Source organism: Salmo salar, chromosome 03 (genome assembly GCF_965601325.2).
Source record: "Salmo salar chromosome 03, fSalSal1, whole genome shotgun sequence".
Taxonomy (NCBI): Eukaryota; Metazoa; Chordata; class Actinopteri; order Salmoniformes; family Salmonidae; genus Salmo; species Salmo salar.
This window is the reverse complement of record NC_138293.1, coordinates 500,056-636,231: the sequence shown is the minus strand read 5'-3', so window position 1 is coordinate 636,231 and position 136,176 is coordinate 500,056. Positions and strand designations below refer to the sequence as shown.

Here is a 136,176-nt window from a genome sequence, read left to right as displayed (position 1 = left end):
CAAGTGGTATATATAAAGATCCAGTCCATTGAAAAAATTTGGAGACCTCTTACACTTCAGTGTTGTGATGCAAAAATCGTAGCAAAATGCTTGGCTCAGAATTAAAAAGTATTGGTAGATATTATTCATCCTAATCAGACAGGTTTTTTACATGGATGATACATTGGAGATAATATAAGACAAGTACTGGAAACAATAGAAAACTATGAAATATCGGGAACACCAGGCCTGGTTTTCAAAGCTGATTTTGAAAATGCCTAGAATATTTCAATTTTGGGGAATCTCTTATAAAATTGGTTCAAGTTGTATATAGTAACCCTAGGTGTAATAAATAATGGCTACATCTCAGAAAGTTTTAAACTATCTAGAGGAGTAAAACAAGGTTGTCCACTATCGGCATATCTATTTATTATTGCCATCGAAATGTTAGCTGTTAAGATTAGATCAAACAATAATATTAAGGGATTAGAAATCCGCGGCTTAAAAACTAAGGTGTCATTGTACGCGGATGATTCATGTTTTCTTTTAAAACCACAATTAGAATCTCTCCACGGCCTCAGAGGATCTAGATACTTTTGCTATCCTCTGGATTAAAGCCAAATTAGTGTACTATATTACGTATTGGATCACAAAAAAATGATTTTACATTACCATGTAGTTTACCAATTAAATGGTCTGATGGAGATGTGGACATACTCGGTATCCCAAAAGAAAGAAATTATCTCACTCCAATAAATTTTTATAGAAAGTTTGCAAAAACAGATAAGATCTTGCTACCATGGAAAGGAAAATACCTGTCTATATGTGGAAAAATCACCCTGATTAACTCTTTAGTCATATCACAGTTTACCTCTTTGCTTATGGTTTTGCCTACAACTAGTGACCTGCTTTTTAAATTATATGAACAAAAAATATTACATTTTTTGGGGGATGGCAAGCCAGACAAAATTAAAATGGCCTATTTATATAACTAATATGAATTCGGAGGGCAGAAATTATTAAAGCATTAGACCTCTCACTAAAGGCATCAGTCATACGAAAGGTATACTTAAATCCAAACTGGTTCTCTAGTAAATTGGTAGGAATGTCTCATCCTATGTTCAACAATGGCCTTTTTCCCTTTATTCAGATTACACCTGCTCACTTTCGGTTGTTTGAAAAGGAAATAATCTCCCAAATATATATATTTTTTTTTTTTAAACAAGCCTTAGAAAGTTGGTTGCAGTTTCAGTTTAATCCACCTGAAAAGACAGAACAAATAATACAACAAATATTGTGGTTAAACTCAAATATACTAATTGATCAAAAAAGAAACATATTTTTTCGAAGAAATGTTTATAAAAGGTATAATTTTTGTGAATGATATCATAAATAGGACTGGTGGAGTGATGTCACACATGCAGCTAACACAGACATATGGAAATGTCTGCTCTACCCAAAATTACAACCAACAAATTGCAGAATTACCACAAAAATGGAAGAGGCAAGTAGAAGGGGGAAAAAGTAAGGAACTTGTATGTCGGCCCTGTATTAAAGAACATAAATGGTTAAATAAAAGTGTGATAAATAAAAACATATACCAATTTCATTTAAGGACCAAAAAACTGACAGCTGTGCCATATAAATTGCTAAATAGTTTGGAAGAGATTTTGGATGTACCGATTCCATGGCACATGGTTTATGAATTGATACACAAAACAACGCCTGATTCAAAACAATGAATTTTTCAATTTAAATGACTATACAAAATTCTTGCAACCAATAGAATGTTATATACATGGGGGATACAATCTTCCCAGATTCTGCAGATTCTGCTGTGAGGAGTCATTAGATCATTTATTTTGATATTGTCCTTATGGAGCTCGTTTCTGGTCACAGGTCCAGGAATGGCTGAAGAATTACAACATTTCTCAAGAACTAACGCTGCAGATAGCAATACTGGGTGATTTGAAAAGCCAATAATATAATAATTATTTTAGATTTTTTTTTATTTTTATTTACAATCTGTAGCTATGTAGCTATGAGAATAGAAAGGTTCAGTACTTTTGTGAAGCATCACAGCACAGTTGAAAAATATATGGCAAATAGAAATCCAACATGGATGATGTTGAGAGATAGATGGGAGGGGTTGAATGGAGCTGAAGGGTGGGACTAATAACAAGATAAACAATATAAAACATACAGGGGGTCTGTAAAATGTATATAGGTTCAGAACTGTTGTGAAATAACACAGTTACAAATAGAAATCAAACTAGATGGACATAAGAAATAGAGGAAGGACTAAAAACAAACAAAATAAAATAGATTGTGTCTGTAAAATGTGTATGATATGTATAAACTGAAGGTAGAAGCCTAATGTTTATTAGTTTACTCCAATTGGGGGAAGGGTGGTAGGGTTTGGGGAATAATAAAGGTATATTCTTTAAAAAGTATGTATATCTATAGGTATGTGTATGTATATATGTGTATATAGGTATGTGTATGTATATACAGTATATCACAAAAGTGAGTACACCCCTCACAGTTTTGTAAATATTTGAGTATATATTTTCATGTGACAACACTGAAGAAATGACACTTTGCTACAATGTAAAGTAGTGAGTGTACAGCTTGTATAACAGTGTAAATTTGCTGTCCCCTCAGCGGTTTAGACATTAATGGCTGTGTGTTGAGTTATTTTGAGGGGACAGCAAATTTACACTGTTATTCAAGCTGTACACTCACTACTTTACATTGTAGCAAAGTGTAATTTCTTCAGTGTTGTCACATGAAAAGATATACTCATATTTACAAAAATGTGAGGAGGGTACTCACTTTTGTGATATACTGTATGTGTATATAGGTATTTTTACATTTGTATTTTTTTATTTCACCTTTATTTAACCAGGTAGGCTAGTTGAGAACAAGTTCTCATTTACAACTGCGACCTGGCCAAGATAAAGCAAAGCAGTTTGACACATACAACAACAGAGTTACACATGGAGTAAACAATAAACAAGCCAATAACACAATAAACAGGTCAATGACACAGTAGAAAAAAAAAGAAAGTCTATATACAGTGCGTGCAAAAGGCAGGAGGAGGTAGGCAATAAATAGGCCATTGTAGTGAAGTAATTACAGTTCAGCAGATTAACACTGGAGGGATAGATGAGCAGATGATGATGAGCAAGTAGCGATCGGTTAGCAGCTCCGATAGCTGATGTTTAAAGTTGGTGAGGGAAATAAAAGTCTCCAACTTCAGCGATTTTTGCAATTTGTTCCAGTCACTGGCAGCAGAGAACTGGAAGGAAAGGCGGCCAAAGGAGGTGTTGGCTTTGGGGATGACCAGTGAGATATACCTGCTGGAGCGCGTGTTGCAATGGTGACCAGTGAGCTGAGATAAGGCAGGGCTTTACCTAGCAGAGACTTATTGATGACCTGGAGCCAGTGGGTCTGGCAACGAATATGTAGCAAGGGCCAGACGACTAGAGCATACAGGTCACAGTGGAGGGTAGTATATGGGGCTTTGGTGACAAAACGGATGGCACTGTGATAGACTGCATCCAATTTGCTGAGTAGAGTGTTGGAGGCTATTTTGTAAATGACATCGTCAAGTCAAGGATCGGTAGGATAGTCAGTTTTACGAGGGTATGTTTGGCAGCATGAGTGAAGGAGGCTTTGTTGCAAAATAGAAATCCGATTCTAGATTTGATTTTGGATTGGAGATGTTTAATGTGAGTCTGGAAGGAGAGTTTACAGTCTAACCAGACACCCAGGTATTTATAGTTGTCCACATATTCTAGGTCGGAACCGTCCAGAGTAGTGATGCTGGACGGGCGGGCGGGTGCGGCCAGCGATCGGTTGAAGAGCATGCATTTAGTTTTACTAGCATTTAAGAGTAGTTGGAGGCCACGGAAGGAGTGTTGTATGGTATTGAAGCTCGTTTGGAGGTTTGTTAACACAGTGTCCAAGGAAGGGCCAGATGTATACAGAATGGTGTCGTCTGCGTAGAGGTGGATCAGGGAATCACCCGCAGCAAGAGCGACATCGTTGATATATACAGAGTCGGCCCGAGAATTGAACCCTGTGGCACCCCAATGGAGACTGCCAGAGGCCCGGACAACAGGCCCTCCGATTTAACACACTGAACTCTGAGAAGTAGTTGGTGAACCAGGCGAGGCAGTCATTAGAGAAACCAAGGCTGTTGAGTCTGCCGATGAGAATGCGGTGATTGACAGAGTCGAAAGCCTTGGCCAGGTCGATGAATACGGCTGCGCAGTATTGTTTCTTATCGATGGCGGTTATGATGTCATTTAGGACCTTGAGCGTGGCTGAGGTGCACCCATGACCAGCTCGGAAACCGGATTGCATAGCGGAGAAGGTACGGTGGGATTCGAAATGGTCAGTGATCTGTTTGTTAACTTGGCTTTCGAAGACCTTAGAAAGGCAGGGTAGGATGGATATGGGTCTGTAACAGTTTGGTTCTAGAGTGTCACCCCCTTTGAAGAGGGGATGACCGTGTATATAGGTATCTGTGTATATATATATATGTATACACGTATGTATATATATATATGTATGTATATATATATATATATATATATGTATATGTATATGTATATATATGTATATATATATATGTATATGTATGTATATGTATATATGTGTATATATATATGTGTGTGTGTGTGTGTGTGGTGTGTGTGTGTGTGTGTGTGTATGTATATATGTATATATATATGTATGTATGTATATATGTATGTATATATGTATGTATATATGTATGTATGTATATATGTATATGTATGTATGTATATATGTATATGTATGTATATATGTATATGTATATGTATGTATATATGTATATGTATATATGTATATATGTGTGTATATATGTATGTATATATATGTGTGTATATATGTGTGTATATATATGTATATATATATATATGTGTGTATATATATATGTGTATATATAGGTATGTGTATGTATGTGTATATGGGTATGTGTATGTATATATGGGTATGTGTGTATGTATATGGATATATTTATTTACCCCAAAATATATATGGGGGATTGGAAATGATGCAGACAATTACATTGATGGAAGCAACAATCTTTCCTCAATATTAAGGTGATCCACCCCTTAAAAAAACCAAACAGGCACCGCATTGATTATATGCAACGCAGGACAAGCTAGTTAACCTGGTAATATCATCAACCATGTGTAGTTAACTAGTGATTATGTTAAGATTGATCGTTTTTTATAAGATACGTTTAATGCTAGCTAGCAACTTACCTTGGCTCCTTGCTGCGCTCGCGTAACAGGTGGTCAGCCTGCCAAGCAGTCTCCTCGTGGAGTGCAATGTAATCTGCCATAATTACAGATTGTTATAAAAACGTGAAATCCGCCCTAATTAATCGGCCATGCCGATTTAATCGGTCGACCTCTAATTGATACTCTGTTCAATATAACCTCTGTTCCTCTCCATTGACAGGCTGCGTCCCAAATGGCAGCCCATAGAGCCCTGTGGCCCAGAGCCCTGTGTTGTAATATTGAGTGTGATCTGATGAATGATAAATGTCCCTGTGTGAATATGATTGAGGCCAAAGAACTGATGGATGACTGTGATTGGTTAAGCCAGCAGGACACAATGAGACCTCTTCCTTTGTGGTATTCAGGTGCAGACACTTCACCACAGGAAGGTGGTGGCTGTTCTGTTCTGACACAAAGGGGCCCATAGAGCCAGCCAGGGGCCCATAGAGCCAGCCAGGGGCCCATAGAGCCAGCCAGGGGCCCATAGAGCCAGCTAGGGGCCCATAGAGCCAGCCAGGGGCCTATAGAGCCAGCCAGCGGCCCATAGAGCCAGCCAGGGACCCATAGAGCCAGCCAGGGGCCCATAGAGCCAGCCAGGGGCCCATAGAGCCAGCCAGGGACCCATAGAGCCAGCCAGGGGCCCATACAGAGACACAGAAACATACCCACCCACTCTGAAACGCACACACAACTAGTCCAGAGGAGCTCATTGCTCCAGTCTGTTTAAACACACTGGAGAGAAGACCCATTTTTTAAAAGCACAATAATTTGACTATCTTAAAGTATCAAAATGGCAACATCATTATTTTCTTGGAATAAAACAGAATAAAAATGTAAATTTTTTTACTGTAAACATTCACATATTTGTTTTAAAAATTGATCCTTTAGTAAAGTCGCTGTAAAATAAGACAGTTGATATGTGAACAGAAACTATGAACCTGAATAAGCAGTCTCTCCTAACCCTTAAATTGTGTTTGATCTATTCATCACCTCATATTGCACATAAGAAACATTCTAAAGGTGGCCCAAATGGCACCCTATTCCCTATATAGTACACTACTATAGACCAGGGCCCTATTCCCTATATTGTACACTACTATAGACCAGAGCCCTATTCCCTATATAGTACACTACTATAGACCAGAGCCCTATTCCCTATATAGTGCACTACTATAGACCAGGGCCCTATTCCCTATATAGTACACTACTATAGACCAGAGCCCTATTCCCTATATAGTGCACTACTATAGACCAGGGCCCTATTCCCTATATTGTACACTACTATAGACCAGGGCCCTATTCCCTATATAGTACACTACTATAGACCAGAGCCCTATTCCCTATATTGTACACTACTATAGACCAGGGCCCTATTCCCTATATTGTACACTACTATAGACCAGAGCCCTATTCCCTATATAGTACACTACTATAGACCAGAGCCCTATTCCCTATATTGTACACTACTATAGACCAGAGCCCTATTCCCTATATTGTACACTACTATAGACCAGGGCCCAATAGGGACTAGGGACCAATAGGGAACAGGGACCAGGTTCCAATAGGGACTAGGGACCAGGTTCCATAGGGCCCAATAGGGACCAATAGGGACTAGGGACCAGGGCCCAATAGGGACCAATAGGGACCAGGTTCCATAGGGACCAGGGACCAATAGGAACCGGGTTCCATAGGGACCAATAGGGACCGGGTTCCATAGGGACCAATAGGGACCGGGTTCCATAGGGACCAATAGGGACCGGGTTCCATAGGGACCAATAGGGACCAGGATCCATAGGGACCAGGGACCAATAGGAACCGGGTTCCATAGGGACCAATAGGGAACAGGGACCAGGTTCCAATAGGGACTAGGGACCAGGTTCCATAGGGCCCAATAGGGACTAGGGACCAGGGACCAGGGCCCAATAGGGACCAATAGGGACCAGGTTCCATAGGGACCAGGGACCAATAGGAACCGGGTTCCATAGGGACCAATAGGGACCGGGTTCCATAGGGACCAATAGGGACCGGGTTCCATAGGGACCAATAGGGACCGGGTTCCATAGGGACCAATAGGGACCGGGTTCCATAGGGACCAATAGGGACCAGGATCCATAGGGACCAATAGGAACCGGGTTCCATAGGGACCAATAGGGACCGGGTTCCATAGGGACCAATAGGGACCGGGTTCCATAGGGACCAATAGGGACCGGGTTCCATAGGGACCAATAGGGACCGGGTTCCATAGGGACCAATAGGGACCAGGATCCATAGGGACCAGGGACCAATAGGGACCAGGTTCCATAGGGACCAGGGACCAATAGGGACCAGGTTCCATAGGGACCAATAGGGACCGGGTTCCATAGGGACCAATAGGGACCGGGTTCCATAGGGACCAATAGGAACCGGGTTCCATAGGGACCAATAGGGACCGGGTTCCATAGGGACCAATAGGGACCGGGTTCCATAGGGACCAATAGGGACCGGGTTCCATAGGGACCAATAGGGACCGGGTTCCATAGGGACCAATAGGGACCGGGTTCCATAGGGACCAATAGGGACCGGGTTCCATAGGGACCAATAGGGACCGGGTTCCATAGGGACCAATAGGGACCGGGTTCCATAGGGACCAATAGGAACCGGGTTCCATAGGGACCAATAGGGACCGGGTTCCATAGGGACCAATAGGAACCGGGTTCCATAGGGACCAATAGGGACCGGGTTCCATAGGGACCAGGGACCAATAGGAACCGGGTTCCATAGGGACCAGGGACCAATAGGGACCGGGTTCCATAGGGACCAATAGGAACCGGGTTCCATAGGGACCAGGGACCAATAGGGACCAATAGGAACCGGGTTCCATAGGGACCAATAGGGACCGGGTTCCATAGGGACCAATAGGGACCGGGTTCCATAGGGACCAATAGGGACCGGGTTCCATAGGGACCAGGGACCAATAGGAACCGGGTTCCATAGGGACCAATAGGGACCGGGTTCCATAGGGACCAATAGGAACCGGGTTCCATAGGGACCAATAGGGACCGGGTTCCATAGGGACCAATAGGGACCGGGTTCCATAGGGACCAATAGGGACCGGGTTCCATAGGGACCAATAGGGACCGGGTTCCATAGGGACCAATAGGGACCGGGTTCCATAGGGACCAATAGAGTTCTGGACAAAAGTTGTGCACTAAATAGAGAATAGGGTGACGTCACATCCTTCCATGTCTGCTGACGGTCTCTCTTTGACTCATATATGAGGACTAGTGATTCCTTCCCCCCCCCATGAGGATAGATTAACCTGACCTGAGGACTAGTGATTCCTTCCCCCCCCATGAGGATAGATTAACCTGACCTGAGGACTAGTGATTCCTTCCCCCTCCATGATGAACCTGACCTGAGGACTAGTGATTCCTTCCCCCCCCCATGATGAACCTGACCTGAGGACTAGTGATTCCTTCCCCCCCCCATGAGGATAGATTAACCTGACCTGAGGACTAGTGATTCCTTCCCCCTCCATGATGAACCTGACCTGAGGACTAGTGATTCCTTCCCCCCCCCATGATGAACCTGACCTGAGGACTAGTGATTCCTTCCCCCCCCCATGAGGATAGATTAACCTGACCTGAGGACTAGTGATTCCTTCCCCCCATGAGGATAGATTAACCTGACCTGAGGACTAGTGATTCCTTCCCCCCCCCATGATGAACCTGACCTGAGGACTAGTGATTCCTTCCCCCCCCATGAGGATAGATTAACCTGACCTGAGGACTAGTGATTCCTTCCCCCCCCATGAGGATAGATGAACCTGACCTGAGGACTAGTGATTCCTTCCCCCCCCCATGAGGATAGATTAACCTGACCTGACCTGAGGACTAGTGATTCCTTCCCCCCCATGAGGATAGATTAACCTGACCTGAGGACTAGTGATTCCTTCCCCCCCATGATGAACCTGACCTGAGGACTAGTGATTCCTTCCCCCCCATGAGGATAGATTAACCTGACCTGAGGACTAGTGATTCCTTCCCCTCCATGATGAACCTGACCTGAGGACTGGTGAGATCATACAGATAGGGCCTATAGTCTTTAGCTCTGTGGGCTAATGCGGTCTTGAGGCACACAAATGACTCGGGTTCGACACCCGGTTCGGTTTGTCACGTCTTATAGTTAATAAACACAAGCCCTAGTCCTAATGCCAGCCAATCAGGAGGACAGGTCTCCTTCAGCCAGCCAATCAGAAGGACAGGTCAAAGGTCAGGCTGGGAAGGAGTGAGTGTGCTCTAGAAACCATCTATATGGCAAGAGTTATTTTGTGTCCCAAATGACACCCTATTTCCCCATATAGTGAGTGAGTGCACTACTTTTGTCCAGAGCCCTATGGCAACCTATTAACTCTATAGTGCCATACTTTTGACTAGGGCCCGTGCACCCTATTCCCTACTGCTATTCCATATAGTGCACCCTATTCCCTATAGTGCACCCTATTCCCTATAGTGCACCCTATTCCCTATAGTGCACCCTATTCCCTATAGTGCACCCTATTCCCTACTGCTATTCCATATAGTGCACCCTATTCCATATAATGCACCCTATTTCCTATATAGTGCACCCTATTTCCTATATAGTGCACCACTTTTTTTTTTTACAAGGGCCCATTAGCACCCTATTCCCTACTGCATAGTACACTAGGGTGCCATTCCAGACGCAGACATAGTGAACACTATTGCCTGGTAGAGAGATGATGTCACAACAGGATCTGATGTCACAACAGGATCTGATGTCAAGGCACTTCCCCGGAGAGGGAGGATATTGTCTTTATAGTGACAACACGCCTGAGGCAACAACATATTAAACTAGATCATTAAAAACAAAAACACTAGGTGTTTAAGTGAGAAGTAGGCATTGGTCTGAAGCCGAAAAGAAAGGAAGCACCACAATGCCTCTTCCACCCATGCTCTACCAAGGTTTAACAGCACCACAATGCCTACTCCACCCATGCTCTACCAAGGTTTAACAGCACCACAATGCCTATTCCACCCATTGCTCTACCAAGGTTTAACAGCACCACAATGCCTCTTCCACCCATGCTCTACCAAGGTTTAACAGCACCACAATGCCTCTTCCACCCATGCTCTACCAAGGTTTAACAGCACCACAATGCCTCTTCCACCCATGCTCTACCAAGGTTTAACAGCACCACAATGCCTACTTCCACCCATGCTCTACCAAGGTTTAACAGCACCACAATGCCTCTTCCACCCATGCTCTACCAAGGTTTAACAGCACCACAATGCCTACTCCACCCATGCTCTACCAAGGTTTAACAGCACCACAATGCCTACTCCACCCATGCTCTACTAAGGTTTAACAGCACCACAATGCCTCTTCCACCCATGCTCTACCAAGGTTTAACAGCACCACAATGCCTATTCCACCCATGCTCTACCAAGGTTTAACAGCACCACAATGCCTCTTCCACCCATGCTCTACCAAGGTTTAACAGCACCACAATGCCTATTCCACCCATGCTCTACCAAGGTTTAACAGCACCACAATGCCTCTTCCACCCATGCTCTACCAAGGTTTAACAGCACCACAATGCCTATTCCACCCATGCTCTACCAAGGTTTAACAGCACCACAATGCCTCTTCCACCCATGCTCTACCAAGGTTTAACAGCACCACAATGCCTACTCCACCCATGCTCTACCAAGGTTTAACAGCACCACAATGCCTACTCCACCCATGCTCTACTAAGGTTTAACAGCACCACAATGCCTATTCCACCCATGCTCTACCAAGGTTTAACAGCACCACAATGCCTATTCCACCCATGCTCTACCAAGGTTTAACAGCACCACAATGCCTATTCCACCCATGCTCTACCAAGGTTTAACAGCACCACAATGCCTATTCCACCCATGCTCTACCAAGGTTTAACAGCACCACAATGCCTATTCCACCCATGCTCTACCAAGGTTTAACAGCACCACAATGCCTATTCCACCCATGCTCTACTAAGGTTTAACAGCACCACAATGCCTATTCCACCCATGCTCTACCAAGGTTTAACAGCACCACAATGCCTATTCCACCCATGCTCTACCAAGGTTTAACAGCACCACAATGCCTATTCCACCCATTGTCTACCAAGGTTTAACAGCACCACAATGCCTCTTCCACCCATGCTCTACCAAGGTTTAACAGCACCACAATGCCTCTTCCACCCATGCTCTACCAAGGTTTAACAGCACACAGCTTCGACCTACTATGTTGGGGCGGCAGGTTAGCGCGCTGGGCCAGTAACCGAAAGGTTGCTGGAACGAATCCCTGAGCTGACATGGTAAAAATCAGTCGTTCTGCCCCTGAGCAAGGCAGTTAACCCACTGTTCCCCGGGCGCCGAAGACGTGGATGTCGATTATGGCAGCCCCCCCCTCTCTGATTCAGAGGGGTTGGGTTAAATGCAGAAGACACATTTCGGTTGAATACATTCAGTTGTACAACTGACTAGGTAACCCCCTTTCCCTATTGTACAAACTATGTTGCTTAGGATTAAAACCTTCTCAAACAGCCTAAGTCCTAGTCTTAGAGGTGATTTGTACCACATTGTAAAGTATTGGATTCTTCACACCACACTCAGACATTATCCCATTACTCTCCTTTCAAGCTGTTTTTATTAACCCTTTAGACCCCAATAGAATTCTGCTGTAGATTACTGAGAATTTTATATAAACCTAATTTTCTCACACATTTCAAACAGACATAGCTCATAAACAAAGAACAAGTTAACTTAGTTTTAAAGAGCACAACCTCTTCTTTGATATGACACCACATTTATGTCAATAGGAATACCACTCTCTTCCATTGTGTAGACATTCACTTTAAAAAAAAACTAAACAGTTAACACAAAATCCTAGAATATTTAAGTTGTAAATTTGACTAATTTACTCAAAATATACCAACTATATTATTATACTTAGAAATATTATTTAAATATAAATAAATAAAATATTTAAAATATGACCAGAGGACAATATTCAGAAAATATATCAAAACCCACACAAAGTAGACTATTTCATTGACAACAATGTATAAATATTACATATACAATATTATAGTACAGACCAGACACAATATGTAGATAACCTCTCAATAAGATTTAATACAGACCAGGCCTCACACAATTCAGTGAATGCAACAAGTATTCTAATGAGACAGATAAAGAGATACAAAACACAACTGTTCAGTGACAAAAGATTTGTAGGACAAATTAATATTTCATTTAACCTAGAACATGTCATGGAACTTCTGGAAGCACGACCTCATCCTGCAAAGTGGCACAGAACACGTAGAGTAGAGGTCGACCGATTAATCGGAATGGGCGATTAATTAGGGCCGATGTTATGAAAACTTGAAAATCTGCATTTTTGGACACCGATTATGGCCGATTACATTGCACTCCACGAGGAGACTGTGTGGCAGGCTGACTACCTTTTACGCGAGTGCAGCAAGGAGCCAAGGTAAGTTGCTAGCTAGCATTAAACTTATCTTATAAAAAACGATCAATCATAATATAAATCACTAGTTAACTACACATGGTTGATGATATTACTAGTTTATCTAACGTGTCCTGCGTTGCATATAATCGATGGGTTGCCTGTTAATTTATCATCGAATCACAGCCTACTTCGCCAAACGGGTGATTTAACAAGCGCATTGCGAAAAAAGCACTGCCGTTGCACCAATGTACCTAACCATAAACACAATGCCTTTCTTTAAAATCAATACACAAGTATATATTTTTAAACCTGCATATTTAGTTAATATTGCCTGCTAACATGAATTTCTTTTAACTAGGGAAATTGTGTCACTTCTCTTGCGTTCTGTGCAAGCAGAGTCTGGGTATATGCAGCAGTTTGCGCTGCCTGGCTCATTGCAAACTGTGTGAAGACCATTTCTTCCTAACAAAGACCGTAATTTGCCAGAATTGTACATAATTATGACGTAACGTTGAAGGTTGTGCAATGTAACAGCAATATTTAGACTTAGGGATTTCACTGAAAGAATAAACATTTTGTTTGCGAAATGATAGTTTCCAGATTTGACCATATTAATGAATAATTGCTCGTATTTCTGTGTTTATTATATTATAATTAAGTCTATGATTTGATATTTGATAGAGCAGTCTGACTGAGCGATGGTGGGCAGCAGCAGGCTCATAAGCATTCATTCAAACAGCACTTTCCTGCATTTGCCAGCAGCTCTTCGCTGTGCATCAAGCATTGCGATGTTTATGATCTCAAGCCTATCAACTCCCGAGATTCGGCTGTCAATACTATAGCGCCTATAAGAACATCCTATAGACAAAGGTATATGAAATACAAATGGTATAGAGAGAAATAGTCCTATAATTTCTATAATAACTACAACCTAAAACGTCTTACCTGGGAATATTGAAGACTCATGTTAAAAGGAACCACCAGCTTTCATATGTTCTCATGTTCTGAGCAAGGAACTTAAACGTTAGCTTTATTGCATGGCACATATTGCACTTTTACTTTATTCTCCAACACTTTGTTTTTGCATTATTTAAACCAAATTGAACATGTTTCATTATTTGTTTGAGACTAATTTGATTTTATTGATGTATTATATTCAGTATTGTTGTAATTGTCATTATACATATATATATAAAAAAATATTTAAAAAAATCGGCCGATTAATCGGTATCGTCTTTTTTTGGTCCTCCAATAATTGGTATCGGCGTAGAACAATCATAATCAGTCGATCTCTAACGTAGAGCATCAAAAGGTTTCTACACAACTCTTTACCCTGGTTCCACTCTTTACCCTGGTTCAACTCTTTACCCTGGTTCAACTCTTTACCCTGGTTCCACTCTTTACCCTGGTTCCACTCTTTACCCTGGTTCCACTCCGGATGCACACCTCATAACCTCTGGTGCCATTCAAACTGCACCTGCTTTCAGATGAGTGACAGGGTCCACACGCCCTGGTGCCACTCTTGGCTCCCCTCTTCCTGTCGCCGTAGCATGTCAGAAAGTGAATGCTGCATTTTGAATGCCTTCAGGAACCAGTGCCTGCAGTTTCTGGGAAGGGGCCTTTGCAGGGTCCCCCACACAATTTGACCCTACTAGAAAGTGTGTGCCCTCAGGCCTGGAGGGAAGTTAAAGTCATTCCCCTACCCAAGAATAGTAAAGCCCCCTTTACTGGCTCATAGCCGACCAATCAGCCTGTTACCAACCCTTAGTAAACTTCGGGGGAAAAAATGTGTTTGACCAGATACAATGCTATTTTACAGTAAACAAATTGACAACAGACTTTCAGCACGCTTATAGGGAAGGACATTCAACAAGCACAGCACTTACACAAATGACTTTGACCAGACTATTGCTCAGTCGTGTGGTCAGGTGCCACAAAGAGGGACTTGGGAAAATTGCAGTTGGCTCAGAACAGGGCAGCACGGCTGGCCCTTGGATGTACACAGAGAGCTAAAATTAATGACATGCAGGTCAATCTCTCTTGGCTCAAAGTAGAGGAGAGATTTGACTTCACCATTTGTATTTATAAGAGGTATTGATTGACATGTTGAAGGTACTGAGCTACTGGTACACAGCTCAGACACCCATACATACCCCACAAGACATGCCACCAGAGGTCTGTTTAAACTACTGGCACACAGCTCAGACACCCATCCATACCCCACAAGACATGCCACCAGAGGTCTGTTTAAACTACTGGCACACAGCTCAGACACCCATCCATACCCCACAAGACATGCCACCAGAGGTCTGTTTAAACTACTGGCACACAGCTCAGACACCCATCCATACCCCACAAGACATGCCACCAGAGGTCTCTTCACAGTCCCCAAGTCCAGAACAGACTATGGGAGGAGCACAGTACTACATAGAGCCATGACTACATGGAACTCTATTCCACATCAGGTAACTGATGCAGCAGGAGAATCAGATTTAAAAACAGATAAATACACCTTATGGATCAGCGGGGACTGAAGCAACACTAACATTGGCACAGACACATGTATACACACACACGATAACATACGCACTATACACACATGGATTTAGTACTGTAGATATGTGGTGGAGTAGCGGCCTGAGGGCACACAGTGTGTTGTTAAAATTGTATAAACTGCCTTAATTTTGCTGGACCCCAGGAAGAGTAGCTGCTGCCTTGGCAGGAACTAATGGGGATCCATAATAAACCCCAGGAAGAGTAGCTGCTGCCTTGGCAGGAACTAATGGGGATCCATAATAAACCCCAGGAAGAGTAGCTGCTGCCTTGGCAGAAACTAATGGGGATCCATAATAAACCCCAGGAAGAGTAGCTGCTGCCTTGGCAGAAACTAATGGGGATCCATAATAAACCCCAGGAAGAGTAGCCGCTGCCTTGGCAGGAACTAATGGGGATCCATAATAAACCCCAGGAAGAGTAGCTGCTGCCTTGACAGAAACTAATGGGGATCCATAATAAACCCCAGGAAGAGTAGCTGCTGTCTTGGCAGGAACTAATGGGGATCCATAATAAACCCCAGGAAGAGTAGCTGCTGCCTTGACAGGAACTAATGGGGATCCATAATAAATACAAATGTACACATTTATGATTGCAATGTTGAGCATCCCCCAAAACGTACTTCCACCATTGTCTGCCTGTGTCCAACATTGTAATAGCTCCTCAGTTTGTCAAGATGGTCAAACCCGCCCATTTTCTTGTTGTAAACAGGAAGTGTTATGGGGATCCAACTAAAATACCACACTATTTTTTTTTTAAATAAAACGTATCGGTGCTCATCGGCCACTGGACATAAACATTACACAACAAGTTGAAAATCGTAAATTCAACAATGAGTGGTTTGCAATGAATCAGTGGCTAACTGCAAGCGTTGCAAAGCAATCACTAGCCTGCTATTCAGTGGAGTGGGTGTGTGGTCCCAAGTCTGTGTTTAAGGGTCTCTTTACCAAGCTTAAAAGGATAAACATTCAACATTGGCCATGTTGTCAATCCAGCATGACTTCTGTCGACCTGAAGATTACTGACGTCGTCATGATTCAAAACAACTGGAAGCTTGGAACTGGGAAATCTGACTTCGAGACAACTGGGAAGTCAGGAACTCAGGCCTCTTCCTAGAGCGCCGACCTGAAGATCACTGACGTCATCATGACTCGACCTTGTTTTTCCTCAGAGTTCCCAGTTGTCTTGAAAACACCATAAATCCAGAGAATGACAGAATTTGATGACCAAGTTTAATGACAGAATTTGCCCACGAAGGACCGCCACACCACCTTCCTGTTCAAGTGAGCACAGCGCAACAAGGTGAGTCCAAAAATGTCTTGTATGCTGCTGCATAAATTATGTAATATGCCAGGGAGATGTGTATACCGTAGCTAAGAAAGCAATACTAAGTGTATGTTGTGTAGTAAGCTGTTAGTAGCCCATGTGCCTCACCCTAATCATTTGGTCCCTTTTCCCCTCATGTGCCAGCCTACTAGTGAGCTAGCTTCATAAACATATTTTGGGGAATTCTGTAGTGTATTGGAATAATTTACCAAACTATAAAACTAGCTAGCCAGCTACGTTAGCTTGATAGGTACAGTAATTAACATTTTTAAGCTCAACTTTAAGATTTTCACCTCTCGGATCATCACTCCCTTCTTATTCTTCTCCTGTGGGTTTTATGGCAGACTACACCCAAAAAAGGTGTATTGCAGCCAACTGGATGGTTTGAAACCAAAATGTAAAAAAATCCATATGTAATAGTGAAACTAACTTAATCTACCCCAATAAAAATAATACATTGCCAAAACAAAACAAACAAACTCCCACTTCTTCCTTTTAGTTCTCCATATCACCGTTAGGCTCTAGGACCTGAGAGGGTCTAGGACCTGAGAGGGTGGTGAAGCTCTAGGACCTGAGAGGGTGGTACGGCTCTAGGACCTGAGAGGGTCTAGGACCTGTGAGGGTGGTACGGCTAGGACCTGAGAGGGTGGTACGGCTAGGACCTGAGAGGGTGGTATGGCTCTAGGACCTGAGAGGGTGGTACGGCTAGGACCTGAGAGGGTGGTACGGCTCTAGGACCTGAGAGGGTCTAGGACCTGAGAGGGTGGTGAAGCTCTAGGACCTGAGAGGGTGGTACGGCTAGGACCTGAGAGGGTGGTACGGCTAGGACCTGAGAGGGTGGTACGGCTCTAGGACCTGAGAGGGTCTAGGACCTGAGAGGGTCTAGGACCTGAGAGGGTGGTAGGGCTCTAGGGCCTGAGAGGGTGGTATGGCTCTAGGACCTGAGAGGGTCTAGGACCTGAGAGGGTGGTGAAGCTCTAGGACCTGAGAGGGTGGTAGGGCTCTAGGATCTGAGAGGGTGGTACGGCTCTAGGACCTGAGAGGGTGGTACGACTCTAGGGCCTGAGAGGGTGGTCCGGCTCTGGGGCCTGAGAGGGTGGTACGACTTGTAGCAATATTGCATGTAACTCCTTCGCTGAGAAATCTTTCAGCCCCAGGAGCCGCTCTGCTGCGGTTCACACTATAAATTCTATCTTCCTGGACCTTCTCTCCACCTTGGCAGTGCCATTAATTACCACAGCTATACATGCCATAACGACCACCTTCTTAACCTTTAAAATGTCAGGACTTGCTGGTGAAAGGCAACCCCTGCAGTCTGCAGTGTTGGGCTATCCACCACCATGGGCTCTTCTGATGCACCATTCAGCCCCTCTACCCTTTTCCCAGCTGCTGCATACAGTATGAAATGCTTTGGACAGCCCTGGCTTTGGCCACCTCGTTCTGTTTCCCCCTTGTGGGGCGTTAGGAAGACGTGGCTTCATGGTTCCCACCATAATTACAACATGTCACATTTTCATCACTTTTATAAACACATGATATGGTCCTTTCCACAACTTGGACATCTCTGCTTCTCCCTTCTGCCAACACTTACTACATGACCAAAACCTTAACAATGATCCCACTGCATTGGTCTTGGGATAAATGACTCTGTAGTTAATATACCCTAACTGCACTGGAGTAAGGAGAGTGACGGACTTCACTTTTCCACCATTCACCACACGATTCATCAACATGCTTCATCTCTTCAATATCAACCCCATTGAGGGGAGCTCTGTTCCGAAGAGACACACATGACACTTCAAACTTATCAAATCGGTTAAGATACAAGGCACGTTCCTTCTGATCCGCAGAGACAACAACAACAACAACAACAAGCCCGCATCTCGTGATCCTCACATCCTTCACTTTACCCAGCACTCTCTCTACCAGTTTGGATAACTCCTGGTTTCTTCCAGATTGGTACTCTGGTCCAGCTGTTCCTCATTTACAAACAGTACTCCTATTAGATAGGAAGGGTCATTCTCATCACTGTAAACTACTTTGCTCCGTTTTCCATTCTTCCCGACTATATTCCAGTTCTCCTTGGTTCTGCGGCCATATTCAGGATCCACTTCTGCCATCTTTCTTCCGTCCGTCCAGCTTGCTACCATCAAACAGCCTCCACCCTACTCCTCTCATCACTCCCTTGGTCGGGGAACGGACATTTATTAAGGTACACTGGGATGTGACGAGGTGAAACGAGATTGAAGGGTTGAGGGTTTAGGGTCGAGGGTTTAGGGCCGAGGGTTTAGGGTTTATGGCTGAGGGTTTAGGGCCGAGGACAGCTGACTGGATGTTCAGGGCGCTGCTTCCTGCTGACAGCATCACATTGTAGTTGTTAGCGGAGAGATACCAATGGCCTTTTGATTTTAAACCACATAAATTCATGCTCTATTTGGCTTGTGTGTTTTAACGGTAGGAAAATTATATTGTAATGTTTCTATGAGATTACAGGTTCTGTATTGTGTGTTATATCGTTAGAATATCTTGGCGTTGATGCTAGCTATCGTTAGCTTGCACCACGGTATTGACATTAGCCAGTTAGCTAAATTAGCTGGCGAGACGACTCGAACGCATTCAGTAACAACACTCATTTCGGGATTTGTTGACAAGTGCTGTCGTTGTAACTAAATAATACACTTGTTCTGTCAATAACGTTACTGCACCAACATGACATTGCATTACATTGGCCAAGTTCGCTAGCTATGACCTGAGTTGGGCTAACTAGCTAGCTACTGGCTAATGCTGCGTTAGCTAAAGCAGCTGATCTGGTTACGGAGTTGGTAATGAATTCCTGGCATGCTCTAACAAACTGTTTTAACAAACTGCTTTATCAAACTGCTTTAACAAACTGCTCTCACCTGCAGAATTAGGATATTATGAAAAATGAATGATGCAAAATCTCGCTATGTTTGTATGTATATATGTGTGTCCCCCAATAACGTGTTGATTTGGTGTGTGTGTGTCCCAATAACGTGCTGATTTGAGACCTGGGTATTATTTATCAAACACACCTGTCTCCTTCCTTCCAGGTAGTTATTGATTCTTGTCCAGAGAGGTATCCTACAGGTGTATCAGGATGGATATCCGCGGGGCGGTGGATGCTGCAGTGCCCACCAACATCATCGCTGCCAAGGCAGCTGAGGTCAGAGCAAACAAGGTCAACTGGCAGTCTTACCTGCAGTAAGTACACCTTCATCCTACTCCTCTTCCTCCACCTCTCTTCATGGAGAGGACACTATGCCTGTTCGCCCTTTTAACGCTGCAATATGTAACGTTTTGGGTGACTTGACCAAATTCACATAGAAATGTTTGTTATCGATCTGTCATTCTTATTGAAAGGAAGTCTCTAAGAAGCAGTAGATCTGTTCTGTGAGCTATTTATATGCTTCCCGATATTAAGTTTAGTTTTTGCGTCTTCCGGTTTTGTACACCAGTTTCAAACACTTGAAAATACAATATTTTGGGTTATGGAAAATCTTTTTTTTTTAAATGGTACAATGATTCTCTTCTCTATAGTGCACCTTTAATTCCGGCATTTTCATGCTGGGCACTAGGCCTAGTACTAGTCTATAGGTTATTTTGGTATTTCTGGGCTGTGAGTCACAGTCTTGTGGATATGAGTTATTCATGGCTGCTCATTCATAGTATTACACTGATTCTTCTAATCTTGGTCTTTTAATAAGAAGTTGAATCAGCTTGTATAGTGCTGAGCTGGGACAAAAGCCAGTTCCCTCTGCTGTTGTAGTAGTTCCAGGGGTAATGCCAGTGTTGTCAGCTGCTTCTGTAATTAGGAACTACTGTAAGTGTTAATAACCTCTTGGGGCTAGGTGGGACGCTAGCGTGCCACCCGTGGTGCACTCCATCAACAGCAGGTGCATTTCAAGAGCGGCAAATTTGAATCCAAATAAATGTCAAAATTCAAATTTTTCAAAAATACAACTATGTTACACCATTTGAAAGATAAACATCTCCTTAATCTAACCACGTTTTACGATTTCAAAAAGGTTTTACGGCGAAAGCATAAATTTAGAGTATGTTAGGACAGTACATTTACAAGAGTTGTGTGTAATGTTTTGTCAAGTCAAAGACAGGGTCACCAAAACCATAAAACCAGCTAAAATGATACACTAACCTTTTACAATCTCCATCAGATGACACTCCTAGGACATTATGTTAGACAATGCATGCATTTTTAGTTCTATCAAGTTCATATTTATATACAAAAACAGCGTTTTACTATGGCATTGATGTTGAGGAAATCGTTTCCCTCCAATAACCGGCAGTCAAGTCAGCGTCACAAATTAAATAATTAAAATTAGAAAACATTGGTAAAATATTATATTGTCATTTAAAGAATTATAGATTTACATCTTTTGAACGCAATCAACTTGCCAGATTTAAAAATAACCTTACTGGGAAATCACACTTTGCAATAATCTGAGCACTGTGCCCAGAAAAATACGCGTTGCGATACAGACTAGACGTCATGTTGGGGAGATCTAAAATCGAAAATACTATGTAAATAATCCATTACCTTTGATTCTCTTCATCAGATGTCACTTCCAGGTATCACAGGTCCATAACGAATGTAGTTTTGTTCAAAAAAGCTCATCATTTATGTCCAAAAATCTCCGTCTCGTTAGCACATGATGTAAGCCAGCCGGACTTCTCGTCATGAACGAGGGGAAAAAATATATTTCCGTTCGTTCAAACATGTCAAACGTTGTATAGCATAAATCATTAGGGCCTTTTTTAACCAGAACATGAATAATATTCAAGGTGGACGAATGCATAGCCTTTTATAACGTATTGGAACGAGGGTACCCAACATGAAGTAGCGCGCCAGGTGTCTAATGGGACATCACCGTTCCATGGCTCTTGTTCGGTCAGATCTCCCTCCAGAAGACTCAAAACACTTTGTAAAGGCTGGTGACATCTAGTGGAAGCAATAGGAAGTGCCAAAATATTCCTAAACCCCTGTGTTTTTCAATGGGATAGGTTTAAACTCAATACAACACATCAGGTATCCACTTCCTGTCAGAAAATGTCTCAGGGTTTTGCCTGCCAAATGAGTTCTGTTATACTCACAGACACCATTCAAACAGTTTTGGAAACTTTAGAGTGTTTTCTATCCATATATAATAAGTATATGCATATTCTAGTTACTGGGTAGGATTAGTAACCAGATTAAATCGGGTACATTTTTTTTATCCAGACGTGCAAATGCTGCCCCCTAGACCCAACAGGTTAAACAGATGTCAAAAGACAGACAGAGAAGTGAATCCCAGTGTCTTTATCTAAAGCAGAACTAGGCCTATAACACTGGGGTTCACTGCTCCATCTAAAGCAGAACTGGGCCCATAACACTGGGATTCACTGCTCCATCTAAAGCAGAACTGGGGTTCACTGCTCCATCTAAAGCAGAACTGGGCCCATAACACTGGGGTTCACTGCTCCATCTAAAGCAGAACTGGGCCCATAACCCTGGGATTCACTGCTCCATCTAAAGCAGAACTGGGCCCATAACACTGGGGTTCACTGCTCCATCTAAAGCAGAACTGGGCCCATAACCCTGGGATTCACTGCTCCATCTAAAGCAGAACTGGGCCCATAACCCTGGTGTTCACTGCTCCATCTAAAGCAGAACTAGGCCCATAACACTGGGATTCACTGCTCCATCTAAAGCAGAACTGGGCCCATAACACTGGGATTCACTGCTCCATCTAAAGCAGAACTGGGGTTCACTGCTCCATCTAAAGCAGAACTGGGCCCATAACCCTGGGATTCACTGCTCCATCTAAAGCAGAACTGGGGTTCACTGCTCCATCTAAAGCAGAACTGGGCCCATAACACTGGGGTTCACTGCTCCATCTAAAGCAGAACTGGGCCCATAACCCTGGGATTCACTGCTCCATCTAAAGCAGAACTGGGGTTCACTGCTCCATCTAAAGCAGAACTGGGCCCATAACACTGGGGTTCACTGCTCCATCTAAAGCAGAACTGGGGTTCACTGCTCCATCTAAAGCAGAACTGGGCCCATAACACTGGGGTTCACTGCTCCATCTAAAGCAGAACTGGGCCCATAACCCTGGTGTTCACTGCTCCATCTAAAGCAGAACTGGGCCCATAACCCTGGGATTCACTGCTCCATCTAAAGCAGAACTGGGCCCATAACCCTGGGATTCTAGTCTAATTATGTGCACCCCAGGAAGAGTAGATGATGCTTTTGCAGTGGCTAATGGGATCCTAATAAATACCAAATTAGATTTTTCTTTGAATGTTCTCATTGTATGTCTAACATGTATTTTAATATTCATTAATCATAATGTGTGTATCTCGTCTCCAAAGGGGTCAAATTATTTCAGCAGAGGTCGAGGAAAAACGGAATATCTATTATCTATATAATATAGGTCATGTGATTAGGGTCAGGTGACTTCAGCAGTGGATTACAAGAACATTTGTAGTTCAATAATCATGCCGTGTAGCCTGTGTCTTAGGCGTAAATCATTTAGCCAGATATTATGAGGACTATAAATATGTGAAGGAGTAAACTGTGAGCGTTGTCTGCGTAATCAAATAACATACAGCTCAGAAACCTGTAGATCCTGCCACATGCGTCTCGTGTCTGAGCAGTAGAATTGCGACTCTACTTTGTCTCTATACTGACGCTTAGCTTGTATACAGGGGGTACCCATACGGAGTCAATGTGTAGGGTTTCAGGCTCGTCGAGGTAATATGTACATGTAGGTGTCTTCCCTGTGGCTCAGTTGGTAGAGCATGGTGTTTGCAACGCCAGCATGGTGTTTGCAACGCCAGCATGGTGTTTGCAATGCCAGGGTTGTGGGTTCGATTCCCACAGGGGGCCAGTACAAAAAAAAATAAAAAATGCTTGAACTGAAATGTATGCATTCACTACTGTAAGTCGCTCTGGATAAGAGCGTCTGCTAAATTACTAAAATGTAAATGTAGGTAGGGATCAAGTGACCATGCATTGATAATGAACAGCAAGTAGCAGCAGCGTAAAAAATAAATACATAATGCTAATAGTCAGAGTAGCCATTTGATTACCTGTTCAGGAGTCTTATGGCTTGGGGGTAGAAGCTGTTAAGAAGCCTTTTGGACCTAGATTTGGCACTGCTTGCCGTGGTGTTGCAGAGAGAACAATCTTTGACTGGGGTGGCTGGAGTCTTTGGCAATTCGTAGGGTCTTCCTTTGACACCGCCTGGTATAGAGGTCCTGGATGTCAGGAAGCTTGTCCCCGGTGATGTACTGGGCCGTTCGCGCTACCCTCTGTAGTGCCTTGTGGTCGGAGGCCGAACAGTTGCCATACCAGGCGATGACGCAACCAGTCAGGATGCTCTCGATGGTGCAGCTGTAGAACTTTGAGGACCCAAGCCAAATCTTTTCATAGGGGGAATAGGTTTTGTCATTCCCTCTTCACGACTGTCTTGGTGTGTTTGGACCATGACAGTTTATGGACGATGTGGACACCAAGGAACTTGAAGCTCTCAACCTGCTCCACTACAGCCCTGTCGATGAGAATGTGGGCGTGCTCGGTCCTCCTTTTTCCTGTAGTCCACGATCATCTCCTTTGTCTTTATCACGTTGAGGGAGAGGTTGTTGTCCTGGCACAACACTGCCAGGTCTCTGACCTGCACCCTATAGGCTGTCTTGTCGGTGATCAGACCTAATAACACCGTTGTGTCGTCAGCTAACTTAATGATGGTGTTGGAGTCGTGCTTGGGTTTCTGAACTGTATGTTATTTGATTACGCAGACAACGCTCACAGCCTTCCATCCCGCTGGCTTTCATCCCGCTGGCTTTTATCCCGCTGGCTTTTATCCCGCTGGCTTTTATCCCGCTGCCTTTTATCCCGCTGCCTTTTATCCCGCTGCCTTCCATCCCGCTGCCTTCCATCCCGCTGCCTTCCATCCCGCTGCCTTTCATCCCGCTGCCTTCCATCCCGCTGCTTTGCATCCCGCTGCCTTTCACCTTTCATCCCTCTCCTGCTGCCTTTTATCCCGCTCCCTTTCACCTTTCATCCCTCTCCCGCTGCCTTTCATCCCGCTGCCTTTCATCCCGCTGCCTTTCATCCCGCTGCCTTTCATCCCGCTGCCTTTCATCCCGCTGCTTTGCATCCCGCTGCCTTTCACCTACCATCCCGCTCCCTTTCATCCCGCTCCCTTTCACCTTTCATCCCGCTCCCGCAAGAACTGGTCCCAAACCCGACTGCAGCCCTGCAGTGTTATTTTAGGCTTATGTGACGCAGCTCACTTTGCAGCCCCAACCCCAGCTATTTTGCCAGCCTAGTCAAGAAATAAATGCACAAAAATATCCTAAGAAATAGTTTAAAATAAGAGATTCTCACCTGGCCCATTTATATTAGGCTTAATTCAATTGATTGGACATGATTTGGAAAGGCACACACCTATCTACAGTATATAAGGTCCCACAGTTGACAGCGCATGTCAGAGCAAAAACCAAACCATGAGGTTGAAGGAATTGATCGTAGAGCTCTGAGACAGGATTGTGTCGAGGTACAGATCTGGAGCTTCCATCCAAATGGAAGAAGTTTGGAACCACCAAGACTCTTCCTAGAACTGACCACCCGGCCAAACTGAGCTCCAGAGTTCCTCAGTGGAGAAGGGCCTTGGTCAGGAAGGAGACCATGAACCCGATGGTCGGCCTTCCGAGTGGCGCAGCGGTCTAAGGGACTGCATCACAGTACTTGAGGCGTCACAACAGACACGGGTTCAATCCCGGGCTGTCACAACCGGCTGTGACCGGGAGTCCCATAGGGCGGTACCCAATTGGCCCAGCATCCATTGGGGAGTTGCAGCGATGAGACAAGATCATAATTGGATCGTAATTTGATATCATGAAAAAGGGATATATATATATATATATATATACACACACACGTGTCACACAGGTGCTGTGAAATATATTTTTTTACACGGTCAGCCATAGTAGTACATCGACCCTGGAGCAATTAGGGTTAAGTGCTTTGCTCAAGGTCACATCGACAGATTTTTCACCTTGTCGGCTCATATAACCTGGTCTACAGGCTATTTAATGGGCCTGCTTCTCCACCCATATAACCTGGTCTACAGGCTATTTAATGGGCCTGCTTCTCCACCCATATAACCTGGTCTACAGGCTATTTAATGGGCCTGCTTCTCCACCCATATAACCTGGTCTACAGGCTATTTAATGGGCCTGCTTCTCCACCCATATAACCTGGTCTACAGGCTATTTAATGGGCCTGCTTCTCCACCCATATAACCTGGTCTACAGGCTATTTAATGGGCCTGCTTCTCCACCCATATAACCTGGTCTACAGGCTATTTAATGGGCCTGCTTCTCCACCCATATAACCTGGTCTACAGGCTATTTAATGGGCCTGCTTCTCCACCCATATAACCTGGTCTACAGGCTATTTAATGGGCCTGCTTCTCCACCCATATAACCTGGTCTACAGGCTATTTAATGGGCCTGCTTCTCCACCCATATAACCTGGTCTACAGGCTATTTAATGGGCCTGCTTCTCCACCCATATAACCTGGTCTACAGGCTATTTAATGGGCCTGCTTCTCCACCCATATAACCTGGTCTACAGGCTATTTAATGGGCCTGCTTCTCCACCCATATAACCTGGTCTACAGGCTATTTAATGGGCCTGCTTCTCCACCCATATAACCTGGTCTACAGGCTATTTAATGGGCCTGCTTCTCCACCCATATAACCTGGTCTACAGGCTATTTAATGGGCCTGCTTCTCCACCCATATAACCTGGTCTACAGGCTATTTAATGGGCCTGCTTCTCCACCCATATAACCTGGTCTACAGGCTATTTAATGGGCCTGCTTCTCCACCCATATAACCTGGTCTACAGGCTATTTAATGGGCCTGCTTCTCCACCCATATAACCTGGTCTACAGGCTATTTAATGGGCCTGCTTCTCCACCCATATAACCTGGTCTACAGGCTATTTAATGGGCCTGCTTCTCCACCCATATAACCTGGTCTACAGGCTATTTAATGGGCCTGCTTCTCCACCCATATAACCTGGTCTACAGGCTATTTAATGGGCCTGCTTCTCCACCCATATAACCTGGTCTACAGGCTATTTAATGGGCCTGCTTCTCCACCCATATAACCTGGTCTACAGGCTATTTAATGGGCCTGCTTCTCCACCCATATAACCTGGTCTACAGGCTATTTAATGGGCCTGCTTCTCCACCCATATAACCTGGTCTACAGGCTATTTAATGGGCCTGCTTCTCCACCCATATAACCTGGTCTACAGGCTATTTAATGGGCCTGCTTCTCCACCCATATAACCTGGTCTACAGGCTATTTAATGGGCCTGCTTCTCCACCCATATAACCTGGTCTACAGGCTATTTAATGGGCCTGCTTCTCCACCCATATAACCTGGTCTACAGGCTATTTAATGGGCCTGCTTCTCCACCCATATAACCTGGTCTACAGGCTATTTAATGGGCCTGCTTCTCCACCCATATAACCTGGTCTACAGGCTATTTAATGGGCCTGCTTCTCCACCCATATAACCTGGTCTACAGGCTATTTAATGGGCCTGCTTCTCCACCCATATAACCTGGTCTACAGGCTATTTAATGGGCCTGCTTCTCCACCCATATAACCTGGTCTACAGGCTATTTAATGGGCCTGCTTCTCCACCCATATAACCTGGTCTACAGGCTATTTAATGGGCCTGCTTCTCCACCCATATAACCTGGTCTACAGGCTATTTAATGGGCCTGCTTCTCCACCCATATAACCTGGTCTACAGGCTATTTAATGGGCCTGCTTCTCCACCCATATAACCTGGTCTACAGGCTATTTAATGGGCCTGCTTCTCCACCCATATAACCTGGTCTACAGGCTATTTAATGGGCCTGCTTCTCCACCCATATAACCTGGTCTACAGGCTATTTAATGGGCCTGCTTCTCCACCCATATAACCTGGTCTACAGGCTATTTAATGGGCCTGCTTCTCCACCCATATAACCTGGTCTACAGGCTATTTAATGGGCCTGCTTCTCCACCCATATAACCTGGTCTACAGGCTATTTAATTGCGACCACACATAGTCGCACTTCATCTGGCATGTCCAACAAAAGAGATGGAAGGTAGCCTACTCAATGTAAATCAGCAAGAGTAAGGCTATTAATTTGTGAATATTACAACGGAGGTGCTTTTGATACAGTAGATAAGGAATAAGCTACAAAACGGGACTGTTTGGAAAACGGGACTGTTTGGAAAACCCAACTTTGATCGGAGCGGGACAATTTGCAGACGGACACAAAAAAAAAATGTTTTATCAATATTTCCAGTCAATGTCAGAGACTGAATTAGCCAATAATATTTAGGAAGTACATTTCCATGGAAAGACAACTGCTTCTCTACCCTGCAGGCTACTCGTTGTGGCACGCCCAACACGAGAGGAGCACTTCCCTATTAGAGTTTGTGAATAGTAGATAAAGCATACAAAACAGAAAGAAAACCGTTTTAATTGGCTAAGTTACTCATTCGGTTTTAACAAAGTGTTCCTGCAATTTGTAGTCTGACTTTTTGAATATGATAATTTATCAACAAGTAGTTTGAATGTAGTGAACTTCTTTTTCAAAGTAACTTTAGTTCAATAACATTACATTTTTTTGCCTTGGTGTAGCTTAACTTCTTCCAGTGATTTGGTAGGGTTTAAACCCTATTTTCAGAGTAGCTTCCCCAAGACTGCTGTATAATAATCATGCTGTGTGTCTCAGACTGCTCTATAATAATCATGCTGTGTTTCATAGACTGCTGTATAATAATCATGCTGTGTGTGTCTGACTGCTGTATAATAATCATGCTGTGTGTCTCTGACTGCTGTATAATAATCATGCTGTGTGGTCTCAGACTGCTGTATAATAATCATGCTGTGTGTCTCTGACTGCTGTATAATAATCATGCTGTGTGTCTCAGACTGCTGTATAATAATCATGCTGTGTGTCTGACTGCTGTATAATAATCATGCTGTGTGTCTGACTGCTGTATAATAATCATGCTGTGTGTCTCATAGACTGCTGTATAATAATCATGCTGTGTGTCTCAGACTGCTGTATAATAATCATGCTGTGTGTCTGACTGCTGTATAATAATCATGCTGTGTGTCTCTGACTGCTGTATAATAATCATGCTGTGTGTCTCAGACTGCTGTATAATAATCATGCTGTGTGTCATAGACTGCTGTATAATAATCATGCTGTGTGTCTCAGACTGCTGTATAATAATCATGCTGTGTGTCTCAGACTGCTCTATAATAATCATGCTGTGTTTCATAGACTGCTGTATAATAATCATGCTGTGTGTCTCAGACTGCTGTATAATAATCATGCTGTGTTTCATAGACTGCTGTATAATAATCATGCTGTGTGCTCGACTGCTGTATAATAATCATGCTGTGTTTCATAGACTGCTGTATAATAATCATGCTGTGTGTCTGACTGCTGTATAATAATCATGCTGTGTGTCTCTGACTGCTGTATAATAATCATGCTGTGTGTCTCAGACTGCTGTATAATAATCATGCTGTGTGTCTGACTGCTGTATAATAATCATGCTGTGTGTCTGACTGCTGTATAATAATCATGCTGTGTGTCTGACTGCTGTATAATAATCATGCTGTGTGTCTGACTGCTGTATAATAATCATGCTGTGTGTCTCATAGACTGCTCTATAATAATCATGCTGTGTGTCTCGACTGTTGTATAATAATCATGCTGTGTGTCTCAGACTGCTGTATAATAATCATGCTGTGTGTCTGACTGCTGTATAATAATCATGCTGTGTGTCTCTGACTGCTGTATAATAATCATTCTGTGTGTCTCAGACTGCTGTATAATAATCATGCTGTGTGTCTGACTGCTGTATAATAATCATGCTGTGTGTCTCAGACTGCTGTATAATAATCATGCTGTGTGTCTGACTGCTGTATAATAATCATGCTGTGTGTGCTGACTGCTGTATAATAATCATGCTGTGTGTCTCATAGACTGCTCTATAATAATCATGCTGTGTGTCTGACTGCTGTATAATAATCATGCTGTGTGTGTCTGACTGCTGTATAATAATCATGCTGTGTGTCTCATAGACTGCTGTATAATAATCATGCTGTGTGTCTCAGACTGCTGTATAATAATCATGCTGTGTGTCTGACTGCTGTATAATAATCATGCTGTGTGTCTCATAGACTGCTGTATAATAATCATGCTGTGTGTCTCTGACTGCTGTATAATAATCATGCTGTGTGTCTGACTGCTGTATAATAATCATGCTGTGTGTCTGACTGCTGTATAATAATCATGCTGTGTGTCTGACTGCTGTATAATAATCATGCTGTGTGTCTGACTGCTGTATAATAATCATGCTGTGTGTCTGACTGCTGTATAATAATCATGCTGTGTGTCTCATAGACTGCTCTATAATAATCATGCTGTGTGTCTGACTGTTGTATAATAATCATGCTGTGTGTCTGACTGCTGTATAATAATCATGCTGTGTGTCTCATAGACTGCTGTATAATAATCATGCTGTGTGGTCTCAGACTGCTGTATAATAATCATGCTGTGTGTCTGACTGCTGTATAATAATCATGCTGTGTGTCTCATAGACTGCTGTATAATAATCATGCTGTGTCTGACTGCTGTATAATAATCATGCTGTGTGTCTGACTGCTGTATAATAATCATGCTGTGTGTCTCTGACTGCTGTATAATAATCATGCTGTGTTTCATAGACTGCTGTATAATAATCATGCTGTGTGTCTCAGACTGCTGTATAATAATCATGCTGTGTGTCTGACTGCTGTATAATAATCATGCTGTGTGTCTCATATACTGCTGTATAATAATCATGCTGTGTGTCTCAGACTGCTCTATAATAATCATGCTGTGTTTCATAGACTGCTGTATAATAATCATGCTGTGTGTCTCAGACTGCTCTATAATAATCATGCTGTGTTTCATAGACTGCTGTATAATAATCATGCTGTGTGTCTCAGACTGCTCTATAATAATCATGCTGTGTTTCATAGACTGTTGTATAATAATCATGCTGTGTGTGTCTGACTGCTCTATAATAATCATGCTGTGTGTCTGACTGCTGTATAATAATCATGCTGTGTGTCTCAGACTGTTGTATAATAATCATGCTGTGTGTCTCATAGACTGCTGTATAATAATCATGCTGTGTGTCTCTGACTGCTGTATAATAATCATGCTGTGTGTCTCATAGACTGCTGTATAATAATCATGCTGTGTGTCAGACTGCTGTATAATAATCATGCTGTGTGTTTCATAGGGGCCAGATGATCTCTGCCGAGGACTGTGAGTTCATTAAGAAGTTTGAAGTGGCTCATTCTGAGGAGAAGCAGACCATCCTCACCAATGAAGGGCATCAGGTACAACACACACACACACACACACACACACACACACACACACACACACACACACACACACACACACACACACACACACACACACACACACTAGCTGTTACTGCACAGCTACATTTAAAGCTTCAGATTCTTGGGCATTATGTAGATCTTCATACCTTTTATCGTCAAGTTATGGTTGGTTGTGAATGATGTTTGCTGCGACAAACAGTACCTATCCTGTAACAGGTAATGGAGAATCACATCTGTAGCTACATTTTACTGCTATATGCATATCCTCCAAGATGGGTTTTCACATTAGCTGGTCTTCATTTAATGCATGACGATAATCCGACCATCACCCCTGGTGAGACAAAACCGCGACTTTTTGCCAGTCCTGTCTGGTCCAGCGACGGTGGGTTTGTGCCCATAGGCGACATTGTTGCCGGTGATGTCTGGTGAGGACCTGCCTTACAACAGGCCTACAAGCCCTCAGTCCCGCCTCTCTCAGCCTATTGCGGACAGTCTGAGCACTGATGGAGGGATTGTGCGTTCCTGGTGTAACTCGGGCAGTTGTTGTTGCCATCCTGTACCTGTCCCGCAGGTGTGATGTTCGGATGTACCGATCCTGTGCAGGTGTTGTTACACGTTGTCTGCCACTGCGAGGACGATGTTCGTCCTGTCTCCCTGTAGTGCTGTCTTAGGCGTCTCACAGCATGGACATTGCAATTTATTTCCCTGGCCACATCTGCAGTCCTCATGCCTCCTTGCAGCATGCCTAAGGCACGTTCATGCAGATGAGCAGGGACCCTGGGCATCTAACTTTTGGTGTTTTTCAGAGTCAGTAGAAAGGCCTCTTTAGTGTCCTAAGTTTTCATAACTGTGACCTTAATTGCCTACCGTCTGTAAGCTGTTAGTGTCTTAACGACCGTTCCACAGGTGCATGTTCATTAATTATTTATGGTTCATTGAACAATCAAGGGAAACAATGTTTAAACCCTTTACAATGAAGATTTGTGAAGTTATTTGGATTTTTATGAATTCTTTAAAAGACAGGGTCCTGAAAAAGGGACGTCTCTTTTTTTGCTGAGTTTATATGAATGTTTTTAATTAATTGGTTAATGAAAAAACACCATACCATATTCCAAAAGCCTTGATAAAATGGCAATTATAGAGGTGCGTACACTAACAAGGGAAATTCTAAACAGAAAGTGAAATTGATTCCAACATTATATAATCAACTTACCTGGACAATGGTGCATGATGTTGTCATGTAGGGGGAAAGCTGCATTGTAGTACCTGGCAGGACCGCTGATGTTGGTAAATTTGAGGATCTTCTGCAGCAGTGTGGACCCAAGAACTCTCTTGAATCACTCCACCATAGCTCTCCTCTCCGTATGCTACATCCACCATTGTGAACCTGAATCCGCACAAATTCAATTATCTCTCCAGTTTAGTGCGTCTCTGAATACTATTTTTCTCCGGCGGGTGTCTTCCTTGTTGTGGTTGTAGATGGTTACTAACAGCTCATCACCCTCTACTGGCCCGGGGTAATATTGGCTAGCTGCCAGCCAAACTGAAGCATGCTGATGCTTTAGGTGTTATCCTAAAGTTGCCACTTTCAAAAAGAACAGGAATGATAATCTATAGTCTGTAGGCTCAATTACAGCTTTATGAGAGAGAGAACAAATACAGTTCTACAGACGGTACACTTTGCTTCTGTCCAGCGAACGTTAGCTTGCTGGCTCACTAGCTAACGTTATGTGTATGATCTGTGTAGTAATATTATTCAAATCAGAAATCCATAGCCTAATGTTAGCTAGCTAGCTAACGTTGAACCTGGTTGGTTAGCTTTAGCTAGCTGCAGGTTCATACTACAGCTATGACAATCAGTTTGTATTGGTTGGTACTAGTATGAGTTGGGATTATGCAGGTTCATTGTTTAGCTAGTTACATATCTAAACACTTCGCCAGATGGTTACGTGACCCATCAAGTTAGCCAGGTGTGTCTGGGGGTGATTATGGCCATCTATTGTATTTCATGAACATGTCTAGACAATAGTGACCCATCCACTTAGCTAGATGTATTAGCATTTCCTACACATGACCCATCAATTTAGACAAGTGTGTCAGATAAGCTTTGTCTAATAATTATAATTGACACTTTCTGCTTTTGATATTGCTACTATGTAAGTAACCATTTCACTGTACTGTGATCACTTTCACAGAACACAGGTGTTATTTTATTTGATATAGTGTGTGTTTACCAGAGACGGTAATGTGAAGAACAGCATGACCTGCACCAAAGTCAGATTAGGATCAAGGCCAAGGACTAGATAAACTGTATTTTAACCTGGAGTTGTTCCTTATTGTAGGCTACTACTTTTACCACTTTTAGTCTTGTAATCTTTGGTTGTTTACTACACTGCTCACTCTGTTTAGCACATGGCCTCACATGTGAATCCTTAAAGAGATGGGTGGGGCTAAGGCTTAACCTGTTAGGGCTAGGGGGCAGCATTGACACGGCTGGATAAAAAACATACCCGATTTTAATCTGGTTACCACTCCTACTCAGTAACTAGAATATGCATATACTTATTACATATGGATAGAAAACACCCTAAATTTTCTAAAACTGTTTGAATGGTGTCTGTGAGTATAACAGAACTCAAATGGCAGGTCAAAACCTGAGAGATTCCTTTACAGGAAGTGGCCTGTCTGACCATTTCTGGAACTTCTTTGCCATCTCTATCATTTACTAAGGATCTCTGCTCTAACGTGACACTTCCCACGTCGTCCATAGGCTCTCAGAGCCCGGGAAAAAAGAGAATGTCGTCATTCCAGCCCCAGGCTGAAACACATTATCGCCTTTCTCAAGTGGCCCATCAAGAGACACTAGCTTATGCGCGTGACCCCGACCGCCCCCGCCTTTGGGATTTTTTCCTCTGTTTGCCGAAAAGGAGATTCCCTGTCGGAATTTTATCGCTTTTCTACGAGAAAAATGACGTAAAAATTGATTTTAAACAGCGGTTGACATGCTTCGACGTACGGCAATGGAATACTTTGAATTTTATTGTCAGGAATTGCGCCAAGCGCGCGACACTTCTTTACTATTTCGGATAGTGTCTGGAACGCACGAACAAAACGCCGCTATTCGGATATAACGATGGATTATTTTGGACCAAACCAACATTTGTTATTGAAGTAGACGTCCTGGGTGTGCATTCTGACGAAGACAACAAAAGGTAATGACATTTTTATAATAGTAAATATGATTATGGTGAGTGCTAAACTTGCCGGGTGTCTAAATAGCGAGCCCGTGATGCCTGGGCTATGTACTTAGAATATTGCAAAATGTGCTTTCACCAAAAAGCTATTTTAAAATCGGACATATCGAGTGCATAGAGGAGGTCTGTATCTATAATTCTTAAAATAATTGTTATGCTTTTTGTGAACGTTTATCGTGAGTAATTTAGTAAAATGTTAGCGAATTCCCCGTAAGTTTGCGGGGGGTATGCTAGTTCTGAACGTCACATGCTAATGTAAAAAGCTGGTTTTTGATATAAATATGAACTTGATTGAACAAAACATGCATGTATTGTATAACATAATGTCCTAGGGTTGTCATCTGATGAAGATCATCAAAGGTGAGTGCTGCATTTAGCTGTCTTCTGGGTTTTGGTGACATTATATGCTGGCTTGAAAAATGGGTGTCTGATTATTTCTGGCTTGGTACTCTGCTGACATAATCTAATGTTTTGCTTTCGTTGTAAAGCCTTTTTGAAATCGGACAGTGTGGTTAGATTAACGAGAGTCTTATCTTTAAATGGCTGTAAAATAGTCATATGTTTGAGAAATTGAAGTAATAGGATTTTGAAGATTTTGAAAATCGCGCCACAGGCTGGCAGTGGCTGTTACGTAGGTGGGACGAATTCGTCCCGCCGGTCCCATAGAGGTTAAGAGGGTGTGAACGATGCTGAATGGGTGTAGACAAAGAGCTCTCCAGTAGTAGTACCAAAACATTCAAGGGCCATTTTATCAACTTTCAAAGCGGAATTACATTCCCGTTGTTCTTCAACTGCATTGCATGATATACCATTTTCTAGCTCATTTCAAATGTTGCTACATAACATCGAGGTGGTCGGTTACATATTGAAGGGCATGTATCACCAGCAAAGAAATTAGTATAATTTCACTTTGCGTGTGAGATCCATTTAGCACAGACAGGGCTGATTCGGCTTAGCCAGCCATTTATTTCTTAACCCAATGAGTCCCACTGTAATGCCTGATCCCGACGAGGCTCTCGGCCGGGTCTTTTAACAAAAACTTCTGTTTGAACCTCACACCTATTAAAAGCTATGTATGAAAAGCGGAGACTCACGCACATGTACACGTTTTGCTCTGATGCTCACAAGGTAATGGGTTCTTCTACATAGAGGATCTTAGGAAATCCCAGGACATAGTGTCTAGAATACTGTAATAAGCTCACACATATTTGCTGTCACAAACTACATACAGTTGTCACTGGCTAGTTGGGTATTAATTTCCCACTGAGTAAACAATGTCTGTACTTACAGCATTCATATAAATAAATACAAAATCTTTTTTGTTTTTGTTTTGGACCTTATTTCTTTTGACATTTGTCAATAAAATAAATGTTTTTAACTGTTTTGTGTTGTACCTGTAACCCTGATTATCCTGAAAAGAATATGGTACAATCCTTAATATAAGGGCTGGACATGCAGCTAAATGGAAAACTGATTTAGCTGGGGCCTCAGGACTAATGGGGTTAATATGCTGTACCACTGCCTCTGGGCTTTTCTGTACCACTGCCTCTGGGCTTTTCTGTACCACTGCCTCTGGGCTTTGCTGTACCACTGCCTCTGGGCTTTGCTGTACCACTGCCTCTGGGCTTTTCTGTACCACTGCCTCTGGGCTTTTCTGTACCACTGCCTCTGGGCTTTTCTGTACCACTGCCTCTGGGCTTTGCTGTACCACTGCCTCTGGGCTTTTCTGTACCACTGCCTCTGGGCTTTTCTGTACCACTGCCTCTGGGCTTTTCTGTACCACTGCCTCTGGGCTTTGCTGTACCACTGCCTCTGGGCTTTGCTGTACCACTGCCTCTGGGCTTTTCTGTACCACTGCCTCTGGGCTTTTCTGTACCACTGCCTCTGGGCTTTTCTGTACCACTGCCTCTGGGCTTTGCTGTACCACTGCCTCTGGGCTTTTCTGTACCACTGCCTCTGGGCTTTTCTGTACCACTGCCTCTGGGCTTTGCTGTACCACTGCCTCTGGGCTTTTCTGTACCACTGCCTCTGGGCTTTTCTGTACCACTGCCAAATGAACCATCATGAGTAAGAAACCATGAAAATATTTCAATAAAACCCTATGTAATCTATAAAAACTGTGACAGAAAATGGATGATTTGCTGTATGGATGAGATGGAGGTCATTACCACTAAACAAAGTAATAGGGAAATGTTAGGTGTGAGGCTTTAACGGTAAGGCAGCCTGTTCCTCATCAGTTGACTGTCACTTCGTTCCATCACGCCACACACACACACACCTGCCTGATCCATGCTGAAGGGCATAGGCCCAACCAATCAGAATAATCCCCCCCCCACAAAAGGGCATTATTGTAGACAGAAATGCTCCTCAGTTTCATCAGCTGTCTGGTTGGCTGGTCTCAGACGATCCCGCAGGTGAAGAAGCCGGATGTGGAGGTCGGGCTGCGTGGTACACGTGGTCTGCGGTTGTAAGGCCGGTTGTACGTACTGCCATATTCTCTACAACGTTGGAGGCGGCTTATGGTAGAGAAATTAACATTAAATTCTCTGGCAACAGTTCTGGTGGACATTCCTTCAGTCAGCATGCCAATTGCACGCTCCCTTCTCCTTTAAACTGCACATTTTAGAGTGGCCTTTTATTGTCCCCAGCACAAGGTGCACCTGTGTAATGACCATGCTGTTTTAATCAGCTTATTGATATGCCCCACCTGTCAGGTGGATGGATTATTATTATTATTATCTCTCAAAGGAGAAATGAGCTTTTAGTCCGTATGGAGCATTTCTGGGATCTTTTATTTCGGCTCGTGAAACATGGGGACCAACACTTTTTATATATGTTGTATTTCTGTTTTTTGTTCAGTGTGTTTTTTCGATTTTCTTCAACCACATGTTTTGGGGTTTGAGGGCCAATAGTGGGAGATTAGCATCGTATATATCACTGTTTTAATCGCTTCATAATCAACACAGGATAACGGTTGACATCGCCCAACCCTAGTACATCTGTAGAGTGTTAGTAACGTGTGTATATATATATTGTGTGTATTTCCAGTGTGCCAAGACGTTCCTGAACCTGATGGCTCACATCTCTAAGGAGCAGACAGTCCAGTACATCCTCACTCTAATTGATGATACCCTGCAGGTAACACACATGTTCACACTTAACCTAGAGATACAAAGATACCTTAGCAACCTTTTTCTGAATCATCTGTTTTTACTGGACTTCCTCCCTGAATCTCACTGGTGGACAGATGTTACTGTTAGATTTGTACCTTGTCAGCTCGGGGAAGAACTGTCATTCTGCCCTTGAACAAGGCAGTTAACCCCACTGTTCCTAGGCCGTCATTGAAAATAAGAATTTGTTCTTAACTGACTTGCCTAGTTAAATAAAGATAAAATAAAAATAAACTTTGATCTGGGGATGTGAATGTGGAAGGAACCGGTCCAAAAAGTTTTAAATATAGAGACCCGTTCCGAATGGACCCGAGGACAACTAGACCCATTCCGTATAGACCTGGTCGGGTTCAGACCCTATCTGAGTGAGGGAATCAGCAGAAAAGCTTTTTTTTTTTTAAGCTACTTTGTCAGCTCCGGTTAACAAAGTGCGAGAGGGAGAGCGGTGCCGCTCTAGAAGGTGGGGGAGGGGCCATACTCTGAGCAAGTGACATGGGGAGCAGGGAGGAGAGAGACGGTAACCAACCAACTCACACTGCAGTAGAGTAATAGCTGCCATAGCTAGGTTATTTATCATCAAATATGATTACGAAGTACTTGTCTTGACTGCATCCAACCGGGAGAAGCTAGTTAAGCTAGCTACCGTTAGCTAGCTAGGCTAACTAATCCTACAGTTCCAGATAACAACAACTCCATTCAGAATATAAAGTAGCAGCCGACCTGTTGGCTCTTGGTTGTAGCCTGTCCTTCTCCTTTAACTTTTAATGCTTCTAATCTTCCATTGATTAGATTTCTCCTAACTTTTATCACACGGAGGCTGTAGAACTGTAGCCTACGGCAGCTTTGACTCATGGGGCGGCAGGGTAGCCTAGTGGTTAGAGCATTGGACTAGTAACCGAAAGGTTGTAAGTTCGAATCCCCGAGATGACAAGGTAAAAATCTGTCGTTCTGCCCCTGAACAAGGCAGTTAACCCACTGTTCCTAGGCCGTCATTGTAAATAAGAATTTGTTCTTAACTGACTTGCCTTGTTCTGTTGACACTTTACTCTCATGAAAAGCCAAGAGCAGCAGCAGCATCAATGATAACGTTTCTCTCTGCTGCAGCAGTCGCGTTCGGATCTGTATGTGCCTTTCCGAAGAAGTCAGTTAAAATGAGCCAGACCCGAGACCTGTGACAGTCAGATCAGATCCGACCCAGACCTGTGACATTATTTTGGATCCAGACCCAGTCGCTGGGGAACTAGAGCTCTCCTCGTTGGGGAGCCAGAGCTCTCCTCGCTGGGCCGTTGGGGAGCCAGAGCTCTCCTCGCTGGGGAACTAGAGCTCTCCTCGCTGGGCCGCTGGGGAACTAGAGCTCTCCTCGCTGGGCCGCTGGGGAACTAGAGCTCTCCTCGCTGGGGAACTAGAGCTCTCCTCGCTGGGGAACTAGAGCTCTCCTCGCTGGGGAACTAGAGCTCTCCTCGCTGGGCCGTTGGGGAACTAGAGCTCTCCTCGCTGGGCCGTTGGGGAACTAGAGCTCTCCTCGCTGGGCCGTTGGGGAACTAGAGCTCTCCTCGCTGGGCCGTTGGGGAACTAGAGCTCTCCTCGCTGGGCCGTTGGGGAGCTAGAGCTCTCCGCGCTGGGGAACTAGAGCTCCCCGCGCTGGGGAACTAGAGCTCTCCTCGCTGGGCCGTTGGGGAACTAGAGCTCTCCTCGCTGGGCCGTTGGGGAACTAGAGCTCTCCTCGCTGGGCCGTTGGGGAACTAGAGCTCTCCTCGCTGGGCCGTTGGGGAGCTAGAGCTCTCCTAGCTGGGGAACTAGAGCTCTCCTAGCTGGGGAACTAGAGCTCTCCGCGCTGGGCCGTTGGGGAACTGTTCTGTTGTGTTCCTTTAGAACCACTGGAGGTTACAACACTGTTCTGTTGTATTTCTGTAGGAGAATCACCAGAGGGTGAACATCTTCTTCGACTACTCCAAAAAGACCAAGAACACCGCCTGGTCCTACTTTCTGCCCATGCTCAACCGCCAGGACCTGTTCACCGTCCACATGGTTAGTATGACTACGCCACACACTAACCTACAGTTAGCCGGGGGGCTGGAGGAGAGGGAGAGATGGAGTGGGGAGAGGGAGGAGAGAAGAGATGGTGTAGAGGGAGAAAGGGAGAGATGGAGGAGAGAAGCAGAAAAGAGGAGGACAGAGACTATTCAAAGGCAGATTTCGTTAGTCTTCAGAATGACCAGCAGGTTATTACCATGTTGATTGGATTTCCATCTTGTGGCCTTTTGTTATAAAATATTATAAATGGAAGGATTGTTTTGATCTCTCTCTGGGAGAGTAGAGATGCACTTATATATAGTGGAATCTCTGCTGCATTAACATGACTGTGGAAATGGGATTTGAACAATAAGCCATACCATCAGCATTGAGTAGTGAGTGACTTTAATATTGAGCAGGCTCAGGCTGGGCTTTAGGGTCTGACTTGTAGTCTCTCTCCCAGGCGGCCAGGATCATCGCTAAGCTAGCAGCCTGGGGTCGTGACCTGATGGAGGGAAGTGATCTCAACTACTACTTCAACTGGATCAAGACCCAGCTCAGCTCCCAGGTATATAACCCTCTGAACTAAAACCACATGTATATCAGACCCATCTCAGCTCCCAGGTATATAACCCTCCAACCCTCTGAACTAAAATCATATGTGCACTGCCTTTTGAAGTATTCAGACCACCCACAGGAGGTTGGTGGCACCTTAATTGGGGAGGATTGGCTCGTTGTAAAGGCTGGAGCAGAATTTGTGGGATGTATCAAATACATCAAACGTGGTTTCCTTGTGTTTGATGCCATTTGCTCCGTTCCAGCTCCTATGAGCCGTCCTCCCCTCACCAGCCTCCACTGGCACCACCGTCTTTAAAATACCATGTGGAGAACCCTATGGACTGGCCCGCCCGTTCCCCAGACCTGAATCCAATTGAGCACATCTGGGACATCATGTCTCGCTCCATCCACCAACGCCACGTTGCACCACAGACTGTCCAGGAGTTGGCGGATGCTTTAGTCCAGGTCTGGGAGGAGATCCCTCAGGAGACCATCCGCCACCTCATCAGGAGCATGCCCAGGCGTTGTAGGGAGGTCATACAGGCACGTGGAGGCCACACACACTACTGAGCCTCATTTTGACTTGTTTTAAGGACATTACATCAAAGTTGGATCAGCCTGTAGTGTGGTTTTCCACTTTAATTTTGAGTGTGACTCCAAATCCAGACCTCCATGGGTTGATAAATTGGATATCCATTGATTATTTTTGTGTGAAGTATTTAATAAGATTATTTCATTCATTCAGATCTAGGATGTTATTTTAGTGTTCCCTTTATATTTTTGAGCAGTGTGTATACATACATACATACATACATGCATACATACATACACACATACATACACACATACATACATACATACATACATACATACATACATACATACATACATACATACATACATACATGCATACATGCATACACACATACATACACACATACATACATACATGCATACATACATACATACATACACACATACATACACACATACATACATACACACATACATACATACATACATACATACACACACATAGTTTAAGTTTACATACACTAAGGTTGGAGTCATTAAAACTCGTTTTTCAACCACTCCACACATTTCTTGATAACAACTATAGTTTTGGCAAGTCGGTTAGGACATCTACTTTGTGCATGACACAAGTCATTTTTCCAACAATTGTTTGCAGACAGTGAATTATAAGTGAAATAATCTATCATAATTCCAGTGGGTCAGAAGTTTACATACACTAAGTTGACTGTGCCTTTAAACAGCTTGGAAAATTCCATAAAATGATGTCATGGCTTTAGAAACTTCTGATAGGCTAACTGACATCATTTGAGTCAATTGGAGGTGTATTTCAAGGCCTACCTTCAAACTCAGTGCCTCTTTGCTTGACATCATGGGAAAATCTAAATAAATCATCCAAGACCAAAGAAGAAAAAAAAAGATTGTAGACCTCCACAAGTCTGGTTCATCCTTGGGAGCAATTTCCAAACGCCTGAAGGTACCATTTTCATCTGTACAAACAATAGTACGCAAGTATAAACACCATGGGACCACGCAGCCGTCATACCGCTCAGGAAGGAGACGTGTTCTGTCTCCTAGAAATTAACGTACTTTGGTGCGAAAAGTGCAAATCAATCCCAGAACAACAGCAAAGGACCTTGTGAAGATGCTGGAGGAAACAGGTACAAAAGTATCTATATCCACAGTAAAACTAGTCCTATATCGACATAACCTGAAAGGCCGCTCAGCAAGGAAGAAGCCACTGCTCCAAAACCGACATAAAAAAGCCAGACTACGGTTTGCAACTGCACATGGGGACAAAGATCATACTTTTTGGAGAAATGTCCTCTGGTCTGATGAAACAAAAATAGAACTGTTTGGCCATAATGACCATCGTTATGTTTGGAGGAAAAAGGGGGGAGGCTTGCAAGCCGAAGAACACCATCCCAACCGTGAAGCACGGGGTGGCAGCATCATGTTGTGGGGATGCTTTGCTGCAGGAGGTACTGGTGCACTTCACAAAATAGATGGCATCATGAGGATGGAAAATTATGTGGATATATTGAAGCAACATCTCAAAACATCAGTCAGGAAGTTAAAGCTTGGTCGCAAATGGGTCTTTCAAATGGACAATGACCCCAAGCATACTTCCAAAGTTGTGGCAAAATGGCTTAAGGACAACAAAGTCAAGGTATTGGAGTGGCCATCACAAAGCCCTGACCTGAATCACATAGAAAATGTGTGGGCAGAACTGAAAAAGTGTGTGCGAGCAAGGAGGCCTACAAACCTGACTCAGTTACACCAGCTCTGTCAGGAGGAATGGGCCAAAATTCACCCAACTTATTGTGGGAAGCTTGTGGAAGGCTACCTGAAACATTTGACCCAAGTTAAACAATTTAAAGGCAATGCTACCAAATACTAATTGAGTTCATGTAAACTTCTGACCCACTGGGAATGTGATGGAAGAAATAAATATATATATTGTAACAGCCTCTTAGGGCAAATGACAGCTGTTTAACAGTCTGATGGCTTTGAGACTGAAAAACAGCTTCTGTCTCTTGGTCCAGCTTTGATGCACCTGTACTGACCTCGCCTTCTGGATGGTAGCGGGGTGAACAGGCAGTGGCTCGGGTGGTTGTTGTGCTTGATGATCTTTTTGGCCTTCCTGTGACATCGGGTGGTGTAGGTGTCCTGGAGGGCAGGTAGTTTGCCCCCGGTGATGCGTTGTGCAGACCGCACCACCCTCTGGAGAGCCTTACGGTTGTGGGCGGAGCAGTTGCCGTACCAGGCGGTGATGCAACCCGACAGGATGCTCTCAATTGTGCATCTGTAAAAACTTTGAGGGTCTTAGGGGCCAAGCCGGATTTCTTCAGCCTCCTGTGTGTGAGTGGACCATTTCAGATTGTCAGTGATGTGTACACAGAGGAACTTGAAGCTTTCCACCTTCTCCACTGCGGCCCTGTCGATGTGGATAGGGGCACGGTCTCTCACACGGACACCGCGCACACGTGCCCCTATCCACATCGACGGGGCCGATCTCTGAAATGGTCCACCCACACAGTGTTGTGAAGAAGGCACAGCAGCGTCTCTTCAACCTCAGGAGGCTGAAGATATCTGGCTTGGCCCCTGAGTCTCTCCTCTCTCACACACACACACACACACACACACACACACACACACACACACACACACACAAAGTACTTCGTCCAGAGCCCAGTCATCTAAGCCAGTCACATGGCTCCTTGTCTGTGTTTTGTCTTCCATTAGAAGCTTCATGGTACAGGTCCAGATTCCTCAGGACAAGGCACTATATCCCCCAGTGAAGTGAGTATGACGGAGTGATGAAGACGATGATGATTCGTCCTAACGCTGCTAACTCTCTCTAATCAACTCTCTATTGGGCTCTTTGCTGTCTCTCTCTGCTGCTTCTGTTCTGTTACAATGGAGGTGCGGAGACATCAGCCAGTCAGGCTGGAAACTAGGCGTATTTCGCGCGTCACTAATTCAAAGGAGAGAAATTTGAACGTTAACTTTTTTTTTTTTTTTTTTTTTTTTATGCCTTTTTTTGGCATAAATGCCTTCTGGAACATGTGAACTTTTCATGTGCCTTAATAACAAAATTGTATTACATCCTTCAATACGAATAAAATGGTTAAATTACGAGTCAAGTTGGAAAAAGTCAGGAACCTTCCCGCTAGCCATGATTGGCTGAGATAATGGATGGGCTGGACATGCCTAGAAAACGAGTTCGGATTGGTTTACACTTTCAGTATCCTGTGTATACACTTTTACAGAACACAGGTGTGATTTTATTTGATGTAGCGTGTGTTTACCGGAGACTGAAATGTGAAGAACAACATGACCTGCACCAAAGTCAGATTAGGATCCATCGTTAGGTCAACGAGACATTGTCCAACTTCTAAAATTCTCAGGTTGAATGCCCAGCTTTTATTTCGTCACACTATTTTCTGTAATTAGCTCGCCATTAACTTGTAAACAATGATGTTGTTGAGTTTATTTTCCAGTAATAATGAATACAAATTATTTAAGACATTGTCAGCTATATGATGTGGCCATTATTTGTACTGGCTAGCCAGCTAACTTAAGGTTAGCTAGCTAGCTAATAAGCTAGAAACTAACCAAAACATTGTTTAGAAAGTGCTTTTAGTTGCCTGGTTTTTCTAGATTGACATTTACTAAATTAATTTTAAACTGATGGGTTTATTGCTGTTAAAATACACCAGTTAGGCCTCCCAGGTGGTGCAGTGGTCTATGGCACTGCTTCGCAGTGCTTGCTGTGCCACCAGAGATTCTGGGTTTGAGCCGGCCGCGACCGGGAGGCCCATGGGGCGGCACACAATTGGCCCAGCGTCGTCCGTGTTAGGGAGGGTTTGGCCGGCAGGGATATCCTTGTCTCATTGCGCACTAGAGACTCCTGTGGCGGACCAGGTGCGGTGCACGCTGGCCAGGTCGCCAGGTGTATGGTGTTTCCTCCGACACATTTGTGCGGCTGGCTTCCGGGTTGGATGTGCATTGTGTCAAGAAGCAGTGCGGCTTGGTTGGGTTGTGTTTCGGAGGACGCACGGCTCTCGACCTTCGCCTCTCCCTAGTTTCATCGCTGCAACTCCCGTATGGACAAGACTGTAACTACCACGAAATTGGGGAGAAAAAAGGGGGTACATTTTTTTTATATTTTTAAATAGACCAGTTATGCTATTTTACCGAGCTGCTGATGTCATGCAGCAGGTCACTTTTGTGTTTTAAACTTTTTCATAATGACAACGACAGAGTGTTCGTGACTGCAACAACAAAATACAGACATGTCGATAGACGTAGTATAAACCAGCCTTTAGTCTTAATCTTTGGTTGTTTAGTACACTACCGTACTCACTGTTTAGCACATGGCCTCACTTGAATCCTTAATAGCCGTACCCTTATCCTAGTCCTCCTCTGTTCCTCTGGTGATGTAGAGGTTAATCCAGGCCCTGCAGTGCCTAGCTCCACTCCTATTCCCCAGGCGCTCTCATTTGTTGACTTCTGTGACCGTAAAAGCCTTGGTTTCTTGCATGTTAACATTAGAAGCCTCCTCCCTAAGTTTGTTTTATTCACTGCTTTAGCACACTCTGCTAACCTGGATGTCCTAGCCGTGTCTGAATCCTGGTTTAGGAAGACCACCAAAACCCCTGTAAATTCCATCCCTAACTATAACATTTTCCGACAAGATAAAACTGCCAAACGGGGCGGAGTTGCGATCTACTGCAGAGAGAGCCTGCAGAGATTCTGTCCTACTATCCAGGTCTGTACCCAAACAATTCGAGCTTCTACTTTTAAAAATCCATCTTTCCAGAAACAAGTCTCTCACCGTTGCCACTTGCTATAGACCCCCCTCTGCCCCCAGCTGTGCCCTGGACACCATATGTGAACTGATTGCCCCCCATCTATCTTCAGAGCTCGGGCTACTAGGTGACCTAAACTGGGACATGCTTAACACCCCGGCCATCCTACAATCCAAGCTTGATGCCCTCAATCTCACACAAATTATCAATGAACCCACCAGGTACAACCCCAAATCCGTAAACACGGGCACCCTCATAGATGTCATCCTAACCAACCTGCCCTCCAAATACACCTCTGCTGTCTTCAACCAGGATCTCAGCGATCTCTGCCTCATTGCCTGCATCCGTAATGGGTCAGCGGTCAAACGACCTCCACTCATCACTGTCAAACGCTCCCTAAAACACTTCAGCGAGCAGGCCTTTCTAATCGACCTGGCCAGGGTATCCTGGAAGGATATTGACCTCATCCCGTCAGTAGAGGATGACTGGTTGTTCTTTAACAGTGCTTTCCTCACCATATTAAATATGCATGCCCCATTCAAAAAATGTTGAACCAGGAACAGATATAGCCCTTGGTTCACTCCAGACCTCCAGGCCAGCACAAAAACATCCTTTGGCGTTCTGCATTAGCATCGAATAGCCCCCGCGATATGCAACTTTTCAGGGAAGGTAGGAACCAATATACACAGGCAATTAGGAAAGCAAAGGCTAACTTTTTCAAACGGAAATTTGCATCCTGTTGTACAAACTCCAAAAAGTTCTGGGACACTGTAAAGTCCATGGAGAATAAGAGCACCTCCTCCCAGCTGCCCACTGCACTGAGGCTAGGAAACACTGTCACCACCGATAAATCCACGATAATTGAGAATTTCAATAAGCATTTTTCTACGGCTGGCCATGCTTTCCACCTGGCTACCCCAACCCCGGTCAACAGCTCTGCACCCCCCACAGCAACTTGCCCAAACCTCCCCCATTTCTACTTCACCCAAATCCAGATAGCTGATGTTCTGAAAGAGCTGCAAAATCTGGACCCCTACAAATCAGTCGGGCTAGACAATCTGGACCCTCTCTTTCTAAAATTATCCATCAATTGTTGCAACCACTATTACTAGCCTGTTAAACCTCTTTCGTATCGTCTGAGATCCCCAAAGATTGGAAAGCTGCAGCGCTCATCCCCCTCTTCAAAGGGGGAGACACTCTAGACCCAAACTGTTACAGACCTATACAGTGAGGGAAAAAAGTATTTGATCCCCTGCTGATTTTCTACGTTTGCCCACTGACAAAGAAATGATCAGTCTATAATTTTAATGGTAGGTTCATTTGAACAGTGAGAGACAGAATAACAACAAAAATATCCAGAAAAACGCATGTCAAAAATGTTATAAATTGATTTGCATTTTTTCCCTCACTGTATGTAGATATTCCAGAAAAAGTCTTACGTTTCCAGCTACAATAGTCATTTACAACATTAACAATGTCTACACTGTATTTCTGATCAATTTGATGATATTTTAATGGACAAAAAATGTGCTTTTCTTTCAAAAACAAGGACATTTCTAAGTGACCCCAAACTTTTGGATGGTGTTGTACGTAGGGTCACTGTGGGGATGGCGTTATCGATGCACTTATTGATGATGCCAATGACTGATGTGGTGTACTCCTCAATGCCATTGGATGAATCCTGGAACATATTCCAGTCTGTGATAGCAAAGCAGTCCTGTAGCTTAGCATCTGCTTCATCTGACCACTTCTTTATAGACCGAGTCACTGGTGCTTCCTGCTTAAATTTTTGCTTGTAAGCAGGAATCAGGAATTATCAGATTTACCAAATGGAGGGTGAAGGAGAGCTTTGTATGTGTCTCTGTGTGTGGAGTAAAGGTGGTCTGGGGTTTTTATATTTTTTATTTATTTAAAAAAAAATCTCCTCCCCCCCCTTCTGGTTGCACATTGAACATGCTGATAGAAATTTGGTAAGACTGATTTAAGTTTCCCTGCATTAAAGTCCCCGGCTACGAGGATCGCCGCCTCTGGGTGAGCGTTTTCCTGTTTGCTTATGGTGCAATACAGCTCAATCAGTGCGGTCTTAGTGCCAGCATCAGTCTGTGTTTGTATGTAGACAGCTACGAAATATACAGATAAACTCTCTAGGTAGATAGTGTGGTCTACAGCTTATCATGAGATACTCTACCTCAGGTGAGCAAAACCTCGAGACTTCCTTAGATATTGTGCACAAGTTATTTACAAAAAATGTGTAGTCCTCCGCCCCTAACCAGCCAGCTGTATGTTGATAATCTCGTCATTCAGCCACGATTCCGTGACGCATAAGATGTTACAGTTTTGAATGTCCCGTTGGTAGTTTAATCTTCCGTGTAGGTCATCGATTTTATTTTCCAAAGATTGCACATTTGCTAGCAGAATGAATGGAAGGAAGTAAGGGTTTATTCGATCGCCTACAAATTCTCAGAAGGCAGCCCGCCCTCTGGCCATTTTTTCAAATGACTGGGATCTGGGCCTGTTCCCGGGAAAGCAGTATATCATTCACGTCGGACTCGTTAAAGGAAAAAAATAGATTCTGCCAGGCCGTGGTGAGTAATCGCAGTTCCGATGTCCAGAAGTTCTTTCCGGTCGTAAGAGACGGTAGTAGCAACCAAAAAGCTGCGCGTTCGTATCTCATCACGGTCAATTTTAGCTAATTAGCAACTACTTACTACATTTTGCAACTACTTAGCATGTTAGCTAACCCTGCCCCTATCCTTAACCCTTTACCCGAACTCCGATATTGCTTGTCCAAACTCCTTTATATTTTACTTTTAGATTTGTTTGTATAGTTAGATATTACTGCACTGTTGGAGCTAGGAGCACAACCCGAATAAAATCTGAAAAATGTGTATACGACCAATAAAATATGATTTAACCTTTAACCCTAGCCTAGCTAACGTTAGCCACTGGCAAATTTGCGTGATTTATTCTCAGTCTCGGAGATCATCTTAATAACCCAACCAATCACTGTCTAAGACCTGCTGTTGTTACTGCACTACTACTGCTGCTGCTGCTGTACTACTACTACTCTCTCCCCGCTGCTGCTGACTACTCCGCTGCGACTACTGCACCCTTTCTGCTGCTGCTGCTGCTGCTGCACTACTGCTGCTGCTGTTACTACTGCTACTACTACTTTCTGCTGCTGCTGCTGCTGCTGCTACTACTACTACTACTGCTGCTGCTGCTTCTGTTACTACTGTTACTACTGCTTACTGTTACTACTACTACTACTACTACTACTACTTCTGTTACTACTGTTACTACTACTGTTACTACTACTGTTACTACTACTACTGCTGATGTTACTACTACTCACTACTACTGCTTACTACTGCTGTTACTACTCGCTGCTGCTGTTACTGCTACTACTGCTGTCTACTACTACTGGACTACTACTCACTACTACTGCGACTACTACTGCTGTTACTACTGCTGTCTACTACTACTGCGACTACTGCTGTTACTACTACTACTGCTGCTCGCTGCTACTACTCGCTGCTGCTACTACTACTGCTGCTGCTGTTACTACTACTACTGCTGCTGCTGTTACTACTACTACTGCTGCTGCTGTTACTACTACTACTACTCGCTGTTACTACTACTGCTGCTACTGCGACTACTACTACTACTACTGCTGTTACTACTACTACTGCTACTACTGCTGTTACTACTACTACTGCTGTTACTACTACTACTACTACTGCTGCTGTCTGTTACTACTACTACTGCTGCTGCTGTTACTACTACTACTACTACTACTCCCGCTGTTACTACTACTGCTGTTACTACTACTACTGCTACTACTGCTGTTACTACTACTACTGCTGTTACTACTACTACTACTACTGCTGCTGCTGTTACTACTACTACTACTACTGCTGTTACTGCTACTGTTACTACTATTACTACTGCTGTTACTACTGCTACTACTGCTGCTGTTACTATTACTACTACTACTACTACTACTGCTGTTACTACTACTACTACTACTGCTGATGCTACTACTGCTGCTGTTACTACTACTACTACTACTACTACTACTACCACTACTGCTACTGCTGCTGTTACTACTGCTACTGTGCTGCTGTTACTACTGCTACTCGCTGCTGTTACTATTACTACTGCTGCTGCTGCTACTGACTACTACTACTACTGCTGTTACTACTGCTGACTACTACTGCTGTTACTACTGCTACTACTACTGCTGTTACTACTGCTACTACTACTGCTGTTACTACTGCTGCTGTTACTATTACTACTGCTGTTACTACTATTACTACTGCTGCTGTTACTACTGCTGCTGTTACTACTGCTGCTGCTACTACTGCTGCTGTTACTACTATTACTACTGCTGTTACTACTACTACTACTACTACTGCTTCTGTTACTACTGCTACTGCTGCTGTTACTACTACTGTTACCACTACTACTGCTGCTGTTACTACTGCTACTGCTGTTACTGCTACTACTACTACTACTGCTGCTGTTACTACTGCTACTACTACTACTACTGCTGACTGCTACTACTGCTGATGCTGCTACTGCTGCTGTTACTACTACTACTACTACTACTACTACTACCACTGCTACCGCTGCTGTTACTACTGCTACTGCTGCTGTTACTACTACTACTACTACTACTACTACTACTACTGCTGTTACTACTACTACTACTACTGCTGATGCTACTACTGCTGCTGTTACTACTACTACTACTACTACTACTACTACTACCACTACTGCTACTGCTGCTGTTACTACTGCTACTGTTGCTGTTACTACTGCTACTGCTGCTGTTACTACTGCTACTGCTGCTGTTACTACTACTACTGCTGTTACTACTACTGCTGATGCTACTACTGCTGATGCTACTACTACTACTACTACTACTGCTGATGCTACTACTACTACTACTACTACTGCTGATGCTGTTACTACTACTACTACTACTACTGCTGCTGCTGCTACTACTACTACTACTACTACTACTACTGCTGCTGTTACTACTGCTGCTGCTGTTACTGCTGCTACTGTTACTACTACTACTACTACTACTACCTACTACTACTGCTGCTGTTGCTACTGCTGTTACTGTTAGTACTACTACTGTTACTACTACTACTACTACTACTACTACTGCTTCTACTACTACTGCTGCTGTTACTACTACTACTGCTGCTGCTGTTACTACTACTAGTACTGCTACATCTACTATTATTGCTGCTGCTTCTACTACTACTACTACTACTACTACTACTACTCACTGCTGTTACTACTACTACTGCTGTTACTACTACATCTACTATTGTTGCTGCTGCTTCTACTACTACTACTGCTGTTACTACTACTACTGCTGCTGCTGCTACTGTTACTACTGTTACTACTACTACTACTACTACTACTGCTGCTGTTACTACTACTACTACTACTACTACTGCTGCTGTTACTACTAGCTGCTGCTGTTACTGTTAGTACTACTACTGTGTACTACTACTACTGCTTCTACTACTACTGCTGCTGCTACTACTACTACTGCTGCTGCTGTTACTACTACTACTGCTGCTGCTGTTCTACTACTACTACTGCTGTGTACTACTACTACTACTACTAGTACTACTACATCTACTACTATTGCTGCTATTGCTGCTGCTTCTGTTGCTCTCAGGATGTCTCTCCTCCCTCAGTTTCTCACTCCCTTCCTGATCCTTTTATGAAACACCTAACAGATTAATTGTATCTATTTTCTCCTCCGCTTTCTTTGCTCAGGTCCTTGAGGGGACACGTCCCTGTCTGTCTGTTCTGTAATGTTACACTCTTTGTCTAGCATGGTTCAGCGGGGTGCATGGTGCTCGTGGTTGCAGATGGTATGCCTGGTTACTATTGAGCTGTTACTGTCAAGCACTGTGACTGTTTTTGTTAAATGGGCTATATAAATAAAGATGGATTTGATTGAGGTTGGTGATGTTGAACACACCTGTTTCAGAATGGAAGAGCAGGTATCTCCAAATCCCTGCCTGTGTTTCCCTGACCAGTCTTACTAACAGTTTGTGTGTGTGTGGTCTGTTCTCCCCTTGCAGAGCTCTCAGTATGTGCAGTGTGTGGCTGGCTGTCTCCAGCTGATGCTGAGGGTGAATGAGTACAGGTTTGCCTGGGTGGAGGCTGACGGGGTGAACTGGTGAGTCTCTGGGTCTGCTACATCTACTATTACTACTACTATTCTCTGGATACTATTACTACATCTAATACTAATACTACATCTACTATTACTATTCTCTGGATACTATTACATTTATTACTACTGACTACTAGTCTATTCATACCATTACTACATCTAATACTATTACTACTACTCGGGATAATATTACTACAGCAAGTACTATTACTACTACTCGGGATAATACTACATCAAGTATTATTACTACTATTCTCTGGATACTATTACTACATTTAATACTGTTACTACTAGTCTCTGGGTACTATTACTACATCTATTACTACTAGTCTCTAGATGCTATTACTACATCTAATACTAATACTACATCTAATACTATTACTACTAGTCTCTGGGTACTATTACTACATCTAATACTAATACTACATCTAATACTATTACTACTAGTCTCTGGTTACTAATACTACATCTAATACTATTACTACATCTAATACTATTACTACTAGTCTCTGGATACTATTACTACATCTAATACTACATCTAATACTATTACTAGATCCATTACTATTACTACTAGTCTCTGGTTACTATTACTACATCTAATACTATTACTACATCTAATACTAATACTACATCTAATACTATTACTACTAGTCTCTGGATACTATTACTACATCTAATACTATTACTACATCTAATACTATTACTACTAGTCTCTAGATGCTATTACTACATCTAATACTAATACTACATCTAATACTAATACTACATCTAATACTAATACTACATCTAATACTATTACTACATCTAATACTATTACTACTAGTCTCTGGATACTATTACTACATCTAATACTATTACTACATCTAATACTATTACTACTAGTCTCTAGATGCTATTACTACATCTAATACTATTACTACTAGTCTCTGGGTACTATTACTACATCTAATACTAATACTACATCTAATACTATTACTACTAGTCTCTGGGTACTATTACTACATCTAATACTATTACTACATCTATTACTATTACTACATCTATTACTACATCTATTACTATTACTACATCTATTACTACATCTAATACTATTACTACATCTATTACTACATCTAATACTATTACTACTAGTCTCTGGATACTATTACTACATCTAATACTATTACTACTAGTCTCTAGATTCTAATACTACTGAGTATTAACATGTATCTGTTAGAAATATCCAGTGATTTAACAATGCTATTACAATACTGAACAAAAATAGAAATGCAACATGCAACAATTTAAATGATTTCACTCGGTTCATATAAGGAAGTCAGTCAATTGAAATAAATTCATTAGGCCCTAACCTATAGATTTCACATGATGGGCAGGGGCATATCCAATGGGTGGGCCTGGGAGTGCATGGGCCCACCCATTGGGGAGCCAGGCCCAGACATTCAGAATGAGTTTTTCCCCACAAGCATTGTTATACAGACAGAAATACTCCTCAGTTTCATCAGCTGTCTGGGTGGCTGGTCTGACGATCCCACAGCCGTATATGGACGTCCTGGGTTGGCGTGGTTACACGTGGTCTGCGGTTGTGAGTTTGGTTGGAGGTACTGCCAGATTCTCTAAAACGACGTTGGAGGCGGCTTATGGTAGAGAAATTAACAAACATTTCTGGAAACAGCTCAGTGGACATTGTCAGGATGCCAATTTCACACTCTAACCTCTCACCATTGCATTAATGGGAGGTTAGCATGTCTGGGGGGGGGGGGTGTATTTGGGGCTCCTGAGTGGCCTAAGGCACTGCATCTCAGTGCTAGAGGAGTCACTACAGACACCCTGGTTCAAATCCAGGCTGTATCACAACCGGCTGTGATTGGGTGTTCCATAGGGCGGCGCACAATTGCCCAGCGTCGTCCAGGTTTGTCCGGTGTAGGCCGTCATTGTAAATAAGAATTTGTTCTTAACTGACTTGCCTGATTAAATAAAGGTAAAAAAAAAAAAAAAAAGGGTAATCTGTGGCATGGCGTTGTGACGACAACTGCACATTTTAGTGATCTATTGTCCCCAGCACAAGGTGCACCTGTGTAATGATCATGCTGTTTAATCAGCTTCTTGATATGCCCCACCTGTCAGGTAGATGAATTATCTTGGCAAAGGAGAAATGCTCACTATCAGGGATGTAAACACATTTTTGAGAAAAATGAATTTTGTTCATATGGAACATTTCTGGGATCTTTTATTTCAGCTCATGAAACATGGGACCAACATGTTGCGTTTATATTGTTGTTCAGTATACTTTTATCTGTTAGTTAGCATTGTTACAATCACTGGATACTTCTATTACTACTACCTTCTATCTGTTAGCGTTACATCGTTAGTGTGATTGAAGTGGTCTGATGCTTTATACTGCTTGACTACACTACAAGATGAAGTTAGCCTAACCACTGCTGTTATCTGTAACTCAAGCCATAAAATCCATAACCAAAACAATGCAATAAAACCATGATGCACCATAAAACTGCTGTGATCGACAACAAGTGTGGTTTCCTGTACCAGATGGGGTTCTGTGTGTTTCTAACGCCTGACCCCGTTCTCTCTCCTCCCTCTCTAGCATCACGGCTGTGCTCAGTAACAAGTGTGGTTTCCAGCTGCAGTACCAGATGGTGTTCTGTATGTGGCTGCTGGCCTTCAGCTCTCAGCTCTGTGAGCAGCTACGTCGTTACAACGTGGTGCCGGCCCTGTCTGATATCCTGCAGGAGTCTGTCAAGGAGAAGGTCACGCGCATCATACTGGCTGCCTTCAGGGTATGTACTTTTAGTTAGGCTGCTCAGTCGGACAACCAGTCATTCAATCCCATCATCTCAAATGGCATCCTATTCCCTATAGGCCCCTACATGGCTAGGATTAGTATTTTATTTTATTTATTTCACCTTTATTTAACCAGGTAGGCACGTTTGAGAACAAATTGTCATTTACAACTGCGACCTGGCCAAGATAAAGCAAAGCAGTTCGACAACATACAACAACATAGAGTTACACATGGAATAAAACAAACCTACAGTCAATAATACAGTAGAAAAATAAGTATATATACAATGTGAGCAAATGAGGTGAGATAAGGGAGGTAAAGGCAATAAAGGCCATGGTGGCAAAGTAAATACAAGTAAAACACTGGAATGTTAGATTTGACAGTGGAAGAAAGTGCAAAGTAGAAATAGAAATAATGGGGTGCAAAGGAGCAAAATAAATAAATAAATACAGTAGGGGAAGAAGTAGTTGTTTGGGCTAAATTATAGATGGGCTATGTACAGGTGCAGTGATCTGTGAGCTGCTCTGACAGCTGGTGCTTAAAGCTAGTGAGGGAGATATGAGTCTCCAGTTTCAGAGATTTTTGTAGTTCGTTCCAGTCATTGGCAGCAGAGAACTGGAAGGAAAGGCGGCCAAAGGAGGAATTGGCTTTGGGGGTAACCAGAGAGATATACCTGCTGGAGCGCGTGCTACAGGTGTGTGCTGCTATGGTGACCAGCGAGCTGAGATAAGGGGGGACTTTACCTAGCAGGCTCTTGTAGATGACCTGGAGCCAGTGGGTTTGGCGACGATTATGAAGCGAAGGCCAGCCAACGAGAGCGTACAGGTCGCAGTGGTGGGTAGTATATGGGGCTTTGGTGACAAAACGGATGGCACTGTGATAGACTGCATCCAATTTATTGAGTAGGGTATTGGAGGCTATTTTGTAAATGACATCGCCGAAGTCGAGGATCGGTAGGATGGTCAGTTTTACGAAGGTATGTCTGGCAGCATGAGTGAAGGATGCTTTGTTGTATGTCTGGAGAGACCCTCTGCTGGGAGGAAGTCCTTATTCCACTTGTAACAGGATGCAACTGCTGACACAAAATTACCCAGAGAGCACTGCAGTCCTATGAGAGATGCTCTATTCTTTAGGAAGATTCTTGCTCTCAAACCATGAGTTTCCATGCTACTGTTTTGCATAGCTCTCCTCTCATATCTCTCCTCTGCACTCTCTGAATGTTTGATTTCAACTTTCTCATAACAGAGCGAATGTGAGGTGGAGAAGAGGTGAGGGCAAGCCATATAAACTAAGCCTATAAAGTCTATGAAAGATTCCTGAATACAGTTGATGGGTTTGTTGCCCTTACAGCCATGTGGTTCTGCTGCTCAGACTTCTATAGGCTGTAGGATGTAATCCAGAATGGTACCCTATTTCCTATATATTGCTCTACTTTAGACCAGGGCCCAGAGTGCCCTACATAGTGTGCTACTTTAGACCAGGGCCCTATTTCCTATTTCGCAGCAAATGTTTTCACAACACAAAAGCTGTCAAGTCATGCTGATGATTGTGTGTGTGTGTGTGTAACCTTTTATTTAACTAGGCAAATCAGTTAAGAACAAATTCTTATTTACAATGACGGCCAAACCTGGCAGATGCTGGGCCAATTGTGTGCCAGCCTATGGGACTCCCGATCACGGCCGCTTGTGATTCAACCTGGATAATAGGATGTTCGTATTAAACATTTGCCTGATGTTGCAAGAACATTCCTACGACACATTTTAATCTGTTCCTTTAAAGGTTCCCAGAATGTTTTTATTAGGTTGTAGTCTGGTGAGAACATAGTTGGGACATCACAAAAGATATGTTCCCTAAACACAAACACTTTCCAGTTGTGAGGATAATTGTGCAGCGTTTGTTTTAGGGTGCAAAAAAAACCTTCACCTGACGTTGCCAGAAAGTTGTTAAGCTAACAGACATTTTGATCATTACTGAGACTTGGTTATAAAGGTGACCGTTGTCCCATTGCCTGCATTAGAGATGCTAAGCTACCTGTTACAAAGAGACATTTTAGGACTTTCAATCAGCAACATTTCCTGTATGACATGGGGGTTGTAGTGATTTTTATTGTTATTTTTTTTACCTTAACTTACTTTCCTAGTTAAATAAAGAACAAATTCTTATTTACAATGACGGCCTACACCGGCCAAACCCGGACGATGCTGGGCCAATTGAGCGTCGCCCTATGGACTCACAATCACGTCCGGATGTGATACAGCCTGGTTGGGCCTTGGTAATAACTGGGAGGGTGTGTCCCCCTCTCTCTGATTCGCATCAGGCCCTTCAATGTTTTACCTCTCTGTTTAACTCTAATTGTAGATAAGTATTCTCCATATAAGAGATTAAGGGGTAAAGGACAGATCTAAACACATGTTCCCCCGTGAATTTTCTGAAAGATTTCATGAAGGAAACATAACTTGGGCTAAGGCTAGACAGACGGATTCTTCCTGTGACTGGCAGTCCTTCAGACATGTTGAGAAATAAATGTCTTACTGTGGTTAGTAAAGCAAAGACAACATTCTTGTTGAATGGTGTATCTGAGAGTGGTGGAAATCCAGCTACATTTAAAAACACAACTCCAGCCCCTCATTACCAGAGGCTGTCACAACCTGAGGGGGTAATGAGGGGCTGGAGTTGTGTTTTTGACAGCCTCTGGTTCCCATAACAGACAACAATTACATTTTGCGGCGCTTTTCATTTAAAATAAATGACATTTCAGCTGGCCATCTATTTGGAGAAAAAAAAAAGTCTGAAAATACCTCAAGCTCCACTAGAGGGAGTCTTTTATTCACCTCGAAGCAAATAGCAGACGATGATGCACTTTTGGTTTGAACCATTTTATGCCAATGATGTATTAATTGCCTTGCAAAAAAAAAAAAGTCTGTAAACAAATCCACAGGAGCTGATTGGCTTGATCCCTTTCTACTGCGGCTTTCTGCCCCCCTCATTGTAGAACCTTTCACCCACATGTTGTATTTAACAATTGCTTCTGGTGCCATCTATCCCTGAGATCTGGAAGGCAGAGCATATCCTCTTCCTATGCAAAGATGCGGATCATTCTGACCTGGATAACTGCTGCCCAATGATCTAAATTATCTTGCAAAAATATTAGAACCATTGGCTAACTCTCAGCTAATAACCATTATTTTTATTTTTTTTTATTTTTTTTTACATAAAATGATATTCTTAATGTGTACCAGTCTGGTTTTAAACCTGGACATGGTACCGTTTCAGCAGCTACGCTTTTGTCTTAAATGATCTGTTTAAAGGAATCTAAGCAATTGTACGTAATGTTGATGCTACCGTCTCTTATGACCGAAAAGAGCTTCAGGATATCAGAACAGCGATTACTCACCTCGAACTGGATGAAGATTGTAATCTTTAATGAGTCTGACAGGAAGGGTATAATGTTGTTCCCAGAAATGGGCCAAATCCCTGTCATTCATATGAAGAAAATACAGGGGGCAGAGGTCAGGGTGCCTTGTGAAAATTTGTCGGCGAGTGGGTATCCCGCCTCTACCATCCGTTCTATTAGCCAACGTGTAATCACTGGAGAATAAACTGGAAGAGCTCCGTTCGAGACTATCCTATCGACGGGACATTTAACGGTAATATCTTCCGTTTCACCTAGTCATGGTTGAACGACGACACAGATAATATACAGTTGGCTGGGTTTCCTGTGCATTGGCAGGACAGAACAGCTCCATCCAGTAATACGAGGAGGGGTGTGTGTCTATTCGTCAATAACAGCTGGTGCGCGATGTCTAATATTAAGGTAGTCTCAAGGCATTTGTATTTATTATCGATCCCCATAACTCTTCCTGGGGTCTGGCAAAATTAAGGCAGTTCATACAATTTTAAAAACATTACAATAAATTTCACAGATTTCACAATACACTGTGTTCCCTCAGGCCCCTACTCCACCACTACCACATATCTACAATACACTGTGTTCCCTCAGGCCCCTACTCCACCACTACCACATATCTACAATACACTGTGTTCCCTCAGGCCCCTACTCCACTACCACATATCTACAATACACTGTGTTCCCTCAGGCCCCTACTCCACCACTACCACATATCTACAATACACTGTGTTCCCTCAGGCCCCTACTCCACTACCACATATCTACAATACACTGTGTTCCCTCAGGCCCCTACTCCACCACTACCACATATCTACAATACACTGTGTTCCCTCAGGCCCCTACTCCACCACTACCACATATCTACAATACACTGTGTTCCCTCAGGCCCCCACTCCACCACTACCACATATCTACAATACACTGTGTTCCCTCAGGCCCCTACTCCACTACCACATATCTACAATACACTGTGTTCCCTCAGGCCCCTACTCCACCACTACCACATATCTACAATACACTGTGTTCCCTCAGGCCCCTACTCCACCACTACCACATATCTACAATACACTGTGTTCCCTCAGGCCCCTACTCCACCACTACCACATATCTACAATACACTGTGTTCCCTCAGGCCCCTACTCCACCACTACCACATATCTACAATACACTGTGTTCCCTCAGGCCCCTACTCCACCACTACCACATATCTACAATACACTGTGTTCCCTCAGGCCCCTACTCCACCACTACCACATATCTACAATACCCTGTGTTCCCTCAGGCCCCTACTCCACTACCACATATCTACAATACACTGTGTTCCCTCAGACCCCTACTCCACCACTACCACATATCTACAATACACTGTGTTCCCTCAGGCCCCTACTCTACTACCACATATCTACCATACAAAATCCATGTGTACGTGTGTGTGTGTAGTGCGTATGTCATCGTGTGTATGCATGTTTGTGTTGCTTCAGTCCTCGCTGTTCCATAAGGTGTTTTTTTATCTATTTTTAAATCTGATTCTACTGCTGCATCAGTGACTTGATGTGGAATAGAGTTCCATGTAGTCATGTCTCTATGTAGTACTGTGCTCCTCCCATAGTCTGTTCTGGACTTGGGGACTGTGAAGAGACCTCTGGTGGCATGTCTTGTGGGGTATGTATGGGTGTCTGACCTGTGTGCCAGTAGTTTAAACAGACCTCTGGTGGCATGTCTTGTGGGGTATGGATGGGTGTCTGAGCTGTGTGCCAGTAGTTTAAACAGACCTCTGGTGGCATGTCTTGTGGGGTATGGATGGGTGTCTGAGCTGTGTGCCAGTAGTTTAAACAGACCTCTGGTGGCATGTCTTGTGGGGTATGGATGGGTGTCTGAGCTGTGTGCCAGTAGTTTAAACAGACCTCTGGTGGCATGTCTTGTGGGGTATGGATGGGTGTCTGAGCTGTGTGCCAGTAGTTTAAACAGACCTCTGGTGGCATGTCTTGTGGGGTATGGATGGGTGTCTGAGCTGTGTGCCAGTAGTTTAAACAGACCTCTGGTGGCATGTCTTGTGGGGTATGGATGGGTGTCTGAGCTGTGTGCCAGTAGTTTAAACAGACCTCTGGTGGCATGTCTTGTGGGGTATGGATGGGTGTCTGAGCTGTGTGCCAGTAGTTTAAACAGACCTCTGGTGGCATGTCTTGTGGGGTATGGATGGGTGTCTGAGCTGTGTGCCAGTAGTTTAAATGGATGGCCGAGCTAGTAGAGTCTTGGAACAACATTATCTCCTTTTCTCTCACATTGACTCTGTACCGGTACCCCCTGTATATAGCCTCCACATTGACTCTGTACCGGTACCCCCTGTATATAGCCTCCACATTGACTCTGTACCGTAACACCCTGTATATAGCCTCCACATTGACTCTGTACCGGTACCCCCTGTATATAGCCTCCACATTGACTCTGTACCGGTACCCCCTGTATATAACTTCCACATTGACTCTGTACCGGTACCCCCTGTATATAGCCTCCACATTGACTCTGTACCGGTACACCCTGTATATAGCCTCCACATTGACTCTGTACCGTAACACCCTGTATATAGCCTCCACATTGACTCTGTACCGGTACACCCTGTATATAGCGTCCACATTGACTCTGTACCGGTACCCCCTGTATATAGCCTCCACATTGACTCTGTACCGGTACACCCTGTATATAGCCTCCACATTGACTCTGTACCGTAACACCCTGTATATAGCCTCCACATTGACTCTGTACCGGTATCCCCTGTATATAGCCTCCACATTGACTCTGTACCGGTACCTCCTGTATATAGCCACCCCATTGACTCTGTACCGGTACCCCTGTATATAGCCTCCACATTGACTCTGTACCGGTACCCCCTGTATATAGCCTCCACATTGACTCTGTACCGGTACCCCCTGTATATAGCCTCCACATTGACTCTGTACCGGTACCCCCTGTATATAGCCTCCACATTGACTCTGTACCGGTACCCCCTGTATATAGCCTCCACATTGACTCTGTACCGGTACTCCCTGTATATAGCCTCCACATTGACTCTGTACCGGTACCCCCTGTATATAGCCTCCACATTGACTCTGTACCGTAACCCCCTGTATATAGCCTCCACATTGACTCTGTACCGTAACCCCCTGTATATAGCCTCCACATTGACTCTGTACCGGTACCCCCTGTATATAGCCTCCACATTGACTCTGTACTGGTACCCCCTGTATATAGCCTCCACATTGACTCTGTACCGGTACCCCCTGTATATAGCCTCCACATTGACTCTGTACCGGTACCCCCTGTATATAGCCTCCACATTGACTCTGTACCGGTACCCCCTGTATATAGCCTCCACATTGACTCTGTACCGTAACACCCTGTATATAGCCTCCACATTGACTCTGTACCGTAACACCCTGTATATAGCCTCCACATTGACTCTGTACCGGTACCCCCTGTATATAGCCTCCACATTGACTCTGTACCGGTACCCCCTGTATATAGCCTCCACATTGACTCTGTACTGGTACCCCCTGTATATAGCCTCCACATTGACTCTGTACTGGTACCCCCTGTATATAGCCTCCACATTGACTCTGTACCGGTACCACCTGTATATAGCCTCCACATTGACTCTGTACCGGTACCCCCTGTATATAGCCTCCACATTGACTCTGTACCGGTACCCCCTGTATATAGCCTCCACATTGACTCTGTACCAGTACCCCCTGTATATAGCCTCCACATTGACTCTGTACCGGTACCCCCTGTATATAGCCTCCACATTGACTCTGTACCGGTACCCCCCCTGTATATAGCCTCCACATTGACTCTGTACCGGTACCCCCCTGTATATAGCCTCCACATTGACTCTGTACCGGTACCCCCTGTATATAGCCTCCACATTGTCTCTGTACCGGTACCCCCCTGTATATAGCCTCCACATTGACTCTGTACCGGTACCCCCTGTATATAGCCTCCACATTGACTCTGTACCGGTACCCCCTGTATATAGCCTCCACATTGACTCTGTACCGGTACCCCCTGTATATAGCCTCCACATTGACTCTGTACCGGTACCCCCTGTATATAGCCTCCCCATTGACTCTGTACCGGTACCCCCTGTATATAGCCTCCACATTGACTCTGTACCGGTACCCCCTGTATATAGCCTCCACATTGACTCTGTACCGGTGCCCCCTGTATATAGCCTCCACATTGTCTCTGTACCGGTACCCCCTGTATATAGCCTCCACATTGACTCTGTACCGGTACCCCCTGTATATAGCCTCCACATTGACTCTGTACCGGTACCCCCTGTATATAACCTCCACACTGACTCTGTACCGGTACCCCCTGTATATAGCCTCCACATTGACTCTGTACCGGTACCCCCTGTATATAGCCTCCACACTGACTCTGTACCGGTACCCCCTGTATATAGCCTCCACATTGACTCTGTACCGGTACCCCCTGTATATAGCCTCCACATTGACTCTGTACCGGTACCCCCTGTATATAGCCTCCACATTGACTCTGTACCGGTACCCCCTGTATATAACCTCCACACTGACTCTGTACCGGTACCCCCTGTATATAGCCTCCACATTGACTCTGTACCGTAACACCCTGTATATAGCCTCCACATTGACTCTGTACCGTAACACCCTGTATATAGCCTCCACATTGACTCTGTACCGGTACCCCCTGTATATAGCCTCCACATTGACTCTGTACCGTAACACCCTGTATATAGCCTCCACATTGACTCTGTACCGGTACCCCCTGTATATAACCTCCACACTGACTCTGTACCGGTACCCCCTGTATATAGCCTCCACATTGACTCTATACCGGTACCCCCTGTATATAGCCTCCACATTGACTCTGTACTGGTACCCCCTGTATATAGCCTCCACATTGACTCTGTACCGGTACCCCCCTGTATATAGCCTCCACATTGACTCTGTACCGTAATACCCTGTATATAGCCTCCACATTGACTCTGTACCGGTACCCCCTGTATATAGCCTCCACATTGTCTCTGTACCGGTACCCCCTGTATATAGCCTCCACATTGACTCTGTACCGGTAGCCCCTGTATATAGCCTCCACATTGACTCTGTACCGGTACCCCCTGTATATAGCCTCCACATTGACTCTGTACCGGTACCCCCTGTATATAGCCTCCACATTGACTCTGTACCGGTACCCCCTGTATATAGCCTCCACATTGACTCTGTACCGGTACCCCCTGTATATAGCCTCCACATTGACTCTGTACCGGTACCCCCTGTATATAGCCTCCACATTGACTCTGTACCGGTACCCCCTGTATATAGCCTCCACATTGACTCTGTACCGGTACCCCCTGTATATAGCCTCCACATTGACTCTGTACCGGTACCCCCTGTATATAGCCTCCACATTGACTCTGTACCGGTACCCCCTGTATATAGCCTCCACATTGACTCTGTACCGGTACCCCCTGTATATAGCCTCCACATTGACTCTGTACCGGTACCCCCTGTATATAGCCTCCACATTGACTCTGTACCGGTACCCCCTGTATATAGCCTCCACATTGACTCTGTACCGGTACACCCTGTATATAGCCTCCACATTGACTCTGTACCGGTACCCCCTGTATATAGCCTCCACATTGACTCTGTACCGGTACCCCCTGTATATAGCCTCCACATTGACTCTGTACCGGTACTCCCTGTATATAGCCTCCACATTGACTCTGTACCGGTACCCCCTGTATATAGCCTCCACATTGACTCTGTACCGGTACCCCCTGTATATAGCCTCCACATTGACTCTGTACCGGTACCCCCTGTATATAGCCTCCACATTGACTCTGTACCGGTACCCCCTGTATATAGCCTCCACATTGACTCTGTACCGGTACCCCCTGTATATAGCCTCCACATTGACTCTGTACCGGTACCCCCTGTATATAGCCTCCACATTGACTCTGTACCGGTACCCCCTGTATATAGCCTCCACATTGACTCTGTACCGGTACCCCCTGTATATAGCCTCCACATTGACTCTGTACCGGTACCCCCTGTATATAGCCTCCACATTGACTCTGTACCGGTACCCCCTGTATATAGCCTCCACATTGACTCTGTACCGGTACCCCCTGTATATAGCCTCCACATTGACTCTGTACCGGTACCCCCTGTATATAGCCTCCACATTGACTCTGTACCGGTACCCCCTGTATATAGCCTCCACATTGACTCTGTACCGGTACCCCCCTGTATATAGCCTCCACATTGACTCTGTACCGGTACCCCCTGTATATAGCCTCCACATTGACTCTGTACCGGTACCCCCTGTATATAGCCTCCACATTGACTCTGTACCGGTACCCCCTGTATATAGCCTCCACATTGACTCTGTACCGGTACCCCCTGTATATAGCCTCCACATTGACTCTGTACCGGTACCCCCTGTATATAGCCTCCACATTGACTCTGTACCGGTACCCCCTGTATATAGCCTCCACATTGACTCTGTACCGGTACCCCCTGTATATAGCCTCCACATTGACTCTGTACCGGTACCCCCTGTATATAGCCTCCACATTGACTCTGTACCGGTACCCCCCCTGTATATAGCCTCCACATTGACTCTGTACCGGTACCCCCTGTATATAACCTCCACATTGACTCTGTACCGGTACCCCCTGTATATAGCCTCCACATTGACTCTGTACCGGTACCCCCTGTATATAGCCTCCACATTGACTCTGTACCGGTACCACCCTGTATATAGCCTCCACATTGACTCTGTACCGGTACCACCCTGTATATAGCCTCCACATTGACTCTGTACCGGTACCCCCTGTATATAGCCTCCACATTGACTCTGTACCGGTACCCCCTGTATATAGCCTCCACATTGACTCTGTACCGGTACCCCCTGTATATAGCCTCCACATTGACTCTGTACCGGTAACCCCCTGTATATAGCCTCCACATTGACTCTGTACCGGTACCCCCTGTATATAGCCTCCACATTGACTCTGTACCGGTACCCCCTGTATATAGCCTCCACATTGACTCTGTACCGGTACCCCCTGTATATAGCCTCCACATTGACTCTGTACCGGTACCCCCTGTATATAGCCTCCACATTGACTCTGTACCGGTACCCCCTGTATATAGCCTCCACATTGACTCTGTACCGGTACCCCCTGTATATAGCCTCCACATTGACTCTGTACCGGTACCCCCTGTATATAGCCTCCACATTGACTCTGTACCGGTACCCCCTGTATATAGCCTCCACATTGACTCTGTACCGGTACCCCCTGTATATAGCCTCCACATTGACTCTGTACCGGTACCCCCTGTATATAGCCTCCACATTGACTCTGTACCGGTACCCCCTGTATATAGCCTCCACATTGACTCTGTACCGGTACCCCCTGTATATAGCCTCCACATTGACTCTGTACCGGTACCCCCTGTATATAGCCTCCACATTGACTCTGTACCGGTACCCCCTGTATATAGCCTCCACATTGACTCTGTACCGGTACCCCCTGTATATAGCCTCCACATTGACTCTGTACCGGTACCCCCTGTATATAGCCTCCACATTGACTCTGTACCGGTACCCCCTGTATATAGCCTCCACATTGACTCTGTACCGGTACCCCCTGTATATAGCCTCCACATTGACTCTGTACCGGTACCCCCTGTATATAGCCTCCACATTGACTCTGTACCGGTACCCCCTGTATATAGCCTCCACATTGACTCTGTACCGGTACCCCCTGTATATAGCCTCCACATTGACTCTGTACCGGTACCCCCTGTATATAGCCTCCACATTGACTCTGTACCGGTACCCCCTGTATATAGCCTCCACATTGACTCTGTACCGGTACCCCCTGTATATAGCCTCCACATTGACTCTGTACCGGTACCCCCTGTATATAGCCTCCACATTGACTCTGTACCGGTACCCCCTGTATATAGCCTCCACATTGACTCTGTACCGGTACCCCCTGTATATAGCCTCCACATTGACTCTGTACCGGTACCCCCTGTATATAGCCTCCACATTGACTCTGTACCGGTAACCCCTGTATATAGCCTCCACATTGACTCTGTACCGGTACCCCCTGTATATAGCCTCCACATTGACTCTGTACCGGTACCCCCTGTATATAGCCTCCACATTGACTCTGTACCGGTACCCCCTGTATATAGCCTCCACATTGACTCTGTACCGGTACCCCCTGTATATAGCCTCCACATTGACTCTGTACCGGTACCCCCTGTATATAGCCTCCACATTGACTCTGTACCGGTACCCCCTGTATATAGCCTCCACATTGACTCTGTACCGGTACCCCCTGTATATAGCCTCCACATTGACTCTGTACCGGTACCCCCTGTATATAGCCTCCACATTGACTCTGTACCGGTACCCCCTGTATATAGCCTCCACATTGACTCTGTACCGGTACCCCCTGTATATAGCCTCCACATTGACTCTGTACCGGTACCCCCTGTATATAGCCTCCACATTGACTCTGTACCGGTACCCCCTGTATATAGCCTCCACATTGACTCTGTACCGGTACCCCCTGTATATAGCCTCCACATTGACTCTGTACCGGTACCCCCTGTATATAGCCTCCACATTGACTCTGTACCGGTACCCCCTGTATATAGCCTCCACATTGACTCTGTACCGGTACCCCCTGTATATAGCCTCCACATTGACTCTGTACCGGTACCCCCTGTATATAGCCTCCACATTGACTCTGTACCGGTACCCCCCTGTATATAGCCTCCACATTGACTCTGTACCGGTACCCCCTGTATATAGCCTCCACATTGACTCTGTACCGGTACCCCCTGTATATAGCCTCCACATTGACTCTGTACCGGTACCCCCTGTATATAGCCTCCACATTGACTCTGTACCGGTACCCCCTGTATATAGCCTCCACATTGACTCTGTACCGGTACCCCCTGTATATAGCCTCCACATTGACTCTGTACCGGTACCCCCCTGTATATAGCCTCCACATTGACTCTGTACCGGTACCCCCCTGTATATAGCCTCCACATTGACTCTGTACCGGTACCCCCTGTATATAGCCTCCACATTGACTCTGTACCGGTACCCCCTGTATATAGCCTCCACATTGACTCTGTACCGGTACCCCCTGTATATAGCCTCCACATTGACTCTGTACCGGTAACCCCCTGTATATAGCCTCCACATTGACTCTGTACCGGTACCCCCTGTATATAGCCTCCACATTGACTCTGTACCGGTACCCCCTGTATATAGCCTCCACATTGACTCTGTACCGGTACCCCCTGTATATAGCCTCCACATTGACTCTGTACCGGTACCCCCTGTATATAGCCTCCACATTGACTCTGTACCGGTACCCCCTGTATATAGCCTCCACATTGACTCTGTACCGGTACCCCCTGTATATAGCCTCCACATTGACTCTGTACCGGTACCCCCTGTATATAGCCTCCACATTGACTCTGTACCGGTACCCCCTGTATATAGCCTCCACATTGACTCTGTACCGGTACCCCCTGTATATAGCCTCCACATTGACTCTGTACCGGTAACCCCTGTATATAGCCTCCACATTGACTCTGTACCGGTACCCCCTGTATATAGCCTCCACATTGACTCTGTACCGGTACCCCCCTGTATATAGCCTCCACATTGACTCTGTACCGGTACCCCCTGTATATAGCCTCCACATTGACTCTGTACCGGTACCCCCTGTATATAGCCTCCACATTGACTCTGTACCGTAACCCCTGTATATAGCCTCCACATTGACTCTGTACCGGTACCCCCTGTATATAGCCTCCACATTGACTCTGTACCGGTACCCCCCTGTATATAGCCTCCACATTGACTCTGTACCGGTACCCCCTGTATATAGCCTCCACATTGACTCTGTACCGGTACCCCCTGTATATAGCCTCCACATTGACTCTGTACCGGTACCCCCTGTATATAGCCTCCACATTGACTCTGTACCGGTACCCCCTGTATATAGCCTCCACATTGACTCTGTACCGGTACCCCCTGTATATAGCCTCCACATTGACTCTGTACCGGTACCCCCCTGTATATAGCCTCCACATTGACTCTGTACCGGTAATACCCTGTATATAGCCTCCACATTGACTCTGTACCGGTACCCCCTGTATATAGCCTCCACATTGACTCTGTACCGGTGCCCCCTGTATATAGCCTCCACATTGACTCTGTACCGGTACCCCCTGTATATAGCCTCCACATTGACTCTGTACCGGTACCCCCTGTATATAGCCTCCACATTGACTCTGTACCGGTACCCCCTGTATATAGCCTCCACATTGACTCTGTACCGGTACCCCCTGTATATAGCCTCCACATTGACTCTGTACCGGTACCCCCTGTATATAGCCTCCACATTGACTCTGTACCGGTACCCCCTGTATATAGCCTCCACATTGACTCTGTACCGGTAACCCCCTGTATATAGCCTCCACATTGACTCTGTACCGGTACCCCCTGTATATAGCCTCCACATTGACTCTGTACCGTAATACCCTGTATATAGCCTCCACATTGACTCTGTACCGGTACCCCCTGTATATAGCCTCCACATTGACTCTGTACCGTAACCCCTGTATATAGCCTCCACATTGACTCTGTACCGGTACCCCCTGTATATAGCCTCCACATTGACTCTGTACCGGTACCCCCTGTATATAGCCTCCACATTGACTCTGTACCGGTACCCCCTGTATATAGCCTCCACATTGACTCTGTACCGTAACACCCTGTATATAGCCTCCACATTGACTCTGTACCGGTACCCCCTGTATATAGCCTCCACATTGACTCTGTACCGGTACCCCCTGTATATAGCCTCCACATTGACTCTGTACCGGTACCCCCTGTATATAGCCTCCACATTGACTCTGTACCGGTACCCCCTGTATATAGCCTCCACATTGACTCTGTACCGGTACCCCCTGTATATAGCCTCCACATTGACTCTGTACCGGTACCCCCTGTATATAGCCTCCACATTGACTCTGTACCGGTACCCCCTGTATATAGCCTCCACATTGACTCTGTACCGGTACCCCCTGTATATAGCCTCCACATTGACTCTGTACCGGTACCCCCTGTATATAGCCTCCACATTGACTCTGTACCGGTACCCCCTGTATATAGCCTCCACATTGACTCTGTACCGGTACCCCCTGTATATAGCCTCCACATTGACTCTGTACCGGTACCCCCTGTATATAGCCTCCACATTGACTCTGTACCGGTACCCCCTGTATATAGCCTCCACATTGACTCTGTACCGTAATACCCTGTATATAGCCTCCACATTGACTCTGTACCGGTACCCCCTGTATATAGCCTCCACATTGACTCTGTACCGGTACCCCCTGTATATAGCCTCCACATTGACTCTGTACCGTAATACCCTGTATATAGCCTCCACATTGACTCTGTACCGGTACCCCCTGTATATAGCCTCCACATTGACTCTGTACCGGTGCCCCCTGTATATAGCCTCCACATTGACTCTGTACCGGTACCCCCTGTATATAGCCTCCACATTGACTCTGTACCGGTACCCCCTGTATATAGCCTCCACATTGACTCTGTACCGGTACCCCCTGTATATAGCCTCCACATTGACTCTGTACCGGTACCCCCTGTATATAGCCTCCACATTGACTCTGTACCGGTACCCCCTGTATATAGCCTCCACATTGACTCTGTACCGGTACCCCCTGTATATAGCCTCCACATTGACTCTGTACCGTAACACCCTGTATATAGCCTCCACATTGACTCTGTACCGGTACCCCCTGTATATAGCCTCCACATTGACTCTGTACCGTAATACCCTGTATATAGCCTCCACATTGACTCTGTACCGGTACCCCCTGTATATAGCCTCCACATTGACTCTGTACCGTAATACCCAGTATATAGCCTCCACATTGACTCTGTACCGGTACCCCCTGTATATAGCCTCCACATTGACTCTGTACCGGTACCCCCTGTATATAGCCTCCACATTGACTCTGTACCGGTACCCCCTGTATATAGCCTCCACATTGACTCTGTACCGTAATACCCAGTATATAGCCTCCACATTGACTCTGTACCGGTACCCCCTGTATATAGCCTCCACATTGACTCTGTACCGGTACCCCCTGTATATAGCCTCCACATTGACTCTGTACCGGTACCCCCTGTATATAGCCTCCACATTGACTCTGTACCGGTACCCCCTGTATATAGCCTCCACATTGACTCTGTACCGGTACCCCCTGTATATAGCCTCCACATTGACTCTGTACCGGTACCCCCTGTATATAGCCTCCACATTGACTCTGTACCGGTACCCCCTGTATATAGCCTCCACATTGACTCTGTACCGGTACCCCCTGTATATAGCCTCCACATTGACTCTGTACCGGTACCCCCTGTATATAGCCTCCACATTGACTCTGTACCGGTACCCCCTGTATATAGCCTCCACATTGACTCTGTACCGGTACCCCCTGTATATAGCCTCCACATTGACTCTGTACCGGTACCCCCTGTATATAGCCTCCACATTGACTCTGTACCGGTACCCCCTGTATATAGCCTCCACATTGACTCTGTACCGGTACCCCCTGTATATAGCCTCCACATTGACTCTGTACCGGTACCCCCTGTATATAGCCTCCACATTGACTCTGTACCGGTACCCCCTGTATATAGCCTCCACATTGACTCTGTACCGGTACCCCCTGTATATAGCCTCCACATTGACTCTGTACCGGTACCCCCTGTATATAGCCTCCACATTGACTCTGTACCGGTACCCCCTGTATATAGCCTCCACATTGACTCTGTACCGGTACTACCCTGTATATAGCCTCCACATTGACTCTGTACCGGTACCCCCTGTATATAGCCTCCACATTGACTCTGTACCGGTAACCCCCTGTATATAGCCTCCACATTGACTCTGTACCGGTACCCCCTGTATATAGCCTCCACATTGACTCTGTACCGGTACCCCCTGTATATAGCCTCCACATTGACTCTGTACCGGTACCCCCTGTATATAGCCTCCACATTGACTCTGTACCGTAATACCCTGTATATAGCCTCCACATTGACTCTGTACCGGTACCCCCTGTATATAGCCTCCACATTGACTCTGTACCGGTACCCCCTGTATATAGCCTCCACATTGACTCTGTACCGGTACCCCCTGTATATAGCCTCCACATTGACTCTGTACCGGTACCCCCTGTATATAGCCTCCACATTGACTCTGTACCGGTACCCCCTGTATATAGCCTCCACATTGACTCTGTACCGGTACCCCCTGTATATAGCCTCCACATTGACTCTGTACCGGTACCCCCTGTATATAGCCTCCACATTGACTCTGTACCGGTACCCCCTGTATATAGCCTCCACATTGACTCTGTACCGGTACCCCCTGTATATAGCCTCCACATTGACTCTGTACCGGTACCCCCTGTATATAGCCTCCACATTGACTCTGTACCGGTACCCCCTGTATATAGCCTCCACATTGACTCTGTACCGGTACCCCCTGTATATAGCCTCCACATTGACTCTGTACCGGTACCCCCTGTATATAGCCTCCACATTGACTCTGTACCGGTACCCCCTGTATATAGCCTCCACATTGACTCTGTACCGGTACCCCCTGTATATAGCCTCCACATTGACTCTGTACCGGTACCCCCTGTATATAGCCTCCACATTGACTCTGTACCGGTACCCCCTGTATATAGCCTCCACATTGACTCTGTACCGGTACCCCCTGTATATAGCCTCCACATTGACTCTGTACCGGTACCCCCTGTATATAGCCTCCACATTGACTCTGTACCGGTACCCCCTGTATATAGCCTCCACATTGACTCTGTACCGGTACCCCCTGTATATAGCCTCCACATTGACTCTGTACCGGTACCCCCTGTATATAGCCTCCACATTGACTCTGTACCGGTACCCCCTGTATATAGCCTCCACATTGACTCTGTACCGGTACCCCCTGTATATAGCCTCCACATTGACTCTGTACCGGTACCCCCTGTATATAGCCTCCACATTGACTCTGTACCGTAACACCCTGTATATAGCCTCCACATTGACTCTGTACCGGTACCCCCTGTATATAGCCTCCACATTGACTCTGTACCGTAATACCCTGTATATAGCCTCCACATTGACTCTGTACCGGTACCCCCTGTATATAGCCTCCACATTGACTCTGTACCGTAATACCCAGTATATAGCCTCCACATTGACTCTGTACCGGTACCCCCTGTATATAGCCTCCACATTGACTCTGTACCGGTACCCCCTGTATATAGCCTCCACATTGACTCTGTACCGGTACCCCCTGTATATAGCCTCCACATTGACTCTGTACCGTAATACCCAGTATATAGCCTCCACATTGACTCTGTACCGGTACCCCCTGTATATAGCCTCCACATTGACTCTGTACCGGTACCCCCTGTATATAGCCTCCACATTGACTCTGTACCGGTACCCCCTGTATATAGCCTCCACATTGACTCTGTACCGGTACCCCCTGTATATAGCCTCCACATTGACTCTGTACCGGTACCCCCTGTATATAGCCTCCACATTGACTCTGTACCGGTACCCCCTGTATATAGCCTCCACATTGACTCTGTACCGGTACCCCCTGTATATAGCCTCCACATTGACTCTGTACCGGTACCCCCTGTATATAGCCTCCACATTGACTCTGTACCGGTACCCCCTGTATATAGCCTCCACATTGACTCTGTACCGGTACCCCCTGTATATAGCCTCCACATTGACTCTGTACCGGTACCCCCTGTATATAGCCTCCACATTGACTCTGTACCGGTACCCCCTGTATATAGCCTCCACATTGACTCTGTACCGGTACCCCCTGTATATAGCCTCCACATTGACTCTGTACCGGTATCCCCTGTATATAGCCTCCACATTGACTCTGTACCGGTACCCCCTGTATATAGCCTCCACATTGACTCTGTACCGGTGCCCCCTGTATATAGCCTCCACATTGACTCTGTACCGTACTACCCTGTATATAGCCTCCACATTGACTCTGTACCGGTACCCCCTGTATATAGCCTCCACATTGACTCTGTACCGGTGCCCCCTGTATATAGCCTCCACATTGACTCTGTACCGGTACCCCCTGTATATAGCCTCCACATTGACTCTGTACCGGTACCCCCTGTATATAGCCTCCACATTGACTCTGTACCGGTACCCCCTGTATATAGCCTCCACATTGACTCTGTACCGGTACCCCCTGTATATAGCCTCCACATTGACTCTGTACCGGTACCCCCTGTATATAGCCTCCACATTGACTCTGTACCGGTACCCCCTGTATATAGCCTCCACATTGACTCTGTACCGTAACACCCTGTATATAGCCTCCACATTGACTCTGTACCGGTACCCCCTGTATATAGCCTCCACATTGACTCTGTACCGTAATACCCTGTATATAGCCTCCACATTGACTCTGTACCGGTACCCCCTGTATATAGCCTCCACATTGACTCTGTACCGTAATCCCCTGTATATAGCCTCCACATTGACTCTGTACCGGTACCCCCTGTATATAGCCTCCACATTGACTCTGTACCGGTACCCCCTGTATATAGCCTCCACATTGACTCTGTACCGGTACCCCCTGTATATAGCCTCCACATTGACTCTGTACCGTACTACCCTGTATATAGCCTCCACATTGACTCTGTACCGGTACCCCCTGTATATAGCCTCCACATTGACTCTGTACCGGTACCCCCTGTATATAGCCTCCACATTGACTCTGTACCGGTACCCCCTGTATATAGCCTCCACATTGACTCTGTACCGGTACCCCCTGTATATAGCCTCCACATTGACTCTGTACCGGTACCCCCTGTATATAGCCTCCACATTGACTCTGTACCGGTACCCCCTGTATATAGCCTCCACATTGACTCTGTACCGGTACCCCCTGTATATAGCCTCCACATTGACTCTGTACCGGTACCCCCTGTATATAGCCTCCACATTGACTCTGTACCGGTACCCCCTGTATATAGCCTCCACATTGACTCTGTACCGGTACCCCCTGTATATAGCCTCCACATTGACTCTGTACCGGTACCCCCTGTATATAGCCTCCACATTGACTCTGTACCGGTACCCCCTGTATATAGCCTCCACATTGACTCTGTACCGGTACCCCCTGTATATAGCCTCCACATTGACTCTGTACCGGTACCCCCTGTATATAGCCTCCACATTGACTCTGTACCGGTACCCCCTGTATATAGCCTCCACATTGACTCTGTACCGGTACCCCCTGTATATAGCCTCCACATTGACTCTGTACCGGTACCCCCTGTATATAGCCTCCACATTGACTCTGTACCGGTACCCCCTGTATATAGCCTCCACATTGACTCTGTACCGGTACCCCCTGTATATAGCCTCCACATTGACTCTGTACCGGTACCCCCTGTATATAGCCTCCACATTGACTCTGTACCGGTACCCCCTGTATATAGCCTCCACATTGACTCTGTACCGGTACCCCCTGTATATAGCCTCCACATTGACTCTGTACCGGTACCCCCTGTATATAGCCTCCACATTGACTCTGTACCGGTACCCCCTGTATATAGCCTCCACATTGACTCTGTACCGGTACCCCCTGTATATAGCCTCCACATTGACTCTGTACCGGTACCCCCTGTATATAGCCTCCACATTGACTCTGTACCGGTACCCCCTGTATATAGCCTCCACATTGACTCTGTACCGGTACCCCCTGTATATAGCCTCCACATTGACTCTGTACCGGTACCCCCTGTATATAGCCTCCACATTGACTCTGTACCGGTACCCCCTGTATATAGCCTCCACATTGACTCTGTACCGGTACCCCCTGTATATAGCCTCCACATTGACTCTGTACCGGTACCCCCTGTATATAGCCTCCACATTGACTCTGTACCGGTACCCCCTGTATATAGCCTCCACATTGACTCTGTACCGGTACCCCCTGTATATAGCCTCCACATTGACTCTGTACCGGTAATACCCTGTATATAGCCTCCACATTGACTCTGTAAAGGTACCCCCTGTATATAGCCTCCACATTGACTCTGTACCGGTACCCCCTGTATATAGCCTCCACATTGACTCTGTACTGGTACCCCCTGTATATAGCCTCCACATTGACTCTGTACCGTAATACCCTGTATATAGCCTCCACATTGACTCTGTACCGGTACCCCCTGTATATAGCCTCCACATTGACTCTGTACTGGTACCCCCCTGTATATAGCCTCCACATTGACTCTGTACCGGTACCCCCTGTATATAGCCTCCACATTGACTCTGTACCGGTACCCCCTGTATATAGCCTCCACATTGACTCTGTACTGGTACCCCCTGTATATAGCCTCCACATTGACTCTGTACCGTAATACCCTGTATATAGCCTCCACATTGACTCTGTACCGGTACCCCCTGTATATAGCCTCCACATTGACTCTGTACCGGTACCCCCTGTATATAGCCTCCACATTGACTCTGTACCGGTACCCCCTGTATATAGCCTCCACATTGACTCTGTACCGGTACCCCCTGTATATAGCCTCCACATTGACTCTGTACCGGTACCCCCTGTATATAGCCTCCACATTGACTCTGTACCGGTACCCCCTGTATATAGCCTCCACATTGACTCTGTACCGTAATACCCTGTATATAGCCTCCACATTGACTCTGTACCGGTACCCCCTGTATATAGCCTCCACATTGACTCTGTACTGGTACCCCCTGTATATAGCCTCCACATTGACTCTGTACCGGTACCCCCTGTATATAGCCTCCACATTGACTCTGTACCGGTAGCCCCTGTATATAGCCTCCACATTGACTCTGTACCGGTACCCCCTGTATATAGCCTCCACATTGACTCTGTACCGGTACCCCCTGTATATAGCCTCCACATTGACTCTGTACCGGTACCCCCTGTATATAGCCTCCACATTGACTCTGTACCGGTACCCCCTGTATATAGCCTCCACATTGACTCTGTACCGGTTCCCCCTGTATATAGCCTCCACATTGACTCTGTACCGGTACCCCCTGTATATAGCCTCCACATTGACTCTGTACCGGTACCCCCCTGTATATAGCCTCCACATTGACTCTGTACCGGTACCCCCTGTATATAGCCTCCACATTGACTCTGTACCGGTACCCCCTGTCTATAGCCTCCACATTGACTCTGTACCGGTACCCCCTGTATATAGCCTCCACATTGACTCTGTACCGGTACCCCCTGTATATAGCCTCCACATTGACTCTGTACCGGTTCCCCCTGTATATAGCCTCCACATTGACTCTGTACCGGTACCCCCTGTATATAGCCTCCACATTGACTCTGTACCGGTACCCCCTGTATATAGCCTCCACATTGACTCTGTACCGGTACCCCCTGTATATAGCCTCCACATTGACTCTGTACCGGTACCCCCTGTATATAGCCTCCACATTGACTCTGTACCGGTACCCCCTGTATATAGCCTCCACATTGACTCTGTACCGGTACCCCCTGTATATAGCCTCCACATTGACTCTGTACCGGTACCCCCTGTATATAGCCTCCACATTGACTCTGTACCGGTACCCCCTGTATATAGCCTCCACATTGACTCTGTACCGGTACCCCCTGTATATAGCCTCCACATTGACTCTGTACCGGTACCCCCTGTATATAGCCTCCACATTGACTCTGTACCGGTACCCCCTGTATATAACCTCCACATTGACTCTGTACCGGTACCCCCTGTATATAGCCTCCACATTGACTCTGTACCGGTACCCCCTGTATATAGCCTCCACATTGACTCTGTACCGGTACCCCCTGTATATAGCCTCCACATTGACTCTGTACCGGTACCCCCTGTATATAGCCTCCACATTGACTCTGTACCGGTACCCCCTGTATATAGCCTCCACATTGACTCTGTACCGGTACCCCCTGTATATAGCCTCCACATTGACTCTGTACCGGTACCCCCTGTATATAGCCTCCACATTGACTCTGTACCGGTACCCCCTGTATATAGCCTCCACATTGACTCTGTACCGGTACCCCCTGTATATAGCCTCCACATTGACTCTGTACCGGTACCCCCTGTATATAGCCTCCACATTGACTCTGTACCGTAACACCCTGTATATAGCCTCCACATTGACTCTGTACCGGTACCCCCTGTATATAGCCTTCTTATTTTATTGTTACTTTTTTAAATAATTTTTTACTATTTTCTTAACTCTTTCTTGAACGTGTGTGGCAGCGCGGCGAGCTGCGTGTAGTTGGAGCAGCGTGTATTTGGAGCAGCGTGTAGTTGGAGCAGCGTGTATTTGGAGCAGCGTGTAGTTGGAGCAGCGTGTAGTTGGAGCAGCGTGCAGTTGGAGCAGCGTGCAGTTGGAGCAGCGTGCAGTTGGAGCAGCGTGCAGTTGGAGCAGCGTGTAGTGGTGGGAGTGTGTAGTGGTGGGAGTGTGTAGTGGTGGGAGTGTGTCGCTGTAGCAGTTTGGTGTAGAGTTGTGCATTCAGAAAGTATTTCCGATGCCTTGACTTTAAGAGGCAATCTAATTAGCATAATACACAATTCCCCATTAAATATGTCCGTTTCAGCTAGAGATCCGTTTTTCATTGGATGCGTCTCAATCCACGCCGTCCGCCGATATGGCCTTTCTGCGGTGAAGTTGATAAAGCAATCTTTCCTAGAGGGAAGGAATCTGATTTCATTGGTCCTCAATTCGTGGCTCACATACTTTGTTCAGGGTAAATAGAGTTAAACCTGCCCGGGAGAAGATTAGTTCTGAAGGATTTGTTGCCGTAGAAATGTACCTGTCTAAAAGCTGAGCACCTTTCGTTGTACTTGTTATCCAGAGTTGAGCTCAGGGTTGACCAAAGTTACCTCGCTAACTCCTCAAACCACAAACGTAGTAGAGGGTTCTGGAGAAATCGACTGAGAGGGAGACCTGTCAGGAGAATGCCCTGGCCATGATCCTTATTATTATTATTATTATTATTATTATTATAGAACCTGTTGGAGAAGTCAGTGGAGCGGGAGACCCGTCAGGAGTATGCTCTAGCCATGATCCAGTGTAAGGTTCTGAAGCAGCTGGAGAATCTGGACCAGCAGAAGTATGATGATGAGGACATTACGGAAGACATCAAGTTCCTGCTGGAGAGTCTGGGAGAGAGCGTTCAGGACCTCAGGTAGGTTACCTCTGACCCCTAACCCTAACTTCTCCAGGTCAGAACCTAGAGTCTGGGAGAGAGCGTTCAGGACCTCAGGTAGGTTACCTCTGACCCCTAACCCTAACTTCTCCAGGTCAGAACCTAGAGTCTGGGAGAGAGCGTTCAGGACCTCAGGTAGGTTACCTCTGACCCCTAACCCTAACTTCTCCAGGTCAGAACCTAGAGTCTGGGAGAGAGCGTTCAGGACCTCAGGTAGGTTACCTCTGACCCCTAACCCTAACTTCTCCAGGTCAGAACCTAGAGTCTGGGAGAGAGCGTTCAGGACCTCAGGTAGGTTACCTCTGACCCCTAACCCTAACTTCTCCAGGTCAGAACCTAGAGTCTGGGAGAGAGCGTTCAGGACCTCAGGTAGGTTACCTCTGACCCCTAACCCTAACTTCTCCAGGTCAGAACCTAGAGTCTGGGAGAGAGCGTTCAGGACCTCAGGTAGGTTACCTCTGACCCCTAACCCTAACTTCTCCAGGTCAGAACCTAGAGTCTGGGAGAGAGCGTTCAGGACCTCAGGTAGGTTACCTCTGACCCCTAACCCTAACTTCTCCAGGTCAGAACCTAGAGTCTGGGAGAGAGCGTTCAGGACCTCAGGTAGGTTACCTCTGACCCCTAACCCTAACTTCTCCAGGTCAGAACCTAGAGTCTGGGAGAGAGCGTTCAGGACCTCAGGTAGGTTACCTCTGACCCCTAACCCTAACTTCTCCAGGTCAGAACCTAGAGTCTGGGAGCAGGCATTACTGTGCTGTTACTAGGCGCTACGCTAGCAGGCATTACTGTGCTGTTACTAGGCGCTACGCTAGCAGGCATTACTGTGCTGTTACTAGGCGCTACGCTAGCAGGCATTACAGTGCTGTTACTGGGCGCTACGCTAGCAGGCATTACTGTGCTGTTACTAGGCGCTACGCTAGCAGGCATTACTGTGCTGTTACTGGGCGCTACGCTAGCAGGCATTACTGTGCTGTTACTGGGCGCTACGCTAGCAGGCATTACTGTGCTGTTACTAGGAGCTACGCTAGCAGGCATTACTGTGCTGTTACTGGGCGCTACGCTAGCAGGCATTACTGTGCTGTTACTGGGCGCTACGCTAGCAGGCATTACTGTGCTGTTACTGGGCGCTACGCTAGCAGGCATTACTGTGCTGTTACTAGGCGCTACGCTAGCAGGCATTACTGTGCTGTTACTGGGCGCTACGCTAGCAGGCATTACTGTGCTGTTACTAGGCTACGCTAGCAGAACAGTACAGATCTCTTAAACCACACTGGAACTGACCTGGAATACCCCTCAAATTGATCTCTCCACAGGTCAACATCTCTCTATATTAAGGACTGTCGGTCTGAGGCTGTTCTTCAACAAAATGTATCTGCTAGTTTGTTTGTTACTTGTTATTTCAGCTGTTTAGGATGGGGGGCAGTAGCGGAACATCTAGATGTAAGGGGTTAAGCTTGTTTTCTCTCGCTCTCTTTCTCTCCCTCTCAGTTCGTTTGATGAGTACAGCTCGGAGCTGAAGTCCGGGCGCCTGGAGTGGAGCCCGGTCCACAAATCAGAGAAGTTCTGGCGTGAGAATGCTGTTCGCCTCAACGAGAAGAACTACGAACTCCTCAAGTAAGCAAAGAGCACTTCCTAGTGTGGATGGTTCGGTAAGACACAGAGCACTTCCTAGTGTGGATGGTTCGGTAAGACACAGAGCACTTCCTAGTGTGGATGGTTCGGTAAGACACAGAGCACTTCCTAGTGTGGATGGATCGGTAAGACACAGAGCACTTCCTAGTGTGGATGGTTCGGTAAGACACAGAGCACTTCCTAGTGTGGATGGTTCGGTAAGACACAGAGCACTTCCTAGTGTGGATGGTTCGGTAAGACACAGAGCACTTCCTAGTGTGGATGGTTCGGTAAGACACAGAGCACTTCCTAGTGTGGATGGATCGGTAAGACACAGAGCACTTCCTAGTGTGGATGGATCGGTAAGACACAGAGCACTTCCTAGTGTGGATGGATCGGTAAGACACAGAGCACTTCCTAGTGTGGATGGATCGGTAAGACACAGAGCACTTCCTAGTGTGGATGGATCGGTAAGACACAGACCACTTCCTAGTGTGGATGGATCGGTAAGACACAGAGCACTTCCTAGTGTGGATGGATCGGTAAGACACAGAGCACTTCCTAGTGTGGATGGTTCGGTAAGACACAGAGCACTTCCTAGTGTGGATGGATCGGTAAGACACAGAGCACTTCCTAGTGTGGATGGTTCGGTAAGACACAGAGCACTTCCTAGTGTGGATGGTTCGGTAAGACACAGAGCACTTCCTAGTGTGGATGGATCGGTAAGACACAGAGCACTTCCTAGTGTGGATGGATCGGTAAGACACAGAGCACTTCCTAGTGTGGATGGTTCGGTAATGAGGGTTGCATCCCAAATAGGCTGTTCCATAACTGAGGGGCTTTACTAGAGAACGTTTTGCATCTAGGGACTGTCGACAGACCTGCTCCTTAGCTGAGAGTTTGTAAAGAAGGGTGATGCGCACGACGCGTTTCGTGACAAAAAAATTCTAAATATTCCATTACCGTACTTGGAAGCATGTCAACCGCTGTTTAAAATCAATTTTTATGCCATTTTTCTCATTAAAAAAGCGATAATATTCCGACCGGGAAAGCGTGTTTACGTTCAAAGAGGGAGAAAATAAAAACATGGGATCCCCTCGTGCACACGCCTCAGTCTGATGGTCCTCTGATAGAGCACTTACCAAAGGCGCTAATGTTTTTCAGCCTGGGGCTGGAATTACATCATTCAGCTTTTTCCCGGGTTCTGAGAGCCTATGGGAGCCGTAGGAAGTGTCACGTTACAGCAAAGATCCTCAGTTTTCAATAAACAGAGCCAAGAAGAACAAGGAATGGTCAGAGAGGGCACTTCCTGTACAGAATCTTCTCAGGTTTTTGCCTGCCATATGAGTTCTGTTATACTCACAGACACCATTCAAACAGTTTTAGAAACTTTAGGGTGTTTTCTATCCAAAGCCAATAATTATATGCATATTCTAGTTTCTGGGCAGTAGTAATAACCAGATTAAATCGGGAACGTTTTTTTATCCGGCCGTGTAAATACTGCCCCCTAGCCCTAACAGGTTATGTGTTCTCTCCTCAGGATCCTTACTCGTCTGTTGGAGGTATCTGATGACCCTCAGGTTATTGCTGTAGCTGCTCATGATGTTGGAGAATACGTCAGACACTACCCTCGGGGGAAACGGTGAGAACACACAGTATACACTGAGTTAACAATACATTATGAACACCTGCTCTTTCCATGGCATAGACTGACCAGGTGAAATCTATAATCCCTTATTGTCACCTGTTAAATCCACTTTAATCCGTGTAAATGAAGGGGAGGAGACAGGTTAAAGAATAATTTTTAAACCTTGAGACATGGATTGTGTATGTGTGCCATTCATAGGGGTAATAAGCAAGACAAAATATTTAAATGCTTTTGAACAGTGAATGGTAGTATGTACCGGTTTGAGTGTGTCAAGAACTGAAACGCTGCTGGGTTTTTTACACTCACCAGTTTCCCGCGTCTATCAAGAAACGGTCCACCACCCGAAGGACATCCAGCCAACTGTGGGAATGTTTTGTCCACTCAGTGTGGGTCTAACCAGTGTTTATCTCTCTGTCAGGGTGATCGAGCAGCTTGGAGGGAAACAGCTGGTGATGAACCACATGCACCATGAAGATCAGCTGGTCCGTTACAACGCCCTGCTGGCCGTGCAGAAACTCATGGTCCACAACTGGTACGTACTACTGCTGCTATACTACTGCTATACTACTGCTGGGTACTAGTTTAAACTCATGGTCCACAACTGGTACGTACTACTACTGCTACTAATACTACTGCTGGGTACTAGTTTAAACTCACGGTCCACAACTGGTACGTACTACTGCTGCTATACTACTGCTATACTACTGCTGGGTACTAGTTTAAACTCACGGTCCACAACTGACTGTTTCAGCGTGGGCCTAGACTGTTTCAGCGTGGGCCTAGACTGTTTCAGCGTGGGCCTAGACTGTTGAGTACAGAAAACAAGGGCTTAAATACACTACATGACCAACAGTATGTGAACAGTACAGGACACCTGCTCGTCCAACATCTCGTTCCAAAATCATGGGTATTAATATGGAGTTGGTCCCCCTTTGCTGCTATAACAGCCTCCACTCTTCTGGGAAGGCTTTCCACTAGATGTTGGAACATTGCTGCTATAACAGCCTCCTCTCTTCTGGGAAGGCTTTCCACTAGATGTTGGAACATTGCTGCTATAACAGCCTCCACTCTTCTGGGAAGGCTTTCCACTAGATGTTGGAACATTGCTGCTATAACAGCCTCCACTCTTCTGGGAAGGCTTTCCACTAGATGTAGGAACATTGCTGCTATAACAGCCTCCACTCTTCTGGGAAGGCTTTCCACTAGATGTTGGAACATTGCTGCTATAACAGCCTCCACTCTTCTGGGAAGGCTTTCCACTAGATGTTGGAACATTGCTGCTATAACAGCCTCCACTCTTCTGGGAAGGCTTTCCACTAGATGTAGGAACATTGCTGCTATAACAGCCTCCACTCTTCTGGGAAGGCTTTCCACTAGATGTTGGAACATTGCTGCAGGGACTTGCTTCCATTCAGCCACAAGAGCATTAGTGAGGTCGGGCACTGATGTTGGGTGATTAGGCCTGGCTCGCAGTCGGCATTACAATTCATCCCAAAGGTGTTCGATAGGGTTGAGGCCAAGGAGGATAGATTCTGGATTATAGATGTTCTCCTCTGCAGGGAGTACCTGGTCAATACTATAGTAATGATTATTGATTTTCTCCTCTGCAGGGAGTACCTGGTCAATACTATAGTAATGATTATTGATTTTCTCCTCTGCAGGGAGTACCTGGTCAATACTATAGTAATGATTATTGATTTTTTTCCTCTGCAGGGAGTTCCTGGTCAATACTATAGTAATGATTACAGATCATAGATTGTGGATTATCTACTCCTCTCCTCTACAGGGAGTATCTGGTCAATACTATAGTAATAATTACAGATGATAGATTGTGGATGATCTACTCCTCTCCTCTACAGGGAGTATCTGGGGAAGCAGCTCCAGTCGTCAGACCAGCAGCAGCAACAGGCTGTGGCCACCAGGAGCTGATCTGGAACTCCTGACCCCTGCATGGAACTGGGTTATACATGCATACCAGTATATCTACTTTATGTGTGTATCTATGTACATCGTCCAATGAAATTACCTGGATCAACCGTCCAGTTTATGTCAGGAGTTGATGTGTAAAAGGTGTCTCTTCTTTCCTGTCTGATTCTCCTCCGGCTACATGTTGATTTCCTGGTCATGCTACAGTATATTATGTCATGTGTCCTCACAGCTATGTGATGTAAGGTGATTTAAATAGCACTTTTTTGTGTTGTGATCAATTTAAAACGGCTGAAGTTATTTGTGTCGTGTGTAAAACATTGTGAGTTTCCAATAAAACGAATCTAGATGGCTGTTGGGCTGTTGTTTCTTCGCAGGTTCTTGACTGCTGTCGTCTCTCTGTAAAGTCTTTCAGGTAGTTTAAGATTTATTTCGAAAAACATGTCAGATTGACCACAGCAGGTCAGCATTGGATCCCTGGATCTTCTGTTGCCGCTCACAGGAGAAGAGTTGTTGGAACAGAAAACTAAGACCTGCGCTGTGTGCATACAGCTGCGGAGTTGTGATGAGTCAATATTTATGTATTTGTTCCCCCCGCTCCACTGGGTTCTCTCTCACACAGACAGCACACGCAAATAACAGGTTGTTGTCCTGGCACCACACCGCAAATAACGCAAATAAACACACAAGATCCCCTGTTTAGATGAACTCTGGACTACCAGTCGAGCTAATTTACTTCTATGTGCTCTTCGACGCAAGCAACACTGAACCATGCATGAGAGCATCAGCTGTTCTGGATCACGCTCTCTGTAGCCAATGTGAGTAAGACCTTTAAACAGGTCAACATTCACAAGGCCGCAGGGCCAGATGGATTACCAGGACGCGTACTCAGAGCGCTGACCAACTGGCAAATGTCTTCACTGACGTTTACAACCTCTCCCTTACCAGGTCTGTAATACCAACATGTTTTAAGCAGACCACCATAGTCCCTGTGCCCAATAACACTAAGGTAACCTGCCTAAATGACTACCGACCCGTAGCACTCAGGTCTGTAGCCATGAAGTGCTTTGAAAGGCTGGTCATGGCTCACATCAATACCATTATCCCAGAAACCTTAGACCCACTCCAATTTGCATACCACCCCAACAGATCCACAGATGATGCAATCTCTATTGCCACTCCACACTGCCCTTTCCCACCTGGACAAAAGGAACACCTATGTGAGAATGCTGTTCATTGACTACAGCTCAGCGTTCAACACCATAGTGCCCTCAAAGCTCATCACTAAGCTAAGGACCCTGGGACTAAACACCTCCCTTTGCAACTGGATCCTGGACTTCCTGACGGACCGTCCCCAGGTGGTGAGGGTAGGTAACAACACATCTGCCACGCTGATCCTCAACACAGGGTTCCCTCAGGGCTGTGTACTTAGTCCCCTCCTGTACTCCCTGTTCACCCAAACATGACTCCAACACCACCATTAAGTTTGCTGATGACACAACAGTGGTAGGCCTGATCAATGATGAGACGGCCTATAGGGAAGAGGTCAGAGAACTGGCAGTGTGGTGCCAGGACAACAACCAACCCCTCAATGTGAGCTAGACAAAGGAGCTGATCGTGGACTACAGGAAAAGGCGAGCCGAACAGGCCCCCATTAACATCGACGGGGCTGTAGTGGAGCGGGTCGAGAGTTTCAAGTTCCTTGGTGTCCACATCACCAACGAACTATCATGGTCCAGACACACCAAGACAGTCGTGAAGAAGCACGACAAAACCTATTCCCTCTCAGGAGACCGTAAAGATTTGGCATGGGTCCCCAGATCCTCAAAAAGTTCTACAGCTGCACCATCGAGAGCATCCTGACCGGTTGCATCACTGCCTGGTATGGCAACTGCTCGGCATCTGACCGTAAGGCGCTACAGAGGGTAGTGTGTACAGCCCAGTACATCACTGGGGCCAAGCTTCCTGCCACCCAGGACCTACATAATAGGCGGTGTCAGAGGAAAGCCCAAAACATTGTCAGACTCCAGTCACCCAAGTCATAGACTGTTCTCTCTGCTACCGCACGGCAAGCGGTACCGGAGCGCCAAGTCTAGGACCATAAGGCTCCATAACAGCTTCTACCCCCAAGCCATCAGACTGCTGAACAGCTAATCAAATGGCCTCCAGACTATTTACATTGACCCCCCCCCCCCCCCCCATTTGTTTTTACACTGCTGCTACTCGCTGTTTCTTATCTGTACGTAGTCACTTCACTCCTACCTACATGTACAAATTACCTCGACTAACCTGTACCCCCACACACTGACTCGGTACGGTACCCCCAGCCCCGTTTATTTTGTAACTTTATTTTATTTGGTAAATATTTTCTTAACTCTTTCTTGAACGGTGCTGTTAAGGGCTTGTAAGTGAGCATTTCACAAAATATTCTGCTGACTGTTATTAAATGACAAATAAACGTAACATTTAGTTTCACCACTAGGAGCCAGTTATCACCAAGGAAACGTATAAAGGGCAGATTGTATACAGGGACATTCTACAATAAATCAATTCAAATGAATGAGATTCTGGTGAACATACTCAATTGTAGATGCATTAATCTTTGAAAAGTGAAGAATTACAGATAGTAATAGGCCTACATTATTAATATGAAGAAACTCATATTCTGTTGGAATGACCTTTAAACAGGAAACTACATGTATGTTTGCGTTTAACCCAACTGTAAAATGACTGTGTTTGAAGCTGAGAGTCCTTCAGTGTAACATTAGAACAGAGCAGCAGCTGTCCCATGCAGCCATGAGCAGAGCAGCAGCTGTTGTCCTGGGTTAGAGCTGACTGACTGAGGGCTACCTCTCCCCTTCTCTCTCTCTCCCCCACTCCCACAGACACACACAAGTATCGAAGATATTTGCTCAGAAAGTTTCTAGTATTATTTGCTATTACCGACAAGCACCTCTGGAAATACGATCGGTGATCACAGAGCAGCAGCACCACACATCTGATTTACCAGACCTGGATCCTAAGCAGCATTCATCACAGGACAGGTGCTGTTGTAGTCAGACTAAGGAGAAGAGGTAGGAGAGCTGTTGTAGTCAGACTAAGGAGAAGAGGTAGGAGAGCTGTTGTAGTCAGACTAAGGAGAAGAGGTAGGAGAGCTGTTGTAGTCAGACTAAGGAGAAGAGGTAGGAGAGTTGTTGTAGTCAGACTAAGGAGAAGAGGTAGGAGAGCTGTTGTAGTCAGACTAAGGAGAAGAGGTAGGAGAGCTGTTGTAGTCAGACTAAGGAGAAGAGGTAGGAGAGCTGTTGTAGTCAGACTAAGGAGAAGAGGTAGGAGAGCTGTTGTAGTCAGACTAAGGAGAAGAGGTAGGAGAGCTGTTGTAGTCAGACTAAGGAGAAGAGGTAGGAGAGCTGTTGTAGTCAGACTAAGGAGAAGGTCAAACCGCCCTCCACTTCCTAGTATAGTACTTGCTAATGTACAGTCTCTGGATAGTGAACTATGATTAGCTGATTCCTACCAGAGATATTGTAACATAATCTGTTTAACTGAGACTTGGCTATCGGGGGAGGCGCTTGACACCGCTATAGAAGTTACAGTTGGCTCAGGGCGGCACGGCTGGCCCAGAACGGGGCGGCACGGCTGGCCCAGAACGGGGCGGCACGGCTGGCCCAGAACGGGGCGGCACGGCTGGCCCAGAACGGCTGGCCCAGAGCGGGGCGGCACGGCTGGCCCAGAACGGCTGGCCCAGAGCGGGGCGGCACGGCTGGCCCAGAGCGGGGCGGCACGGCTGGCCCAGAACGGCTGGCCCAGAGCGGGGCGGCACGGCTGGCCCAGAACGGCTGGCCCAGAGCGGGGCGGCACGGCTGGCCCAGAACGGCTGGCCCAGAACAGAGCAGCACGACTGGCCCTTGGATGTACACAGAGAGCTAATATTAATAATATGCATGTCAATCTCTCCTGGCTGAAAGTGGAGAAGAGATTGACTGCATCACTACTTGTCTTTGTGAGAGGTATTGACATGCTGAAAGCACTGAGCTGTCTGAGCTGTGCGTTAGTAGTTTAAACAGACCTCTGGTGGCATGTCTTGTGGGGTATATATGGGTGTCTGAGCTGTGCGTTAGTAGTTTAAAAACAGACACCCATATATACCCCACAAGACATGCCACCAGAGGTCTGTTTAAACTACTAACGCACAGCTCAGACACCCATATATACCCCACAAGACATGCCACCGTTCTTTTACTTATAGATTTGTGTGTGTTGTTGTGAATTGTTAGATAGGTAGGTAACTGATGCAGCAGTAGAATCAGATTGGTTTATTTAAACTGATAAAACTACACCTTATAGAACAGTTTGAACGTTCTGCACACACAAACACACACACACACACATGCTAACAGACACACACACACACACACACACACATACTGTACATTGTAATATTGTTATTTTGCTGTATTATGGATTTTGTATTGTAGATATGTAGTGGTGTAATGTGTTGCATTGTAGACATGTACTGTTGAAGTCAGTAGTTTACATCCACTTAGGTTGGAGTCATTAAAACTCGTTTTTCAACCACTCCACACATTTCTTGTTAACAAACTATAGTTTTGGCAAGTCGGTTAGGACATCTACTTTGTGCATGACACAAGTAATTTTTTCCAACAATTGTTTACAGACAGATTATTTCACTTATAATTCACTGTATCACAATTCCAGTGGGTCAGAAGTTTACATACACTAAGTTGACTGTGCCTTTAAACAGCTTGGAAAATTCCAGAAACTTATTTCATGGCTTTAGAAACTTCTGATAGGCTAATTGACATAATTTGAGTCAATTGGAGGTGTACCTGTGGATGTATTTCAAGGCCTACCTTCAAACTCAGTGCCTCTTTGCTTGACATCATGGGAAAATCTAAAGGAATCAGCCAAGACCTTAGAAGAAAAATTGTAGACCTCCACAAGTCTGGTTCATCCTTGGGAGCAATTTCCAAATGCCTGAAGGTACAACATTCATCTGTACAAACAATAGTACGCAAGTATAAACACCAAGGGACCACGCAGCCGTCATACCGCTCAGGAAGGAGACGCGTTCTGTCTCCTAGAGATGAACGTACTTTGGTGCGAAAAGTGCAAATCAATCCCAGAACAACAGCAAAGGACCTTGTGAAGATGCTGGAGGAAACAGGTACAAAAGTATCTATATCCACAGTAAAACTAGTCCTATATCGACATAACCTGAAAGGCCGCACAGCAAGGAAGAAGCCACTGCTCCAAAACCGCCATTAAAAAAGCCAGACTACGGTTTGCAACTGCACATGGGGACAAAGATTGTACTTTTTGGAGAAATGTCCTCTGGTCTGATGAAACAAAAATAAAACTGTTTGGCCGTAATGACCATCGTTATGTTTGGAGGAAAAAGGGGGATGCTTGCAAGCCGAAGAACACCGTCCCAACCGTGAAGCACGGGGGTGGCAGCATCATGTTGTGGGGGTGCTTTGCTGCAGGAGGGACTGGTACACTTCACAAAATAGATAGCATCAAAAGGCAGAAAAATTATGTAGATAATTGCCCACTGACAAAGAAATGATCAGTCTATAATTTTAATGGTAGGTTTATTTGAACAGTGAGAGACAGAATAACAATGAAAATATCCAGAAAAACGCATGTTATAAAATGATTTGCATTTTAATGAGGGAAATAAGTATTTGACCCAAAGATTTCTGGCCAGAAATTCTTTTTTATTATTATTTATTTTTTTATATTATTTTATTTTGTGTTGCCTGTTTTGCATGTTATTTTTGCATTAATACTTATCACATATCAGTTTCCAAACAATGTAAACTGAGGGGGATCAACTGAGAGGGATCAAGTTTCAGCTGAGAGGGATCAAGTTTCAGCTGAGAGGGATCAAGTTTCAGCTGAGAGGGATCAAGTTTCAGCTGAGAGGGATCAAGTTTCAGCTGAGGGATCATCCCCCTTTAGCCCCTCGTGTTGCCAGGCAGAGCTGTTTTATCCAGACGCACGTCCTGTGCTTTTTCATTTGGACCATAGGGCATACAGACACAGCTTGGCTACATTGTAACCTTGATGTGGCCACCGCACACTATCATATGGGCCAGGACTGTTACTTTTGTAACTGAATGAAAACATTTTAACAATGTGATTTAACCGATTTGAAGTTGGAAAATAGACGGCAAAATGCCGAATGGTGTTCAATGCCTGTAAACAGCTTGTGGTGCACGCAGCTCAATGATATTTAACTACAGCATCGGATCAACACCATTGGATCGACAGCATCGGATCAACACCATTGGATCAGCAGCATTGGATCGACAGCATCGGATCAACACCATTGGATCAGCAGCATCGGATCAACACCATTGGATCAGCAGCATTGGATCAGCAGCATTGGATCAACAGCATCGGATCAACAGCATCGGATCAACACCATTGGATCGACAGCATCGGATCAACAGCATCGGATCAACAGCATCGGATCAACACCATTGGATCGACAGCATCGGATCAACACCATTGGATCAGCAGCATCGGATCAACAGCATCGGATCAACAGCATCGGATCAACACCATTGGATCAGCAGCATCGGATCAACACCATTGGATCGACAGCATCGGATCAACACCATTGGATCAGCAGCATCGGATCAACACCATTGGATCAGCAGCATCGGATCAACAGCATCGGATCAACAGCATCGGATCAACACCATTGGATCAGCAGCATCGGATCAACACCATTGGATCGACAGCATCGGATCAACACCATTGGATCAGCAGCATCGGATCAACACCATTGGATCGACAGCATTGGATCAGCAGCATCGGATCAACACCATTGGATCGACAGCATTGGATCAGCAGCATTGGATCAACACCATTGGACCGACACCATTGGATCGACAGCATCGGATCAACACCATTGGATCAGCAGCATCGGACCGACACCATCGAACATTAAAACAACGATACAAATGTAACAGCACAATAAAGTAGATAAACATTGTCTTTAGCAGGAGCCTTTTCATCTAAACACCAGTGGTGAAACTAGTGCCTTCTAACTGCACTGGGCCAACACACTGGGCCCCAACACACTGGGCCAACACACTGGGCCAACACACTGGGCCAACACACTGGGCCCCAACACACTGGGCCAACACACTGGGCCAACACACTGGGCCAACACACTGTGCCCCAACACACTGGGCCCCAACACACTGGGCCCCAACACACTGGGCCAACACACTGGGCCCCAACACACTGGGCCCCAACACACTGGGCCCCAACACACTGGGCCAACACACTGGGCCAACGCACTGGGCCAACGCACTGGGCCCCAACACACTGGGCCCCAACACACTGGGCCAACACACTGGGCCCCAACACACTGGGCCCCAACACACTGGGCCAACACACTGGGCCCCAACACACTGGGCCCCAACACACTGGGCCAACACACTGGGCCAACACACTGGGCCCCAACACACTGGGCCCCAACACACTGGGCCAACACACTGGGCCCCAACGCACTGGGCCCCAACGCACTGGGCCAATGCACTGGGCCAACGGACTGGGCCAACGGACTGGGCCAACGCACTGGGCCCCAACACACTGGGCCAACGGACTGGGCCAACGCACTGGGCCAACACACTGGGCCCCAACACACTGGGCTAACACACTGGGCCAACACACTGGGCCAACGGACTGGGCCAACGGACTGGGCCAACGCACTGGGCCAACGGACTGGGCCAACACACTGGGCCAACGGACTGGGCCAACGCACTGGGCCAACGCACTGGGCCAACGCACTGGGCCAACACACTGGGCCCCAACACACTGGGCTAACACACTGGGCTAACGGACTGGGCCAACGGACTGGGCCAACGGACTGGGCCAACGCACTGGGCCAACACACTGGGCCCCAACACACTGGGCTAACACACTGGGCCAACACACTGGGCCCCAACACACTGGGCCCCAACACACTGGGCCCCAACACACTGGGCCAACGCACTGGGCCAACGCAGTGGGCCCCAACACACTGGGCCAACGCACTGGGCCCCAACACACTGGCCAACGCACTGGGCCAACACACTGGGCCAACGCAGTGGAGCGCAAGCAAAGAAACAACTAGACTTTTGAGTAATCAGAGCCATTCATTTTGAGGTGACGGCGGTACGGGGTGCAAAATGCAATCTGTTCATTATTTTATCACATTAAATTAGATGTGTCCATTTTATATATAGACTAGCTCAAAACATTACTAATCACTGAACATGACAAATTACCCGATGGGTCATTTTCTGGTACAACATAGAGGTGCAAAAACATTCATTCAGACACGATGGACACAGGCCTCTCCCACCTGGACACGAGGAACACCTGTGTGAGGATGTTGTCCACTCCAAGCTTGACACTAAAGCTGAAGGCCCTTGGTATGAGCACCTCCCTCTATAACTGGATCCTGGACTTCCTGATGGGCTGCCCCCTGGTGGTGAGGGTAGGTAACAACACATCTGCCACTCCAACACCGTCATTAAGTTTGGAAGTCCAGGGAGGAGGTTAGAGCGCTGGCAACCAGCTACAGGGAGGAGGTTAGAGCCCTGGCAACCAGCTACAGGGAGGAGGTTAGAGCCCTGGCAACCAGCTACAGGGAGGAGGTTAGAGCCCTGGCAACCAGCTACAGGGAGGAGGTTAGAGCCCTGGCAACCAGCTACAGGGAGGAGCTTAGAGCCCTGGCAACCAGCTACAGGGAGGAGGTTAGAGCCCTGGCAACCAGCTACAGGGAGGAGGTTAGAGCCCTGGCAACCAGCTACAGGGAGGAGGTTAGAGCGCTGGCAACCAGCTACAGGGAGGAGGTTAGAGCGCTGGCAACCAGCTACAGGGAGGAGGTTAGAGCCCTGGCAACCAGCTACAGGGAGGAGGTTAGAGCGTTTGGCTACCAGCTACAGGGAGGAGGTTAGAGCGCTGGCAACCAGCTACAGGGAGGAGGTTAGAGCCCTGGCCCGCTCGGGGGGGGGCCCGGCAACCAGCTACAGGGAGGAGGTTAGAGCCCTGGCAACCAGCTACAGGGAGGAGGGGCGCTGGCCCCTACGGGAGGGGGGCCCTGGCAACCAGCTACAGGGAGGAGGTTAGAGCCCGGCCCGCTCGGGGGGGTGGCGCGGCAACCAGCTACAGGGAGGAGGGGCGCTGGCCCGCTACGGGAGGGGGGCCCTGGCAACCAGCTACAGGGAGGGGGTTAGAGCCCTGGCAACCAGCTACAGGGAGGAGGTTAGAGCCCTGGCAACCAGCTACAGGGAGGAGGTTAGAGCCCTGGCAACCAGCTACAGGGAGGAGGTTAGAGCGCTGGCAACCAGCTACAGGGAGGAGGTTAGAGCCCTGGCAACCAGCTACAGGGAGGAGGTTAGAGCCCTGGCAACCAGCTACAGGGAGGGGGTTAGAGCCCTGGCAACCAACTACAGGGAGGAGGTTAGAGCCCTGGCAACCAACTACAGGGAGGAGGTTAGAGCCCTGGCAACCAGCTACAGGGAGGAGGTTAGAGCGCTGGCAACCAGCTACAGGGAGGAGGTTAGAGCCCTGGCAACCAACTACAGGGAGGAGGTTAGAGCCCTGGCAACCAGCTACAGGGAGGGGGTTAGAGCCCTGGCAACCAGCTACAGGGAGGAGCTTAGAGCCCTGGCAACCAGCTACAGGGAGGAGGTTAGAGCCTTGGGGTACATTCCATGAGATTAAAAAAAACATGCAGGGCTTGACATTCACCTGTTTCTCCACTTGTCCTTCAGACAAGGAGGGGACTGAAAATGGTGGTGTGTTCAAATGTATTTATATAGCCCTTCTTACATCAGCTGATATCTCAAAGTTCTATACAGAAACCCAGCCTAAAACCCCAAACAGCAAGAAATGCAGGTGTAGAAGCACGGTGGCTAGGAAAAACTCCCTAGGAAAAAATCCCTAGAAAGGCCAAAACCTAGGAAGAAACCTAGAGAGGAACCAGGCTATGAGGGGTGGCCAGTCCTATTCTGGCTGTGCCGGGTGGAGATTATAACAGCACATGGCCAAGATGTTCAAATGTTCATAAATGACCAGCGTGGTCAAATAATAATAATCACAGTGGTTGTCGAGGGTGCAACAGGTCAGCACCTCAGGAGTAAATGTCAGTTGGCTTTTCATAGCCGATCATTGAGAGCATCTCTACCGCTCCTGCTGTCTCTAGAGAGTTGAAAACAGCAGGTCTGGGACAGGTAGCACGTCCGGTGAATAGGTCAGGGTTCCAGTAGGTCTGGGACAGGTAGCACGTCCGGTGAACAGGTCAGGGTTTCAGCAGGTCTGGGACAGGTAGCACGTCCGGTGAACAGGTCAGGGTTCCATGTGTTGTTTGATGCTAGAAACCACTTTACAAAATAAAATGCATCATTATTCCCCTACCATTATTACAGAGAATCAGACAAATTATTCTTCCTTCTGCCTATTGGCTATGTAGCTTATTCAAACCTGTCTCAAAATACAACACCGCCCCTTTAAGACATAAAAAAAAAGCTCTTTACCTGACTGGCTTTTCAAAGATGTCTAGAAAAGTACATGATTTGTGCTCTCGTAGGAAGCAACCACTGGCCCATTGTTGACTACAAATGATCCAATAATAATAATAATCAGTAACTAGTAAAGGATATGAACTAAATGGCACATGGCGACATGCGGCTCTCTCTTCGATCTCAACACTAGTGAGTTACTCATGACCGCTCATGCAGTACGGGCACAGATCCATATTTAGCCTATTTGTAATGGGCTATTTGCATACTGCAGCTCTGATTGGTGATGCCGCACTGGTCTGTGTGGAGTAGGGTTTAATAGTGTGTGTCAATGCAATAGGATCCTACTCCAATGAGTTGTGCCTACAACAAAATCTCTTGCACAGTTCCATTTGTTTCGCTATGTTGCTTTGATCGTGTTAACAGGGAAAACTCTAGAACAGTGGTCACCAACCTTTACTGAGTCAAGATCACTTTACTGAGTCAAGATCACTTTACTGAGTCAAGATCACTTTACTGAGTCAAGATCACTTTCTGAGTCAAGATCACTTTCTGAGTCAAGATCACTTTCTGAGTCAAAATCACTTTCTGAGTCAAGATCACTTTACTGAGTCAAGATCACTTTCTGAGTCAAGATCACTTTCTGAGTCAAGATCACTTTACTGAGTCAAGATCACTTTACTGAGTCAAGATCACTTTCTGAGTCAAGATCACTTTCTGAGTCAAAATCACTTTCTGAGTCAAGATCACTTTCTGAGTCAAGATCACTTTACTGAGTCAAGATCACTTTACTGAGTCAAGATCACTTCTCCTGAGTCAAGATCACTTTCTGAGTCAAGATACAAGCCCAGATCTACCACTGAGACTTTTTTTAACATGTCTGAAAAAACGTAAGCCGATGCAACATTAACCAATTAAAAACAGTACTGTAGTAATGAGGTTTGAGCAGTAAGCTACAGGCCCAATACATTATCACCGCATACTGGCTTTGCTTGAATTGTCCTGCCAATGCATAGTTGCTTGGGCCATTTAAAAAATATATATATATTTCAACATTTGAGGTGGACTATATGATCATACCGGTAATAGGTCAGTTGTTGTATTATTTGAGGCACAGCTGAGTGAGCATACATTTAAATAATACAGTATGCTGTTTATCTTTGGGAGAGAGCAGCAGACTGAGGGTCCGCCTCTCAACGTCCCTCTGCTCTGCCACTGACCTAAAAGGGACACCGTCTTCCAGTTTATTGGTCAACTCGAGTCGCACCCCACTATTTCTGCCTCATGCACAAATTAATGTTGTTTCTCCTATGAACAGAGAAAGTGAAATATTCCTCGAAATTAAAAAAAAAGTCCCAAGCCGCTAATAATAACAACGCAGGCCTATAGACACTGTCCTACTCATTCATTCCTATAGATACACTGTCCTACTCATTCATTCCTATAGACACTGTCCTACTCATTCATTCCTATAGATACACTGTCCTACTCATTCATTCCTATAGACACTGTCCTACTCATTCATTCCTATAGATACACTATCCTACTCATTCATTCCTATAGACACTGTCCTACTCATTCATTCCTATAGACACTGTCCTACTCATTCATTCCTATAGATACACTGTCCTACTCATTCATTCCTATAGACACTGTCCTACTCATTCATTCCTATAGATACACTGTCCTACTCATTCATTCCTATAGACAGTGTCCTACTCATTCATTCCTATAGACTATAGACAGTGTCCTACTCATTCATTCCTATAGATACACTGTCCTACTCATTCATTCCTATAGACACTGTCCTACTCATTCATTCCTATAGACACTGTCCTACTCATTCATTCCTATAGATACACTCTGCTACTCATTCATTCCTATAGACACTGTCCTACTCATTCATTCCTATAGACACTGTTCTACTCATTCATTCCTATAGATACACTGTCCTACTCATTAATTCCTATAGATACACTCTGCTACTCATTCATTCCTATAGACACTGTCCTACTCATTCATTCCTATAGATACTGTCCTACTCATTCATTCCTATAGATACACTGTCCTACTCATTCATTCCTATAGACACTGTCCTACTCATTCATTCCTAAAGACACTGTCCTACTCATTCATTCCTATAGATACACTCTGCTACTCATTCATTCCTATAGACACTGTCCTACTCATTCATTCCTATAGACACTGTCCTACTCATTCATTCCTATAGATACACTCTGCTACTCATTCATTCCTATAGATACACTGTCCTACTCATTCATTCCTATAGATACTGTCCTACTCATTCATGCCTATAGATACACTCTGCTACTCATTCATTCCTATAGATACACTCTGCTACTCATTCATTCCTATAGATACTGTCCTACTCATTCATTCCTATAGATACTGTCCTACTCATTCATTCCTAGAGAACACTGTCCTCCTCAGTCATTACTGCTGCAGTGCTTGTTGTAGCGCTGAGTGGAAATAGGAAGAACACGCATTTTATGGCTTATAAAAGTGTGGAATACAAAGTGTTGACAGTTCTGAGTAAGAATTTAAACATGAAGTCAGTCATAAAAACAGCAGCTCTGTGCTGTATTCGTTGACAGTCTCTCTCTAAACGTGGTTTTATACGTTTTGAAATCTCACGGAATAAATTTTGCTGTAGCTTTGTTTAATGCCTGCTACATTACTGCAGATACAGTAATCTGAGCCATCCGATTGGCCAGCGGTAGTTTTACCGTGCAATTGATTTGCTCTCTGGGCCTGCCGATAAGGCACATTTTCTACCTTGAGACAAATGAAATTGTTTAAAATGGCAACAAATCGAGTGCACCTACCGACAACAGCCGAGACAAATACAATGAAAATAGGAACACGAGGCTTTATCATTGGGTTTTTTACAGAAATGTTTGGCGATCGACTAGGAATGCCTTGGAGATGGACTAGGAATGCCTTGGAGATGGACTAGGAATGCCTTGGAGATCGACTAGGAATGCCTTGGAGATGGAGATCGACTAGGAATGCCTTGGAGATCGACTAGGAATGCCTTGGAGATCGACTAGGAATGCCTTGGAGATCGACTAGGAATGCCTTGGAGATCGACTAGGAATGCCTTGGAGATCGACTAGGAATGCCTTGGAGATCGACTAGGAATGCCTTGGAGATCGACTAGGAATGCCTTGGAGATCGACTAGGAATGCCTTGGAGATCGACTAGGAATGCCTTGGAGATCGACTAGGAATGCCTTGGAGATCGACTAGGAATGCCTTGGAGATGGAGATCGACTAGGAATGCCTTTCGCAATCGACCGGTTGGTGACCACTGCTCTAGAATATTGAGTGAAGATCTATCTCATGCTTTTCTCTGTGCGTTGATATTTCTGCGTGACTGTCCCGGGGGAGCTGCACGGCAGGAGTAATCTCCTCCATGAAGACTGGAGGTCAGCCTGATGAACCAAACTACTCAGTAATCTCCTCCATGAAGACTGGGGGTCAGCCTGATGAACCAAACTACTCAGTAATCTCCTCCATGAAGACTGGGGGTCAGCCTGATGAACCAAACTACTCAGTAATCTCCTCCATGAAGACTGGAGGTCAGCCTGATGAACCAAACTACTCAGTAATCTCCTCCATGAAGACTGGGGGTCAGCCTGATGAACCAAACTACTCAGTAATCTCCTCCATGAAGACTGGGGGTCAGCCTGATGAACCAAACTACTCAGTAATCTCCTCCATGAAGACTGGGGGTCAGCCTGATGAACTAAACTACTCAGTAATCTCCTCCATGAAGACTGGAGGTCAGCCTGATGAACCAAACTACTCAGTAATCTCCTCCATATAGCCCAACTCTCACACACTCACATGCACACATACATTTAAACAAAACAAATAGGCTACTCTTTGTTTTTTGGTCATTACTGATTAATTCATTTATCATTAGTAGGTATCTCTTTGAACAATCCTTTTTTATTTTTGTACTTATAGTTTTTTGTGGTGTGGTTTTTATAAAAGCCCCTGAGCTTCCAACCTGCACACCGTTTATGTATTAGTTTGTATCTGTATTGTTGGTCAATTGTTTTCTTTGGTGAAAATAAATTAAACTAAACTTAAACTAGGTCCCCCTCCGATGATTCCCCTCGATCGCTAACGAGACAAGAATCAGATGCATTCATAATGAACCAATTTCAGTTACAGGATGTTCCCCACGTTCAGCCAGTTTCAGTTACAGGATGTTCCCCACGTTCAGCCAGTTTCAGTTACAGGATGTTCCCCACGTTCAGCCAGTTTCAGTTACAGGATGTTCCCCACGTTCAGCCAGTTTCAGTTACAGGATGTTTCCCATGTTCAGCCAGTTTCAGTTACAGGATGTTCCCCATGTTCAGCCAGTTTCAGTTACAGGATGTTCCCCACGTTCAGCCAGTTTCAGTTACAGGATGTTCCCCATGTTCAGCCAGTTTCAGTTACAGGATGTTCCCCACGTTCAGCCAGTTTCAGTTACAGGATGTTTCCCATGTTCAGCCAGTTTCAGGTTGACGTTTAATGGGATTCGTCTTGTCCTGAAGGCAGAACTGATTTCCACTAGATTGGCCAGCTGAAAAAGTCCAAATTGGCTTTATTGTAAGAATTCATGAAAACAAATATGAGCTTTTTGGTCTTAATTTAAGGTTAGGGTTACTAGTGTGGTTAAGGTTAGGGTTACTAGTGTGGTTAGGGTTACTAGTGTGGATAAGGTTAGGGTTACTAGTGTGGTTAAGGTTAGGGTTACTAGTGTGGTTAAGGTTAGGGTTACTAGTGTGGTTAGGGTTACTAGTGTGGATAAGGTTAGGGTTACTAGTGTGGATAAGGTTAGGGTTACTAGTGTGGTTAAGGTTAGGGTTACTAGTGTGGTTAAGGTTAGGGTTACTAGTGTGGTTAAGGTTAGGGTTACTAGTGTGGTTAAGGTTAGGGTTACTAGTGTGGTTAAGGTTAGGGTTACTAGTGTGGTTAAGGTTAGGGTTACTAGTGTGGTTAAGGTTAGGGTTACTAGTGTGGTTAAGGTTAGGGTTACTAGTGTGGTTAAGGTTAGGGTTACTAGTGTGGTTAGGGTTACTAGTGTGGATAAGGTTAGGGTTACTAGTGTGGTTAAGGTTAGGGTTACTAGTGTGGTTAAGGTTAGGGTTACTAGTGTGGTTAAGGTTACTAGTGTGGTTAAGGTTAGGGTTACTAGTGTGGTTAAGGTTAGGGTTACTAGTTTGGTTAAGGTTAGGGTTACTAGTGTGGTTAAGGTTAGGGTTACTAGTGTGGTTAAGGTTAGGGTTACTAGTGTGGTTAAGGTTAGGGTTACTAGTGTGGTTAAGGTTAGGGTTACTAGTGTGGTTAGGGTTACTAGTGTGGTTAAGGTTAGGGTTACTAGTGTGGTTAAGGTTAGGGTTACTAGTGTGGTTAAGGTTAGGGTTACTAGTGTGGTTAAGGTTAGGGTTACTAGTGTGGTTAAGGTTAGGGTTACTAGTGTGGATAAGGTTAGGGTTACTAGTGTGGTTAAGGTTAGGGTTACTAGTGTGGTTAAGGTTAGGGTTACTAGTGTGGTTAAGGTTAGGGTTACTAGTGTGGTTAAGGTTAGGGTTACTAGTGTGGTTAAGGTTAGGGTTACTAGTGTGGTTAAGGTTAGGGTTACTAGTGTGGTTAAGGTTAGGGTTACTAGTGTGGTTAAGGTTAGGGTTACTAGTGTGGTTAAGGTTAGGGTTACTAGTGTGGTTAAGGTTAGGGTTACTAGTGTGGATAAGGTTAGGGTTACTAGTGTGGTTAAGGTTAGGGTTACTAGTGTGGTTAAGGTTAGGGTTACTAGTGTGGTTAAGGTTAGGGTTACTAGTGTGGTTAAGGTTAGGGTTACTAGTGTGGTTAAGGTTAGGGTTACTAGTGTGGTTAAGGTTACTAGTGTGGATAAGGTTAGGGTTACTAGTGTGGATAAGGTTAGGGTTACTAGTGTGGTTAAGGTTAGGGTTACTAGTGTGGTTAAGGTTAGGGTTACTAGTGTGGTTAAGGTTAGGGTTACTAGTGTGGTTAAGGTTAGGGTTACTAGTGTGGTTAAGGTTACTAGTGTGGTTAAGGTTAGGGTTACTAGTGTGGTTAAGGTTAGGGTTACTAGTGTGGTTAAGGTTAGGGTTACTAGTGTGGATAAGGTTAGGGTTACTAGTGTGGTTAGGGTTACTAGTGTGGTTAAGGTTAGGGTTACTAGTGTGGATAAGGTTAGGGTTACTAGTGTGGTTAAGGTTAGGGTTACTAGTGTGGTTAAGGTTACTAGTGTGGTTAAGGTTAGGGTTACTAGTGTGGATAAGGTTAGGGTTACTAGTGTGGATAAGGTTAGGGTTACTAGTGTGGTTAAGGTTAGGGTTACTAGTGTGGTTAAGGTTACTAGTGTGGTTAAGGTTAGGGTTACTAGTGTGGTTAAGGTTAGGGTTACTAGTGTGGTTAAGGTTAGGGTTACTAGTGTGGATAAGGTTAGGGTTACTAGTGTGGATAAGGTTAGGGTTACTAGTGTGGTTAAGGTTACTAGTGTGGTTAAGGTTAGGGTTAAGCTGTTATGTTTTGACTTTGTGGCTGTGCCGGCTAGTGACCACCCTGCAGAACTGAGCTTGTCTCTCTATCAAATTCAGTTCAAGGGGCTTTACTGGCATGGGAAACATATGTTAACATTGCCAAAGTTAGTGAAGTAGATAATAAAAGTGAAATAAACAAAAGTAAACATTTACAGTAAACATTACACTCACAGAAGTTCCAAAATAATTAATACATTTCAAATGTCATATTATGTATATATATACAGTGTTTTAAAGATGCGAAAGTACAAAATGGAACATAAATAAACATAAATATGGGTTGTATTTACAATGGTGTTTGTTCTTCACTGGTTGCCCTTTTCTTGGGGCAACAGGTCACAAATCTATTTCACCCAATAGATATTCTTTGTGGGTCTGTGTAATCTGAGGGAAATATGTGTCTCTAATATGGTCATACATTTGGCAGGAGGTTAGGAAGTGCAGCTCGGTTTCCACCTCATTTTGTGGGCAGTGTTGCACATAGCCTGTCTTCTCTTGAGAGGAAAGCTTTGACTATGTACAGACTCAGTGAGCATAGCCTTGCTATTGAGAAAGGTCGGCGTAGGCAGGTTTGGGTCAGTTTGGGTCGGTCACAGTGGTCAGGTATTCTGCCACTGTGTACTCTCTGTTTAGGGCCAAATAGCATTCTAGTTTGCTCAGTTTTTTTGTTAATTCTTTCCAATGTGTCAAGTAATTATCTTTTTGTTTTCTCATGATTTGGTTGGGTCTAATTGTGTTGCTGTCTCTCTCTCTCTCCCCTCCCCCTCTCTCCCTCCCCCCTCTCTCCCCTCCCCCTCTCTCCCTCCCCCCTCTCTGCTATATTTACCGTGCCTCCTGATTGGGGTCCCTTAAAAGGTCCTGCCGGTGTCTTCAGCATTCTGCCGAGTGGCAGCATTATTTTAGTTCTGTGGCTGCCGCTGCTCGTCCTGTCCCCTCCACTCCCATTGCTGTTCTGCCTGGTTAAGGATTTGCTTTGGATACTTTTTGAGTTGCACCCCTCTGTCCTGTTGGTTTCAACGATTTTAACGATTTTCAGTTTTGGTGAGTGGAAATGTTTTTAATTCATATGCTTTTGTATAATGAAATTAAACTCCAATCTATATTTTGCATATATTGTTTAATGGATAATAGTAGGCCTGTATCTAGGCTGTTGAAGACTATATTTATTACCATAGGCCTGAATGTATAGAATTTATTATTAAGTCAGTTACATTAATGTCACCTTCACTAGGTAGTTGTTTCATTTGATGAATGTAGCTAACATAACAATTCTGAGGAAACTAACTTACCTCCCAATGTATTCAGTTATTTTTTATTTTTTATTTTTTATTGACTAACTCTCATAATGGTACTAAGACTGAGGTCATATTTGCAGTTGAATAGTGCATGGTAGCTAATTTTAGAATAAGGGCCCAGAGGCCTACATTAAGTCATGTTACATAACATCTTTAGACACCGTAAAGAGATTCTCTGGTACTTTTTAGCCAGTAGTTCTGAAAGTAGCACTCACAAGCCAAAAAGTGGTTCATGAAAATAGCTTATTACGTCATTACTCTCTCTCTCTCTCTCTCTCTCTGCTGTGTCCACTGAGCTTTTGGGCCCGCCCTGCAACCTCATTGGATAACGTAGGGCAGGTCTCTTGCTAGGGGACACTCAAATGCGAGGGGCTGAAGCTCATTGGCTAGAACTCATATTGCTAGGGGGCTGGCCGGCCCACGTTGGGGGAAATGTAGGGAAAGTGGCGCCTGCACCGCTTCAAGAAAACAGTTGCTTTCTAACTAGGGATTTGGTGGCTAATTGAGGTAAGACAGTAATTCTGGTCGAAGATGATGCATGTATGAAATACATAGTGGGAGGTTTAAAAGATACTTTCTATGTCGCCAAAGTACCGGAGCATGTCTTTAAGACATGTAAACTACAGGCTAATGGAATGAATAGCGTTCTTTACATTGCATTGTAACATGCTTTGATGGATGCCCATTCATTTCATCAGCTAGCAGTGTGTGGAAGTGTAGTGTACATGCTAGTGATTGCACCCTGTCAGACAGACCTCTCACAGTATTTGTGTAATTTCTCTAATGATCTGATCATGGGTTGGTTGTCTACTACAGCAGATGATGAGGTAGAGCAGAGCATCAGTCTACCTATAGGCTTACTACCAGAGCATCAGTCTACCCCCAGGCTTACTACCAGAGCATCAGTCTACCCCCAGGCTTACTACCAGAGCATCAGTCTACCCATAGGCTAACTACCAGAGCATCAGTCTACCCATAGGCTTACTACCAGAGCATCAGTCTACCCATAGGCTTACTACCAGAGCATCAGTCTACCCATAGGCTTACTACCAGAGCATCAGTCTACCCATAGGCTTACTACCAGAGCATCAGTCTACCCCCAGGCTAACTACCAGAGCATCAGTCTACCCATAGGCTTACTACCAGAGCATCAGTCTACCCATACCTCCCTTGGTAGGCCTATCCTACCCATGACACCTGATTGTGCTCACCCTTTCCAGAGTCAGGAATAGCACTTTAGTCTCTCAGTCTCCAGGCTCAAGACTGAAGTGGTTGTTAGGCTGGAGTAGGAGAGGAAGTGGTTAAAGACACAATATAGCCTATTAGCAAAGAGGAAATGAATTGGAGAGGAAGTGGTTAAAGACACAATAATGCCTATTAGGAAAGAGGAAATGAATTGGACAAGTGAATTGGTTAAAGACACAATATAGCCTATTAGTAAAGAGGGAATTAATTGGAGAGGAAGTGGTTAAAGATACAATATAGCCTACTAGCAAAGAGGAAATGAATTGGAGAGGAAGTGGTTAAAGACACAATATAGCCTACTAGCAAAGAGGAAATGAATTGGAGAGGAAGTGGTTAAAGACACAATATAGCCTATTAGCAAAGAGGAAATTAATTGTGAACTTGGCTATTTCAATCAGATTCTTCTAATAACAGCTTTGTCATTTTGATATGTTGTAAACTAAAGTACAGTATCGCTATAGCCTAGCTACAGTGGAGGAACCAAGCTTTAACTTCCTGACTGATGTTTTGAGATGTTGTGAACTAATGTACAGTATAGCTATAGCCTAGCTACAGTGGGGGGGGGGAAATTATTTGATCCCCTGCTGATTTTGTACGTTTGCCCAGTGACAAAGAAATGATCAGTCTATAATTTTAATGGTAGGTTTATTTGAACAATGAGAGACAGAATAACAACAAAAAAATCCAGAAAAACGCATGTCAAAAATGTTATAAATTGATTTGCTTTTTAATGAGGGAAATAAGTATTTGAGATTTCTGGTTCCCAGGTGTCTTTTATACAGGTAACGAGCTGAGATTAGGAGCACACTCTTAAAGGGAGTGCTCCTCAGCTTGTTACCTGTATAAAAGACACCTGTCCACAGAAGCAATCAATCAATCAGATTCCAAACTCTCCACCATGGCCAAGTCCAAAGAGCTCTCCAACGATGTCAGGGACAAGATTGTAGACCTACACAAGGCTGGAATGGGCTACAAGACCATCGCCAAGCAGCTTGGTGAGAAGGTGACAACAGTTTGTGCGATTATTCGCAAATGGAAGAAACACAAAAGAACTGTCAATCTCCCTCGGCCTGGGGCTCCATGCAAGATCTCACCTTGTGGAGTTGCAATGATCATGAGAACTGTGAGGAATCAGCCCAGAACTACACGGGAGGATCTTGTCAATGATCTCAAGGCAGCTGGGACCATAGTCACCAAGAAAACAATTGGTAACACACTACGCCGTGAAGGACTGAAATCCTGCAGCGCCCGCAAGGTCCCCCTGCTCAAGAATACATATACATGCCCGTCTGAAGTTTGCCAATGAACATCTGAATGATTCAGAGGACAACTGGTGAAAGTGTTGTGGTCAGATGAGACCAAAATGGAGCTCTTTGGCATCAACTCAACTCGCCGTGTTTGGAGGAGGAGGAATGCTGCCTATGACCCCAAGAACACCATCCCCACCGTCAAACATGGAGGTGGAAACATTATGCTTTGGGGGTGTTTTTCTGCTAAGGGGACAGGACAACTTCACCGCATCAAAGGGACGATGGACGGGGCCATGTACTGTCAAATCTTGTGTGAGAACTCCCTCAGCCAGGGCATTGAAAATGGGTCGTGGATGGGTATTCCAGCATGACAATGACCCAAAACACACGGCCAAGGCAACAAAGGAGTGGCTCAAGAAGAAGCACATTAAGGTCCTGGAGTGGCCTAGCCAGTCTCCAGACCTTAATTCCATAGAAAATCTGTGGAGGGAGCTGAAGGTTCGAGTTGCCAAACGTCAGCCTCGAAACCTTAATGACATGGAGAAGATCTGCAAAGAGGAGTGGGACAAAATCCCTCCTGAGATGTGTGCAAACCTGGTGGCCAACGACAAGAAACGTCTGACCTCTGTGATTGCCAACAAGGGTTTTGCCACCAAGTACTAAGTCATGTTTTGCAGAGGGGTCAAATACTTATTTCCCTCATTAAAATGCAAATAAATTTATAACATTTTTGACATGCGTTTTTCTGGATTTTTTTGTTGTTATTCTGTCTCTCACTGTTCAAATAAACCTCCCATTAAAATTATAGACTGATCATTTCTTTGTCAGTGGGCAAACGTACAAAATCAGCAGGGGATCAAAAACTTTTTTCCCCCCACTGTACAACTGTTCTATTTAGTCTAATAATAATAATAATATCAATTAAAACCATTTAATCATAAATTGACATATTTAACTGCAAGCTTGAACTAAACCAACTATAACATAACCCCAACATAACCATAATCAGATTGTTTTACAGACGTATTTTAAACTGAATAGATACAAATCCTGTTCTGATTGAACGTAGCGTGTGGCGGGGAGCCTGGAGTCTGAACTTATCAGCCAGTCAGGATGTCTGCATCGTTCCATGTGAAACAACACCACCACCACCACAGTGACAAGAAGCAGCAGCGTGAGAGCATCAGCCATCACAGCTCTCGCTCCTCTTTTAGTCAGCTGTCATATGCTGCCCACAAGAGAATCCAGCACAGCACCATAGGGTAAGAACAGGAGGATGAGGAGGAGAGGAAGACTGTGGCATCTCTCTACTGCTCCTCTCCTCTGCTGTTTGATCATTTATAATCTATCCGCGTGATTAACTCATGTCCTGGTTGTAACAGTCCTGGTGTGGTGAAGTGACTGTTGGTCTAATACTACTAAAGATGACTGTAGTAGTAGTTTTTGTGTTGAGGGTTTTGCTTTTACTATGTTGTGTTGACACAGGTATGTGACTGACTGCTGATTTGTTATGTCTGGAGGAAATATCTTCATAATCCTTATGTCTGTTGACGCACCCTTGCCTCAATCTAAGTAATATAATAATAATCATCGATCAGTTTAAGCTAGAGATATCTGTGTGTGTCGGCCTTCCGTATCTGCGGTGGAAGGTGGCCGAGCTACAGCGCTGTTTGTTAGACCATGAGACATGAAACATCGGTTTGGCCTATGGAGTGACCACTCTGTGGAAAGGGAAGAGTCTCATGAACACCGTGATGCTCTCTGTTCTGCTCTACGACCACCACACGTGACACAGGACTCATCTGAAAGTAACACACACAAACACATTGATGTATGGAGGTACGTTTCTGCCACCAAAAATAATGGTTTAAGTATGTGTAAAAAAAAATAGACTCTTCAAAAGCTTATTCCCTGTGATTTATTTTTTGACTGTCTTTTTTTGCCATTTATGAATGTGTTATTAAATGTGTTTCTCTGGACTAAATAAACATGGTTAATACCAAAAGGGATCCAAAAATTCCAAGTCAAATAGCGACATGATCCATGGTATGACCATCTTAAAATCATTCCAGATGTTAGTTTAGTAGCCTCTGGTACAATATCAACAATATCACATGGTTCTGTAGACACATGGTCAGAAGGCTTTTGTTCTTCAGACTAAAGGCTTCATGTTGGAGACATGCTGAAGGCTCCATGTTGGAGACATGCTGAAGGCTCCATGTTGGAGACATGCTGAAGGCTGAAGGCTTCATGATGGAGACATGCTGAAGGCTGGAGGACCAGACTGAAGGCGCCCTGTTGGAGAAATGCAGTGGTCTGAAGGCTCCATGTTGGAGACCTGCTGAAGGCTGGAGGACCAGTCTGAAGGCTCCATGTTGGAGACCTGCTGAAGGCTGGAGGACCAGTCTGAAGGCTCCATGTTGGAGACCTGCTGAAGGCTGGAGGACCAGTCTGAAGGCTCCATGTTGGAGACCTGCTGAAGGCTGGAGGACCAGTCTGAAGGCTCCATGTTGGAGACCTGCTGAAGGCTGGAGGACCAGTCTGAAGGCTCCATGTTGGAGACATGCTGAAGGCTGAAGGCTCCATGTTGGAGACCTGCTGAAGGCTCCATGTTGGAGACCTGCTGAAGGCTGAAGGCTCCATGTTGGAGACCTGCTGAAGGCTGAAGGCTCCATGTTGGAGACATGCTGAAGGCTCCATGTTGGAGACATGCTGAAGGCTCCATGTTGGAGACATGCTGAAGGCTGAAGGCTTCATGATGGAGACATGCTGAAGGCTCCATGTTGGAGACATGCTGAAGGCTCCATGTTGGAGACATGCTGAAGGCTGAAGGCTTCATGTTGGAGACCTGCTGAAGGCTGAAGGCTCCATGTTGGAGACCTGCTGAAGGCTGAAGGCTCCATGTTGGAGACCTGCTGAAGGCTGAAGGCTCCATGTTGGAGACAGGCTGAAGGCTGAAGGCTCCATGTTGGAGACATGCTGAAGGCTGAAGGCTCCATGTTGGAGACATGCTGAAGGCTGAAGGCTCCATGTTGGAGACCTGCTGAAGGCTGAAGGCTCCATGTTGGAGACATGCTGAAGGCTCCATGTTGGAGACATGCTGAAGGCTCCATGTTGGAGACATGCTGAAGGCTCCATGTTGGAGACATGCTGAAGGCTGAAGGCTCCATGTTGGAGACATGCTGAAGGCTCCATGTTGGAGACATGCTGAAGGCTGAAGGCTCCATGTTGGAGACATGCTGAAGGCTGAAGGCTCCATGTTGGAGACATGCTGAAGGCTGAAGGCTCCATGTTGGAGACATGCTGAAGGCTGAAGGCTCCATGTTGGAGACCTGCTGAAGGCTGAAGGCTCCATGTTGGAGACATGCTGAAGGCTGAAGTCTCCATGTTGGAGACATGCTGAAGGCTTCACGTTGGAGACATGCTGAATCTGAGGGACCCGGCTGAATGCCTTTCTTCCTGCTGAGTAAACATGATCTCTTGCAGGCTGGGAGCCAGAGATACTCATGGAGAGAGTTGAGCTACATGTGTCTGCTTCAGCGGAAAACAACTCAATGACTGTACTATTGGGACATGATTTATTACTATTAATAATGACGCTGCTGTTGGCTGGCCTGTACAGGAACAGTTTAATTCTGAAATGCATTGGTGGTGCCTTGGTCGAATGCTCACTGAACAGACCTGTATCTTTAGTCTTGGGATTCTAAACTTTAGCTTGTAGCGATGTATTTGATGTGCCGTTAGAGGCTTAATCATCATTATAATGGTCCAATCTGCTCTCTGCACTGCACTCTTAGAGAAAAACGTAGAATGTAGAAACTTACAGGTTTCTTTGGCTCTCCCAATGTGGTGTATCTGTGGTGTCTGGTGTATCTGTGGTGTCTGGTGTATCTGTGGTGTCTGGTGTATCTGTGGTGTATCTATGGTGTATCTGTGGTGTCTGGTGTATCTGTGGTGTATCTGTGGTGTCTGGTGTATCTGTGGTGTATCTGTGGTGTATCTGTGGTGTCTGGTATATCTGTGGTGTATTTGTGGTGTCTGGTGTATCTGTGGTATATCTGTAATGTATCTGTGGTGTATCTGTGGTGTCTGGTGTATCTGTGGTATATCTGTGATGTATCTGTGGTGTCTGGTGTATCTGTGGTGTATCTGTGGTGTATCTGTGGTGTCTGGTATATCTGTGGTGTATTTGTGGTGTCTGGTGTATCTGTGGTGTATCTGTGGTGTATCTGTGGTATCTGGTTTATCTGTGGTGTCTGGTGTATCTGTGGTGTATTTGTGGTGTCTGGTGTATCTGTGGTGTATTTGTGGTGTCTGGTGTATCTGTGGTGTCTGATTTATCTGTGGTGTCTGGTGTATCTGTGGTGTCTGGTGTATCTGTGGTGTCTGGTATATCTGTGGTGTATCTGTGGTGTCTGGTATATCTGTGGTGTCTGGTGTATCTGTGGTGTATCTGTGGTGTATCTGTGGTGTATCTGTGGTGTCTGGTGTATCTGTGGTGTCTGGTATATCTGTGGTGTCTGGTGTATCTGTGGTGTCTGGTATATCTGTGGTGTATCTGTGGTGTATCTGTGGTGTATCTGTGGTGTCTGGTATATCTGTGGTGTCTGGTGTATCTGTGGTGTATCTGTGGTATCTGGTTTATCTGTGGTGTCTGGTGTATCTGTGGTGTCTGGTATATCTGTGGTGTCTGGTGTATCTGTGGTGTATCTGTGGTGTGTGGTGTATCTGTGGTATATCTGTGGTGTCTGGTGTATCTGTGGTGTATCTGTGGTGTATCTGTGGTGTCTGGTGTATCTGTGGTGTCTGGTTTATCTGTGGTATCTGGTGTATCTGTGGTGTCTGGTATATCTGTGGTATATCTGTGGTGTGTGGTATATCTGTGGTGTATCTGTGGTATAGCTGTGGTGTATCTGTGGTGTCTGGTATATCTGTGGTGTATCTGTGGTGTATCTGTGGTATAGCTGTGGTGTATCTGTGGTTTATCTGTGGTTTCTAATGTGTCTGTGGTATCTTGTGTATCTTTATCTATTTTGTCTGTTGTTTGTGTGTTGTTATTGTGTCCGTAATGTGTGTCAGGATCATGCCAGTTATTTCTAGGTTACATTATCAGTATGTCTTCATATATGTATTTGTTTAGTGACACTGATAACTTTCCATTCTTACATCTTTCTCAGTAGTAACTGTTACTGTAAAGGTAAATCCAGGTAGAACATCTGTCGCTATGACACAGCTACTGTTGCTATGACACAACTCCCCGGTGTTAAAGAGTTGTAAAAGCTCTGACTCAGTCTGTCTCTCTCTCTCTCTCTCGCTCTCTCTCTCTCTCTCTCTCTCTCTGTCTCTCTCTGTCTCTCTCTGTCTCTCTCTCTCTCTCTCTCTCTCTCTCTCTGTCTCTCTCTCTCTCTCTCTCTCTCTCTCTCTCTCTCTCTCTCTCTCTCTGTCTCTCTCTCTCTCTCTCTCTCTGTCTCTCTCTCTCTCTCTCTCTCTCTCTCTCTCTCTCTCTCTCACCTTCTCTCCCCCTGTCAGAGTGCAGAAGAGTTCTGTCGAATTAGAGAAGAGGTCGGAGTTCATACCTAGCCAGCTGCTGCCGCCGAGAGTCAAGAAGTACCTGGCTATGGACCCTGACACCAACGATGTCATTGGATACATAGTTCCTGTCTTCAGGACCAGGTGGGGGACTGGGATGTAACATGGTAACATTGACATGTTTCAGATAGACATTTACACTGACCCCCAGTCTTCATGGAGGAGATTACTGAGTAGTTTAGTTCATCAGGCTGACCTCCAGTCTTCATGGAGGAGATTACTGAGTAGTTTGGTTCATCAGGCTGACCCCCAGTCTTCATGGAGGAGATTACTGAGTAGTTTGGTTCATCAGGCTGACCCCCAGTCTTCATGGAGGAGATTACTGAGTAGTTTGGTTCATCAGGCTGACCCCCAGTCTTCATGGAGGAGATTACTGAGTAGTTTAGTTCATCAGGCTGACCTCCAGTCTTCATGGAGGAGATTACTGACTAGTTTGGTTCATCAGGCTGACCCCCAGTCTTCATGGAGGAGATTACTGGGTAGTTTGGTTCATCAGGCTGACCTCCAGTATTCACTTGAAGTTATTGAGGGAGTACGATGTTTTGACAATGTGAAGATAATAATTCCAGAGTCTGGTACCTCTATATCTAATAGAGAATTGACTATGCGAGGTGCATCAGTGGGGAGGGTGAAGGTTATCGCATTGTCTTGTGTTAAATAGATGGATTTCAGAATAACCTGGAAGAATCCATTGAAGGGTTTAGGTTAAACTGTCTGGGACCTGGAAGAATCCATTGAAGGGTTTAGGTTAAACTGTCTGGGAGGTATGAGTATTTGTAGATGAAAGTGCATAGTTGGCGTACATTAATGTCGTAAATAGACAAGATATTGAGTTTCTTAAACAAAGGTGCAGATGGAGCCAGGTAATTAGAGGAGGTATCTAGTCTTGTAAATGTATTTTGTATGATGAGTAATTTGTGTAGGTAGGAGGCATATGTTCTGGCCCAGACAATATTACTGTAAATGAGATATGGGTAAATTAAGCTATAGCATAGAGTTAGGAAGCAAACCTGATGAACCATAAACAAATTGTTCTCTATCAGAAACATAACTAGAGTTCAATTGGAAAGTATTCAGACCCCTTGATATTTTCCACATTTTGTTACGTTACAGTCTTATTCTAAAATTGATTTGAAAAAAAATCTCATGAATCGTCACAGAATGCCCCAGAAAAACAAAGCATAAACAGGTTTTTAGATTTTGTTTTGCCCAAAATTAAAATAAAAACAGAGAAATCACATTTCCATCAGTATTCAGACCCTTTACTCTGTACTTTGTTGAAGCACCTTTGGCAGCGATTACAGCCTCCAGTCTTCTTGGGTATGATGCTACAAGCTTGGCACACCTGTATTTGGGGAGTTTCTCCCATTCTTCTCTGCAGATTCTCTCAAGCTCTGTCAGGTTGGATGGGGAGCGTTGCTGCACAGCTATTTTCAGGTCTCTCCAGAGATGTTCGATCGGGTTCAAGTCCGGGCTCTGGCTGGGCCACTCAAGGACATTCATAAGCTTGTCCCGAAGCCACTCCTGCGATGTCTTGGCTGTGTGTTTAGGGTCGTTGTCCTGTTGGAAGGTGAACCTTCGCCCCAGTCTGAGGTCCTGAGCGCTCTGGAGCAGGTTTTCATCAATCCTGACTAGTCTCCCAGTTCCTGCCTCTGAAAAACATCCCCACAGCATGATGCTGCCACCACCATGCTTCACTGTAGGGATGGACCCAGGTTTCCTCCAGACGTGACACTTGGCATTCAGGCCAAAGAATTCAATCTTGGTTTCATCAGACCAGAGAATCTTGTTTCTCATGGTCTGAGAGTCCTTTAGGTGCTTTTTGGCAAAAACTCCAAGTGGGCTGTAATGTGCCTTTTACTGAGTAGTGGCTTCCGTCTGGCCACTCTACCATAAAGGCCTGATTGGTGGAGTTCTACAGAGATGGTTGTCCTTCTGGAAGGTAGCTGGGTCCAGGGTCAGGCAGAAGGTCATACACAGGGACTCCAAAAAAGTTACAGTACAGGCAGGGAAAAGGCAAAAGGGCATTGTTAGTGAGGATGGCCAAAAACACGGGAGGACTAAAACGGAAATAAACAGAGCTCCGAATAGAACGTGAATCAAAACAAGCAATACCTCACAGTGATGGGGTGCAAAGAACTTAACTAAATAGTGTGTGATAATGACATACAGGTGTGTGAACAGGTGATCAGAATAGAGTTAATAGAGTTAAGAAAATATTTGCTAAAGTAAAAAATACTCTGTACCGGTACCCCCTGTATATAGCCTCCACATTGACTCTGTACCGGTACCCCCTGTATATAGCCTCCACATTGACTCTGTACCGGTACCCCCTGTATATAGCCTCCACATTGACTCTGTACCGGTACCCCCTGTATATAGCCTCCACATTGACTCTGTACCGGTACCCCCTGTATATAGTCTCCACATTGACTCTGTACCGGTACCCCCTGTATATAGCCTCCACATTGACTCTGTACCGGTACCCCCTGTATATAGCCTCCACATTGACTCTGTACCGGTACCCCCTGTATATAGCCGGTACCCCCTGTATATAGCCTCCACATTGACTCTGTACCGGTACCCCCTGTATATAGCCTCCACATTGACTCTGTACCGGTACCCCCCTGTATATAGCCTCCACATTGACTCTGTATCGATACCCCCTGTATATAGCCTCATTATTGTTATGTGGTTACTTTTGAGGTAATTTGTACATGAAGGTAGGGGTAAAGTGACTATGTATAGATCATTAACTGCGAGTAGCAGCAGTCTAAAAACAAATGGGGGATGGGGGTCAATGTAAATAGTCCGGGTGGCCATTTGATTAATTGTTCAGCAGTCTTATGGCTTGGGGGTTGAAGCTGTTAAGGAGCCTTTTGGATATTCCTCTGACACAGCCTAGTATATAGGTCCTGGAAGGCAGGAAGCTTGGCCCCAGTGATGTACTGGGCCGTTCGCATTACCCTCTGTAGCGCCTTATGGTCGGAGGCCGAGCAGTTGCCATACCAGGCAGTGATGCAACCGGTCAGGATGCTCTCGATGGTGCAGCTGTAGAACTTTTTGAGGATCTGGGGACCCATGCCAAATCTTTTCAGTCTCCTGAGGGGGAATAGGTTTTGTCTTGCCCTCTTCACACCTGTCTTGGTGTGTTTGGACCATGACAGTTTGTTGGTAATGTGGACACCACGGAACATGAATCTCTCGGCCCGCTCCACTACAGCCCCATTGATGGGGATCTGTTCGGCCCTTCTTTTCCTGTAGTCCACGATCAGCTCCTTTGTTATGCTCACATTGAGGGAGAGGTTGTTGTCCTGGCACCACACTGCTGACCTCCTCCCTATAGGCTGTCTCGTCGTTGTCGGTGATCAGGCCTACCACTGTTGTGTCGTCAGCAAACTTAATGATGGTGTTGGAGTCGTGCTTGGCCACCCAGTCATGAGTGAACATGGAACACAGGAGGGGACTAGGCACGCCCTTACCACCTGGGGGCCGGCCCGTCAGGAAGTCCAGGATCCAGTTGTAAACCAAGGTTTCCAGAATCCTTCTGCTGATCTCTTACTTGGTTTAACTAAGGTGAAATACAGAGTTGAAAGACGTGAGTAAAGTCTGGTAAGCAGACTCCTCATCGGCCGGATTATAAACATTTACCATGAAATATCAACAATTAACATCTTAAAGAGCTCCCAATTGCTTTAGTTCAATATTCTACATTTAATGCTACTAATCCTTCCCATCTGTTAATGTCCAGCTGCCAAAGAGAAGTGGAAAGTTGGAAAGTGGTCGAATGTCAGTATAAAGTGTACCTGTATTTTAATTTTTTTTATTTCACCTTTATTTAACCAGGTAGGCAAGTTGAGAACAAGTTCTCATTTACAATTGCGACCTGGCCAAGATAAAGCAAGCTGTTTGACACATATAACAACACAGAGTTACACATGGAGTAAAACAAACATACAGTAGAAAAATAAGTCTACATACAAAGTGAGCAAATGAGGTGAGATAAGGGAGGTAAAGGCAATAAAAGGCCATGGTGGTGAAGTAAATACAAGTAAAACACTGGAATGTTAGATTTACAGTGGAAGAAAGTGCAAAGTAGAAATAGAAATAATCGGGTGCAAAGGAACAAAATAAATAAATAAATACAGTAGGGGAGGAGGTAGTTGTTTGGGCTAAATTATAGATGGGCTATGTACATGTGCAGTAATCTGTGAGCTGCTCTGACAGCTGGTGCTTAAAGCTAGTGAAGGAGATAAGTGTTTCGAGTTTTAGAGATTTTTGTAGTTTGTTCCAGTCATTGGCAGCAGAGAACTGGAAGGAGAGGTGGCCGAAGGAGGAATTGGCTTTGGGGGTGACCAGAGAGATATACCTGCTGGAGCGCGTGCTACAGGTGGGTGCTGCTATGGTGACCAGCGAGCTGAGATAAGGGGGAACTTTACCTAGCAGGGTCTTGTAGATGACCTGGAGCCAGTGGGATTGGCGACGAGTATGAAGCGAGGGCCAGCCAACGAGAGCGTACAGGTCGCAGTGGTGGTAATATATGGGGCTTTGGTGACAAAACGGATGGCACTGTGATAGACTGCATCCAATTTATTGAGTAGGGTATTGGAGGCTATTTTGTAAATGACATCGCCGAAGTCAAGGATCGGTAGGATGGTCAGTTTTACGAGGGTATGTTTGGCAGCATGAGTGAAAGATAGTTTGTTGCGAAATAGGAAGCCAATTCTAGATTTAACTTTGGATTGGAGATGTTTGATGTGAGTCTGGAAGGAGAGTTTACAGTCTAACCAGACACCCAGGTATTTGTAGTTGTCCACATATTCTAAGTCAGAACCGTCCAGAGTAGTGATGCTGGACGGGCGGGTAGGTGCGGGCAGCGATCGGTTGAAGAGCATGCATTTAGTTTTACTTGTATTTAAGAGCAGTTGGAGGCCACGGAAGGGGAGTTGTATGGCATTGAAGCTCATCTGGAGGTTTGTTAACACAGTGTCCAAAGAAGGGCCAGAAGTATACAGAATGGTTTCGTCTGCGTAGAGGTGGATCAGAGACTCACCAGCAGCAAGAGCGACATCATTGACGTATACAGAGAAAATAGTCAGCCCAAGAATTGGACCCTGTGGCACCCCCATAGAGACTGCCAGAGGCCCGGACAACAGGCCCTCCAATTTGACACACTGAACTCTATCAGAGAAGTAGTTGGTGAACCAGGCGAGGCAATCATTTGAGAAACCAAGGCTGTTGAGTCTGCCGATGAGGATGTGTTGATTGACAGAGTCGAAAGTCTTGGCCAGGTCAATGAATACAGCTGCACAGTATTGTTTCTTATCGATGGTGGTTAAGATATCGTTTAGGACCTTGAGCGTGGCTGAGGTGCACCCATGACCAGCTCTGAAACCAGATTGCATAGCGGAGAAAGTGCGGTTGGATTCAAAATGGTCGGTAATCTGTTTGTTGACTTGGCTTTCGAAGACTTTAGAGAGGCAGGGTAGGATAGATATAGGTCTGTAGCAGTTTGGGTCAAGAGTGTCCCCCCCTTTGAAGAGGGGGATGACCGCAGCTGCTTTCCAATCTTTGGGAATCTCAGACGACACAAAAGAGAGGTTGAACAGGCTAGTAATAGGGGTTGCAACAATTTCAGCAGATCATTTTAGAAAGAAAGGGTCCAGATTGTCTAGCCCGGCTGATTTGTTGGGGTCCAGATTTTGCAGCTCTTTCAGAACATCAGCTATCTGGATTTGGGTGAAGGAGTGTTGCTGCAGGGGGTGTTGAGTTGTTGGCCGGGGTGGTGGTAGCCAGGTGGAAAGCATGGCCAGCCGTAGAAAAATGCTTATTGAAATTGTTGATTATCGTAGATTTATCGGTGGTGACAGTGTTTCCTAGCCTCAGTGCAGTGGGCAGCTGGGAGGAGGTGCTCTTATTCTCCAAGGACTTTACAGTGTCCCAGAACTTTTTTGAGTTCGTGTTGCAGGAAGCAAATTTCTGTTTGAAAAAGCTAGCCTTGGCCTGTGTATATTGGTTTCTAACTTCCCTGAAAAGTTGCATATCACGGGGGCTGTTCGATGCTAATGCAGAACGCCACAGGATGTTTTTGTGTGGTTAAGGGCAGTCAGGTCTGGAGAGAACCAAGGACTATATCTGTTCCTGGTTCTACATTTTTTGAATGGGGCATGCTTATTTAACCTCTATGGGCTAGCGTCCCACCTACTCAACAGCCAGTGTAATCCCGTGGCGTGTTATTCAAATACCTCAAAAATGCAAAAACTTCAATTTTTCAAACATATGACTATTTTACACCATTTTAAAGATAAGACTCTCGTTAATCTAACCACACTGTCCGATTTCAAAAAGGCTTTACAACGAAAGCAAAACATTAGATTATATCAGCAGAGTACCCAGCAAGAAATAATCAGACACCCATTTTTCAAGCTAGCATATAATGTCACATAAACCCAAACCACAGCTAAATGCAGCACTAACCTTTGATGATCTTCATCAGATGACAACCCTAGGACATTATGTTATACAATACATGCATGTTTTGTTCAATCAAGTTCATATTTATATCAAAAACCAGCTTTTTACATTAGCATGTGACTTTGCATGTGACTAGCATTCCCACCGAACACTGCCGGTGAATTTACTAAATTACTCACGATAAACGTTCACAAAAAGCATAACAATTATTTTAAGAATTATAGATACAGAACTCCTCTATGCACTCGATATGTCCGATTTTAAAATAGCTTTTCGGTGAAAGCACATTTTGCAATATTCTCAGTAGATAGCCCGGCATCACAGGGCTAGCTATTTAGACACCCAGCAAGTTTAGCACTCACCAAAGTCAGATTTACTATAAGAAAAATGTTATTACCTTTGCTGTTCTTCGTCAGAATGCACTCCCAGGACTTCTACTTCAATAACAAATGTTGGTTTGGTCCCAAATAATCCACTGTTATATCCAAATAGCGGTGTTTTGTTCGTGCGTTCAAGACACTATCCGAAAGGGTAAATAAGGGTGACGAGCATGGCGCATTTCGTGACAAAAAAAATCTAAATATTCCATTACCGTACTTCGAAGCATGTCAACCGCTGTTTAAAATCCATTTTTATGCCATTTTTCTCGTAAAAAAGCGATAATATTCCGACCGGGAATCTGCGTTTAGGTAAACAGACGAAAGAAAATAAAGCATGGGGTCGACTCGGGCACGTGCCTAAGCCCATAGTACTCTGATCGGCCACTTGCCAAACGCGATAATGTGTTTCAGCCAGAGGCTGCCTCAATATCATTCCGCTTTTTCCCGGGCTCTGAGAGCCTATGGGAGCAGTAGGAAGTGTCACGTTATAGCAAAGATCCTCAGTCTTCAATAAAAAGAGCCAAGATGAACAACAACTTGTCAGACAGGCCACTTCCTGCATGGAATCTTCTCAGGTTTTGGCCTGCCATATGAGTTCTGTTATACTCACAGACACCATTCAAACAGTTTTAGAAACTTTAGGGTGTTTTCTATCCAAAGCCAATAATTATATGCATATTCTAGTTACTGGGCAGGAGTAGTAACCAGATTAAATCAGGTACGTTTTTTATCCGGCCGTGTCAATACTGCCCCCTAGCCCTAACAGGTTAAGATGGTGAGGAAGGCACTTTTAAAGAATAACCAGGCATCCTCTACTTTCGGAATGAGGTCAATATCCTTCCAGGATACCTGGGCCAGGTTGATTAGAAAGGCCTGCTCGCTGAAGTGTTTTAGGGAGCGTTTGACAGTGATGAGGGGTGGTCGTTTGACCGCAGACCCATTACGGACGCAGGCAATGATGCAGTGATCTCTGAGATCCTGGTTGAAGACAGCAGTGGTGTATTTAGAGGGCAGGTTGGTTAGGATGACATCTATGAGGGTGCCCGTGTTTATGGCTTTGGGGTTGTACCTGGTAGGTTCATTGATAATTTGTGTGAGATTGAGGGCATCAAACTTAGATTGTAGGATGGCTGGGGTGTTAAGCATGTCCCAGTTTAGGTCACCTAACAGTATGAACTCTGAAGATAGATGGGGTACAATCAATTCACATATGGTGTCCAGAGCACAGCTGGGGGCAGAGGGGGGTCTATAGCAGGCGGCAACGGTGAGAGACTTGTTTTTAGAGAGGTGGATTTTTAAAAGTAGAAGTTCAAATTGTTTGGGTACAGACCTGGATAGTAGGACAGAATCTCTGCAGTAGATTGCAACACTGCCCCCTTTGGCCGTTCTATCTTGTCTGAAAATGTTAACCACATTATTCAAATAATTAGTAAAAATAGTACCAATAAGGGTGTCAGATAAGCTGGTCAGTCTGGTCTGATAGATACATACAGATAGATGAAGTATTCAGAAAGGGGTTACAGTAGGGGAGACAGGTAGCCTAGTGGTTAGGGGGGGGAGGCAGGTAGCCTAGTGGTTGGGGGGGGGGGGGAGGCAGGTAGCCTAGTGGTTAGAGAGGGGAGGCAGGTAGCCTAGTGGTTAGGGGGGGGGAGGCAGGTAGCCTAGTGGTTAGAGGAGGCAGGTAGCCTAGGGGTTACAGTAGGGGAGGCAGGTAGCCTAGTGGTTAGAGCGTTGGGCCAGTATTACAGATACAGATAGCTGGAGTATTCAGAAAGTCAGATTTTTACATTTACATTTTAGTTATTTAGCAGACGCTCTTATCCAGAGCGACTTACAGTAGTGAATGCATACATTTAATTTCATGAATTTTTAATTTTTAATTTTTTAATTTTATTTTTGTATTTCTTTCTTCAATTAGTCGTGGCAGCAGTTCATTTCTTCTGAGGCGTACCTTTTCGGAGAAGTCTAAATTGATGAATATTGTGGTTCCCTTCAGTCACTTGGTTCTCCTGAGAATATCCTCCTTGTCTTTGAACCTGAGCACTTTCACCACTATAGATCTGGGCCGCCCATCAGGGCAGTTTCACCACTATAGATCTGGGCCGCCCATCAGGGCAGTTTCACCACTATAGATCTGGGCCGCCCATCAGGGCAGTTTCACCACTATAGATCTGGGCCGCCCATCAGGGCAGTTTCACCACTATAGATCTGGGCCGCCCATCAGGGCAGTTTCACCACTATAGATCTGGGCCGCCCATCAGGGCAGTTTCACCACTATAGATCTGGGCCGCCCATCAGGGCAGTTTCACCACTATAGATCTGGGCCGCCCATCAGGGCAGTTTCACCACTATAGATCTGGGCCGCCCATCAGGGCAGTTTCACCACTATAGATCTGGGCCGCCCATCAGGGCAGTTTCACCACTATAGATCTGGGCCGCCCATCAGGGCAGTTTCACCACTATAGATCTGGGCCGCCCATCAGGGCAGTTTCACCACTATAGATCTGGGCCGCCCATCAGGGCAGTTTCACCACTATAGATCTGGGCCGCCCATCAGGGCAGTTTCACCACTATAGATCTGGGCCGCCCATCAGGGCAGTTTCACCACTATAGATCTGGGCCGCCCATCAGGGCAGTTTCACCACTATAGATCTGGGCCGCCCATCAGGGCAGTTTCACCACTATAGATCTGGGCCGCCCATCAGGGCAGTTTCACCACTATAGATCTGGGCCGCCCATCAGGGCAGTTTCACCACTATAGATCTGGGCCGCCCATCAGGGCAGTTTCACCACTATAGATCTGGGCCGCCCATCAGGGCAGTTTCACCACTATAGATCTGGGCCGCCCATCAGGGCAGTTTCACCACTATAGATCTGGGCCGCCCATCAGGGCAGTTTCACCACTATAGATCTGGGCCGCCCATCAGGGCAGTTTCACCACTATAGATCTGGGCCGCCCATCAGGGCAGTTTCACCACTATAGATCTGGGCCGCCCATCAGGGCAGTTTCACCACTATAGATCTGGGCCGCCCATCAGGGCAGTTTCACCACTATAGATCTGGGCCGCCCATCAGGGCAGTTTCACCACTATAGATCTGGGCCGCCCATCAGGGCAGTTTCACCACTATAGATCTGGGCCGCCCATCAGGGCAGTTTCACCACTATAGATCTGGGCCGCCCATCAGGGCAGTTTCACCACTATAGATCTGGTCCGCCCATCAGGGCAGTTTCACCACTATAGATCTGGGCCGCCCATCAGGGCAGTTTCACCACTATAGATCTGGGCCGCCCATCAGGGCAGTTTCACCACTATAGATCTGGGCCGCCCATCAGGGCAGTTTCACCACTATAGATCTGGGCCGCCCATCAGGGCAGTTTCACCACTATAGATCTGGGCCGCCCATCAGGGCAGTTTCACCACTATAGATCTGGGCCGCCCATCAGGGCAGTTTCACCACTATAGATCTGGGACGCCCATCAGGGCAGTTTCACCACTATAGATCTGGGCCGCCCATCAGGGCAGTTTCACCACTATAGATCTGGGCCGCCCATCAGGGCAGTTTCACCACTATAGATCTGGGCCGCCCATCAGGGCAGTTTCACCACTATAGATCTGGGCCGCCCATCAGGGCAGTTTCACCACTATAGATCTGGGCCGCCCATCAGGGCAGTTTCACCACTATAGATCTGGGCCGCCCATCAGGGCAGTGCCATTCCTATGGCCCTTCTCCATCTCGATGAGTTTAGGGTCCAGTTTGAGTTGATCTGCCAGGAGTTTCTTGACCTTGACTTCTGTTTCATGCTAAGTTTCCGTCTTTACGTCCTCAATTCCATCGATTTAAAATGTTAATGCGCCTCAATTGGTTCTTACTCCTTTGGATGAGTGCTTGTCAAATGTTTTTTGGATAATTGCAAAATCCTCAGACATGGTTTTGAATGCGGTCTGACTGTTGACTATGTCTGTTGTTGTCTGTTTTGTCCGTAGCCATGAGTTTGCCCGGGGCCTAGTGGAGGTCCAGGAAGAAGTGAAGGAGGAGGGGGTGGGGCATGTTGCCATGAGGAACCTGTTCTCCCTGGAGACCAGCTCCCTGGAGACCAGCTCCATGGAGACGATTACCGTGGAGAAGAAGAGCAGGAAGAGGCACATTAGAGAGTCAGCTGATCGCCTGGAGCTCAGCAAGAAGGTCAGTACTATTGATTGATCGATTGACTGGAGCTACAGAAGAAAGTCATCCTGGACACCACAAGTAATGTGGTCTTTTTTCAGTCTTAGAGGAGTTAACCCTTTCCTCTCCATATCCCTGCTATCTGTCCCTTGTAGGTTGAGGAGAGAGAGCAGAGTTTTAAAACTGTAGGTTGAGGAAAGAGATTTAACCCCTTCCTGTCCTGTTGTAGGTTGAGGAGAGAGCAGCATTTTAACCACTTCCTGTCCATATCCCTGCTATCTGTCCCTTGTAGGTTGAGGAGAGAGAGCAGAGTTTTAAAACTGTAGGTTGAGGAAAGAGATTTAACCCCTTCCTGTCCTGTTGTAGGTTGAGGAGAGAGCAGAGTTTTAACCACTTCCTGTCCTGTTGTAGGTTGAGGAGAGAGCAGCATTTTAACCCCTTCCTGTCCCCCTGTAGGTTGAGGAGAGAGCAGCATTTTAATCACTTCCTGTCCCCCTGTAGATTGGGGAAAGAGCAGAGTTTTATCCACTTCCTGTCCCACTGTAGGTTGAAGAGAGAGCAGAGTTTTATCCACTTCCTGTCCCCCAGTAGGTTGAAGAGAGAGCAGAGTTTTAACCACTTCCTGTCCCCCTGTAGGTTGAAGAGAGAGCAGAGTTTTAACCACTTCCTGTCCCCCTGTAGGTTGAAGAGAGAGCAGAGTTTTATCCACTTCCTGTCCCCCTGTAGGTTGAGGAGAGAGCAGAGTTTTAACCACTTCCTGTCCCCCTGTAGGTTGAGGAGAGAGCAGAGTTTTAACCACTTCCTGTCCCCCTGTAGGTTGAAGAGAGAGCAGAGTTTTATCCACTTCCTGTCCCCCTGTAGGTTGAAGAGAGAGCAGAGTTTTATCCACTTCCTGTCCCCCTGTAGGTTGAGGAGAGAGCAGAGTTTTAACCCCTTCCTGTCCCCCTGTAGGTTGAGGAGAGAGCAGCATTTTAATCACTTCCTGTCCCCCTGTAGATTGGGGAAAGAGCAGAGTTTTATCCACTTCCTGTCCCACTGTAGGTTGAAGAGAGAGCAGAGTTTTATCCACTTCCTGTCCCCCTGTAGGTTGAGGAGAGAGCAGAGTTTTAACCACTTCCTGTCCTGTTGTAGGTTGAGGAGAGAGCAGCATTTTAACCCCTTCCTGTCCCCCTGTAGGTTGAGGAGAGAGCAGCATTTTAATCACTTCCTGTCATGTTGTAGGTTGAGGAGAGAGCAGCATTTTAACCACTTCCTGTCCCCCTGTAGATTGGGGAAAGAGCAGAGTTTTATCCACTTCCTGTCCCACTGTAGGTTGAAGAGAGAGCAGAGTTTTATCCACTTCCTGTCCCCCTGTAGGTTGAGGAGAGAGCAGAGTTTTATCCACTTCCTGTCCCCCTGTAGGTTGAAGAGAGAGCAGAGTTTTATCCACTTCCTGTCCCCCTGTAGGTTGAAGAGAGAGCAGAGTTTTAACCACTTCCTGTCCCCCTGTAGGTTGAAGAGAGAGCAGAGTTTTAACCACTTCCTGTCCCCCTGTAGGTTGAAGAGAGAGCAGAGTTTTAACCACTTCCTGTCCCCCTGTAGGTTGAAGAGAGAGCAGAGTTTTAACCACTTCCTGTCCCCCTGTAGGTTGAAGAGAGAGCAGAGTTCCGTAAGAAGCAGAACAGTGACAACCTGACCCATCCTCCTGAGTTCATAGTTCGTCCCCGAGGACAGACTGTCTGGGAGGGCAAGACTGTCAAGCTGCACTGCACCGTGTCTGGATGGCCCAAACCACGTATTGCATGGTGAGACACACAAACAGACACACACATACACCCTCTCCTGCTGCCCTTCATCCCTCTACTGCTGCCTTTCATCCCTCTCCCGCTGCCTTACATCCCTCTCCCACTGCCTTTCATCCCTCTCCTGCTGCCTTTCATCCCTCTCCCGCTGCCTTTCATCCCTCTACTGCTGCCTTTCATCCCTCTCCTGCTGCCTTTCATCCCTCTCCCGCTGCCTTCCTCTCATCCCTCTCCTGCTTGCCCTCTTTCATCCCTCTCCCACTGCCTTTCATCCCTCTCCCGCTGCCTTTCATCCCTCTCCTGCTGCCTTTCATCTCTCTCCTGCTGCCTTTCATCTCTCTCCCGCTGCCTTTCATCCCTCTCCCGCTGAACCTTCGCCCCAGTCTGAGGTTCTGAGGCTCTGGAGCAGGTTTTCATCAAGGATCTCTCTTTACTTTGCTCCGTTCATCTTTCCCTCGATCCTGACTAGTCTCCCAGTTCCTGCCTCTGAAAAACATCCCCACAACATGATGCTGCCACCACCATGCTTCACCGTAGGGATGGAGCCAGGTTTCCTCTAGACGTGACACTTAGCATTCAGACCAAAGAGTTAAATCTTGGTTTCATCAGACCAGAGAATCTTGTTTCTCATGGTCTGAGAGTCCTTTAGGTGCTTTTTGGCAAACTCCAAGTGGACTGTCATGTGCTTTTTACTGAGTAGTGGCTTCCGTCTGGCCACTCTACCATAAAGGTCTGATTGGTGGAGTGCTGCAGAGATGGTTGTCCTTCTGGAAGGTTCTACCATCTCCACAGAGGAACTCTGGAGCTCTTGGTCACCTCCCTAACCAAGGCCCTTCTCCCCTGATTGCTCAGTTTGGCCGGGCGGCCAGCTCTAGAAAGAGTCTTGGTGGTTCCACACTTCTTCCATTTAAGAATGATGGAGGCCACTGTGTTCTTGGGGAACTTCAATGCTACAGACATTTTTTGGTACCCTTCCCCAGTTCTGTGCCTCGACAGAATCCTGTCTCGGAGCTCTATGGACAATTTCTTAGGGTTTTTCACGGTCAACAGTTTCCTGTGTGTGTCAAGAATGGTCCACCACCCAATGGACATCCAGGCTACTTGACACAACTGTGGGAAGCATTGGAGTCAACTTGGGCCAGCATCCCTGTGGAACGATTTCAACGCCTTGTAGAGTCCATGCCCCGACGAATTGAGGCTGTTCTGAGGGCAAAAGGGGGTGCAACTCAATATTATGAAGGTGTTCCTAATGTTTTGTTCACTCAGTGTATTATACTTCAGCTCTCATCAAGAGTCAAGCCTCTCTAGCCCAGAGATCTCTTTCTCTCCTTTTCTGTTCTTCTGAAAACAATGTCTTCTCTCACTCCCTCCATCAGGTATAAGAACAATGTGGTGATAGATGACAAGGTCCATCCTGACAAGTACACAGCAGAGAGTAACTACAACATGCACTCTCTGGAAATCAAGAGGTAGGTAGCTGTAGTAACCATGACAACACTCTCTGTAGATCAAAAGGTAGTAGCTATAGTAACCATGACATCACTCTGTAGATCAAGAGGTAGGTAGCTGTAGTAGCTATAGTAACCATGACATCACTCTGTAGATCAAGAGGTAGGTAGCTGTAGTAGCTATAGTAACCATGACATCACTCTGTAGATCAAGAGGTAGGTAGCTGTAGTAGCTATAGTAACCATGACAACACTCTCTGTAGATCAAGAGGTAGGTAGCTGTAGTAGCTATAGTAACCATGACATCACTCTCTGTAGATCAAGAGGTAGGTAGCTGTAGTAGCTATAGTAACCATGACATCACTCTCTGTAGATCAAGAGGTAGGTAGGTGTAGTAGCTATAGTAACCATGACAACACTCTCTGTAGATCAAGAGGTAGGTAGCTGTAGTAGCTATAGTAACCATGACAACACTCTCTGTAGATCAAGAGGTAGGTAGCTGTAGTAGCTATAGTAACCATGACAACACTCTCTGTAGATCAAGAGGTAGTAACTATAGTAACCATGACATCCCTCTCTGTAGATCAAGAGGTAGGTAGCTGTAGTAGCTATAGTAACCATGACAACACTCTCTGTAGATCAAGAGGTAGGTAGCTGTAGTAGCTATAGTAACCATGACATCACTCTCTGGAAATCAAGAGGTAGTAACTATAGTAACCATGACATCACTCTGTAGATCAAGAGGTAGGTAGGTGTAGTAGCTATAGTAACCATGACAACACTCTCTGTAGATCAAGAGGTAGGTAGCTGTAGTAACTATAGTAACCCTGTATGGTTGTATGGTATATCAGACAGGGCTGTGTTGTGGTTGTTGTGGAGGTGTCGTAATGTCCGTGTTCTGCCTTGTAGCTGTGACTTCCTGGACACGGCTCAGTACCGTGTGTCTGCTCTCAACATAAAGGGAGAGAGCTCCTCCGTGGCCACTGTGGTTATCAAGAGTATGTTCTTCTCCTCTCAAATCATGTTCTTACGTCTCTTCTGTATCTCTAAATATAACTTTGTTTTTGCCAATATAGTTTATATTGATCTCAACTTGCTGAATCAAATATGTGTTATTCATATTCATTTACTTATCATTTAAATCTCCACCAGGGTTCCAGGAGGGACAGAAAGTGGGACCTCTTGATGCTAAACCACGTGAGTCTAGTCTGAAATCTGGCTCCTGTCTGTCTCTCTGTATGCTTTAGATGTGTTAACCCTAAACCGTGTGAATCTGGCTCCTGTCTGTCTCTCTGTATGTTGTAAAGGTGTAATGGTATAGTTCAGTATGAACGTTGTCTTAGTTCTAGTCTCCTGTCTGTCTCTCTGTGCTGTAGAGGTGTCATGGTATAGTTCAGTATGAACGTTGTCTTAGTTCTAGTCTCCTGTCTGTCTCTCTGTGCTGTAGAGGTGTCATGGTATAGTTCAGTATGAACGTTGTCTTAGTTCTAGTCTCCTGTCTGTCTCTCTGTATGTTGTAAAGGTGTCATGGTATAGTTCAGTATGAACGTTGTCTTAGTTCTAGTCTCCTGTCTGTCTCTCTGTGCTGTAGAGGTGTCATGGTATAGTTCAGTATGAACGTTGTCTTAGTTCTAGTCTCCTGTCTGTCTCTCTGTGCTGTAGAGGTGTCATGGTATAGTTCAGTATGAACGTTGTCTTAGTTCTAGTCTCCTGTCTGTCTCTCTGTGCTGTAGAGGTGTCATGGTATAGTTCAGTATGAACGTTGTCTTAGTTCTAGTCTCCTGTCTGTCTCTCTGTGCTGTAGAGGTGTCATGGTATAGTTCAGTATGAACGTTGTCTTAGTTCTAGTCTCCTGTCTGTCTCTCTGTGCTGTAGAGGTGTCATGGTATAGTTCAGTATGAACGTTGTCTTAGTTCTAGTCTCCTGTCTGTCTCTCTGTGCTGTAGAGGTGTCATGGTATAGTTCAGTATGAACGTTGTCTTAGTTCTAGTCTCCTGTCTGTCTCTCTGTGCTGTAGAGGTGTCATGGTATAGTTCAGTATGAACGTTGTCTTAGTTCTAGTCTCCTGTCTGTCTCTCTGTGCTGTAGAGGTTGTCTTAACAGTCTGTTGTCCCTCATCTGTCTGTGTTTCAGATGGGTTCTGCTCGGAGCACGGCGTGACCTTTGAGACAGCCATCATAGACTCGTTTGAGGTGGCGTTCGGCCGGGAGGGAGAGACTCTGAGTCTGGGCTGCACCGTCATCGTCTACCCCACCATTAAACGCTACCAGCCTGACGTCCTCTGGTACAGAAATGGTGGGTAACAACACACACAGGGCCGTAAAACCTACTTAATTTCTATACAATAAAAAAAAACTTTAAATGCCATTTAGAGAACAGCTAAAATGACCCCAGACATTATCACGTTGGCTGCTGTAGCTTCATCACCTCAGTCCATCTACAAACACATAGCCTATTAGCTATACAGTTGAAATGTTATATCCCTGAAAGTGGGGAAATATGACAAATTATTCAGACTAACACGCAGTGAAGAAGCGAAAACATCAAATGTTTAGAACTGTATTGTTTGCATGTTGGTTGTATTTTAATGTAGGTCTGTAGGGAAGATAGGTCCTGGTGAGATGTTCATATTGAAACATACATTAGTTGTATTCTAATGTCTGCCTATAGGGAAGATAGGTCCTGTAGAGGTGTTCGTATTGAAACAAACAGTGGTTATATTTTAATGTAGGTCTGTAGGGAAGATAGGTCCTGTAGAGGTGTTCGTATTGAAACAAACAGTGGTTATATTTTAATGTAGGTCTGTAGGGAAGATAGGTCCTGGTGAGATGTTCGTATTGAAACATACAGTGGTTGTATATTAATGTAACATATTGTATTTTTTAAAGTGTGTAACTTGTTTGATGAGATTAGTACAGATTTTCTCAGGGGACCCCTCATGGGGCCCCAACCCTAAGTTTGGGAACCACTGTACACACTCTCTCTCTGCTTGCTTCCTCTCTCTCTCTCCTCTACTTCCTCTCTCTCTCTCCTCTACTTCCTCTCTCTCTCTCTCCTCTACTTCCTCTCTCTCTCTCCTCTACTTCCTCTCTCTCTCTCCTCTACTTCCTCTCTCTCTCCTCTACTTCCTCCTGCATGCATAGCAGCCTGCCTCAGCCTCACCACATCAAGGTCTGTCTCAGTAGCCTACTTTCTGTAAAGCAAAGTTATTATGAGAACTTAGTAGCATATTTTTTGCTCCTGCTGACTCCCTTTAACGTTAGCTTCTTACGTCATTCTTCTAGCTGGCTAAGTAATTATAGCCAGTGCCCTTCAATGTTACTGCAATAGAAGTCTCTGCAGGCAGCTATCTATAAGCGACTATTTACCAGGTGTTCGCTCATTCTCCGAGAGTCGGTTTTCGTTTGGGGATATCTGTAGACACGGCAGAAGTATCAGGACGGTTTTAAAATGGCCTTTTGTCCGGCATCTCGCAAAACACACTGTCAGTAGCGTCTCTATTGCCTACTTGAGCCGACCGCGAGCTGGGCTATTTCGTTTCACGTCTCAGGCCCTCAGCCAGTGCCGCGAGAAGGCGGAGTTAACCATTTCACAGAGTGGTGAATCTGCTGCTAAAAGGCAAATCAGGAGACGAATAAGGACGCAGGAGAACATAACGAACAAACCACTGTTCATGACTCCACTTGTTTGCAGATAGGTAATGAGAACTCAGTCAGATCAGGAATATAAGCTTTATCAGCTTTGATCATCGCTGGTAGACATATTTAGATGTTGACCCATAATTGATTTTCTTTATTGTATACAAAATATATATTTGTATTATTTCATCTTTTTTCAAATGTGACCGACCGCCTTGATTCGGTCTTATGTAGCAAAATTTGAAATTGTGTTTTTTACATTGGATAAAGGTCAGAGCTAGAAAATGGTATATCATACACTGCAGTTGAGGAACAATGGGAAAGTAATTCTGCTTTGAAATTGTATTTTTTCTTTTAAGCCCCGCCCCCGTCCCCGCAGGAGGCCTCTTGTTTGGCCGTCATTGTAAATAAGAATGTGTTCTTAACTGATTTGCCGAGTTATATAAAGGTTAAATAAATAAAATCAATACAAATAAACACATACTGACCAGCTCACGTTATAGACAGAATCATGCTACATGGTAGAACAATCCAATCTCATCTCCCGGCATGTTTAGCCCCTCAGACCAATCCAAACTCATCTCCCAGCACGTCAAGCCCATCAGACCAATCCAAACTCATCTCCCGGCACGTCAAGCCCATCAGACCAATCCAAACTCATCTCCCAGCATGTCCAGCCCCTCAGACCAATCCAAACTCATCTCCCAGCATGTCCAGCCCATCAGACCAATCCAAACTCATCTCCCAGCATGTCCAACCCATCAGACCAATCCAAACTCATCTCCCAGCATGTCCAACCCATCAGACCAATCCAAACTCATCTCCCGGCATGTCCAGCCCATCAGACCAATCCAAACTCATCTCCCGGCATGTCTAGCCCATCAGACCAATCCAAACTCATCTCCCGGCATGTCTAGCCCATCAGACCAATCCAAGCTCATCTCCCGGCACGTCTAGCCCATCAGACCAATCCAAACTCATCTCCCAGCATGTCCAGCCCATCCATTATCTCAGCCAATCATGGCTAGCGGGAAGGTTCCTGACTTTTTCACGGATGGACGGACGGACGGACAGAGCTGTTCTTGCGGCTACAGCACACACATTCATTTCACACTGTCCTGTGCTTTACCTTTGTGAACTACTGAGTCCATCTGTCTGATACTGTAGTGTCTCCCCAGGCAAGGCCCTGGCAGAGTCGAAGTGGGTCCACACCCACTGGAGTGGAGAGAAAGCCACCCTGACACTGGTCCATCTGAACAAGGAGGATGAAGGACTCTACACCCTGAGAGTTAACACCAAGTCTGGCTTCCAGTCCTACTCTGCTTACGTCTTCGTCAGAGGTACGACCTGAAATGGTTTACTTAACAGTATGATAGGATAGGATATAATACCATAAGAAAGCAATAAGGCAGGACAAGGCTTGTATTATAAGGGAACGGCGGTGTGAGAAGACATGAGGCTGAAGGCCTCATGTTGGTCCCAAGACTGAGATCAGGAGAAGTACAATGACAGCATGTGTTTTATTCATGTGTACGGCAGTGGGTCAGTGTTAACCAGTGGGTCAGTGTTAACCAGTGGGTCAGTGTTAACCAGTGGGTCAGTGTTAACCAGTGGGTCAGTGTTTAACCAGTGGGTCAGTGTTTAACCAGTGGGTCAGTGTTTAACCAGTGGGTCAGTGTTAACCAGTGGGTCAGTGTTTAACCAGTGGGTCAGTGGGTCAGTGTTAACCAGTGGGTCAGTGTTTAACCAGTGGGTCAGTGTTTAACCAGTGGGTCAGTGTTAACCAGTGGGTCAGTGTTAACCAGTGGGTCAGTGTTTAACCAGTGGGTCAGTGTTTAACCAGTGGGTCAGTGTTAACCAGTGGGTCAGTGTTAACCAGTGGGTCAGTGTTAACCAGTGGGTCAGTGTTAACCAGTTGGTCAGTGTTAACCAGTGGGTCAGAGTTTAACCAGTGGGTCAGTGTTTAACCAGTGGGTCAGTGTTTAACCAGTGGGTCAGTGTTAACCAGTGGGTCAGTGGGTTAGTGTTAACCAGTGGGTCAGTGTTTAACCAGTGGGTCAGTGTTTAACCAGTGGGTCAGTGTTAACCAGTGGGTCAGTGTTTAACCAGTGGGTCAGTGGGTCAGTGTTAACCAGTGGGTCAGTGTTAACCAGTGGGTCAGTGTTAACCAGTGGGTTAGTGTTAACCAGTGGGTCAGTGTTAACCAGTGGGTCAGTGTTTAACCAGTGGGTCAGTGTTTAACCAGTGGGTCAGTGTTAACCAGTGGGTCAGTGTTTAACCAGTGGGTCAGTGGGTCAGTGTTAACCAGTGGGTCAGTGTTTAACCAGTGGGTTAGTGTTTAACCAGTGGGTCAGTGTTAACCAGTGGGTCAGTGTTAACCAGTGGGTCAGTGTTTAACCAGTGGGTCAGTGGGTTAGTGTTAACCAGTGGGTCAGTGTTTAACCAGTGGGTCAGTGTTTAACCAGTGGGTCAGTGGGTCAGTGTTTAACCAGTGGGTCAGTGGGTCAGTGTTTAACCAGTGGGTCAGTGGGTCAGTGTTTAACCAGTGGGTTAGTGTTAACCAGTGGGTCAGTGTTAACCAGTGGGTCAATGTTAACCAGTGGGTCAGTGTTTAACCAGTGGGTTGGTGGGTCAGTGGTTAACCAGTGGGTTAGTGTTAACCAGTGGGTTAACCAGTGGGTCAGTGTTAACCAGTGGATCAGTGTTAACCAGTGGGTCAGTGTTAACCAGTGGGTTAACCAGTGGGTCAGTGGTTAACCAGTGGATCAGTGTTAACCAGTGGATCAGTGTTAACCAGTGGGTCAGTGGTTAACCAGTGGATCAGTGTTAACCAGTGGATCAGTGTTAACCAGTGGTTTAACCAGTGGATCAGTGGTTAACCAGTGGATCAGTGTTAACCAGTGGGTCAGTGTTAACCAGTGGATCAGTGTTAACCAGTGGATCAGTGTTAACCAGTGGGTCAGTGGTTAACCAGTGGATCAGTGTTAACCAGTGGGTTAACCAGTGGGTCAGTGGTTAACCAGTGGATCAGTGTTAACCAGTGGGTCAGTGTTAACCAGTGGATCAGTGTTAACCAGTGGGTTAACCAGTGGATCAGTGTTAACCAGTGGGTCAGTGGTTAACCAGTGGGTCAGTGGTTAACCAGTGGGTCAGTGTTAACCAGTGGGTTAACCAGTGGATCAGTGTTAACCAGTGGGTCAGTGGTTAACCAGTGGGTCAGTGTTAACCAGTGGGTCAGTGTTAACCAGTGGGTCAGTGTTAACCAGTGGGTCAGTGTTAACCAGTGGATCAGTGTTAACCAGTGGGTTAACCAGTGGATCAGTGTTAACCAGTGGGTCAGTGTTAACCAGTGGGTTAACCAGTGGTGTGACCAGTGGATCAGTGTTAACCAGTGGGTCAGTGTTAACCAGTGGGTTAACCAGTGGATCAGTGTTAACCAGTGGGATCAGTGTTAACCAGTGGGTCAGTGTTAACCAGTGGGTTAACCAGTGGATCAGTGTTGTGGAGGACCAGTGGATCAGTGGGTTAACCAGTGGGTCAGTGTTAACCAGTGGGTTAACCAGTGGGTCAGTGGTTAACCAGTGGGTCAGTGTTAACCAGTGGGTCAGTGGTTAACCAGTGGGTTAACCAGTGGATCAGTGTTAACCAGTGGGTCAGTGTTAACCAGTGGGTTAGTGTTAACCAGTGGTTAACCAGTGGGTCAGTGTTAACCAGTGGGTCAGTGTTAACCAGTGGGTTAACCAGTGGGTTAACCAGTGGGTTAGTGTTAACCAGTGGTTAACCAGTGGGTCAGTGTTAACCAGTGGGTTAACCAGTGGGTTAACCAGTGGATCAGTGTTAACCAGTGACTGTCCCAGCACTGTCTGTGCTTCTCTGTCTCAGTTTAATCTCTATGCTGCCCCCTAGCCCTAACAGGTTTAATCTCTATGCTGCCCCCTAGCCCTAACAGGTTTAATCTCTATGCTGCCCCCTAGCCCTAACAGGTTTAATCTCTATGCTGCCCCCTAGCCCTAACAGGTTTAATCTCTATGCTGCCCCCTAGCCCTAACAGGTTTAATCTCTATGCTGCCCCCTAGCCCTAACAGGGTTTAATCTCTATGCTGCCCCCTAGCCCTAACAGGTTTAATCTCTATGCTGCCCCCTAGCCCTAACAGGTTTAATCTCTATGCTGCCCCCTAGCCCTAACAGGGTTTAATCTCTATGCTGCCCCCTAGCCCTAACAGGTTTAATCTCTATGCTGCCCCCTAGCCCTAACAGGGTTTAATCTCTATGCTGCCCCCTAGCCCTAACAGGTTTAATCTCTATGCTGCCCCCTAGCCCTAACAGGTTTAATCTCTATGCTGCCCCCTAGCCCTAACAGGTTTAATCTCTATGCTGCCCCCTAGCCCTAACAGGTTTAATCTCTATGCTGCCCCCTAGCCCTAACAGGTTTAATCTCTATGCTGCCCCCTAGCCCTAACAGGTTTAATCTCTATGCTGCCCCCTAGCCCTAACAGGTTTAATCTCTATGCTGCCCCCTAGCCCTAACAGGTTTAATCTCTATGCTGCCCCCTAGCCCTAACAGGTTTAATCTCTATGCTGCCCCCTAGCCCTAACAGGTTTAATCTCTATGCTGCCCCCTAGCCCTAACAGGGTTTAATCTCTATGCTGCCCCCTAGCCCTAACAGGTTTAATCTCTATGCTGCCCCCTAGCCCTAACAGGTTTAATCTCTATGCTGCCCCCTAGCCCTAACAGGTTTAATCTCTATGCTGCCCCCTAGCCCTAACAGGGTTTAATCTCTATGCTGCCCCCTAGCCCTAACAGGTTTAATCTCTATGCTGCCCCCTAGCCCTAACAGGTTTAATCTCTATGCTGCCCCCTAGCCCTAACAGGGTTTAATCTCTATGCTGCCCCCTAGCCCTAACAGGTTTAATCTCTATGCTGCCCCCTAGCCCTAACAGGGTTTAATCTCTATGCTGCCCCCTAGCCCTAACAGGTTTAATCTCTATGCTGCCCCCTAGCCCTAACAGGTTTAATCTCTATGCTGCCCCCTAGCCCTAACAGGTTTAATCTCTATGCTGCCCCCTAGCCCTAACAGGTTTAATCTCTATGCTGCCCCCTAGCCCTAACAGGTTTAATCTCTATGCTGCCCCCTAGCCCTAACAGGTTTAATCTCTATGCTGCCCCCTAGCCCTAACAGGTTTAATCTCTATGCTGCCCCCTAGCCCTAACAGGTTTAATCTCTATGCTGCCCCCTAGCCCTAACAGGTTTAATCTCTATGCTGCCCCCTAGCCCTAACAGGTTTAATCTCTATGCTGCCCCCTAGCCCTAACAGGTTTAATCTCTATGCTGCCCCCTAGCCCTAACAGGTTTAATCTCTATGCTGCCCCCTAGCCCTAACAGGTTTAATCTCTATGCTGCCCCCTAGCCCTAACAGGTTTAATCTCTATGCTGCCCCCTAGCCCTAACAGGTTTAATCTCTATGCTGCCCCCTAGCCCTAACAGGTTTAATCTCTATGCTGCCCCCTAGCCCTAACAGGTTTAATCTCTATGCTGCCCCCTAGCCCTAACAGGTTTAATCTCTATGCTGCCCCCTAGCCCTAACAGGTTTAATCTCTATGCTGCCCCCTAGCCCTAACAGGTTTAATCTCTATGCTGCCCCCTAGCCCTAACAGGTTTAATCTCTATGCTGCCCCCTAGCCCTAACAGGTTTAATCTCTATGCTGCCCCCTAGCCCTAACAGGTTTAATCTCTATGCTGCCCCCTAGCCCTAACAGGTTTAATCTCTATGCTGCCCCCTAGCCCTAACAGGTTTAATCTCCTGAAATGTTGCTTCTATATCTGTCTCAGTTTAATCTCTATGCTGCCCCCTAGCCCTAACAGGGTTTAATCTCCTGAAATGTTGCTTCTATATCTGTCTCAGTTTAATCTCTATGCTGCCCCCTAGCCCTAACAGGGTTTAATCTCCTGAAATGTTGCTTCTATATCTGTCTCAGTTTAATCTCTATGCTGCCCCCTAGCCCTAACAGGTTTTAATCTCCTGAAATGTTGCTTCTATATCTGTCTCAGTTTAATCTCTATGCTGCCCCCTAGCCCTAACAGGTTTTAATCTCCTGAAATGTTGCTTCTATATCTGTCTCCACCAAACACACAGAAACACACTGCAGAGAGAGGAAAGGAGAGTACAGTCGTTGCCAAAAGTTTTGACAATGACACAAATATACATTTTCACAAAGTCTGCTGCCTCAGTTTGTATGATGGCAATTTGCATATACTCCAGAAGGTTATGAAGAGTCATCAGATGAATTGCAATTAATTGCAAAGTCCCTCTTTGCCATGCAAATTAACTGAATCCCCCCAAAAAACATTTCCACTGCATTTCAGCCCTGCCACAAAAGGACTAGCTGACGACATGTCAGTGATTCTCTCGTTAACACAGGTGTGAGTGTTGACAAGGACAAGGCTGGAGATCACTCTGTCATGCTGATTGAGTTTGAATAACAGACTGGAAGCTTCAAAAGGAGGGTGGTGCTTGGAATCAATGTTCTTCCTCTGCCAACCACGGTTACCTGCAAGGGAACACATGCCGTCATCATTGCTTTCCACATAAAGGGCTTCACAGGCAAGGATATTGCTGCCAGTAAGATTGCACCTAAATCAACCATTTATTGGATCATCAAGAACTTCAAGGAGAGCGGTTCAATTGTTGTGAAGAAGGCTTCAGGGCACCTAAGAAAGTCCAGCAAGCACCAGGACCGTCTCCTAAAGTTGATTCAGCTGCGGGATCGGGGCACCACCAGTACAGAGCTTGTTCAGGAATGGCAGCAGGCAGGTGTGAGTGCATTTGCACGCACAGTGAGGTGAAGACTTTTGGAGGATGGCCTGGTGTCAAGAAGGGCAGCAGAAAAGACACTTCTCTCCTGGAAAAACATCAGGCACAGACTGATATTCTGCAAAAGGTACAGGGATTGGACTGCGTAGGACTGGGGTAAAGTCATTTTCTCTGATGAATCCCCTTTCCGATTGTTTGGGGCATCCGGAAAAAAGCTTGTCCGGAGAAGACAAGGTGAGCGCTACAATCAGTCCTGTGTCATGCCAACAGTAAAGCATCCTGAGACCATTCATGTGTGGGGTTGCTTCTCAGCCAAGGGAGTGGGCTCACTCACAATTTTGCCTAAGAACACAGCCATGAATAAAGAATGGTACCAACACATCCTCCGAGAGGAACTTCTCCCAACCATCCAGGAAGAGTTAGGTGACGAACAATGCCTTTTCCAGCATAATGGAGCACCTTGCCATAAGGCAAAAGTGATAACTAAGTGGCTCGGGGAACAAAACATCGATATTTTGGGTCCATGGCCAGGAAACTCCCCAGACCTTAATCCCATTGAGAACTTGTGGTCAATCCTCAAGAGGCGGGTGGACAAACAAAACCCCACAAATTCTGACAAACTCCAAGCATTGATTATGCAGGAATGGGCTGCCATCAGTCAGGATGTGGCCCAGAAGTTAATTGACAGCATGCCAGGGCAGATTGCAGAGGTCTTGAAAAAGAAGGGTCAACACTGCAAATATTGACTTTTTGCATCAACTTCATATAATTGTCAATAAAAGCCTTTGACACTTATGAAATGCTTGTAATTATACTTCAGTATTCCATAGTAACATCTGCCAAAAATATCTAAAGACACTGAGGCAGCAGACTTTGTGAAAATTAATATTTGGGTCATTCTCAAAACTTTTGGCCACGACTGTAGATGGGGTGGTAAAACAGACCTTATTATATCCCCAGTGAATGACTACAGGACAGATTTAAAGAGTTTGATACATGACCTAATGCTGAGTGGTCTGACTGGTAGTGTAGTGGGGCGGCAGGTAGCCTAGTGGTTAGAGCGGTGGGCCAGTAACCCAAAGGTTGCTTGATCGAATCCCCAAGCTGACAAGGTAAAAATCTTTTGTTCTGCCCCTGAGCAAGGCAGTTAACCGGGCTCCGAAGACATGGATGTCGATTATGGCAACCCACCTCACCTGTCTGATTCAGAAGGGTTGGGTTAAATGTTAGTGTGTGTGTGTGTACAAGTGTTTACGTGTGTGTGTGTGTCACAGATGAAGAGGTGGAGTTGGAAGGTGTTCCCGTGGCGCCCCTGGACGTACGTTGCCATGACGCCAACAAGGACTACGTTGTGGTGACCTGGAAGCAGCCGGCGGTGGAGG

The 136,176-nt window shown here is 45.6% G+C and overlaps 2 protein-coding genes across 10 annotated transcripts in view; both read left to right on the top strand.

The window, feature by feature from the left end:
- Positions 1-18,528: 18,528 nt before the first annotated feature.
- On the top strand, positions 18,529-83,938 carry LOC106595987 (V-type proton ATPase subunit H). 5 transcript variants are annotated; one of them, XM_045714358.2, is made up of 14 exons: positions 18,529-18,885; positions 19,745-19,895; positions 31,082-31,181; positions 37,493-37,582; positions 39,529-39,642; positions 40,091-40,195; positions 43,462-43,518; positions 51,647-51,744; positions 54,347-54,539; positions 78,200-78,378; positions 79,888-80,013; positions 81,551-81,652; positions 82,077-82,190; positions 83,518-83,938. In XM_045714358.2, the coding sequence occupies exons 2-14, from the start codon at positions 19,792-19,794 to the stop codon at positions 83,585-83,587; spliced, it is 1,452 nt and encodes a 483-aa protein (XP_045570314.1). In that variant the 5' UTR covers positions 18,529-18,885; positions 19,745-19,791; the 3' UTR covers positions 83,588-83,938. The 5 variants fall into 5 exon arrangements, with proteins under 5 accessions (XP_045570314.1, XP_045570317.1, XP_045570315.1 ...); XM_045714359.2 differs by lacking the exon at positions 18,529-18,885 and adding an exon at positions 18,893-19,127; XM_045714360.2 differs by lacking the exon at positions 18,529-18,885 and adding an exon at positions 18,988-19,127 and having other exon boundaries at positions 19,749-19,895.
- Positions 83,939-101,589: 17,651 nt separating this feature from the next.
- myom1a (myomesin 1a (skelemin)) overlaps positions 101,590-136,176 on the top strand; it is a 98,051-nt gene continuing 63,464 nt past the window's right edge. For 2 of the 5 annotated variants that reach the window (XR_014391813.1, XM_082973158.1), the window contains exons 1-11: positions 101,590-101,755; positions 105,574-105,766; positions 110,034-110,177; positions 120,934-121,132; positions 122,741-122,898; positions 124,272-124,364; positions 125,253-125,341; positions 125,496-125,540; positions 126,477-126,638; positions 129,160-129,321; positions 136,069-136,176. The exon at positions 136,069-136,176 is cut by the window's right edge and continues 34 nt beyond it. Coding sequence is in view for 4 of the 5 variants with exons in the window: in XM_082973158.1 (XP_082829284.1) it covers positions 105,618-105,766; positions 110,034-110,177; positions 120,934-121,132; positions 122,741-122,898; positions 124,272-124,364; positions 125,253-125,341; positions 125,496-125,540; positions 126,477-126,638; positions 129,160-129,321; positions 136,069-136,176 (1,309 nt within the window). In the remaining variant the exon portion in view is untranslated. Of the gene's footprint in view, positions 101,756-102,377; positions 102,517-105,573; positions 105,767-110,033; positions 110,178-120,933; positions 121,133-122,740; positions 122,899-124,271; positions 124,365-125,252; positions 125,342-125,495; positions 125,541-126,476; positions 126,639-129,159; positions 129,322-136,068 lie in introns of those variants that run through there. The other 3 variants (XM_082973159.1, XM_082973160.1, XM_082973161.1) reach the window with 3 other exon arrangements.

What these genes read in the sequence shown, in the direction of transcription:
- LOC106595987 (XM_045714358.2), top strand. Translation starts at nt 19,792, where the DNA reads ATGGATATCCGCGGGGCGGTGGATGCTGCAGTGCCCACCAACATCATC. An exon ending in TCACCAATGAAGGGCATCAG is followed by an intron (nt 31,182 to 37,492) that starts GTACAACACACA and finishes GTGTATTTCCAG; the next exon opens with TGTGCCAAGACGTTCCTGAA. An exon ending in CACTACCCTCGGGGGAAACG is followed by an intron (nt 81,653 to 82,076) that starts GTGAGAACACAC and finishes TCTCTCTGTCAG; the next exon opens with GGTGATCGAGCAGCTTGGAG.